General features: G+C 39.3%; 1 protein-coding gene across 4 annotated transcripts; it reads left to right on the top strand.

The window, feature by feature from the left end:
• Positions 1-65,039: 65,039 nt before the first annotated feature.
• Positions 65,040-141,683, top strand: pcmtd1 (protein-L-isoaspartate (D-aspartate) O-methyltransferase domain containing 1). Of its 4 annotated transcripts, none has more exons than XM_052022964.1 (6): positions 65,040-65,061; positions 106,058-106,529; positions 121,828-121,930; positions 128,507-128,678; positions 131,690-131,813; positions 139,721-141,683. In XM_052022964.1, exons 2-6 carry the CDS (start codon positions 106,223-106,225, stop codon positions 140,089-140,091), a joined length of 1,077 nt encoding a protein of 358 aa, XP_051878924.1. In that variant the 5' UTR covers positions 65,040-65,061; positions 106,058-106,222; the 3' UTR covers positions 140,092-141,683. The 4 variants fall into 4 exon arrangements, with proteins under 4 accessions (XP_051878924.1, XP_051878923.1, XP_051878922.1 ...); XM_052022963.1 differs by lacking the exon at positions 65,040-65,061 and adding an exon at positions 91,342-91,423; XM_052022962.1 differs by lacking the exon at positions 65,040-65,061 and adding an exon at positions 91,902-92,053.
• The last annotated feature ends 2,466 nt before the right edge of the window (positions 141,684-144,149 follow it).

Below are 144,149 nucleotides of genomic sequence, written 5' to 3'. Positions count from 1 at the left end.
GCCAATGGCAATAAAGTATATTTATAGCATGGCATATGTCTGCAGCACTGCATTGGCATTGCAAGGCCCTCCCCAAACTAAGGCATTTAAAGCAGGTGTAAGTATTTCTTGTGTAAAGTTTGTCAAAAAGAAATCCCAATACTTGCACTCTTCCTGATCTATTCCATATCTGTGCCATCTTGAAACACCTAACCGTATACCATACCCTTATGATAAATGCAAAATGTTCTTTTACACCTTTTGTACCAAAAGAGTTCTCAGTAGTGGATCAGGTGTTGACCACATGAGTTAAATAGTCACCCGTGAACAACGAAAATAACCGAAGTTACATCTCACAGTTTGCATCAATATGAACCACTTTCACTTTTGCTAAAAAACAAGTTGTGTTTAGTTTAAGAGTAATTTCAGTTTAACATGGCAGGCAGGAATTAGAAGAGGATGGGAAGAAATGCCAGTGAAATTTGGTGCTTGATTTTTATTGACTGCAATCAAGTGTAAAACCAGGCAGTGTGTCAATTAGAATTGCCCTGAGCTGCTCAGTCTCCCAAAAGACTGGTCAGGTTAAAACTATTCCCATAAGAGGACCTTTATATTTTAATTGTTACCATCCAATATTTAGACTTGTGCTGCTTTGAGTCAATTGGCTTCTGCCGAATGACAAACATTATAAGAAAAAAGCACAATCAGCATCCAAATGTCAACAAGTGGAATTTAGCCCTCTATGTTTTGAGAGGTCCCAATATTTAGGAGGAGTGGAAAAGTTGCAGAGGTGATGAAGGCCTGGTGGGAAGGTGTCAAGGCCACTGATGCAGGGCTTCGTATGACTTCATTAACATATTTCCTCCCACTTCTTGGCCAGATGACAGACAAGCCAGCAGCTGTGTGAGAAACCAGGGCAGTAAACCACAGCCTGGGATTCTTGGGAAATAGGCCAGTGTTTCCACTTGGATGGTCAGGGAGTGCAGAAAAGGGCAGAAATCAGAGTCTGGAATGGAGGGGGAGATCATTATCTGAGCATGGAGTTGGCCTTGGTGAAAGGGTTGGCAGGTTGGCATTTAAATCAGGCAGGAGACAGAAGGTGTGATCAGCTGAGACAAGGCCAAACCCTTCCGTTACAATAGAGCTTTCAGATCTGTGGGTTGTAACCCTGTCTGTGGTCATAACATCAACAGATGGGTTTTGTTCCGCAATCCCTCCAGGTTTGACAATAGCCTCATTTGATACAGGGTAGTAGGTTTTCCATGGAGCCCACAAGATGCAATAGGATCAGTGTAGGGAGTCTCCAGGACAGCCATATATCTTATAAAAGAGAAGTCAGAGGCCTGCTCATGTAGTTACTGAAAGCTGCTGTTAAAGAGCTGAGGTAAGAACCCAACAAGCCCCCAGGGCTGACCAGAGATTGTGTGAGCCGCTGCCTTACAATGCCAGCAAGCTGGGTTCAATCCTGACGTCTGATGCAGTCTGTGTGGAGTTTGCACGTTGTCCTTGTGACCGCATGGGCTTCCTATGCATGCTCCAGTTTCCTCTGAAAAGGGTGTGGGTAGGTAGATTAATTGACCACTCTAATTGTCCCTCGTATCCATTTTGATGGTAGAATTCGGGAGGAGTTGAAGGAAATATGGAAAGAATGGGTTGCAGAGGAATTACTGAAGGATTCAGATTGCTCTGTGAGCTGGCATAGACTTAATGGGCCCAATGACCTTCCTTTCATTTGAAAGAAAAAACTGAATATGGAATATGGATGGCAGGCCAAGTCCTATCAAAGACCTGATACACCTTAGGACCTACTAGAGACTTGATGGCAGCCCATGGCTCACTGGTGATCTGATGTCAAACCTGACCCAAGACCCAAGGGCCAGACTGGATTTGGAATCAGGGACTCAAAGTCAGAAACCTAGGGACCAAAGAAACATTGCACCCAACCCGAAACTTGTTGGATCCTCCCCTCTACTCCTGCTGCCACAATACCCTCATAGGAGCGAAAGACTACTTCCTAATTTGTTGGCATCCTTCAGCTGCAAGTAACAGCACTTGTTTCATACTCACACTGCCCTGCAACTTGTTGAGCTGCTAGAAGCCTTGGTGGGGGAAGAGATATGTGGGGGAGAAGGAATGAAGGCCTATCTAGCTGCTCTTCTGGTCATCAAAGACTCCTGGAAAAGATACAGACAGACAGTGCAAGAAAGTGTGCCTCCATGCTGCCTCAAGGTCCAGCCCTTTTGCTGGGAAGCTGGGACTTCTATACCACAATATCAAACTATTGACAAATATTGTTAGGAAGTTCGAATACAGGTATAGGGATCCCTGTAGTTCAGGTTATTATTTAGTTCTCTGGCATGTTATCATTGAGTATACTTGGTGCTTTTCTTGATGAAAGAAATGTTGTTGAGTATATTTGCTTTATTTCCCTTAGATTTGCATCAGTTTATTTTCAATGCAAGTTTAGAAGATTGGCTTTACTGAATAAGCACAACAAAAGTAAAAGTAGAGAGTAATAGCTGTCTAGTTCATGTGCAATACCTGTGTATTACATAATAGCTTATCCTGATGCCACAATATATTTCAAAGTTTCCTTTATTTAATAGCACTTCACTGCAGCAAATATAACCCATCGTTAAAACAGATAGATTCATTTTTAGGGAAAGGTATCTAATAACCATTTTGAATAGGACTGTTGGTATTATTTTTTTCAATTTAATAAACTTTAAAATTATTTAATTGTTTTAAATTAAAAACTTAAAGACCATAATTAGGAATTAGAATGCATATTCTTGACATGTTGATTGCATCAGTTTGGAGTCACAAAATCTTAAAGGGGGCAATGTGAAGGAAAGAGTGGGAGGTGCTGCTGGAACAGACTCCAGGAACTGAAGAGCCAATTCACTCCTTGTATTAAAACCAAAACTTTAGTTTTTTGCTTTTGCCCTACTTTTCGGATAAGCCTTTAGAAAATAAAAAAAGTTGAAATGCTAATCCTTGGTATTTTGTACTAACATTGTGACAACTTTTTCAACACAATTGTCTAAATTATGATTTTTATGTGAATGTCTAAGTGAAATGTATCCTCTTACAGTTCCCTGCATGGAGCTCTAATTTAATATTTATGTTTGAATAATGTTGTCAGTGACATTCATTAATGGAAGATTGCCCTTTCATGTAAATTCATAAAACTAGCTGCATAACTTTCTAGGAAGTGAAATGTTGTCATAGCCTGAAAGATGTGTTTTGCAATCAATTGATCTTAATAATTCCTCAGCAATATATAGTGAGAAGATTGCCGCATCTACATGGTTGCAAAGCAGAGACCAAGGAGCACAATTTGCTAGTTCACATATCTTACTGTACAGTCTAAAGGGATTGTGACCTATAGGTTTCTCCCTTTATGAAAACCGTACTAACTTTGTTGGTTTTAATGAACTCAAATCAAAATGACATGGGCATGCTATTTGTTTGAGATGGCCATGTGCACAACAAATTTGTTAAGGGAAATAAAAAGTCAGCTGAAATTGCACCGTTAAAAATGCTCCATTCCAAAATTGTTAATCTTTAAATTGACGTTGAAGGTCTATGTATGAGCACCAAAAAATTTATGAAAAGAAGCAGAACTACAAAATGGACATTCTACTTCACAATATCTTTGAGAAATATATGTAAGTCTTTTGGTTAATGGGGAGGCAGTGGTCTCAGACATCCAGCTGATGCACAAGGATAAATTTTCCCCTTTGCTACACCTGATCTACTTCATCGATTGCCTCCATCACTACAGTCCTTCGTTGGGATTTGCTATGGTTCTGTCAAAGGGTGGCAGTGAGCTGAGTGCAGAGGAACACCAAAAATAGTTGGTAATACACTGTCAGTGCATTGGGAACTATTTGCCTAAGAATAGAGGAAACAGGAGCAGTTGCAAGCCAATCGGCCCCTCAATGACAGACTCTCTCCCCTTACCCCTTGACTCACTAATAGTTCAAATGCCTGTCAATCTCCACCTTTAAAATGTTCAGTGGCTCCACCTCCATTGCCCTCTGGGTTGCGAATTCCAAAGATTCACAACCTTCTGTGAGAAGACATTCTTTCTCATCTGTGTCTGAAATAGGAGTTTCCTTATTCTGAAACTATGCCCCATAATTCTAAATACTCCCACAAGGGGAAACATTTTCTCAGCATCTATCCTGACAATTCCCCTCCAAAACTTGAAAATCAAAATATCTACACATGCTGGAAATCTGAAATAAAAATTGAAGATGCTGGAAATACTCAGCAGGTCAGGTAGCTTCTCTTGAAATAGAAACAGAGTTAATATTTGAGGTTAAAGTCTCTTCATCAGAACTGGAAAAGAGAGAAAATAAGTTATTTTTAGGTTGCATAGAAGATTGGGAGATTGGATAGCACAAAGGGAACATTTCTGATGGGAGGGAGACCAGAGTTGTCATGGTGAGAGGCTGTTTATGAACTAACTGGTTGATGAATTATTGAGGTTAGTCAAAGGGAGAAACAAAGAGATATGCAAAAGTTGTGACACGTAGATCAGAGCTGTAACAGGGAACTGAAACCAGAAGGAGAATGTTGAAAATTCATAGCAGATCAGGCAGTGTCTATGGAGAGAGAAACACTCAATTAATATTACAAATGAAAAAACTTTACAATATAACTGGCCAGTTCTGATACAGAGAAAGCAAGTTACCTAAAATTGCCAAATTCAATATCGAGTCCAGAAGGATGGAATGCACCCAGACAGACGATAAAGTGGTGTTCCTCAGTTTTACTTTAGGCCTCATTGGAACAGTGAAGAAGGTCACAGAGAGGTCAGAGTGGGAGAGGGATGGAGAATTAAAGTTACAGGCAATTGGAAACTCTCCCTTGTGGACTAGGAAACTCATCTTAATGTAGATACATAGATATAAAGTACATACATGGACAAAGAATGCAAAAGTAATTAGTTCAGGGATATCAGAGGTTTCATTATTTTCTATGTTTTTGATGTTATCATACAAAAACATTGAAAACAATACATTAAGAAATGCAATAATACTTAACCAGCAAGATAGTGCAAATCTTATTGCACATACCTAATCAACAATGAAACTGCATTTCTTTATTGGATATTTATGTCTCCATTTTATGTTTAAATCTGTACTGTTGTTATGTTGAAAGGTCAAATTTTCAAACACCAGAAGGACAATATATTTAGTAGGCAGTGAAATTTCACAACAGTACTCTTTAACTGGATGATGTCAGTGATGGAAGGGAAGAGAAAATTAAAGGGATTCATGGAGCACCTTGTGAATACCATCTTAATCATGTCTGTTCTGTAATTCATACCACATATCATAGAGACATAGTCATACAGCACAGAAACAGGCCCTTCAGACCACCGCATGCATGCTTTCTATTAGATAACCATCTATACTAATCCCAATTACTAGCACATGGTCTGTGTGTGTTAGTGACTCAAGTGCTCATCTAGATACTTATTAAATGTTGTGAGAGTACATACCTCTACCACTCTTCAGGAAGTGTGTTCCAAATTCCAACCACTTGCTTGGTGAAAGATTCCTCTTCAGATCCCCTCTAAACTTCCTACCCCTTACCTTCGGGGTGGCACGGTAGCGTAGCGGTTAGCGCGACGCTATTACAGCACCAGCGATTGGGGTTCGATCCCTGTCGCTGTCTGTAAGGAGTTTGTACATTCTCCCGTGTCTGCGTGGGTTTCTTCCGGGTTCTCCGGTTTCCTCCCACATTGCAAAGACGTACGGGTAGGTTAATTTGGGTTTAAAATGGGTGGCACGGACTCGTTGGGCCAGAAGGGCCTGTTACCACGCTGTAAATAATTTTTTTTTAAAAACTTAAAATTTAAACCTATGCCCTCTGGTTTTAGACAACTCTGCTCAGGGAAAATGCTTCCAACTATCTACCCAGTTGATGCCCCACATAATTTTGTATCCTTCTATCAAGTTCTTCATCAACCTTCTTAAGCTCCAAGGAAAACAAACCCAGCCTATCCAGTCTCCCCTCATACCTGAAACACTCCATCTCAGGCAACGTCCTAGTGAATCTCTTCTGTACCCTCTCCAGTGTAATCACATCCTTCCTATAGTGTGGCAACCAGAACTGTACTCAGCACCTCAGCTGTGGCCTAACCAGTGTTTTGTAAAGTCCTACCATAACCTCCATGCTCTTATATTGATGGCTAATGAAGATACCAATATCCCAAGAAACTGCAAAACAAGGAACTCAAGCAACAAGCTGCTACATGAGTCTTAGTTATTGGACAATAATTATTTGACTACATGGTCAAGGTAATTTATTTGTCTCAATTATAGAACACAGTTCGCTGAATGCAAAATACAAAATTTGTTCCTAAAAACTTCAGGCTACCTTTTCCTGCCTTATCAACCACAAGAGTCATTCTGTCGAACCTGCCTTCCAATGTTTCTTTTTTCCTGAGTGGGCCTTACTCACGTAGATAAGAATCTCACTCACAGCCTGCCTTAGAGATGTAACATAGGCTACCCTTGGGAAATTCGCCAATGATGTTATTTTTAGCAGAGTGACAGTTCCAATCTAACACATTCATTTTACCATGAAGACAACACTTAAAAGCAGCAGTAAAATCATTCTTTCTGCTGCTCATTCTCCATGTTCAGAGCTGTTTATATTTTATACCTGGGGGAATTCAGACAGATTGTCCAAATAGCTTCTGGATAATTAATTTTGTGGCTGTTTTGCTCGCTGAATTTAATAATTCACAGCTCAAATTATTTCCTGCCAGCTGTTCTTGATGATATATTTGCTTTTAGGAACTGTTACTGAAAAATTGACCACTTTCATAAAATAGCTTTGATCAAACACTTCTTCATGCATTTATTTTCATGCGGCAGTGATGCAATGTGCACTCACCATCAGTTCTGTGTGTCAAAAGTGGTGAAATGGTTCATCTATGTACACTCTGTACAGAAAATATTTGGCAGACAATTTTTCATAAAGGGGGTTGGGTGTGGGTCCTTTTAAAATATAATACAACCTACTAATTCAAAGTTACTTTTTGCTGAAAGAGAAGGGTATGGGGTAGAAATTAGTCTTTGTTGAATTTGTTTAATGAGTGGAAAACAGGGGAAGGAAAGCCTTTTTCTGGGGGAAATTTACTCCATTTGCTTAACAGTTGCAGAAACATCAATAAAGGTGGCTTCAAAGGAGCCCAGGGTGGTTTCCTAAGTCAACCACATTGCATGTGTAGATGTGCTGCCTAAGCTTTGATGTAGGAGCCAACTTGGGCTGCCCTGAGTTGAGCAGGTATGAAGTGGATAACGTCTAGTAATGAGCCAGCTCTAAAGCAGTAAGTTATTTTAAATGTCTTCATGTGGATTCCAGAGGAGCCACTGTCTTCCTGGGAATTATCCAAAGGTTACTGCCAATGGGAAAAGTTTCCCAAAACTGATCTTGTTAAAATGGGTGGACTTCCAAGGGGCTAAGTAGTTTGCTTAAGTTAGGCATCAGGCCTAATTTCAGGTGAGTTTGGGACACTTCACAATGTTTTTTTTATGTATGCACCATTAGCTGCAGTCACTGACATAAACACTGACCTCAATCAATTTCTATCCAACAGACTATCTTGTAGATTAAACAATTTTAATGAAGCCACATATCATGGCCCTGAATTCAGATTGAATTCTCCAGATCCCCTGCAACTTATTTAGCAGCAGATCAGTAGAAATCTTGCCAAAGTAGTTTACATGGCCCTTTGTGGTCATTTGTTAGTGTCACAAACTAACCATTGAAACATATGCAATGTAAAGCACTGTACAAACTGCAAAGCTCCGTCGCTTGCACGATACTTGAGATTGTGGTTTACTTCCTGTCAACAGTAAATTAATCCACACAGTCTTAGCACACAGAGAAAAATTCCATCAGGACTCTCAGCTTAGGTATAAATCCTCAATGTGACAGTGCTGCAGAAAGTTTAGTGGAAACAGGTAGCTCTACATTGATCTGTTTAGTGCTCCATTTTCATTTAGGCTCCCAACTTGCTTTTGCCAGTAATAGCTGTGTACTCTCACACACAGATCAGCTCTTCCTTATCAGGTAGCACGTAAAACACCTTGCCCCCTTTTCAAACCTCAGCTCTGCCAGCAGTGATATTGGAGAAACTGCAAGCTGAGAGAGCAAACAGTGGATGCATGAGATCCTAAATTGGTCAAGGGCAGCTGCACTTGGAATGGATTTACAGCGCCAGAAGTAGTTCAGAGAATTCCACTTTTAGATACATGTTTACAGTGAGTCTTCTGAAGTATTAAGCCAAGTTTGTTTTAACAATATCACGACACAGTCGAATTGATGCATCCGCTCTTTTTGTCACACATGCCTGTTAATTTTGCTTAAGTTAAAGGGGAAGAACAACATTCCAATGTTTGCAGTGGGAAAAGTGAAATGGTGGGGGTGGAGGATGGAATTCCCAGTCACTTGTATTTTACTTTTTTCTTCCCTCCACCCTATTTTTTTTATTTTCATGCCATGTGGGTACAGCCCATTGCAGCCATTTCCTGCTTGGCTTCTTTCCAGCCTAAAAATCTTTTGTTGATGTAAACTCATAGTCTGCTTGGGAGCTGGTTCTAAAACTATCAATTTCTCTAGCACATAGAGTATCACAGGGCTAACATTGACTTATGATTTCATAAATTGTTATCCCGTGTTTCATTCTGGACATTTTCTTTGGGAACATCTCTTTTCTGGCCTCATGCATGGACCTGGATTTGATTGGGTGATAGATGTTGTTATGGTCAATTGGCAGTAAGGGAGTAAGTTCCAAATTCTTGAGCAAGTTCATTTGCTTTCCCAATAAGTTGTGATCCAGCAGTGTAGAAAATCTTGATTGCTTGAACCTGGTTGAATCCAAATGGATCAGTAGATATGACTGGAGAAGGCTCATGTGAGTGGAAACTAAAACTGGAATTAATCAATTATTTTCAATACATTTCAATGAAAAAATGCTTTTGGCATAATTTCAATTGGCAGATAATTTAAAACAAGCAACCCTGAATTAAAAATATGTAGTTTGAATCCAATTATTATAAACTTGTTCTTTGTAGAATGGGTTATTAAAAGGGAAAAGTTTGCCTAGAACATGAAATATTAAACTCATTTCAACATTTCATATAACAATATAGTTTTCATGAGCTCTCACCAGTAGCAGAACTGCCTACTGGTGCTTGAAACTTCTTGTTTATTTGTTCTGCAAGATGGTTTTGCTTCTATTGCTTTTGGATTTTTTTTATATCTATAATCAATCCTATACATTACAGTTTCACAAGAATTAAAAAAAAAGGCTAATTCTGCTTTGAAAGCAACTTATCATTAGCACTGTCTTTACAATGCAAAGTAACTCATTCCCACTTCCTGCTCATTTCCGCTTGCAGTTGCATTTGGTATTTGTGCTAACATGCAAGTAACCACTATTAGATCTTCTCAAGTTACTTAAGTCATTAATGATGTGATCATTAAAATTAAGCTACTCACAAAAAGTACAAATTGGAGCAAAAAAATTCCAATTCCTCTGGAACTTCAAGGCAAATCTATAAATGCAGTGAAGGTGTGGTGTGCATTGAATTGTTTTTGTTGGATGCTGTATATAATATAACACATTGTTTTCCTACGATCTTGCCTTAATATTTGGAAGGGTTGGGTCTTGAGGAGATTTGTCTGTAGTTTTTAAAATTCCCATAAAAAATAGACTAGCACAGAGCCCAGTGTAAAAAGCACAGAGCCCAGTTACCTACTATTAGATTGTTACTGCTGTCATATTGTATCTGCTGAATAGAATGAGAATCAAAGAAAAAAATGCTACCACACATGAAAATAATTACAGTTTTATAAACATAATATTGTGGTAATATACTGAAACTTAAAACAAAGCATTGCTCTTAAAGAAATCTTTTAAGTTCAGCTTTATATATAAAATATAATTATTTTGTAATTGTCCAGACTTTTGTGTACTCATTCATAACAATTATTTGTAATTGCTTGAAGCTAATTTAAATGTGCTGTTCAATGTCTTGGCTCAGGTATTTCCGTGTAGTATAAATATTAATATTTATTGTTTCCAACTGGTTCATACTTGATGTGTTTTGTAATGTGCACTGAATTGTTGTTTGTGTCAAACTGCATTAATAATACTAGACTTTATTGTAAAATTTGCATTTCTCAGCCCTGATGAAGTGTACATTTTTTATGTTTGTGAAGGTTGTACATTGATGGTTCTTCATGTAATTGCTATTTCTTACACAAGGAGACAGACACATGTATTGAATACTATACAGTTTTTTGTATGGTAGCAAATAAAACTGATAACCAAATATTCTTACGGTAGTAATTATATGGTCTTTATAATTCAGGGCTTTAGCAGCTGCATCAAGATAAATATCAGACATAATGATCCTAAAGGTCAACCTAAACAACAGAAAAGACAAGTTGAAAAAGTAGTGAAAGTGTTGTTATCATTGTTGTATAGAAGGACACTATTAATTCAGCAACTTTGTGTCTATTTTTTGAAATATCTCTTATGAAGGCAGCAAATTTACATAAAGTATGATACCACAGGACTCTTCTTAACCTTGTTCAAATGACTAGACAGTAAGCGTTGATAGGTAATTTGCTCCACAACTTTGATGTACCTACAAGAAGTTTCCACTAGAGGATGGAAGGTCAAAAATATGCTCTTAACAAATGGATTTCTTAGGCCAGTTCCTGGAGCCACTGGGTCATCTTGCACTCTGCTGCCATTCAGCTACTCAGCCTCTAGATATTCTACATCTGTTGGGGAAGGGAGGAGTAAAAATCACTATTTAGTATGGACAATAATGGGAGACAGATGAGTGACTTCCGAAAGCAGCAGCACCTTCTTAAGTGTAGCATCTAAGTATGTGACATCATTGAGAAGATAGGGACTGTACAAGTCATAAACTCCACAAGGGATAGCCTCAATAGGAACCATCCACGTAATGGAAGCAAGCCTGAATGGATCTATTCTCTTCTTTAGTTCTTGGATGCTCTCTGATCAAAAGGATGATTTGCAAAAAAGAAATAAAAGTATTTTGAAGGATCAGTGAAAAGCCAGAGAATCTGCAGTTTTAATTTTGGTGCAGTGCAGATGTATGTGTAAATAGAGATAGCGATGGTAAGGGGTTTGGGAGACTCTGAGGATGTAAGAATTCCTAGCAAGGCAATATTTTAATGCCCATTCCTAAAAGAGGGGAGACTAAGGAAGGATAGCATGGATGATAATCACAGGAGCTCTCTAGGGCCGGAGAGGGAAACTCACGCTGGAGACAATGAGGTGTGGGACATGGGTGGGGTTGGCTGGATCAGTCAGACAACAGTGGGATTGGGAAGACAATTGGAGTGTGTGTGTGGGGAGAGATAAGTGAGGTGGTTGGGGGTGGGTGGGGGGAAGGCCCTGAAGTGATAAACCACCTTCTTGAGCCATCGTAGTCCTTCTGGTAAAGATGCTCCCACAATACTGTTGAGTAGGGAGCTCAGATTTTAGCCCCAGTGAAGAAGAAAGAACAGCAATAAGTTTTCACTTCAGGGTAGTATGTGACTCGAAAACAGTATTCTATCATACATGAGGTCCAAGGTATTGCGTGCATTGAATAAGCCTTGCAAGAGGAAACTTAGGCAAAAGCCCAAAGCCTTTTCTCTGCAATCTCCTACCATTGAAAATTATGTAGTTGACAGCAGATCAAGGATGATAATAGAGGGAAGACTGAAGGAGATGAAGATCACAGGGGAGAGGATCATGGGAGATGCGTAAAGGTGGGGAAGGAAACTCACAATGGAGACAAGGAGGGGAAGGGGTGTGAAGTGGGTTGGTTGTGTCCATGGATGGTGGGATTGGGAGGACAATCAGAGTGAGAGAGTGGGGAGCACCTAGAAGATATTGACAATGTTGAAGTAACCATTTATCATCAAAGGAAATATGCCATATAAATTATATGCCTTTTTCCATCATTTTTTTTAAACTTCCAATATCTGGGCTGAGTTATTTTAGTCAATAAGAGGCAGAAAAATTTTGTACAGCTTAGAAATAAAGAAGACACCTATCAGCAAGAAGATCAATGCCTTGAACTCCCCAGCAGCAGCCAAATAAGGTGATGCAGATAAATAATTGAACCCTTTAGCTATTATGTGTTTCTGTGGATGAAGACAACATCGTGTGTGGTCTTACCTTCAGGATATAATTTTGTGTTTGCAATTTCAAAATTAGCTTTGAACATTGATATCATAGCAAGTGCTCAGCAGCCTCCATACGCATGTATGTCATCTAGTTCAAAAGTTCAAGAGTGAACTTCTGGATTTTGCCAATTTTGTTAAATTTCTAATCTGGGTTGAAGATTTTTACTGTGAGAGATTGGGCAATGCACTATGGCTGGATAATAAATTCAAAAATTTATGTATTTTTGAATCAGTGAATAATTGTTTATCTGGTGCTCAAACATGGTAGATTTTGCCTCACAAAATAAATGGGAACAAATAAGGCAGCACTCGTTACAGAATTGCTTCTCAAGACCTCAAGAGCAGCATATAACCCAGCTAAATAAAACTCTTTGGTGAGAGTTCTCATTGAGCTTGGATTTGGACAGAAGAGCAGATTTGCAAGTGGCCCAATCAATGGAAAACTTTGAGGTTATAGGGATGCAACTGGTTCTCAGCATGTCACATTTATTCAAGAGGCCTAATGCCTGACTTCAGCAGAAGTCAGGGACATCTTTATAAGGGACTGAACCAATATGGTATTGTACATGATTCCAATGCTGTTCAGCAGCGGACCGTGCTCTTCTAAACTGGGTATTTTTGAACTTTGTTTATTATCTGGAAAATGGGCTCAATGAGATCCAATTTCATCCCCATCCACTTTGAGACATCTTTTAATGTAGAAATAATAGTTAGTTAGTACCTGGATTAATTAGTGCACAAAAGCATGAACATGTTTTGGAATGTTGCCAGAAATGTTGCTTGAATAAAATATCAACTTAGTGACACTTATAGGTGACATAAAAGACGGTGTACTAATAGAAACAGTTTTGCTACTATTTAAACACATCTCTCTGGCTGAAGGTGGAAATAGTTATTGGATTATTCTGGCTTTTGAAGCTGAGTGCATAAGCATAACAGTGGCTGCCTTTACTACATTTTCTGCACTAATAGCTACTTAGTTGGAGAAATGATGTACGACTCTGTACGTGAATGACTTTAATCGTTAGGGGAACGGACAGATATTTCTGTGGTGCAGACGTGACTTCAAGGTTGCTGGTCGCCTACTTCGTACCAAGACTACAGATATCACTGCACTTCGAGGGGTTTGTAAGAAAGGAGCACAGGGGTTGGAAGGTGAACAGCAGAGGTCATGGTCTATATTTATAGCAGAATGGACATGGTTTTACACTCAGATTTTTGGGAGCAGGGAAAGATGTAGCAGTGGTACACATTAGTAAGTACCCAAAAGAAGAACAGTGCAGATGAATAGGTCACTGGAAGATGGTGGCAGGAGGGAGGGCCTTATATTCTTGGGGTATTGTACCAGTTAAGTGCCAGGCAATAACAATTTCTAACAAGAAAAAAATTCAGAAAATGCTGGAAATACTCAGTAAGACAGTATCAGCAGAGATAAGAAACAGATTTAATGGTTCATGTTGATGTTCTCTTAATTTTATAACCTATCATCATCATGGAAAGTTATTGATTTGAAATGCTAACTGTGCTCAGTGCCAGATATCACCTGTATTATGAAATTTTTAAAAGTTGCAGATGCTGGAAATCTGAAATAAAACCAGAAAATCGAAGAAACACTCTGCATATCAAGCAGCAGCTGTGAAGGAGAAATATCAATTGTTCCTCATTCCACAGATTCTGCCTGACCCGCTCAATTCTTCCAGCATTTTCTGTTTGATCACCAGTATTATCACTGGGGAATTTCTAAAATTCACAGTGTTAAAATGATCATTCATAAGACAATAGTTCCCTTAAGTCACTGGTTTTATATTCTGAAATTTATACTGTTGGATTCATGGGGAATGAACTGCCTCAAGAGGAATGCTAGCTCAGACTGAAAAGGAAATAAAGAAACCGTGATGAGATTAACCAAGATATCTAGTAGCACAGTTGAGCAGCAGAGTGGTACAGCCAGTAGAGCCACTGTCAAACAGCACAAAAGAGCTGGGTTCAATCCTGGCTTCAGATGCTGCTTGTGTCGAGTTTGCATGTTTTCCCTCAGGGTGCTCTAGTTTCCTCCCATGTTCCAAAGAGGTGTGACTTGATAGTTTCACTCAAGATTGCTCCTTGTGTCAGGTAGAATCTGGGGGGAGTTGGTGGGAAGGTGGGGAAAATGGGTTACAGGCTAAATTACTAGAGGGAAAGGATGGCTCTGTGAGCTGTCATGGACTTAGTGGACTGGGTTCAGTTGCAAAGAAAAATGGAATATTGAGTATGAAGGCAGGGCAAGCTCCAGTTTCCTCTCACATCCCAAAGGTGTGTGTGTTGGTAATTTAATTGGCCACTGTAAGCTGCCCCTAGTGTGTAGATGAGTGGTAGAATCTGGGGGATGCGGGGTGGAGTTGGTGAGAATGTGGTGGGGAATAAAAAATTGGGATTAGTGTAAGATTAGTGTAAATTGCTGGTTGATGGTCAGTGTGGACTCAGTGAGCTGAAAGGCCTGTATCTCTGCTGTATCTCTTTCTGACTCCATATGTCAGGTTACTGAAGTTCAAGTCATTAGCCACCTTAGACTTTGTAATGGTTTTCACTTTGCATTCTCCAAAACAAGCAGGGAGGAAAATAAAATCTGGCTTGAAGAACATAACAGTTAGGAGCAGGAGTAGGCCAACTGGTTCTTTGAGCCTGCTCTGCGATTCGAAGTCAAAATCAAAGTTGAGTTTATTGTCACATGCACAATTACATGCATGCATAGATGCAATGAAAAGCCTACTTGCAGCAGCATCACAGGCACATAGCATCAGATAAGCAGCATTCACAAGAAAAACATAAATTATACATAAATTATACACAATTTTTATAAGAACACAATTAGAACAAAAAAAAGTCTATTATAGTGCAAAGTAGTCATAGTGTTGCTATACTGAGGCAGTGATTAGGATTGTGCGGGTTGGTTCAAGAAACTGAATGGTTGAAGGGAAGCAGCTGTTCTTGAATGTGGTAATGTGGGACTTCAGGCTTCTGTACCTCCTGCCCGATGGTAGCTTCAAGAAGATGGCATGGCCTGGATGGCGGAGATCTTTGATAACAGATGTTGCCTTCTTGAGGCAGCACCTCATATAGATGCTATCGATGGTGGGGAGGGATCAAGTTCAACAAGTTCATGGCTGATCTTTTACCCAGGCTCCATTTTCCTGCACTATCACTATATATGCTCAACATCCTGAAACCCATCAATCTCTGTTTTGAATGAACTTAATGATTGAGCCCACCCATTCCTCCAGGGTGGAGAATTCACACTCTGGGTGAAGAAATTGCTTCCCCTTTCAGTCCTAAATAGCTACCCCTTATCCTCTAGGCCTCAATTAGGAGAAATATCCTCCCCACATCCATCATGGAACCTTGTACGAATTTTGTAAGTTTCAAAGAGACCTCCTCTCATTATTCTGAACTTAAGAATACAGCCCAGTTTACTCCATCTCCTCATTTGCCAAAGCTGCCATCCCTGGAACTCTTTACTGAAAAACAAGTGGAGGATGATGCAAGAGAGAATATTAGGCCAGAGTGCTACCTGAATCATTGCCAAGTTGACGCACGGAAAGAGGAAAAGAAAACTATGCTTTTCTGAAACAGCGGAAAAATCGGTTTGGACTGTTTGGCAGAACCGATTATATTTTCTAGATTAAGACCAAAATATGAAAGAATCATGATAATTTTAATGGCTGATGCAAGTGCAACTGAATTGAACTGATATTGGACAATGAATATGCAGCGGTGTTAGTACAGTAGGGTATTCAGGGAAAGTAAGATTCATGTTCAGATGTTAACTGTTTTGTGACAGTTTTTCCAACCTAAAGGTTCCTTGGAAGTTGTTAAGTTACATTAATGGAAATTTGGCACTCAGCAGATCACTGGCATATCACCCTGCCTCTAGATTTCTGTAAATATTGTTGGAATGAAGAAGCAGTAAATAACATGCAATGGCAGACATATTCACAAAGGCCTATTGTGTGATTATCTTACTTCTCACTTCTCCTGGTAACCTACTCTTATGAAAGAGATTGCAATAGGGTGTCTGTTTTAGGGGTCATGTCAGAAACGCAAATGGGAGGCTTCTAAAAGAATTCAAGGCCGGTAGGTTCCTTATAGAGTGAAGGGCAAGGCTGGCAATGTCAGGGAACCTTGGTTGATGAGAGATATTGAGGGACTGGTCAGGAAAAAGAAGACATATATCAGGTAGAGGCAGCTGGGATCAAGCAAGTTCCTGTAGGAATATAAGGGATGTAGGAGAATGTTTAAGAAGGAAATTAGGAGGGCAAATAGGGACCATGAGCTATCCCTGGCAGATAAGATAAAGGAGAATCCTAAAAGGTTCTATAAGTAGATTAAGAGTAAAAGGGTAGCTAAGGAGAGAGTAGGCCCCCTTAAGGATCAGTGTTGTAGTCAATGTGTGGAGCCACTGGAAATGGGCAAGGTCTTCAATGAATATTTTTCTTTGGTATTTACCACAGAGAAGGTTATGGAAGCCTGCAAGGGGAGGGAACAGTAATAGCCTGGAACATGTCAACATCACACAGAGAAAGTATTAGAGGCCTTGAAATGTATAAAGTTGGATAAATCCCCAGGGCCTAACCAGGTGTATCCCAAGACATTGTGGGAAGAAAGGGAAGAGATCGCAGGGGCCCTGGCAAAGAGTTCTATAATTTTGTTATCCACATGTGAGGAACTGAAAGACTGGAGGATAGCTATTGTCATGCCTTTATTTAAGTAAGACAGCAGAGACAAGCCAGGGAACTACAAGCCAGTGAGCTTCAGTGGTGGGAAGGTTATTGGAAGGGATTCTGAGAGACATGATTTACTTGCATTTAGAAGCGCAAGGACTGACTTAGAATAGCCAGCATGGCTTTGTGCCTGGCAAATCATGGCTCATGAGTTTGAATGAGTTTTTGAAGGGGTGACCAAGAGCATAGATGAGGGCAGGGCAGTAGACATTGTCTGCATTGACTTTGGGTGGGTCTTTGACAAGGTTCTGCATAGTAGGCAGGTTCAGAAGGTTAATAAACATGGGATCCAGGGTGTGCTTGCCAATTGGATATAAAATTGACTTGGTGGTAGGATCAGAAGGTGGTTAATGGAGGGTTATTTTTCAGATTGTAGTCCTGTGACCAGTAGTGTGATGCAGGAATTGGTGCTGGGTTCCCTGTTGTCTGTTATATATGTTAGTGGTGTGAATAAGAATGTAGGTAGCATGGTTAGTAAGTTTGCAGATGACACAAAGATTGGTGATATAGTGAACAGCGAAGAAAGTTAAGGTTGCAAGAGAATATAGATCAACTGGGAAAGTTGGAAAGGGAATGGTAGATACAAAGTTAACTCAGACAAGTGCAAAGTGATGCATTTTGGGAAGTTAAACCAGGCCATGACATACACAGTGAATGGCAGGGCCCTGAGAAGTGTTGTTGAACAGAGAGGCCGAGGGGTACAAGTACATTGTTCCCTGAAAGTGTCAGCACAGGTAGGCAGGGTGGTGAAGAAGGCATACGGCATACATGCCTTCATTGACTGAGGCATTGATTACAATAGTTGGGACGTCATGTTACATTTGTATTAGGCATTGTACTACATTTGTATTACATTGATTAGGCCATGTGGAATATGGTGTGCATTTCTGGTCACCACACTGCAGGAACAATGTAATTAAGGTAGAGCAGGTGCAAAAAAGATTCACAAGGATGTTGCCTGGATTGAAGAGTTTGAGTTAAGAGACGATTGGATAGGCTGGGTCTATTTTCCCTGAAGCAAAGGTGACTGAGAGGTAACATGATAGAGGTATGTAAAATTATGAGAGACATAGGGTAAGTAGACAGAGTCTGTTTCCTCATGGTAGGGGTGGGGGCGTGGTAGTGTAGCGATTAGCGTAATACTATTACACCACCAGCGATCCAGGTTCGATTCCACTGCTGTCTGTAAGGAATTTGTACGTTCTGCCTGTGTCTGCGTGGGTTTCCTCCAGGTGCTCCGGTTTCCTCCCACATTCCAAAGACACACAGGTTGGGAGCTGTGGACATGCTATGATGGTGCCGAAAGCGTGGTGACACTTGCGGGCTGCCCCCAGCACATTCTCAGTAATGCAAAAAGATGCATTTCACTGTGTGATCTGATGTACATGTGACTAATAAATAAATATCTTCTAAAAATATCTTATGAAACTAGAGGGCATAGGCTTAAGGTGAGAGGGAAGAGGTTTAAAGGGGATCTGAGGGTTAAATTTTTCACACAGAGTTCCCGGTATTTGGAATGAGCTGCCAGAGAAGGTGATGGAGGTAGGAACAGTAACAGAATTAAAGAAGCATCTGAACAGCTAATGTTTCAGACCCAGGACCCTTCACCAGAACTGATAAGGAGGGAATTGTTAGTTAGTCGAAGTAACATTTTTATTTCAGATTTTCAGTATCTGCAGTTTTTTCTTGATTTTACATTTACTGATGGAGTGGGTTAATAGAAAAATTTTTTTAAAAACCTGCAGATGCTGGAAATCTGAATTGTAAAAAAGTGCTGGAAATGCTCAGTGCATCAGGCCGCATCGATGGAAAGAGGAACCGTTCAATACATCACCCCCACTATAGAACCAAGGTCAGACTTCGGTACTCAGGTTGTAGTATGCAGATGGCACTTGTACTTGTGCACGTCCAGAGGTTGAGCCACAAGTCATCATCAGCTCCTTCACTGAGGTATACAAGAGGATGGGGCTTACATTCATCATCTGCAAGACAAACCTCCTCCACACTGCCCTCTGACAACAAAGATTTGAGCTGAAACCCTGGTTATCACACATTCCTTTTCTAGGGAACCATCTCTCAAAAGAGGCAGACATCACCCATGAAATTCACCATTAGCTTCAGTGCGCCAGCACAACTTTTGACCATCTGAGGAAAAGAGTGTTTGGAGATCATGTCTTCAAACCAGTACAGAAATCGTGCTCTACCAGACACAGAGATCCCTGCCCTCCTGTATGGTTCTGAAATGGACTACCTGCAGCAGGCAATTTAAGGCAGTGGAGTGGTACCACCAATGCTGTCTCAGCAAAATCCTTGAAATCCATTAAATGAACCAATTTATAGAGTCAGAGTCATAGAGTCATAGAATAATACAGCACAGATACAGGCCCTTCGGCCCAACGAATCCATGCTGACCACAGTGCCCATCCAGCTATTCCCAATTTCCTTCATTCAGCCCATATCCCTCTAAACCCTGCCCCTCCATGTACCTATCCAAGTGCTTCTTAAATGATACTACTGTACCTGCCTCAACCACTTCCTCTGGCAGCTCGTTCCATATACTCACCACCCTCTGCGTGAAAAGTTGCTCCTTGGGTCCCTTTTAAATTTTTCTCCTCTCATCCTAAACCTATGCCCTTAGTTTTGGACTCCCCTACCCTGGGGAAAAGACTGTTATCATCCACCTTATCTATGCCTCTCATAATTTTAAACATTTCTGTAAGGTTGCCCCTCATTCTCCTACATTCCAAAGAATAAAGGACTAGCCTGGCCACCCTCTCCCTATAACTCAGGACCTCTAGTTCTGACAACATCCTCGAAAATCTTCTCTGAACTTTTTCCAGTTTAACCATGTCTTTCCTGTAACAGGGTGACCAAAACTGTACCCAGTACTCCAAGTGTGGCCTTACCAATAACTTATACAACTGCAGCATTATCTCCCTACTCCTATTCTCAGTGCCCTGACTGATGAAGGCCAGCATGTTAAACGCCTTCTTCACCACCCTGTCTACCTGTGATGCCACTTTCAACGAACTATGCACTTATACTCCTCAGAGCCTCTGTTCCATTACACTCCCTAGTGCCCTGCCATTCACAGTAGACGTCCTACACCCATTTAACTTTCCAAAGTGCATCACCTCACACTTATCTGTATTGAAATCCATTTGCCACTCATCAGCCCACTTCCCTAACTGATCAAGATCCCCTTGTAATCTATGATAACCTTCTTCACTATCAACAACACCTCCTAACTTCGTGTCATCTGAAAAATTATTGATCAATCCCTGTGCATTTGTGTCCAAATCATTTATATAATTACTGAATAATAAGGGCCCCAACACCAACCCCTCCAGCACCCCACTAGTCACCAGCCTCCATTCTGAAAAACAGCCTTCAACCATCACCCTCTGCTTCCTACCTCCAAGCCAATTTCGAATCCACCTAACTAGCTTTCCCTGGATTCCTTGGGACCTAACCTTCCAGACCAGCCTACCATGCAGGATCTTGTCGAAGGCCTTGCTAAAGTCCAAATAGACAACATTCACTGCCCTACCCTCATCTACCTTTTTGGTTACCTCTTCAAATAACTCTAAAATATTCGTCAAGCATGACTTTCCACACACAAAGCCATGCTGACTCCTCCTAATCAGATTCTGTCTATCCAATGCTGGTAGATCCTGCCCCTCAGAATTCCCTCCAGTAACTTACCACAACTGATGTCAGGCTGACTGGCCTGTAGTTTCTGGCTTGTTCTTGCTACCCTTAAACAACAGAGCAACATTAGCCACCTTCCAGTCTTCAGGAACTTCACCAGTGGCTAACGATGAAGCAAATATCTCTGCAAGGGCTTCCGCAATTTCTTCTCTAGTCTCCTACAAAGTCCGAGAATGCACTTGGTCAGGCCCTGGGGATTTATCCACCTTAATGCTCTGTAAGGCTGCAACTACCTCCTCCATGGTAATATGAATGTCCTCCAAAACATTTCCACTGGTTTCCCTTATCTCTGGAGCAACCATAATTTTCTCCTTAGTAAACACTGAGGAGAAATATTTATTAAAAATCCCACCCATCTCCTGCGGTTCCAGACATAGGCAGCTCTGCTGGTCTCTAAGGGGACTTACTCTCTCCTTAGCCACCCAGGAAAAGGCAGGTAGATGGAACTAAGTCCGCGGTCAGATCAGCCATGATCTTATTGAATGGCAGAGCAGGCAGATGGCCTACTCCTGCTTCTATTTCTTATGTTTACTTAATATAGCTATAGAACTTCTTGTGATTTTCTATAACCTTACCTGCCAGATCTATCTCATACCCTCTCTTTGTCCTCCTGATTTCCCTCTTCAAAGTATTCTTAATCTTTTTCTAGTCATCACTTGTTCCAACCTCCTAAACTCAATATATGCATCCTTCTTTTTCTTGACTAGGCCCTCAATATCTCTCGTCAGCCAAGTTGCCCTGAATTTGCCAGGTTTACCTTCACCCTATCAGGAATGTGCTGTTCCTAGACTCTTGGTATCACACATTTAAAAGCCTCCCACTTGTCATTTGTTCCTTTCCCTTCAAACAGGCTCACCCAATCAACCTCTGCTAGATCCTGTCCAAAATTAGCCCTGCTCCAGTTTAGGATCCTAACCTGTGAATCTGTCCGATCCTTTTCCGTCACTATCTTAAAACTTATGGTCACTAGAGCCAAAGTGCTCCCTGACAGCCACTTCATTTACTTGCCCTGCCTCGTTCCCCAAGACGAGGTTCAATAGTGAACCCTCCTGAGTAGGGCCCTCTATATATTGACTCAGGAAACTTTCCTGGACACATTTCACAAACTCCACCTGATCCATGCCCTTAACATTCTGGGTGGCCCAGTCAATACTGAAGAAATTAAAATCTCCCACTAATACAATCCTATTATTCTTACAACCATGAGCAATTTCTCTACACAGCTGCTCCTCAAGTTCCCACTAACTATTGGGGGTTCTATAATACAACCCCACTGAAGTGATCCTCCCCTTCTTGTTTCTAAGCTCTACCCATATGGTCTCACTGTGTGTGACTGCACTGTGTGCAATTTGTGTGATTATTAAGTTTTGTTTACTTTTTTCTATTCATTGGAGGAAACCATGAGGAATGGAGCTGTGAACTGAACTGCTGTGTATAGGACAAAGCACTGAACAGTGATTTTGCATTCATACAGTATATTAGAGTATATTACTTACCTCTCACTTTCAGCATTGTCAGTCAATTGATTGCTGAGCTATGCATTCTTCCTGCTCACTGTAACACTTACTTTTACTGAAAAGAAATTTTAGGAGGAATGGGGGGTGCGATGAGTAGATTTTTAAGAATGTTAATTATAAAATATTAATTTTTCCATATAAATTCCATTACAAATTATTCAGCACAACCTTCTCAACCTCTGTACCCTTTGATTTGCCTTCCTAATCTTTTTTTACCCTTTGTCTCTCTTTTTATTCCATTGTTGGAGGCACAGGATAATTGGTCTTAGTCCCATACGTTGGAGCCCTCTTGGTACAATGTCCGCTTCTCCACAAGTTCCCACAATTCACATTCCAATTTCACATTCAGAAATTCACATCAATGTTTTTCGGAACTGTTGGCCAGTTATCCTTGGCTCTATGATTCACCCTTTGAAGTTTTACTCTGTTAAAACATTATATAAATGGAATCTATGGCTTCCCTTATTGGGAAGTAGAGAATGGATCATGTAAGCCATGTCATTTGTGAGAATTATAAATATCCCTTTAAATTTGCAAAATGTCTAATGCAAGCGCAGATGAGGTGGATACAATACAATTCTTTCAAAATCACAAAAAACTGCAGATGCTAGAAATCTGAAGCAAAAACAGAAAATTATGGATGTTCTGATGAAAGGTCTTCAACCTGAAGCATTGGCTCCATTTCTCTTTCCACAGATTTTCCCTGACCTGTTGAATATTTCCAGTATTTTCTGCTTTTAACTGTATTATTTGTAACTGACCTTATCTATACACACAGTAAAGAATTTCCTATATTTTTGCGATGGTCCAGTTTCTTCATAAGCTTAAAAGGTTAATGAATACTCTAAGCAATAATTCTCTGCAGTAATTTAAAAAATAATAAGTTAGTTCTAAAGAACTAAGATTTACATTTTTTTCATTTTTAAGAAAACAGTGCATCACAGTCAGTAGCCTCCTGCACACAATAATGACACTGATGCTTTGAGGGTAATGACTAATCATCTGTTTTAAAATTAGTGTACCTCACCATTAGCAGTGGTGGGTATTCTGACTTACAAGGAATTTTAACTCTCCCCATATGACAGAAAACTGGCAAGTTTAGTTATCTGGCACTGAGCAAACTAGTGGGCCTAAAGACCATAAGACATAGGAGCAGAATTAGGCCATTTGGCCCTTCGAGTCTACTCCATCATTCGATCATGGCTGATTCATTTGTCTCTCTCAACTCTATTCTCCTGCCTTCTCCCCATAACCTTTGATGCCTTTACTAATCAAGAACCTATCAAACTCCACTTTAAATATACCCAATGACTTGGCCTCCACAGCCATCTGTGGCAATGAGTTCTACAGATTCACCACCCTCTAGCTAAAGAAATTCCTCCTCATCTCTGTTCTAAAGGGACATCCTTCTATCCTGAGGCTGTGCCCTCTGGCCCTAGGCTCTCCCACTACTGGAAACATCCTCTCCACGTCCACTCTGTCCAGGCCTTTCAATATTCGATAGGTTTCAATGAGATCCCCCCATCATCTTTCTAAGCTCCAGTGAGTACAGGCCCAGAGCCATCAAACACTTCTCATACATTAATCCTTTCATTCCCGGGATCATTTTGGTAAACCTTCTCTGGACCCTTTCCAAAGCCATCACATCCTTCCTCTGATGTGGGACCCAAAACTGCTCACAATACTCCAAATATGGTCTGACCAATGCCTTATAAAGCCTCAGCATTACATCCTTGCTTTTATATTCTAGTCCTTGTGAAATGAATGCTAACATTGCATTTGCCTTCCTTACTACCGACTCAACCTGCAAGTTAACCTTCAGGAAATTAGAGAATGGAATGACATTTGCGATTTTCCAGTCCTCTGGAACCATTCCCGACTCCAGTGATTCTTGAAAAACCATTACTAATGCCTCCACAATCTCTTCAGCCACCTCTTTCAGAACCCTGGGATTTAGTCCAACTGGTCCATATGATTTATCCACCTTCAGACCTCTCAGCTTCCCAAGCACCTTCTCCTTAGTAAGAGTGAATACAGTCACTTCTGCCCCCTGACTCTCTCAAATTTCTGGCATGTTGCTGGTGTCTTCCACAGTGAAGACTGACGTAAAATACTTATTCAGTTCATCCGCCATTTCTTTGTTCCCCATTAGTATCTCTCCAGCGTTATTTACCAGTGGTTCAACGTCCACTCTTGCATCTCTTTTACTCTTTATATATCTGAAAACACCTTTAGTATCCTCTTTTCTATTATTGGCTAGCTTACCTTCATGTATTATCTTTTCTCCCCTTATTGCTTTTTTAGTTACCTTCTGTTAGTTTTTAAAAGCTTCCCAATCCTCTAGCTTCCCACTAATTTTTGTAATATTGTATGCCCTCTCTTTTGCTTTTATGCTATCTTTGACTTACCTTGTCAGCCATGGTTGCCTCATTCTCCCTTCAGAATGCTGCTTCTTCTTTGGGATGAAATGATCCTGTGACTTCCAAATTACTCCCAGAAACTCCTGCCATTGCTGCTCTACCGTCATCCCTGCTAGGGTCCCCTTCCAATCAACTTTGGCCAGCTCCTCTCTCATGCCTCTGTAGTTACCTTTACTTAACTGTAATACCAATACATCCAATTTTAGCTTCTACCTCTCAAACTGCAGGGTGAATTCTATCATATTATGATCACTGCCTCCTAAGGTTTCCTTTATCTTAAGCTCCCTAATCAAATCTAGTTCATCGCACAACACCAAATCCAGAATTGCCTTTTCCAGAGTAGGCTCAACCACAAGCTGCTTTAAAAAAAAATCTTGTAGGCATTCTACAAATTCCTTCTCTTGGAATCCAGTACCAACCTGATTTTCCCAATCTACCTGCACTTTGAAATCCCCCATGACCACCATAACATTGCCCTCTTTACATGCCTTTTCTACCTCCTGTTGTAATTTTTACCCCACATCCTGGCTACTATTCGAAGGCCTGTATATAATTCCCATCAGAGTCTTTTTACCCTTGCAGTTTCTTAACTCTACCCACAAGGATTCTACATCTTCTCATCCTATGTCACTTCTTGCTAAGGATTAGATTTCATTTTTTACCAACAGAGCCACTGTACCCCCTCTGCCCACCTGCCTGTCTTTTCGATAGGATGTGTATCCTTGGATGCTTAGCTCTCAGCTGTGATCTTCTTTCAGCCATGACTCTATGATGCCCACAACGTCATATCTGCCAATTTCTAACTGCACCATAAGCTCATTTACCTTATTTCATATACTGCGTGCATTCAAATATGCCACTTTCTGTCCTGCATTCACTACCCTTCTTCTCAAACTTGTCTCCATGTTGCCTGAAGTTAAATTCTTATCCCTTTCTAACCTTACTGTCTTATTCTTTATTCTGGAGACTTCAGTAACCTCTCCTGCACTCTCCTTCCCTTTTACTTTATCCATACTCTTCCAATCTGTTAAACCCACCCCCCTACTAGTTATTTATTTAAAGTGGAAAAGGGTGGCTAAATTGAACATAGGTCCCTTGGAAGATGAGAAGGGGGAATTAATATTGGGTAATATGGAAATGGCCGAGGCCTTGAATGACTATTTTGCATTAGTCTTCACGGTGGAGGACATGTCTAACATGCCAAAGGGAGATGTTATGGATGCAATGGGAAGTGAGTACCTCGATACAATCGCTGTCACTAAAGAGGTAGTGATGAACAAACTAGTGGGCCTAAAGGTAGACAAGTCCCCGGTCCTGATGGGATGCATCACAGGGTACTGAAAGAAATGGCGTAAATTATAGCCGAGGCGTTTGTGATAATTTACCAAAATTCTCTGGACTCTGGGCAGGTTCTGGCAGACTGGAAGACAGCAAATGTCATGCTACTCTTTAAAAAAGGATGTAGGCAAAAAGCAGGTAACTATCGACCTGTTAGCTTAACTTCTGGTGTTGGGAAAATGATTGAAGCTATCAAGAAAGAAATAGCGAGTCTTCTGGATAGAAGTGGTTCCATCAGACAGATGCAACATGAATTCAGGAAGGGCAGATCCTGTTTGACAAACTTACTGAAGTTCTTTGAGGATATAATGAGCACAGTGGATAGAGGGGAACAGGTGGATGTTGTATACTTGAATTTCCCGAAGGTGTTTGGTAAGGTGCTGCATAAAAGACTTATCTATAAGATAAGGATGCATGGAGTTAAGGGTAATGAATTAGCATGAATAGAGGATTGGTTAACTAGTAGAAGGCAGAGTGTTGGGATAAATGGGTATTTCTCTGGTTGGCAATCAGTGGTGAGCAGAGTGCCACAGGGGTCGGTGCTGGGCTTGCAACTGTTCACGAAGTACATTAACAATTTGCAAGAGAGGTCCGAGTGTAGCATATCTAAGTTTGCTGGTGACACTAAATTGAGTAGAAAATCAAATTGCGCAGAGGATGTGGAGAGTCTGCAGAGAGATATAGGTAGGTTAAGTGAGTGGGCAAGGGTCTGGCAGATGGAGTATAATGTTGGTAAATGCAAGGTCATCCACTTTGGAAGGAAAAATAGAAGATCAGATTATTATTTAAACGGTGAAAGATTGCAGCATGCTGATGTGCGGAGGGACTTGGGAGTGTAACAAACAACAACACAACAAGAGAAGCAAATTGCAGCCCAAACATCACAAATATGCTGCATTCTAAGAATCCCAATAACACCCTTGCATTTATGATAACTGTTCTGTGCAGGCTTGGTAGGGTTCCTTAGTGATATATTCAACCAGGACTGCTGGAGATATCTCCCAGCAACTCATTTGCCATGGTCCTCCAATGTTTCAAGAGTGAGGATGGTAGAGGTAGATCCCTTGGTAGTTTGCTTGCATCTTCTGGATGTTGCTTCAGTAAATGAACACTTCATAGTGTACAATTCTTTTCTGTTGACGTGGGTTGCCTTTCTTATGTTCCCTTTCCCTAACAGTGTGTAGAGTTAATCACATAACTCTATGACATCTTGTATCCAGCTACTACTAGAAAGCCTTGAGTTCTCTCTTGCTGCCTTCTCAGGTTAGGGAAGAGGGTAACATATGGCATGGCCCTAATAAGAAAAACATTAACCATCTGCTTTATACATTTCTGAACTGCAGACTACGAGAAGTGGTTGAAGCCTTCTGTTTCAAACTGAAATAATCAAGTAGTGTCAAATTTCTAAGCCATAGTGACTGACAGTGGCTGACAAGGCAGACTCCCTGGTCTTTCAATAAGCAGGTTGTATTGTAGGAGTTTGCAGAGGTCTATAATAAACTGGCTATCAAAGCATTTGCAGCTGATGCACTACTCTCCAAAGTAGGTCAAAGAAACTCAGGCCTGGCATGTGTACTTTGTATGCTGGGAATAACCTCTTAAATGCAGGGCCGTCATCTATTCCAAGCAAAGGTGGGCCTCTTTTACATATCCTTTTTCACTGGCTCTATCTATTTAGTCTCTGCTGTCTTCATCCTGAAGTCCTCGACCATTGCTTTGGCGGAAGTATGGTCTTCTGTTGCAAAAATGATACTCAGACATCCACTGCAACATTAGTTTCATGTTTGTCGGTAGATACTTCTACTTACTTTAAGCTAACTTCATAACAATTCTTCTCCAGCATGCATGACCTTCAGTATTCTACCAAGTTCCAGGAGAATCCCTGCTTTATATTCTTTCTCACTTTAAAATAATTAAAACTACACATAGTGCTCTAAGTATTGTCTTACCATGTCTATATGCAAATTCATCATTAATTCTTTTCCTTAGCATTCTTATAATTCAAAAGTCAGCATAAGGATTGTGAGTGCATCCATATCCTTTACCACATGATGGTGCAACAGACCAGAGTTGCTTGTTAAATTACATTAATATTAGATGTTTGAAAATAGACAGAGGGTGGAGGTACTGAGGGATATGCTCAATGATGCTGTGACCTGGTGCTTCCAGTAGGGAAATGGCACTCAAGGGGAAAGCATTCCAGAAATCTTGGGCAGACATAATTCAAGTGATAGCAGTTTCTCTAGGAAACATTTCGTTTTTCAGCAGGCCCTCTTAAATATCTTGATGGGTATGGGATTTTAACCCTTGGATGAGGGTTAACCCATGCAAGAGGAATACAAAAGAAGCAGTGAAGTAGTCAGGAAGTTTTTTTTTATCTTTAGTCCACAATTCGATGTCAGCCGTTTGTTAACACAAGACTTAATCCAGCATGAATCTGAATTGAATACCAAGCTATTTGTCCTCTTTCACAGTAGCCCAGACAAATAGGTTAGAATGGCAGTGGAATGGAGAATTGAAGTTGCAGGCAACAGGGAGCTCTATCACCCTTGCAGAGTGAACTCAGGTGCTTCAGATAATCTGCATTTGATTTCTCCATTGTAGAGGAGACCACATTGCAACCACCAAATGCAGTACACTCAATTGGATGGACATCAAGTGCGTTGCTCCTTCTCCTGAAAGGACTGCTTGAGTCCCTAGATAGTGGAAAGAGAAGAGATAAAAGGACAGGTTTTGCATCTCCTGTGGTTTCATGACAAAGTGCAATAGGTTCAAGTTTATTGTTGTCATAGGCATACATACACAGGGTATAAATATCATGAAAGTTAGCCTTGTGTAGCAGCAGCATAGTACATTGCAATACGAGGACAAACATAGTTAACATAAACTAAAATTAAGATAAGATGGAGAATTGTTGGTAGATGCAAAAAAGCAGACCAAGGAGCCATGAACAGAAATGTCCCTTTGAAATGCAGAAAGTGGAGGGGAGGGGAAGACGTGTCTAGTGGTGGAATTTCATTGAATCTGGTGAAAATTGCAGATGACTCATTGAATGCAGAAAATGCTATGGTGGGGGAGGAGGGGGGTTGAAAACAGAGGGCTGGGAAACAGATGAGATGCTCTGTCAACTATAGTTGAGAGTAAGCCATAGTTCAGGAAAGAGGAAGACATCTCAGATGTTCCTGGATGGAAAGTCTTATCATCGGAATAGACATGATGGAAATGGAGAAATTTGGAAAATTAAATTAGGAATGTGAGAATGAGTTCAGTCTCATGAATATGTTGGTATTCCAAAGCTATATTTAGTAACTTCCCACGGGATTTGTTCTTCTGTCACCATCAGTGATGTGGACCTGGGCAGACCTCGTTTTTTCAACCTACCTGGAAGTTATTTTACTCTTTTAAATAAAACGTCTATTAACCATATTTATTTCCACAAATTGTGCAATTTTAATGACTTTCATCAATGCTTTGATGTGTCATGCTTTGAAGAAATTAGCATTGGTAGTGGTGACAGAGAAACTATTAAACAGACGAGCGAGACTTCATTGTATGTTGATCTTGACATCCTAGTCAGTGAATAACGGTTTCTCCTGATATTCTATTCATGCTCCCTTGTCTTCAAAGTAGTGGTCGGAACCACCCTAGAATTTCCATATTCAATGTTTTCTGAATGGCAAAGTTCTGTAGGTACAAAAAATCTACAACTTTCTACAACACATACACAGGGCCTCCTGATACACAATGAATGTTAAAGTGCTGTTTCAGCTAACATAATCTGATTGAAACAGTGGAGGCATTTGCAGCACTCTTTAGCTGCTGTTCTAATCACTTACAAAGAGATCATTATTTATGACTCAAGCTGCACAATCACTTGACTATTTTCCTTGAAGATTGGGAGACTAAGTTCCTGAGGATGATGATGCTGTGGCCATTTCAGCAAATTAGATGTGCCTTCGGGAATTCTTTGCTTCTAGTCACAAATAATATGAATATCCATTGTGTGATACCACTTTTTATTGAGAAACTATACCCTCTGGATGTAACCATTATTTTAACATTTACGCCTTCTGGAAAGTTGGTAACATTTAATTTATTATTACTGCTTTTATTCATTTTAAACTATTTTAAGCCATTTTTATTAAGAATAAAAGCTTCCTTATGATGTATTCCTTTCAAAGAACAGATAACTTGATTACAGGATTGGCAAGGTAAAACAAATATATATTAATGTGATGCAGGTTTTAGTAATGATTAATGTTTACATAAATTATTTAAGTATTTTGGTCATATCACTGCACATAGATATATAACAAAGGAAGTGGGCTCTTGAGTTTATTCGAGAAATACAGAATATAATTCTAGCATTGACTTTCTGGTGGTGTCAGTTTGGGTTTTACCAGGGTTCACCAAGCAATCATTTGATCACCTCAGCTTTCTTGCTGCAATAAGCATGAAGAACAGATTACAAAACAAAATATTACAACTGCTGGCAATCCAAAATCAACACAGAAAGCATTAGACGTTGCATGAAGAAGACAATCGCTAATGATGATTGTAAGAAATATTACCTACAGCTGTAAATATTTTATCATCAGGCAAAATCTATATCTAAAGGTGTATTATATATGCATTTTATTTTAATATAATTTTGGCAAGTACTGAAAAGCCAAAAGTACTAAAATCCATATTTGCTTATAATATGACCACCAAAGTAATAAATAGAATTCAGTTCATTAATATTACTTTAAATATGTTTAATTTTGAAATTTGTTGAGATAAAACAAGTGAGCAGCCTCTAAACTATGGTGAATTTTTTCAAATATCTGAAGCTCAAATTAGTTACAAAGGAAGGGAATTAAATATATTGCAGTGTTGTCAATGAATGAGTTGAAATTTTTAAATATCAGTGGACTTCCATGGCATTGCTCACAGATATTTCAAACCCAGGAGTGTGGTTGCTGTCTATTTCCAGTGCTGTTCTGGGGCCCCATTTGAAGAATCAGCCTATTTATAGCCACATAGCATTAATTGATTAGTTACAGGAATTTGCTTTTCCATAGTACGTTTAAAATTATATAATCTCCCAAAGGGTTTTCAGGGACATGTCATAGAAATTTGCAAGTCACGTAAGGATATATCAGAGTTACAGACCTGGCCAAAAATTAAGTCTTAAGGTGTGTAGTGGTGTTTTAAAGATGGGGAGAGAAGAGGAGAGGCAAAGAGACTGAGGGGAGGAAATTCCATATACTAGAACCCTGGCAACTGAAGGTATGGCTGCAAACAGGGAACTGAGGAGTGGAAGAATTAGAGGAACATGGAGATCGCAAATGATTGTAGAACTAGATTAGAGGCTATGGATGGGAACAGGGGTAGGATTTGAAAACAGAACTGCAAATTTTATATCAAGTTATTTCTGGATAGGGACTCTTACAGATTTCTATAGATGTACTGGTATGGAGGCTCCAATGCAGAAGACCGCAAGAAGCTGATTATAGACTCACCCATCTCCATCAAGGACACAACCCTCCCCACCATTGTGGATATCTTCAAGAGGCAGTGCCCCAAGAAGGTGGCATTCATCACTGAAGACCTTCACCATCTGGAACACACCCTTTTCTCGTTACTACCATCGGGGAGGAGGTACAGGACCCTGAAGCCCCACACTCAACAATAAAGAAACAACTCCTTCCTCTCCACCATCAGATTTTTGAATGGTCCATGAACCCATGAACACCACCTCATTACTGCTTTTTGCACTATTTATTTCTGTACGTTATAGTAATTTTATGCCTTTACACTGTATTGCTGCTGCAAAACAACAAATTTCATGTCATCTAAATCAGTGATAATAAATCTGATTCTAATTCGATGTAGGATACCAGCCTCAAGAGTGATGGTAAGCTGGGTTAAGGACAGGATAGTATTTAATGATCATAGACCATTGGAATAATCAGGTCTAGAAGAGATAAAGACATGGATGGAAAGAGTCATAGAGTGATACAGTACAGAAACAGACCCTTCAATCCACCCTGCCCATGCCCACCATCAAGAACCCATCTCCACTAATTCCATTTGCCAGAACTTGATCCATAGCCTTGGTGATTCATGTGCTTGTCTAAATACTTCTTAAATCTTGAGGGAGTGTCTGCCTCCACCACCCTCTCAGGTAGTGCATTCAAAACTCCAACCACTCTCTGGGTGAAAAATATTATTTCTCATACCCTCTTTAAACCTTTTACTCATCTTAAACCGATGCTTAAGCTTCATCATGAAGTGAGTTGAGGTAGTGAGAGAGACACACAACATGGATATAGTGCACTCAGAAATGAGACTAGGAACTGACATCAGAATTAAAATGAGATGCATGGTTTGTGTGGAAATGGATATGGAAATAAGAGCTCACTTCCTCACAATGTAAATGTTAAGGAATAATCAAATAATGTTTTAAAACTATGAGAATTTGAGAGGATAAGCACTGAAAGATTATTTCCACTATCTGGTGCATACATCACAAGGAACATAATCCCAAGAACAATGCTTGAAACATAAAGGAAATAGATTAGGAATATTTTTACATGAGGATTATGTACTGCCCTGGTTTTTCCCCACCATATCTTTTCTGCTGTACTTAACCCTGACCCTCCTTCTTTAGGCACTCCAGTTCTTTGACCCCACCTTACACTCTGGTTTCAGTTTTATTTGCATGATTATCTGCTGCAAAATGTTTGCTTTTAATCTGTTGTTACCTATAGAGTTACCTATAGGTCACTCCTCAGAGACTCTCACTCTCTTTTACATGCTGTTTCTTGACGATATCATGGGTCTAATTTAAAATGTGTGCTGATGACATCCTTCTCTTGATCCTTCCATTGCCAAATTGCTACTGTCAAACTGTTCATTTACCATCCATTCTTGAATGAAAGCTACATCCTCAGCCCCTTACTTCACTCCCTTTACACTTATGACTGCGTGGCCAGATTCTACTCTAACTCCATCTACAAGTTTGCAGATGACACCACCACAGTGGACCGAATCTCAAATAATGATGAGTCGGAGTACAGGAAGGATATAGAGAGCTTAGTGACATGGTATCATGACAACAACCTTTCCCTCGATGTCAGAAAAACAGAAGAGTTGGTCATTGACTTCAGAAAGGGGGGTGGTGCACATGTTCCTGTTTACATCAACTGCAATGAGGTCGAGAGGGTTGAGAGCAGCAACTTCCGAGGAGTGAACATCACCAATAGCCTATCCTGGTCCAACCACATAGATGCCATGGCCAAGAAAGTGCACCAGCGCCTCTACTTCCTCAAGAGGCTAAAGAAATTTGGCATGTCCCTTTTGACACTCACCAATTTTTATTGATGCACCATAGAAGGCATTCTATCTGGATGCATCACAGCTTGATATGGCAACTGCTTTGCCCGAGACTGCAAAAAAATGCAGAGAGTTGCAGACACAGCTCAGCACCTCACGGAAACCAGTCTCCCCTCCATGGACTCTGTCTACACTTCTCCTGCCTTAGTAAAGCAGCCAGCATAATCAAAGACCACACCCATCCTGGACATTCTTTCTTCTCTCCCCTTACATTGGGCAGAAGATACAAAAGCCTGAAAGCACATATCACCAAGCAGAAGGACAGCTTCTATCCCGCTGTTATAAGACTATTGAGTGGTTCCCTAGTACAATAAGATGGACTCTTGACTTCATAATCTACCTTGTACCTTATTGTCTACCTGCATTACACTTTCTCTGTAACTGTAGCACTTTATCCTACATTCTGTTATTGTTTTCCCTCGTACTACCTCAATGTACTATTGTAATGAAATGATCTGTATGAATGGCATGCAAAACAAAGCTTTTCACTGTAGCTAGGTACACGTGACAATAATAAACCAACTTACCAATTTACCAATTTTTCCCTCCAGTTATTTATGGGGAACAATAAAACCACTGTCTTCTGCTCCTTCTGCAAACTTTTAACCCTCCTATCAATATCAAACCCCTTCCAGCCACTGCCTCAAGTTGAACCAGACTACTTGCAATCTCAGCTTCCATTATAGCTTGAGCTGACCCTCCAACTTCATATTTTCTCACTAATAATGATGATCTCCACTGTAATATCTCCCACCTCTGTCTTTCTCACAACCTACCCACTGTGGAAACTATTATCTATGCTTTTAGAGTGACAGAGTCATACAGCACAGAAACAGGCCCTTCGGCCCAACTGATCCATGCCGACCAAGATGGCCATCCAAGGTGGTCTCATTTTCATGCATTTGGCCCATATCCTTCTCAATCTTTCCAATCCAGGTACCTGTCCAACTGTTTTTTTTTAAAGTTGTCATTGTACCTGCTTCATCCACTTCTTCTGGCAGCTCATTCCATATACTTACCGCCCTCTGTGTAAGAAAAGTTACCCCTCAGTTTCCTATCAAATGTTTTCCCACTCACCTTAAACCTATGCCCTCTTTGCTTTTATAAATTCCAGACTAAGCAAATCTGTTACCTTTCTGGCAGACATTCCATTCTCAACTCTCCTTACACTTCAGCAACCCAAAACCACTTTTCATATATCGTCCTGTACCAAAACCTTTTCTACCTAGCTATCATATCTTGCTAGTCTACACAAATAATGACTCTATGTCCATTTGTGGCCTTGCTGCTCCCTATCTATTTATCCTTCCATCCCTACACAACCCCATTCTGTTTCTCTGAACTGAGCTTCTTATGCATCTTCCATTCCTTTACACCACAGCCCATATTGTAGATTTCCTTCCCTAAACTTCTCCATTTATCATTTTTAAACTCTCTTTTAAAACATATTATTATGACCAAGGTTTCGGTCACCTATTTCATCTCCATTTTTTGCTCAGCATACCTTTCGGCAGATTAGTCTACAAAGAACTTTACAGTACCTGTTTTAATAGTTATGGCACAACATAAATGCAAGCTTCTGCTAAATAAATTTCACAAAGCTATCAGGGATGCCAAGAGGCAATACCGACTCAAAATAGAGTCCCTGACCAGCCGTCAGTTACGGCAGGGCTTACATGCCATAACAGGCTACAAGATGAAGTCGGGCTGCATAGTTAACAACAGCACATCCCTTCCTGATGAACTTAACGCATTCTATGCGAGTTTTGAACAGAAGGGAAGTAGATTGTCACCATCCACCCTGACAGCTTCCAACGTAGCTGAACCTGTGATCACAGTGGGGGACGTAAGATCAGTCTTCTGGAGAGTGAACATGAGGAAAGCACCTGGCCCAGATGGTGACCCTGGCCGTGTGCTCAGATCTTGTGCTGATCAGCTGGCAGAAGTATTTGTGGACATACTTAACCTCACCCTGATTCAATCTCAGGTTCCCACCTGTTTTAAGAAGACCACTATCATCCCAGTACCAAAGAAAAGCAAGGTAACATGCCTCAATGACTACTGACCAGTGGCTCTGACATCCACCATCATGAAGTGCTTTGAGAGGTTGGTCATGGCACACATCAACTCCAGCCTCCCAGGCAACCTGGACCCACTGCAATTTGCCTGTGGCCGAAACAGGTCTACAGCGGATGCCATCTCCCTGGCCCTACACTCAGCTCTGGAGCATCTGGACAGTAAAGACACATACGTTAGACTATTGTTTATTGACTACAGCTCTGCCTTCAATACAATAATCCCAAGCAAGTTTGTCACCAAACTCTGAGACCTAGGACTCAACACCTCCCTTTGTAACTGGAACCTTGACTTTCTAACCAACAGACCGCAATCAGTGAGGATAGGCAGCAATACCTCCGACACAATTATTCTCAACACTGGTGCCCCACAAGGCTGTGTCCTCAGCCCCCTACTCTACTCCCTATAGACTCATGACTGTGTGGCCAGATTCTGCTCTAACTCCATCTACAAGTTTGCAAATGATACCACCGTTGTAGGCCGTATCTCAAACCGTGATGAGTCGGAGTACAGGAAGGAGATAGAGAGCTTAGTGGAATGGTGTCATGACAACAACCTTTCCCTCAATGTCAACAAAACAAAAGAGCTGTTCATTGACTTCAGAAAAGGGGGCGGTGTACATGCACCTGTCTACATCAATGGTGCTGAGGTCAAGAGGGTTGAGAGCTTCAAGTTCCTGCGAGTGAACATCACCAACAGCCTGTCCTGGTCAAATCACATTGATGCCATGGCCAAGAAAGCTCACCAGCGCCTCTACTTCTTCAGGAGGCTAAAGAAATTCGGTTTGTTCCCTTTGACTCTCACCAACTTTTATCAAGGCACCATAGAAAGCATCCTATCTGGTTGTATCACGGCTTGCTACGGCAACTGCTGTGCCCAGGACCACAAGAAACTGCAGAGAGTTGTGGACACAGCCCAGCACATCACGGACACCAGCTTCCCATCCTTGGACTCTCGCTGTCTTGGTGAAGCAGCCAGCATAATCAAAGACTCCACCCACCTGGGTCAATCTCTCTGCTCTCCTCTTCCATCGGGTAGGAGATACAGGAGCCTGAAGGCATGTACCACCAGACTTAAGGACAGCTTCTACCCCACTGTGATAAGACTATTGACCGGTTCCCTTATACAATGAGATGGACTCTGACCTCATGATCTACCTTGTTGTGACCTTGCACCTTATTGCACTGCACTTTCTCTGTAGCTGTGACACTTTATTCTGTACTGTTATTATTTTTACCTGTACTACATCAATGCACCCTGTAGTAACTCAATGTAACTGTACTGTGTAATGAACTGACCTGTATGATCAGTATGCAAGACAAGTTTTTCACTGTACCTTGGTACAAGTGACAATAATAAACCAATACCAATACCAATACCAAAAGAAGACGTAGGTCATATAAACTTATTTCATAACGTGCAACATCTGTTACAATAGTGTCATTTGATGATATAATTTCTTTCTTTGTACTAATAATAACTTTATCTACCATTGCCTTCACATTCTTTGATCCTAACTGAAGTTGTTGTAAGGTGGTTGTCCTGATACATTGACCCAGATTGCATTGATGACTGCCAATAGCCCATACAGAAGCCCTAGCTAGCTGCGGTGTTTCCATGCCTGAACACAAACGCAGAGTGCACTAAGTCCAAGGGAATTCTGTAACTTACTGAGCAGACATGAAGGACCCGAGGCCCACTCCAGCTCCTATTTTTTTATCCTTATGTTAACATTATTTTTTAAATTAATTTACATAGGTTCAGTGTGATTTTAAATTGAGTATTTATTGTACATTATATTTTATTATTTCTATTAATTGTTTAAATGTCAACTATTTCTATATGTCTCTGATCATTCTGAGAGCACGCAGTGCAGACTGGTTGCCACTTGAGGACTGCTCCATCTCATGAAAGAGTCCCAGTGGTGAGGTCAACAGGAATGTTGAGAGCCACCTGGCTGCAAAGTTTAAGAATGAAGAACATGCCACGAGAGGCAGGTAGGGTCCAGGGCTTGTTAACTCATTTTTTTCTTTTCACAGATACTGCCTGACCTGCAAAATATATATTCCAGTATCATGCTTTTGGATTAGGGTTGTCTGCCTTATCAGATTGACTCTCTGCTGCTCTATAAAGATTCATTTTAAAGCTTATGGTGATGTTCTAATTGTCAATCATTACATTTACATTTCATCTCAGTTTGTCAGTACAAGTGCCTATAAGTTATGCCTATATGTTTTATTGCATACAAGATGCTCCATGTAAACTCAAGAATTTAAATGCCTCTGTGCAGTAAATGCAGGCTTTGGGATAATTCAATTTGAGTAAAATCCCACAAATAATTCTCAGCATGTCGGTATTTTTGCACCCTGAGTATCCGGCAACTAAATACAGAATATTATTAGCAGAGATCATTGTAAGTTTTAATATGAAAAGATTAAATAGAACACATTTCAGTATCACTTTCGAGAATGATTTTCATATTGGACAATTTCTGGAAATGTTAAATACGCCTGGTGTAATCTCCAAAAAAAAACACATCAAGTTTTCAAAGGAAGATGTTGTGGGACCAGTTTTCAATTGCTAAAGAATGGGAAGCTGGAGCTGGAAATTGAAGTGGTTGTCCATTGATACTTAAGGCTCATCAGATTTAATTCTGTTACGATCTTCCTTTCATATGCAAACATAATTCTATACAAATGCAGAACCAATATCAATTTTCAGATACAAATGGGTGGACTGAAAACAGAAAATGTTGGAAATATTCAGCAGGTCAGGCAGCATCTGGACTTTAGCTAAAGTTATAAGGAGAAATAATGCTGGAATAGTTTAAAATAAAAGTCAAAATCCAAATTGATCCAGTTCTGGTCAATTCACTTTTATTGCCCAGTAACAAATCCATCTTTTGTTCCCGAGTCATATCTCTTTAAATGGTGTCTGAGAAGTAAATTGCAGGCACTTATGAGTGGAGATACAACTCTATTAATTGTTATTATTTGGTTTCATATTTTTGTTACACTGTGTACATATTCTGGAAATTCTTCTTTGTGTACTGATATTGTATGTACATGCAAAGTAGTGGCTGGAACCAAATTTTGCTGTCAGAATAGAATAGTCAGCATTACTTTATGTGCATGATTAATTAATGTAACAGCAGATACTTATACATATATTTGTATACATATATCAATTTTTCCCAAATTTTAAAAACTGAATTCATATTTAAAGGGGTCATGGTATGGTTTGAAATTGCTGGCCAAGAAGTTAATCTGTATATAAAAAAATGCATTAAAATTGTACTGCGGAAGTCATACTCACCAGGGTTACAGGGGAGTGACCATGTCTGTATATAATCTAGGTACTATTTAAACAAGTGACACGATTTACAGGTCTATAATTGAATTCCAAATGTGAGGCAAGAGTGACTGACCCTGATGCCAAGGCAGCATTTGACTGTGGCACCAAATAGTCCTGGTAAAACTAAAGTCAGTGGGCATCGTGGAAAACACTCCAATGACTCTGGAGTTGTATGTCACCTAAGGAAGTTGTTGTGATTTTTGAAGGTCAATAAACCCAGCTTCAGGACATTACTGCAGGAGTTTGTCAGGGCAATGCCCTAGGTCCACCCACCTTCAGCAATGCCCATCAATGGCTCTCATTCCGTACATGTTCAATTTCAATTGCAGCTCCTCAGCACATGAAGCAGTCCATGCTCAAGATGCTCAGATCCTCACAAAAGTAGTGTAATTTTGCAAGACATGGATGAAATGCAGATCGACCAGCTCCATGTGATATCGGCGTCAGAGATCTTAAAACAACCCAGGTGTGGAATGCCAAGACAGACATGGGAGGATCTATAAACACAAAATGCTGGAGGAACTCAGCAGGTCAGGCAGTATCTATGGAGAGAAATGAACAGTCGACGTTTCAGGCTGAGACCTTTCATCAGGTTGTGCTTCTCCAATCCTGAACTCTGAAATATGTTAAGGCAGAGGAGGATACTTGGGAAGGAGATCAGAGTGTTCAGTACTTCCCCCAGAATAAAAGGCCCTACCTTTTAACATCCAGGCTGAGGTCATCCATGCCTTTGGTAACAGACATGCCAATAACGATGCTGGTAAGCCCTGTCTCTTTGATTCAAATGGTTTGCCCCACTGCTGGAATCCCTATGGAATCCAATGCAGAACCCTGTATGGCTGAGATTTCCTAGCATTATCATGGGGAATCACATATTGGATTCAATGTCAAGTCACTCTTGGGCACATGGTTGGGGTCCTATTAAGTTGAAGGTGAAGTGTCAGAGAAAGAATTACAAGGCAAAGCGAAGTTAAGTTTCTTTCTAAAATTATTTTGTTTTAATTTAATGTTTTTAATTATTTAGAAATGGTTTAGATGTTTCATTTAACTTTATTCTTTTATTGACAAAATTATTTTTAAAAATATATTTACTTACAAGTTAATACTTTTTAAAAGCCTTCAAATGTCAGAAGCATTTAAATACGTTTGAAATCAATGAAGCATCCACAACCAGCAAAACCCTTCTCTCAGCACTGTCAGCTATCACTGGTCATTTTACTAGCACAGCCCTCCCACTGCACGACTTGAGGCCTGTTGCCATTCAGATTCTGCCACTGAAGTCAGCAAGATAGGACTCTGCACTCAGCCATGTAAGTGCAGGCAACAGACCTGGTTGGGGGAGCGGGCCCTGCATAATCCAGTCCATTGTATTTTAATTTGTTCTTTTATTTAGTGACTAAACGTGTGGAAATTATTGCATTACAACGGGCATAAAACCAAGGTTGCATCAGTTCTATTGTGCACATTAGGGATCACATGCGTTATTCAAAGAAAAGCAAAGGATTGTTTTTCCAGAGCCCTGACCAATACTTATCCCTTTAGCAGTATCAGTAATAAACTGATTACCTGCACAAAAGAAAGAAAAAAAGGAATGCAGATGCTGGAATCTAGATGAAAAACACTATGATGCTGGAGGAACTTCACAGGCCAGGCAGCATCCGTGGAGAAAAGCAGGCGGTCAATGGTCCTGACTCGAAAAGTTGACTGCCTGTTTTTCTCCACGGATGTGGCCTGGCCTGCTGAGTTCCTCCAGCATCATAGTGTTTACCTTTACAAAACCTAGCTCTATATAGATTGACTGCTGTGTTTGTCTACCTTACAACAGAGATATTTGTACATAAGAAGACAATTGGTTGCAATGTACCTTATGGCAAATATTAAACATAATCTAAATCTTCTGGATAACCTGGCACTTTTACAAACATAGTAAACCCTTTGGATGTTGCCTGTAAGATTCACACACTGAATTTCCATTAAGGATAATGTAATTCTCTAAGGAGCAAACACTGACCAGTGTGTTTTTAATCACAGTGAGTCCAGCCATCATTACCTATTATCATCTTGGGAGGTCTTAGGAACAGCTGTTAGTCAAAGCCAATATCCCATATTGGGGTTTATTTGTCGATTTGTCTCTCGAAGATTAATAAACAGCTATCTCAACAGCCAACGACTGTGCCTCTCATAAAAATACTGAAATGGGCAATAATTTATCATTGTCGAATGAAGACAATCTTCAAATGCAATAGATCTGACTCCACTGAACCTGGTTCTCATTGTTGTTCTTATTTTTATCATTCTGCAGATATGAATAATGTCTGCAGCTCACCTAGAATTTAAATTTCTGTTACTTCTTTGACCAAGCGGAAAATGATATTAAAAGAAAATCTTACTTTCATATAGGACCTTTAAGACCACAGGTTGAGTCAACAGATTTTTACAGTCAATTTCTGAATTTTAGTTGCTGTTTTACTGTAGGTAAATCAACCACGATAGTAAAAATCAAGCTTTTGATGGACTAAGTTGGAATATTAACAATTAATTATAAAAGGAGAGACTGTTTATTACACCAAAAGTGAAATACACCAGATACTGGAAGTGTAAACTACAAACAAAAAAAATGTGGAAATACTTAGCAGGTCAGGAAGCATCTGTGGAAAGAGAAGAGTTAATGTTAATGATCTTTCTTTATCACTGTACTGATGAAAGTTCTTCATCTTGAAACATTAACCACATTCCTCAGTCTGAGCTGTTGTCTGGTTCCAGAGTCTTGGATGAGCCAATTAACAATGATAGCATAATTAAAGAACAAGTAAGAGTGTTGACCAATGCACGGGGAACTCTGTGAATGAGAAAAGTGTCTGTAAATATTCAGTGATATTTCCTTTATAAACACTGATGAAGGTGAGAACATGAGTGTGATGGGCAGTGTAGGTCAATTGTGGAGAACGTTGTGGAAAGGTAATTGATTCTGTGATAAATTACTGCCTTCCAAGTGGAAATGTCACTGAGATTTGATGACATATGTCCTAGACTTTGAACTAAGTTAGAGGGAAGATAACAGAGCCTTTCATTATTGTTTTTCAGTTTTTAGATTAGGAATGTATGACAGGTATCCAGAGAATAAACAATGGAACGCCACTTTAATTAAAAGGAAAAAGATAAGCCCAATAAAAAAGATTCCAGAACCATTTCTGGAATCCAGTAGTCTCTGAAGCTTTCTAATTGTGAAATGTACATGATAGATACAACAACCATTTATTGCTTTAAAGGCATATATAAATATGAGATGTTTTTAAAGTGTTGAATTGAATGTTCTAAATATCATAAAAACCTACTTCTGGTTTCTCTTTATTCTCTGCTGTGGACTCTTCAGCATTGGCTTAAATTATCCGCATTCCAAGTCATGTTAACGTTAAATTGAAACTTTTCTGAATTCTTACGTTCTGTAAGGATTGTACATGATTTTTGTTGTTCATAACTTCATGACAATGCTTAATGCAAGCTAAAGACGAATGGTTTGCAAATGTCGAGCCATTCATAACTTGGACCCAACTCTACAATATGATTCTGGAACACACCCAAATCCTGAAGTTATTAAATCTTAATATTATCATTATATTGATGTAATAACAGAAAAATGTAATGACATAAAAAATAAGAGTAGGAGTAGGCCATCCAGCCTTTCATGCCTGCTCCCTCAATGCTATTTCACTGCACTATCTCCATTTCCCTTCAATCTCCTCAGTCCCTCAATCTATCAATCTTTGTTTTGAATGAGCTTAATGACTAAGCTTCAACAGCTCTCCAACTTAGAGAATTCTAAAAATTCTCCACACTGTAAGTGAAGAAATGTGTTCTCCTGGCGGTCCTAAATAGCAAACTCTTTATTCTGAGATTGTCATTCTTGATTCCAGAGCAAACATCCTCCCTGCATCCAGTCTGTCAAGTCCTGTGAAAGTTTTGTAAGTTTCAATGAGATCTTTAAATAAAGGCCTGGTCCACTTGCAGCAAACCTATAATTGCTCAAACCAGTCCAGTCACTACACTCCCTCAAAGGAAATTACATCCTTTCTTGCATAAGGAGGCAAAACTCGACACAATACATCAGTTACAGTCTCACTAGTTGCATTATGACTCCCTTACCACTTTAACTTAGATCCTTTCATAATAAAGACTAACATATCGTTTGCCTTGTTGCACCTGAATGTTGGCTTTCAGTGACCTGTGTAAAAGGACACCTTAGACCCTTTGAACATTAATACTATCCTGGGTGTTGTCATTTTTAAAACACTCTGCTTTTCTGTTCTGGGCACCAAATGAATGACTTCACATATTGCTACTGCTGCAAAAAGCTGATTTTCATGCCATTTATACCCTGACAACAATAAAGTTGAACTTGAAACTCGAACTTGAACACTGTTCCACATTAAATACCATCTGCCATGTTCTCATCCATTCACCTAGCATGTCTGTGTCTCCCTGAAATCTCTTTACATCCTCCTCCAGACTTATCATCCTGCCTGGTTTAATATCATCATCAAACTTAGAAGTAAGATATTTCACCCCTTCAGCCAAATCATCGATATGGATTGTGAATAGCTTTGGATCCCTCCAGGTCACAGCCTTGTAACCTGAAAAGGATCTGTTTATTCCCATTCTTTACTTTCTGTAAGATTCTTTGGTTATTTTAAGAAAGATTTGCAATCGTAAATTGCAATAATACTTCCTTGCTGACATTTGGTTTCATTATTAGTTCTGCCACCCTCTTTGTGTTGCAGCCTGTAATTGATAGTTCTTTTAGAAGGGAGCCATAGCCAATGCTGTTGTTCCAGAATGAACACTTCTTTTTTGCCAGAATGTTCGGTGCTCAGAAATATCAATTGCAACTCTATCTGTACAGTGTGCAAATTATGGCTGAGGTACATAATCTTGCATGATTTTGCAGCAGCAGGTTTTCCTTTTAAAAGTAATGATTTATCTTCAATAGCAAAGTGTGCTATTTTGCATTGTTATCAGATCGTTGTCACCATCATAACCGATTTCACTTTCTACCGTCAATAGAATTGTGGGCATGGACATTGTATACATCGGGAATTAAATCCTCTTACTGAACTTAACACATAATTATCATAAGTTCTATTTCTGGGGCCTATTTCTTCTTTATATTTTTCCACCTCTGAATTATTTAACTATTTGACATCTATAGTATAGAAGGAAGTATCTGTAAAACTCTGTTTAATAATCCATGGGCAAATCACTATTGTGAAACTTAATTTGTTATACTTGCATTATTACTGCCTGGTATTCATCAGTTGAATTTATAAGCATAACTAGGTGAGTTCTACTATGATCATTGGCAAAGGGCAGTACGATCAAATCTCCTCAACTCACCTTGATATAACTGCAACAATATTGTTTTAGCCCTGTTAGAACAATTGCACAATACCTGTTTGCTCTGTGATTTGATATGGATTTTGCGAGCCAATTTGCTTTGAGGCCCTAAGCCTGATATTACACAACAAGGGCTTCAGCAGTTGAATACAATAGTTAAAGAGTAGTAATATAATTAGATTGATGAACAGAATTAGGCATTAATGAATTAAAACAATTAGAAACAAACTTTGACTAATGCTCCAACATAAAACATGCTACTGATGGAAAGAATGTTAAAGTATATTTTTGCGACAATAATTACTGTATTATGCTAACCACACGAAGACGACAACTTCATTAAATAGTTATAATTACTGTAATCAAAGCAGAAGATCTCTGAAACTTTTAGATTTTGTTGCTGTCATCAAAATTCCTGGAGTGCTCTGGAATAAACATTGTTTCCAGCTTTTTTTTTTCAGGTTTAGCCTTTTATTTAAGAATCTTTTCAATATTACCGCACATTGCATGTGGGCTGGATTTGATAAACCAGTTGGCATTTTCCTGCCCATTATTTTCAAACTTTCATATTTCAAAGTTCAGAACCCCAATTAGTTACTTTCTTGACACCAGCCTGAATTTGTCATTATATATTTCAATTATTTCCATTGCAAAAGCTTACAAAGTTGAGCCTTAAAAAACCTATTGTAGTTAGTTCAATAACTTTCTGAAGGACTTGCATGAGCTCAGTGGGTTTGGAAACAATCCAGATTATAGAGATTGGAACACAATATAGAGATTGTGTTTGCTGTGGCAATAACTGGGCAGTTCACAGAATAATTCTAATCAGTGAATCTCAGGTGTTGATCGGTCCCCTAGACACATGGGCCTAGAAAATGGTTAGCACCATATCAAGCCTACACTTGTAAAATGGACATCAGAGCATCCAGTGCAACAGGTCACGTAGCTGTGATCCTTTTGCACCTAAAGTGCATATATTTGTGGGAAAACCGCCAGGGCATAGATCTGAATCAAGTGAGAGAGTATTCTGCCTGGAGGTCAGTAACTAGTGGTATTCCACAGGGGTCTGTTCTGGGACGCTTGCTCTTTGTGATTTTCATAAATGACTTGGATGAGGAAGTTGGGGGGGGGCGCGGGTGAGTAAGTTTGCAGATGATACGAAAGCTGGAGGTGTTGTGGATAGCATAGAAGGTTGTCTTAGTTTACAATGGGATATAGATAGGATGCAGAGTTGGGCGGAGAAGTGGCAGATGTAGTTCAATCCGTAAAAGTGTAAAGTGATACACTTTGGAAGAATGAACCTGAAGACAGAGTACAAAGTTAATGGCAGGATTCTTAGCAGTGTGGAGGAACAGAGGGATCTTGGGGTCCAAGACCATTGATTCCTCAAAGTTGTCGCGCAAGTTGATAAGGTGGTTAAGAAGGCGTATGCTGCGTTAGCCTTCATTAGTCGGGGGATTGAGTTCAAGAGCCGTGAGGTAATGTTGCAGCTCTTTTAAATTCTGGTTAAACCACACTTGGAATATTGTGTTGAGTTCTGGTCACCTCGTTATAGGAAGGATGTGGAAGTTTTAGAGAGGGTGCAGAGGAGATTTGCCAGGATGTTTCCTGGATTAGAGAACATGTGTTATGAGGAAAGGTTAAGTGAGCCAGGGCTTTTCTTTTTGGAGCGACACAGAATAAGAGGCAATTTGATAAAGGTGTATAATACTATGAGGGGCATAGATAGAATGGACAGCCAGCAGCTTTTCCCCAGGATGGCAATGGCCAATACCAGAGGACATCAGTTTAAGGTCAGAGGAGGAAAGTTTAGGGGAGATGTCAGAAGTAGGGATTTTTACACAGAGAGTAGTGGGTGCCTGGAAAACACTGCCGGGGTGGTGGTAGAGGCTGATACGATAGGGAACTTTAAAAGACTCTTAGATAGGCATATGGATGTAAGAAAAGTGGAGGGTTATGGGCTGTGTAGGAGGGAAGGTTTAGATTGATCAAGAAGTAGGTGTTTAGAAAGGTCGGCGCAACATTGTGGGCCATATTGTGCTGTACTGTTCTATGTTCTATGTTCTAAGAGTTAGTATGCTGGTATATTCTATAAAGTGGGTCATACTTATCAAAGTTCCTTTTCACAGAAGATGGCTGCCCTGCATGCACCTGCACTAGAGCTGTCGTGTTCAGGAAAATATATCTAATTCAGCATCACAGTCTCCTTTTCCTTCCTCATCATACCCACCTCTCCTGATCACTTGCTCCTTCTTCCCAGTTTTTTTTTCTCTATTGCTCAAGGCATACTTGCATGTTGCCAGCAGTAACACCAGCCAACTCCAGTGTGGGCTCTTTGGTCTCATTTAAATGATATTCAAAGACCACAGTGTGGTGCACCTTTAGTTTACCCGTTCCTGAACACTGATCATTCTTCCTGGACAGATCATGTGAATAGGACATAATTCCCTTTTCTCTTTCTCAATCCTCTTATTAATTTTCAAATTAGTACAAAATAATATATATAACATTAGTAATTATACATATGGTGCAAAAAAATCAGGATAACCATCATAACAGTTAATATATATAATCACAAGGAGTAAAAAAAAGGTAATCTAGACCTCCCGTTCTCTTATTAAGTGAACAAATACAAAAAGAAAGATTGAAAAGAAATGAAATTTAATTATATGAAAGAAGAACCCCCAAATCAAAATAAAATATAAATAATAAACCAAAAAAAACCCCAAAACTTCAAAAAAAAACTGGACTGATATTTCTTCAATTAAAAAGAAAAAAAACATTATTATGTCATTAACTCCGCTCCTCTGTATTCAAGGGTTATTGAAAGGGACCTGAAAGAGGTCAGCTTATATCATATGGAAGTATTGAATAAATTGACTCCAAACTTCCTCAAATTTAAGCGAAGGATCAACAGTACCACTCCTAATTTTTTCTAAGTTTAAACATGCTATAGTTTGAGAAAACCACTGAAAAGTGGTGGGAGGTATTGGATCCTTCCATTTGAACAAAATGGATCACTTGGCCATTAATGTGACAAAGGCGATCATACGACGAGCAGGAGCAGATAAATGGCAAGATTCCATCAAAGACCAAAGTGTGGTGCACCTTTAATTTACCCGTTCCTGAACACTGATCATTCTTCCTAGACAGATCATGTGAATAGGACATAATTCCCTTGTAGATCTTCTGATCTGTTTCTTATAGATTACCAAAAAGTCCTGGTTAACGACTGCCACTATTTAAATGTCGAATGCACTGAAGTGCCTCAGAGTACCCAGAGTCTATCAAACTGGATAATCAATAAAGTCAAAGTCAAGTTTATTGTTATTTGCACAAGTACATGTATGCACAGATGCAATGAAAAACTGACTTGCAGAGCATCACAGGCACATTTCATCTGATACACAACACTCACAAAACAAGCATAAATTAAAAATAAATTATATAAGATTACACACGAATTATACAATTTAACAAATATTGTATTATATTATATCAAATTATACAATATAACATTACTTGGTTAGTTGATTATTCTAAGACTGAAATCTCGGTCATATATGGGACTGAGATTAGTTCCCATGCACTGATGTTTGCAAAGAGACCTTGTATTTTCTCTCATTTCCTGCTTTAATTGCAATGAAGGAGCATCAGGCTTCTGTTGTCCATCAACAACAAAAGCAGAGATTTTAATCATTTTGAGTAAAATGGAGGTCTTCTAATATAGTATTGCAACATAGTGCTATTGAAAACATCTTCCCCCTACTCCTCACACCGACAGTTGTACATAGAGGTCGCACTCTGATTCAGAAGGTCATAGTTTCAATTCATACACCTAACAGTCAAATTCACCTAGTGCCTTCTTTATTCGGGGCCTCTTCATAGACTGCCTTCCTGGAACTTTCCATAAGCATTATTACCACCCAGAGAGCAGTTAGTCACATAACACAATTCTTGAAGAAGGAAAAGCCTTCAAGCAACAATTATCGTTCACACCCAACATTACATATACTATAATTACCTTTGGACCAAAGAAGGAGAAGTCTCCCCAGTGTTCTGGCCAATATTTAACTGACAAGTATTGTGTCTTTACTGTCTGTGTGACCTGGTCATGTACAAACTGGCTGTCATATTACAAGAATGATGACACATCAGAAGATCTTTTATTGGCAAGAAAATACATATCAGTTTTTGTTTTCTTAGAATGATATCTCCCTAGACGAGGCAAGTATATTCATTTTATATATTGGTTATTTCTGTGACATTGATTTATTCACTGTAGTTTCAGTGACTTCTTTTTCTTTTCCTCTGCTACCAAGAAACAGTCCCCACTGGTAGAGAAAAATGCCTGCTGTTTGAGCGAGACAGTGGCACATTAACCAAAAAGGTTGATCCACAACGGTCTACAGAAAAGCTTGAGCATGTCGCCAAGATACATAACAAGCAAGGCCATTCTTCAAACTGGATTTAGCCTTCAAATGCACATTCAGTTGTAGCAGTTCAGCTGTGAACTTATGAGCTTAAGGTACACAATGAAAATAAACACAGCCATTTCATGCATGTAACTACATGAAAAAGCTTGGTGAATTTAGCAACATGACTTGAGGTTGAAATGTTACATAAAACAAGGAGAACTAACGTTTTGGGCTAACATGCTTTTCATATTATGGAATTGCTGATATCCGGCTGCAACTGAAAGAAATGATGGATATCCACACCTGCATGGGAGTGGATGTCCGTCATTAGTTTAATCAGGCTTTGATTAAACTAAATGGCTGAGTTTGATTGGGAAAAAATACTTGATAAAATCTAGAGTTGGACTTGAATCATAAGGAGAGATGCAAATCAGAAATGCCTAGTAGTGTGTGGGTCAGTGTTACATACCAGCAACAATAGAAACACAAAGAGCCAGGTTTCCACATTAAAATCTATTTATTAATAACTACTTGTAATAATAAGAGAAAAGAAAACGTTAGATATTAGACTTTGACCCCAAAATAAACCCAAAGTGTGTGTGTGGCAAGTTCCCAAACCCCAAGTCTGGGAACAGTTCTCAAAATTCAGTTCAGCAAGTCATGGAGCAAAACGATGAGCGAAGGCTTCTGAAAACCACAGTAGAATGTAGAGAAAATAGAGAGAAGGAGTTTACGAAATCCATAAGTTGCATGATGGAACCAATATGACACCTCAGTCGCTGAAGAACTCTGTTGTTTTTTGTCAGAGCTATCTGCCATCGATCGATACGTGGCTGCCCACAGATATACCTGATTCCCGGTACAGGTTAATGACAAAGTGGACTCCACAGATTGTTCCAAAACTCCATACATGGATTGTATAGTGACAATCACAACGATTGTGATTCACTCGTAGATACAGAGACTGGCAGTTAGTACTTCTCTCTCTCTCTCTCTCCCTCTCTCTCTCAGTCTGACCATCTGTGTAATTGCCAGCATGTTCCAGTTATAGTGACTTTTTCCGTTCCCACTCATAGTAATCACATAAAACCACACACACACTTCCGCACTTCCGTCCAGGTGCCTTAAAGGGATACTCACCAGGTAGCAAACTGGCTCGTAACAGTCAGACATTTAAAAGCAGTTTAATTCAGTTTCTCCAAGTCCAAGAACCAGTTTGAGATTTGGATTCCACCCCACCCCACTCCCCTAGTACCTTTGTCAGGTCAGGAGGAACCATAAATGTGATTGATGAACTGTTAGTTATGTTTGATTCAATGTTGGATCTTCAAGACAGACTCTCTGTGACTTTTAGAAGTCAAAAATAATATTAAGAAATTAACTTATTGTAATATCAGACTCGCACTCCATTGCTCGAAATGCTGGCAATGTGGGTGAGTTCAGAGAAGTTAACTCATCCCACTGACAGTTTAATTGAGAGATAGGGATGTACTTTGACAAAACCAGCCAGTCATATAATAGGGTTCGTTTTTAAGAACAAAGTCAAAATACATGAGGATAAATTGGGACATTGCTGAGATCAATTACACCAATGGATATTAGTCTGTAAAAGCTGAAGCTTGGCTTGCTTTGGATGGTGTGGTGCTGAGATGTCACAGTGGATGTGCTGACATGATGGTTGCAAAGGGTGCAACAAGTTGTGGGCTTGAACTGAGGTCTACATCTCGGACATGAAGAGTTAGTTAACCACAGGATTTTGGATGGGACCAGTTGGAGACTAAGAAAAGTTTATATTTGATAGCCTTTGGGTTGGAGATGTTTAAAAATAGCCTTGGGAGCTCTTCTATGTCCATTTCTGCAACATGTTGTTTATAGTATTTAATTGAGAAATTAAGGAAGTCAGCATGTGAACCAGAAATTATTAATCTGACTCCATTCTGTATTGAAGTAATAAAGGGGATTTACATGAATGTCATGAGAATTAACATATTGGCTGAGGAAGTGATACTCCAAAGGAGAGTCCTGACCCAGATGGATTTGGACCAAGGGACTCACTTTACAGGTTAAATCATGAAGACTTTGTGTAAATCGGTGGGAATTAAGCAAAAATTCCACACATACCCTACCACCTCAAAGTTCAGGAATGGTAGAATGAACTAGATGTTAAAAACAGTGTTTGCAAAAGCAATTTGAGAAACATGCACATTGTGGGCAGAAGTATTGCCAGTGATTCTAATGAGACTGAGGGCAACAGTCAGTCAAATTTCCAGACTATCTCCTTATGACAAAACAAGCAATGGCACTGCCATTGGGGATAGTCATGAGGGGAGGAAATGTGGGGTCTCATGGAAGAAAAAACATTGAAGAACTGGTTGCAGATAAGTCCACAAATTTCCCTTGAGGAAGTCGTGGGCCCCTCGTATTCTTTTGTAGGTCTATGAGAGGCAGACAAATGCTTCATTTCTACTAGTGATGATCTCAAGAATCATTTGCACTGTCTGGCAGGAACCAATAGATGTGAGAGGATATTGCCACTGGAGAAGTCTACAACCAGGACCAGATCCACAACCCTGCTGCAACTGCTGCCACTCAAGTATAAAGACTTTGGGAAGTGCAAATGGACATAGGGGGATGACGGTGCATTGCCTTGTCAATGACATCTGTAGAGTTCCCTATAATTCCTGTGACAATGAAAAGGGAGGATGGAATCTAGCTGCACACAATGCACCAAGAAGCCCCGCATATGCTAGAGAATAGGGTAGTATTACAGGATGAGGGGGCATAATTTTACAAGACATGAGACACAAAATTGTACCTGTAATTGCAAATCTAACATACAGATTATAAGATAAGATATCTTTATTAGTCGCACGTACATCGAAACACACAGTGAAATACATCTTTTTGCATAGTGTTCTGGGGGCAGCCCACAAGTGTCAACACGCTTCCGGCGCCAACATAGCATGCCCACAACTTCCTAACCCATACGTCTTTGGAATGTAGAAGGAAACCGGAGCACCCAGAGGAAACCCATGCAGACACGGGGAGAATGTACAAACTCCTTACAGACAGTGGCCGGATTTGAACCCGGGTCGCTGGCACTGTAAAGCGTTATGCTAACCGCTACACTACCGTGCCTGCCCCAGGTGGTGCTTTGAACAGATAGTGGCTTTGTAATTCATAATAAGACCCAATATGTAGACAGGATTTTGCTGATCCCAGTAATAAGTAATAATATCACTTCATTGCCACAATATGAAGCTCTCAATATAGACATATGGAAGGAAGATTATGACACAACTCTAGACTCCCATGCTGTCAACAAAGACAAAATTATGAGGGAAATTTCACTAAAAGAATATACACTAACTGCATTAGTGACAATCTGTCCATACCTATTGGGAGATGGGGAAGCTGCCTTGCCTGGCTCCAACTGGACTAGGATGTCTGTGGTGGAGGTCCGTCTGCCTGATTTAGAAGTGACGCATGTGCCTATAGAGGAGAATATTGTGTAGCCACAGGAGGAACTCATTTCTTATTCAGTGGAATTTCATGTCAAATAAATCAGGCCAACTTCTGTTTACAGTAGGAAAGCGTGAATTGTATATGTTCATACTGGAGCAGGAAAGACCTCTGGCACTGCAGTAGTAATGATGTAGTAATGAAGATGTAGTTAAAAAAAAACCTGGGCAGAAATAACATATCCCACCTGGTCATGAAATACAACATTCAAACACAGAAATTCAGATATATCAGGGCAAGACAGAGAGGATCCTGACACCGGAACCATCAGGTTCCAAATATGGAATCAAAGTATGAATGTTAATTTTCATTCATGGATCAGAATTGTTTCTCATTTGTTGTCTCGGTACAATTTGTGCTGAACTGTGCTTGGGGATTGTCAGTTGTGACATCTACAGGCTCATGTGCCTCTGAGGTAGTGAGAGCAATATATTAAACTCATTTAAAGGGTGATATTGAAAATATGCAAGAGTATGATTGCATATAATAGCAGTGATTGTACAACTTAAGCATTAGAGCATGAAGCCTAATGGCTGGCCATCAGATTCATGGTGGATATTCCAAGGTAGTTTAGATTTAGTCGTGGCTTCCCTGTGTGGATTAGCCAGGGGCTAAAATGGAGGACTGAAGTGGTTGGATCAAGCCTAAAAGTTTAATTTGGATGTTATAATTACAAGGACTTGCGCAAGAAAAGTGTGTTTTCCTACCTAACCAAATAAGTCAGACCTGGTCTGTGCAACAGAGTACAAAATAAAAGATACCAGAAGACCTCCGTGAAGAATGTGGTAAGCGAGGTGGTCTGTACTTGTACCATCACCATGGTAACCAAGGCCTTAACTGAACAAAGGGATACTTTAGGCATGAAGCCACCAGACCAGTGGTCTACAAGTATAATGGAGATACAAAAGACTGAAGATGGTGGAATCTGGAGCAAAATAAAACAAACTGCTGGAGGAACTCAGGAGGTTAGGCAGCACCTGTGGAAGGAAATGGACAGTTGACATGTCCGGATGTCAATCAATGTCAAGGGGAGGTCAAAAGCAAATGATCATGCACCGTCTCATGTTGGGTTGGTGAAGTAGTGATTGGCGGAAGTCTTCCCATTGGTGAAAATTATTTTACGTTATCTCTAAATGGGTATAAACTTGACATGCTCTGCACAATTGGAGAGAAACTGTGTGGACCATGTCAGTAAGATGAAAGAGCCTCTCTCTCCCTCTTTGAGGTGAAGGATTGATCTAATAAATATGTTTCTGTTTAATCCGCAAACGAACTTGAGTGTGCTTCTCTTGCTCCACAAGTTGCACAGTGACAAATGAAGATGTTTGTGTGCTTACAACTAATGTGGATTCCCACAGACAAGCCAGCCATCATTGTACAACCTTTTACTGTTTTATAAGATGCAGATAATGTGAACAAACATCCCCTTCTTATGTCCTCTCCCTATTGTAACCGTACCCAGTCACAGAAATGCAGAATGTTTAGGTGGAAGGAGCCATTCAGCCCATTGAGTCCATACATGCTTTACATAAGAACAATCCAGTTAGTCCCATGCCCCACCCCCAACTTCTCACCATAGCTCTGTAAAGTTTTCTCTTCCAGATACAAATACAAACATGCAAATTAAGAGCAGGAACAGGCCACTCAGACTCTCATGGCTGCTCTGCCAGTCAAATAAATTCATAACTGGTCTAACTTTAACTCTGCATTCCCATCTACTGTTTTTATTTTTGATTTCTAGCATCTGCAGTTTTTTTGATTGTCACCAGCTCAGATTCTGGTATTAGTGTATTGTAGAGGTCAGTTTAGATTTTCAAGCTGATGATTTAGCTGCAGCCAAGGCAGAGAGTAAGTTCAGCTCAGCTGCCAGCTCCCTCAGCTGTGAGGTCACATGTGAATTCTGCTCCAAGAGGGTCCACGTTGCACAGGTTGCCCAGGGCTTTATGTGGAACCTGGAGACCATCCTTTTCAACACAGTGGTGTCCTTGATGCTAATGCTCTGGCATGGATCTCATGTCCCTGATGGATTGTCAATGAAGAAGACCTCTCTCTTCCCCTCCATCTCAGCCTTCATCAGCTGTGGCTGGCAGCAAACCCAACCTCTGACACAGTTTCTGGCACTGAGCACCTCCTCTTTAACCAGTTCCAGTCATCAGCCTCTCACATTCTGGATGTGCACTAACGCATTAAACATTGTTGTTTGTGCTGACTGAACAATACAGTCATGACGAATTTGGAAAAACAAATCTCTTTGTGCCCTTCAGCAGATTAAACAGGCAGCAATCATGCATCACAATCACTGGGCACATTTTCTAGGGCGATCTAATTTAACCCTTTTGTACCCCTCTCTACCAACCGCACCCCCCCCCCCAAACTCCCCCATCCTCCACACCAGACCCACGGACAAAAGAGCTGAACTCCAGAGATGAAGTGAGAGTAATTGCCCTTGACATCAAGGCTACCTTTGTTCGAGTATGGCATCAAGAAGTCCTGGCTAAACAAGATTCAATGGAAATCAGGGGGAAAACCACCTGCTGGTGGGAATCACACATGGCACAAAGGAAGACGGTTGTGGTGGCAGGAGGTCAATCAGCTCAGCCACAGGACATCTCTGCAGGATATCCTCAGATAATGAAGCAGTTCACATCCAAGTGCAGCAAGACCTGGACAATATCCAGGGCTGGGCTAATAGGTGGCAAGTAACATTCTGTGTTTGGCAATGACGATATCCAACAAGAGAAAATCCAGCTATTACCCCCACAACATTCATTGGCATTGTTAGGGATTATTCTGGAGTTATGAAATTATGGATAGCAGATATAAATTAAAATGAGAACGCAAGAGACTGCAGAACTAGTCTTCAGGAAATAAAGCCTGTTCACAATTGGAAAAAACAACAAGATGCAGGTCAGGCAGCATCCGTGGAGAAAAACAGGCAGTCAATATTTCAGGTCAGGACCCTTCTTCAGGACTGAAGATAGGAAAAGGGGAAGCCCAATATATAGGGGGGATAAACAGAGCAGTGATAGGTGGACTAAAGAGGGGAGGTGGAGCCGGCACTAAGTGGTGATAGGTAGATGCAGGTAAGAGATAGTGATAGGCAGATGTGGGGAGAGCAGATCCACTTGGGGATGGGTCAAAGGTATGGAGGCAGGCGCCCCATCAGGGGAGGGGAAGAGAGGAAAAAAAGAGAGAGATAGGCTAGGAAAGGGAAGAAAAGAAGAGGCATGGTGGGTGGGGGGGGAGAGTTGACTTTACTTAAAGTGGAAGAATTTGACGTTCATGCCATTAGACTGTAAGGTTGAAAGGAACAGCACTTCATTTTCCATCTTGGGACCTTACAGCCTAAAGGTATGAACAACAAATTCTCCCACTTTTAGTGAACCCACCCCCCAAAACCATGCTCCTTCTTTTCTTCCCTTTCCTAGCCTATCTCTCTCTTTTTTTCCTCTCTTCCCCTCCCCCCATGGGGCACCTGCCTCCATACCTTTGACCCATCCCCAGGTAGATCTGCTCTCCCATCCTCCCCCACATCTGCCTATCACTATCTCTTACCTGCATCTACCTATCACCAACGTGCCAACCCCACCTGCCCTCTTTTGTCCACCTATCACTGCTCTGTTTTACCCCCTATATACTGGGCTTCCCCTTTTCCTATCTTCGGTCCTGAAGAAGGGTCCTGACCTGAAATGTTGACTGCCTGTTTTTCTCCATGGATGCTGCCTGGCCTGCTGAGTTCCTCCAGCATCTTGTTGTTTTTTCATCTAGATTCCAGCATCTGCAGTCCTTTATTTTCCTGTTCACAATTTAACTTTAATTGATGCTTTGGGTTCATCAAAACCAATTGTTGGGTGTGGGACATTCTGATTGTGTACCATTGAAATTATGCAGGGCAAGACAATAGATGAATGTTCATGTTAATTGGTGCTCATTGAAAACTTCAGAATGAGATCAGGGAAGGCATTAAGTGACCATCCCCTGCATTAACACGCTGTTAATGGTGTATCCCTGCCAGTTAATGCACAGTTCAGGACAGGTCAGTTTTGTCACTTAATATTCTGGCTAGTTTTATATTCATGGCGCCATCCCTCAACACGAACAAAAGCAGTATATTTTAGGTGTCTGGAGTTTGTGCTTAGAAACTCTAGGACCAGCTACCAGTATTTGAATATTCCAAGGGGTTCTGCTACCATTGTAAATATGTAATTCTGCAAAGTTACCTGTCTACATTTCAAAATGTTAAAGTTAAGTAGGTGAATCTGTAGTTAATTGTTTATTGTCATCCTCGTGTTTAAAAAGTATAAAACATTGTGTCGGAAGAGCATTCTAGATTCTCTCTCCCGAAGATCTGCTGTGTGAATAAAAACCTTTTAGATTTCCCAGTTACAGCTTCTGTGTGGCTCAATTTAGTCAGTCACAACAACATTACCATCACTGAATCTTCCACTATCAATATCCTGGGGGTTACCATTGACTAGAAACTGAATTGAAGTAGCCATATACAAAATATGGCTACAAGAACAAGTCAAAGGCTAGAAATCCTGCAGTGAATAGCTCACCTCCTAACTCCTCAAAGGCTGTCCACCATCCACAGGGCTCAAGTCAGGAGTGTGATGGACTACTCTCCACTTGCCTGGATGATCAACAGCACTCAAAAAGCTCAATACTATAAAGGACATAGCAGCCTGCTTGTTAGACACCCCATCCACAACCATTCACACACTTCACCACCAATGCACAGTAGCAGAGGTGTGTACCATCTGTAGGATGCACTGCAGCAACTCGCCAAGACAAGGCATCAAGCATCAAACTCACCAAGCATCTTCCAAACCCATGACCTCTACCAGCTGGAAGGGCAATAAAAGCATGAGGACACCACCACCTGGAATCTGCCCTCCAAGCCACAGACCATCTTAACTTTGAAGTTTATCACTGTTCCTTCACTGTCCCTGGGTCAAAATCCTCTCCCTAATAGCATTGTGAGTATGCCCACACATCAAGGACTACAACAGTTCACTGAGTTGACCATGACTTTCTCAAGGGCAGTTAGGGATGGGCAATTATATGCTGGCTCAGCCTACGGAGCCCACATCTCCTGAATAAATAAAAATATTCCCTGGTTTGAACAACGGAAAACCTAAGATCAAAGGGAGCACATTTCATAATCATTTCAGCTCACTGAATCCTTGATGTGATTCAGGAATTCAAAACTTCCTGTTTTCATGGGATGCCACATCTGAAATGAAAGACTTTCACATGACAACCTAAATATTGGAAATAGTCGTACCTAAAATGAGCTTTCATGATTTAACAGATAGTTAATCTCAATGAAGATAATTTAATTCAGACTAATTTCTCAAAATAAACAGAACACAGCTTGGAAAGAGAAGAAGCCAAAGTCAGTTATGCATAGCTTTTAAAGATAAAATATCCTGCAATTTTCAACAGTGGAAAAGAAACAGAATGTTCCCCTTCCTCCACTATCCTTCCTTAAACCAATTATTGTCCCCGAATTTCCTGGCAGCACAAGCAACCTGCCCTTATTGTTCCCCTCCTTACCTGTTGGGGCCACACTTACCTGCAGTGAATTTTACACAGGCAACCATCTGAGGAAAGCCAGTTCCAAACTGGTTTGTGAAAGCCTGATAGTGTCAGCTAAAAGTGGGCGATGAAGTCCTGTGATTTGCAAGTATTCTGTCTAGAAGAAGTAGAAAAAGAAGGAAATGTTTGAGAAGAGAGGAATGAATGAGAGCGAAAACCGATGTGGGAAATGTGAGTTACAAAACACAGCAGTTGCTGAAAATCTGAAATGAAAGAGAATGCTGGAAATATTCGGGAGGTCAGGCAGCATCTGTGGAAAGTAGAAAAACTAAGTTAACAGTTCATGTTGATGAGCTTTCATCAGAACTGATCAGTTTTGATACAAACCAAAACAGCTAGTTATCTATAATTGTTAAATTCAAAGTTGAATCTTCATGGATATGATTTGAAGAAGAGATGAGAACTTGTATTGGGGTTCTTTTGAATATTGTTAGAGGCTAAAGACAGAGAGGTCGCAGTGATAATGTCAGGCAACTAGAAGTACAGAGTAGTACTTGTGGACTGAACATGTTCTGCAGAACAGTCATGCCATCTACATATGTTCCTCAATTGCATAGAAGATCAATTTTTGAGCACCTAATGCATTGGATTTGAAGAAGTACATTGAATCACTCCTTCATCAGGAATGTCTGGGTCCCTGGATAGAGTTACATCTCCTGCAGTTGCATGCAAAGATCCTGCAGGAAGTGGATTGAGTATTGGTAGAGATGGATGAATGAACCAGGGGGTCACAGAGGGAATAGACCTCTCTGAATATTGAAAGGGGAGGGGAAGGGAAGATATGTTTGTTGATGACATCACATTCAAGGCAATAGAAATTATCAAGCCCACAGTGTGACCCCATTCATTTGAATGGGATCATTAATCTTGATTGAAAAATATGTGCAAGTAAGTGTTTGTTTTTATTTTACTTCATCCTCATGTTTTAATTAATTCACAGAATTTAACAATATGTTTCAAAAAATTCATCACATTTTCAACAACTTTAATTATTGAAAACCTTTGATTTGCTTTTTTTTAATTTTCTGATCATCAGGGGCATGGAAAGTAGTTCAAAAGCCTTTAACTGTAGTCAGCTGTCAAAAGGCCATCAGAGCAGTCCACAATGGAGCCTCAGGATCATGAACTTAAGGCTTAGTCACTAGTCCTGGTCCTCTTTTACACAGACAACCCCCAGTATGATCAGATCCATGGAACTGCAAAAATTGCAGGAATATCATGGGGAAAAAGCAAGGGCAGCAGGCTGGTCAAGCACGATCTGGGCTGATGTGTGAAATCATTAAAGGAAATACTGCAGAAGCAAAAAATCTCAAATAAAAAAGAACATACGGGAAATTTTCCTTATCTGAAGTTGCTAAACTCAGTGTTGTGTCCCGGATTCTTTAATGTGCAAGTCAGAAGATGAGGTACTGTTCCTTGAGCCTATGTTGATCTTATTTAGAATACTGTAAGTAGCTGAAAGCAAATGTAGATAGAATGGAGAATTAAAGTGGCAGGTGACCAGAAGCTCAACGTTATGCCTGAGGACTGAATATAGTATTTCTGCAAAACAGTGTTTGGTGAGCACACTGTGAGTAGTGAATGAAGCATATTAAGTTGAAAGAAGAATGAATAAATCAGCTGTCCTTACGTATGGATTGTTTGTCACTATGGACAAGGGAGGAGATATTGGGGAAGGTATTGCTCTTCCTATAGTGGTGTGAAGGATGGGAGTGAATATTGGTTGAGATGGAGGAGAGAACCAGAGCATTGCTGCATAATAGTCCCATTGTGTTGGCAAAAGGGAAGAGGAGGGGAAGATGTGTTGGATGGTGGCACCATCTTAGTCATAGTGTCATACAACACGGAAACAGGCCTTTCAGCCCACTATGTCCATGCCTCCCTGTACCTATCCACTATATTCCTCTTTGCTCGTATCGTTTCTGCTTCACATTGCCGTGACCGCACACTTCACATTGCTCAGTCCACTACCAAATACATTCCTTGGTTAGTTGTCCCTCCGCTCTGTCCCTCTCTGCTCCTGGTTGACCCTACACAGTCCACTAGGCCTTCACCCTTTCATGTCGGCTGGATCTCTACCCTAGTGTATCCCTTTCAGGTCCATTTGAGCTTCACCCTACCGGGTCAGCATCCAGGTTGCCAGATCCACTGCGGATCGTCCTGCCGCCTCTTGTGCTTCTCCCTACTGCCCGCTATACCTCTGTGTCCTTTAAGCTTCGCTCTGCCGTCCCAGCCTGTTCATGCTTCACCCTACCCAGTGCACTTGCTCATCACTCTGCACTTCTTCACATTGCCTGGTCCACTACCAGATACCCTACTTTCACTGCTGCACCCTGTGGCCGATTACTGTTGCGCATTCCTTGGTGAGTTGCCCCTCCGCTTTTGTTGGTGAGGTAAATGGCAAGAGATAATCCGTTGAAGGATGATGAAATCAAAGGAGTAGACAAAGAAGATCCTAATATGGTCTGGGAAGGAGGAGAAGGATTAATTGTAGAAGTGCAGGAACAGGAACAGTCAAGGGCTCTGTAAACTATGGCAGAGGGAAATCTTACTTCTATTTCGTACTTCAGCATCTGCAATATTTGTATTTGTATCAATTTACATAACAACATAATTACCTCCTGCACTATTCTTCACAGAATGATACTATCCTGGGGTCAAACTGTTTGGGATCAACTTCCACTTGAATTGCTCTTTTTAATCCCAGAGCAGCCCAGGACAGTACTTTAACCTGCAGTCTGTAGGCCATCTAGCAAGTTTGCACTTTCCAGGAACAAAATCATACTAAAGACAGGGAATGAAGTGGTTGGGCAGAAAAAAAAGACTCTAAAACATTTGGTTCTTTATGACAATAATCTCCATTAAATCAAAATAATAAATTTCCAAAAGCAAATTATGGAACACTTCATTAACAACTTGACTGTTAACATAGATGTGGATATTTCATGTTCAAATAGCTTTGCAGCTCATTTAATATATTTTACAAATATTATGTTCCCTTAACAGTCATTGCACCAATATTTACACTGTCTCAATTCAAATCAACTTGGACTTCATCAAGTGCAAACTTCTTCACCGTTACTAGCCTTATGACAAATGGAGTTTCCTGTTTCTCGCAAACTTTTGTCACCTTTTGTCACCTGAGCTTAATTAGCACCTTTTGGCTCTGTAATTACTTTGATCTTGACAGCCTTTCAACACTGGGAGTAATTTGCGTTGATCCTAGAGATGGCGTTAAAACCACAAATGCAACTTGTGAGACAACTTCCTCATCTATTTCTTCCATGTACCAGTGAAAGCCAAATGTTTGAACAGTTGTCAATGATATAAGACCTGACTGGGTAAGCCATGCAATTGTCTTTTTATTGTTACATGCACACACTTTACTTCAAGAAAGTATTATTTGTCCCTCTTGACGCAAATGACAACAGTCTGGGCTGAGGGGCAAGGGAAAAGGCACTGGTGGTTGGTTTTAATTTTCCAAAATTTGCTTTATTTGGGGAAGGTTTCATTAAATTAGAAAATAGCAATCCTTTATTGCAAAAGGGGATGGAAGCAGAAAGCAAGGCCAGTTAGCTTAAAATCTGTCATAGGAAAAACATTAGAAGCAGAAAGGAACATTTTGTTTGAGCAATATACTGTAATTCTTTGAAGTAACATGTGCTATAGATAAAGGGGAACTGATGGATGCACTATACTTAGATTTCAAGAAGGAATTTGAGGAAGTCCCATTTCAAAGGTTATAGGAGAAAATGAAGGCTCATACTGAAGGAATTAACATATTGGTGTAGATAGAAGATTGACTAGCTAACAGAAAACACAGAGTAGACATAAATTGGTCTTTTTCTGTTTGGCAAGATGTAATAAATGGGGTGCCACTGACACCAATGCTGTGGAATCAATGCTTTACAACTTATTTCAATGACTGGGATGAAGGGATTGAAGAAATGGCAATAAAGCAAACATAGGTAGAAGAATAGAGAAACAAAGGACTGCAGATGCTAGAATCTAGATGAAAAACACGATGATGCTGGAGGAACTCAGCAGGCCAGGCAGCATCCACGGAGAAAAGCAGGCAGTCAACGTTTCGGGTCAGGACCCTTCTTCAGGACTGAAGATAGGAAAAGGGGAAGCCCAATGTATAGGAAGAAAAAGCAGAGCAGTGATAGATGGACAAAAGAGGGAGGCAGGGTGGGCACAAGGTGGTGATGGGTAGATGCAGGTAAGAGATAGTGATAGGCAGGTGCGGGGGAGGAGAGGAGAGCAGATCCACCAGGGGATGGGTCAAAGGTAAGGAGAGAAAGGAAAAAAAAAGTTGAAAAAAAGAGGCTAGGAGAGGGACGAAGAGAAGAAGCATAGTCGTGGGTGGGGGGATTGTGGGGAAAGGGGGTGGGGATTACTTGAAGTGGGAGAATTCAATGTTCATGCCGTTAGGCTGCAACATTGAAGAAGAGTCCTGACCTGAAGCGTCGACGGCCTCCTTTTTTCCCACAGATGATGCCTGGCCTGCTGAGTTCCTCCAGCATCATTGTGTTTTTCATCTAGATTCCAGCATCTACAGTCCTTTGTTTCTCCATATTGTGGTAACTTTAGCGATTTCCTGGTCGGTCATGATGCTAGAGAGCAAATGAGCGACAAAGGAGGAGACTCAGACAATAAGTAAATGGTCTGCAAAATAAGGTGGACAGAGTGCAGACACACTGAAAAGAGAGTGCTGAAAGAAGCAGAAATAGAAACAGAAAGACATGGGCTCAGTGATCAGGTCCCGACCCGAAACATTGACCACCTGCTTTTCTCCATAGATGCCGCCTGGCCTGCTGAATTCCTCCAGCATCATAGTATTTAGGTAGAATGGTAAGTTGTAAAGAGGACATAAAGAGGCTTCAAAAGTATACGGATAATTTAAATGAATCTGATAAATGGTGTATAATGTGGGAAAAATATGAAATTGTCCATTTTGGCAGGAAAGATTAAAAAAAACTTATTATCTAAATGGTGAATGTAGATGGATCTGGGTGTCTTCGTGCATGATTTGCAGAAGTCTAGCATGCATGTACTGCAAGTAATGAGGAATGCCAACAGAATGTTACTATTTATTGAATACAAAAGTAGGCATACAAAAGAAGGGAGGCTATGCTTCAGTTACATGGGGCACTGTGAGACCATTTCTGAAGTACAGTGTACATTATTGGTCTCCTTATTTAAGAAAGGTTGTGAATGTGCTGGAAGCAGTTTAGAGAAGGTTTACTAGATTAATACCTGGAATGGGTCTCCTGTCTTATGAGAAGGGTTTGGATAAGTCAGGCTTGTATCCAATGGAGTTCAGAAGAGTGAGGGGGCCCTAAATGAAACATATAAGATCCTGAATATCCTTGACAAGATGGAAGGGAAAGGATGTTTCCTCGTCTGGGAGAATCTAGCACAATGGGTTAAGAACAAGGTTTGCCCAATTCAGGCAGAGATAAGGTGATATCTTTTTTCCTTCAGAGGGTCTTTGGAACTCTCTTCCTCAAGGTAGAAGTAGATAAATATTTGATAAGTAAGGGATGAAAGATTACCAGGGGTTGGCAGGAATGCAGAGAACTCTAATCTGCATTTGAGGAGGTGCAGCAAGGCAATGTAAAATAAATTGAAGGATACAGAAAGATCTTGGTGTGCATGCCCACAGATCGTTATGGTGATTATAACAGCATATGGAATGCCTTCTTTTATTAACCAAGGCATAGAATATAAGAGCAGGCATTACATTATGGAAATGCATACGATGCTTGTTAGGTCTCTGAGTAGAGTGTACAGTTCTGGTTACCATATTACAGGAAAGATGTGATTCTACTGGAGAAGGTGAAGGGGAGGTTAATGAAGATTTTGGCAGGGCTGAGGAAGGATTGGATGGACTGTTTTTTTTAAACAGAAAAGGCAGAGGTGAAACTAAAATGAGATGTCTAAAGTTATAATGGTCTTGTATAGAGTAATTTGGAAATTTTCATTAGAAGAGAAGTCAAAAACTAAAGTAATGGACAGTAGGTTGAGAGGGGAAATGAGGAATTTTTTTTCCACCCAGATGGTGGCAGAGATCTGGTACTCAAGGGCAGTAGAGACAGAAATCCTCAGCAAATTTAGAATGTGCCCGGATGTGTACTTGTTGGGCCACAACCTGAATGGCTATGGATCATGTACTGGGAGGTAGGATTAGGTTGGGAAGACTATTTTTGTCAAACAGTATAGGCTGAACAGCATCCATAAATTTTCTACGATTGTTCAATGTTGAATCTGGACCCCATCTATTCTCTTAGCTTGATGCTGATGATCTCAGTGGTACAGTTTTGAAGAAGTACAGGGGAGATATCCCTTATGCTCTTGCCAATATTTCACAAGCAACAACAAACATCTGGGAACTGGATTATTGGGTCATTATCAGAGCTGTTTGTGGGAACTTACTTGACACAAACTGGCTGCTGTGTTTTTTACTTTACAATAATGACTACACATTGAATTTCCCCTGTGCCACTGTGTCCACCCACCCCTCCCCCTTAAGAAGTGAAGGTGGGCTTTTAATAATGCATGCTAGCTTTAAGTGATGGTGGCCACACAATACCGGGACTCATGCTGAACCAATAAGCTACCGAACAGCAAAGTTAGCATTGCATCAATCATGTGAATAAGCAGCCAGCATAAAGCTGGCATGCTGTCAAATGAGAAAGCAACAGAATTTATTGAGTGATATTTTAGAAATAATATGTATGTTTCCTTTTGCCTATAAAATATTTAAACTAAGTGTACCAGGATTTAAAGCACATTGTCTAACACTGAATACTGTACAATTGACAAAAAATAATTTTGATGGTTGTTGTTGATGTAAATTTACACTTACAATGCACCTGATTTCAAGTTCACTGTGTACAATATGTCAATAATATGCAAAAAAATTGTTAATTCTACGTGGAACTGCCCAACTGAGAATGTTCAGTACAGTTCTGGTATTCCATCCAAGTGCATCATGTGGGCTAAACTATGATTGCAGCATTGATATCAGTACAATGGTAGCATTATGCTTCCTGCAAGACTGGATGTGACCTGTGTGGCTCACTGCTTTTGGCTTGGCAGAATAAAGCCAATTTGTTGCCAGATTGAGTCAGCACATTATCACAGGTGCCAACATTTCACCATGGCTTCTGATCCAATCTCATTTTAATTCAGTTGCTTCCAATGAATGCAACATGTTCAGCTTTACTCATTACACTCAGGTAACCACAGAAAAGGAATGGATCATATTGAAAATTTGGAAATTTGCAGCAGCTGCCTGGACCATCAAGCTTACAGTCAGAAAATGCTACTAAAGTGTTATCTACAAGTAAGTTTATTATTTGACTTTCATTATATAAATGAAAGAACTGTGAATCTAATTAACATAATATGAGGCATGCATTTCTATGGTAAAAACAAAGAAGGTATTTATGAATATGGACACCTCTGAGCCAGCTCATATATTTGAAATAGATTGACAATCAGGAGCAGAAATTTTTTTTAAATGATGGTATCAGAAAATGCTGGAAATAAACAGATGAAGGAGCATCTGAGGAGAGAGAAATAGACTCAATGTTTTAGGTCAGTGAACCTTCTCCAGAACTGGGAAAATTTGGAAAACAGGCATGTTTAAAAGAGGGAGGGTGATGGAGAGAACAAAGGTAGTGTTTGTAATAGGTTAGAGGCCTAGAAAAAACAGGTGAGACAGATAAGTGTTGACTGTGACAATGGGCTCAAGGTTAGTTAGTGCAGTTTATCTGTCTGGAAGAATTGTGTGTAGATGGAGGACAGGGGACAGAGAGAAAAACCTGCTGGAACTGTAAGACAGAACGCAGTACAAACTGGAAATATGAAATGGAAGAGAATGTTGGGAAAGCCCAGCAAGTCAGACAGCAACTGTGGAGAGAGAAAAGCTGCATAAAATTCGAGATACAAGAGACTGCAGGTGCTGGAATATGGAGCAACAAACAATTTGCTGGAGGAACTCAGTGGGTCGAGCAGCATCTGTGGGGAGGAAAGGATCTGACGACGCTTTGAGTTGAACACCCTGTATTGGCCCAGATTGTTTGTTACATAAAATTTGTACTGGCCAGAGACAGAAAAAGAAGAAAAAATTGCAGATGCTGGAAATCTGAAACAGAAACAAATAAAAGCTGGAGAATGCACAGATTATCTCAGAATTTATTTCAGATTGCAGCATTCAAAATATATACTGAAGACAGACTTTTCAGTCAGTAGATTGATCGCAGTTCCTAATCAATTCCAAATTTATACAATGAGGACCAGCTGCTCACTAGCAGCTGGAAAATTATGAGGTCAGATTGAATAAAATGTGCATGTATCCCCATGAATATAAAGATTAAGAGATAATATAATTGGACTGTTTAAGACGAATCAAACTCTGGGTAAGGTTCATAGAGTGAAAATGGGATAAAAATTTATCTTGGGTCACTTCTGCTGAGTGTGTACTTCCTTAGGGGTTGCAACTTTTACTCCATTTCAGACCTGGGTTCCTTTGACTTGAATGGAACTTAATTTCAGAAGTAAATTACAAGGTGGGCTTGCCACTATATTACTCATTTAATGGAACTGAACCAAGGACATATTTATATTCCACTGTTTGCTTTGGCAATAAAACTTTAAAATTAGAAGTAGATTATTCAGGAGTGATGTCAGAAACTCTTTCTCGTGCAAGGGGTAATGGAAATATAGAACTTGCACTGAAAAAATTGTTATGACTAAGTCAAAACTTTAAAAAGTGATCTTAGAGTCATAGAGTACTACAGAACAGAAGCAGTCCCTTTCAGCCCATCTAGTCCATGCCAGACTGGTTTTCTGCCTAGTCTCATCTACCTGCACCTGGACCATAACCCTCCATACCTCGCTCATGCATGCACCAATCTAAACTTCTCTTCAATATTATGATTGAACCCACATCCACCACTTCCACTGGCAGCTCACTCCACACTTACATCACCCTCTGAGTGAAGTAGTTTCCCCTCAAATTCCCCTTAAATATTTCACCTTTCACCGTAAACCTATGACCTCTAGTTCTAGTCTCACCCAACCTGAGGGGAAAAAGCCTGCATGCATTCACCCTATATGTATCCCGCATAACTTTGTATATTTCTTTGAGATCTCCCCTCATCCTCCTGCATTCCAGAGAATAAAGTCCTAACCTATTCAACCTATCCCTGCAACTCAGGTCCTCAAGTCCCGGCAACATCTGTGTAAATTTTCTCTGCACTCTTTCAAGCTTGTTGATATCTTTCCTGTAGGTAGGGGACCAGAATTGCACATAATACCCTAAATTTGGCCTCACCAATGTTTTGTACAACTTCAACATAACATGCTGTATTCAATGCCCTTATTTATGAAGGCCAACGTGGAGCAGCCTCCCATGCGCAATTTTGTCAAAGGCCTTGCTAAAGTCCATGTAGACAACTTCCACCACCTTCCCTTCATCAATCTTCCTGGTAGCCTCCTCGAACAACTCTACTGGATTGGTTAGATATGACCAGCCACACACAAAGCTACTGTGTGTGACTATCCCTTATCAGGCCCTGTCTATCCAAATACTTATATATTCTGTCCCTCAGGTGGTAAAGTTGTCCCTGTGGTACTTAACAAAATTGGGGGCTCGTCCAGGATTTGAACCCAGGACTTTTTGCACCCCAAGCGAGAATCATACCCCTAGATGCAAAAAAATCCATTTAAAATCTCCCCCTTCTCTTTCGGCTCCACGCATAGAATGACCACGCTGATCTTCAAGAGGACAAATTTTGGCCCTTGCTATCCTTTTGCTCTTAATACAGCTATAGAAACCCTTTGGATTCTCTTTCACCTTGTCTCCCAGAGCAACCTCATGTCCTCTTTTAGCCCTCCACTTGAAAGACTTTTGTTAGGCAAGCATATTTAGTGATGTGGTAGATGAATGATGTTAAAATACAGATTAGATATGCTCCCATTGATTCTCTGAATTTATCTGTGGGTATAATCCTGTTCCTCTGTAATCTTTTACAACCATGTTTCTATTTTCATTATTTTTATATCTTTTCATCAATTACTGTAGATTAGAATTTTTTGTTGGTATTATATTAAGGCTGCAACTGAGGTTGCTTTAGATTTTTGGGAACTGAAAAGTAAACCTCTGTCTAATATATGATTTTCCAACTTTCAGAAAATGGTCAAAATGATTTAACTGTTAAAGAGCAGAGTGAAATCTTAAGCAAAAACAATGATTATATTCAGCCATGAAATGTAATTAGTTTTCAAACAGTTGTAATAGCAGTAAGATACCATCGACAATTGCCTAATGACAAAATGAATGGAAGACAAGCTGGTTTGCTGTCCATTTATTGGGGCCCAACTACATGCATTCAAGGAGACAGACAGAGCTCATAGGATTCATGATACCATAACAGAAGCACCTCATTCAGCAAATAATATAAGAAAGTTGCAGAAAACAGCTTGCAATAGTCCCACTTCTGATGAAAGATGATTGTTCTTTTATTATTATTATTACATTTATTATATTATATTTTATTATAAATTATATTATATTAATATTACAATGTTAACTCCATAGCTCTCTCCATTGATGCTGCCTGATCTGCTTAGTGTTTCTAGCATTCCCAGCTTTTATGTATGAAATTCACTTCTGATGTTATAAGCAGAAAATACAGAATGTGTAATTTGTCATTTTCATTAGGAAGCATTACAATTTATATTCAAAAAGTAATGCTTTTGATTTAGACAATAGCTCAAGAAGATAAGGACAAGTCGGGCCAAGGGTCTTGTTTCTGCGCTGTATCACTTTATGACTCAATGTTGATTCTGGTTAAGGTTCTTCTCAAAGCAAGGATGTTTCCAGAAAAATGGCCAGCAGGTTAGCAGTGAATTTCACTTTGTGGGCGTAACAGTGTTTCTGTCACATGAGTGAAACAAAGCACAAAAGGTGATGCACAGCACTGTGCCAACTTGAACATTCAATCTCTAAACAATGAAATTCAAGAATGGCATTTGATTGCAATATTGTGCTGAGTTTTTATTTGTCTATTGATAAAAATTAAGAGCGTAGCTTAGGATGACAATAAGTGGTATTAGAAGGATAGAGCACATAAAAGAACATATTCTGGAATTTTTATTTTGCAAATGTAGTTTCAGCTAATGTAACTCTGGTATCAATCAGAAAGTGTGGTGAATTAGTTGTAATTCATCCACAGAGCTTCATCAACCTTTTGTCTTTCCCTGCCCATAAATAAAAATGGCACATGTTAGTTCCTTAAAATGGAATCATCACGAGAGTTCCTTAAGAAATAGTAATTCACTACAATGCTTGTACTAACACAACAAATTCCCACAGAGTGAAGAGTATTTATTTTGGTTTCCATAAGACACAAGCTTGTATATGTGAGTTTGAATGATAACATGAGGGTGAAATCAATCACTCCCAGGAAAGCTTTTAACTCTGTAAAATCATGTTGCTCTCTCTTATTGTTGCTCTTGGTTAGGAGTGAGTGTGATGAATATATCAACGGACACTGAAGATATCTGCAGTACAAGCAACAAGAGCCTGGCCTATAAAAGTGAGGATGACATTAATGATTGCAAACAGATATTAAATATTATCTGAAGCTCTCCCTGACAGTAGTAGCAATCAGAAAGGAAGTTCTAATTGAACTGAACAGAATTAGAATAAGGTCAAAATGAATGAAAGCAAACAAAGTAATACAATAGTCTCTAGATTCTCATAACATCTTTGCTAATACTCCTTTGGTGCATCTCTTCTGTCATTCCCATGAAACTATGCTTAGTGTGCTACATTTTCTGTACCACAAAGTAAAAGAACCTGATGGTACATTTGCTGTGCTGCTTTAGATCACAGGCAGCTCTTTTTCACTCTTTCTGGTTTTCCTTGGTCAAACCTTTTGCTTGTGGATTACAAAATGTAAGAAGATTGAAGTTTCAGCTGAACATAAAGCAGCTCATGTTTGAAGACTCCAGACTCTGAATTGCAATCTCTGCATCAGTCACTGTTCAGTACCTAGCCTAACAGTATCTAGAAATGCAAGTGTGATTTCATAGCTTTCTCTAGTCAAGGGTTTCCTAAGCTTGACTAGTTATAATGATAATTTTAACTTTTAAAGCAAAATGGACAGTCAATAGTCTACCCACTATCAGAATCAGAATCAGATTTATTATCACTTATTTATATGACGTGAAATGTGTTGTTTTGCAGCAGCAGTACAGTGCAAAGGCATAAAATTACTATAAGTTACAAAAATAAATAAATTGTGCAAAAAGAAGGAATAATGTGATAGTGTTCATGGGTTCATGGACCATTCAGAAATATGATGGCAGAGGAGAAGAAGCTGTTTCTGAATTGTTGAGTGTGTGTCTTCATGTACCTCCTCCCTGATGGTAGTAATGAGAAGAGGGCATATCCAGGATGGTGAGAGTCCTTAGTGAAAGATGTCACCTTCTTGAAGCACCACCTCTTGAAGATGTCCTGTGGGGAGGGTTGTGCCCATGGTGGAGCTCTACAACCCTCTGCAGCCTCTTGCATTCCTGTGTATTGGAGCCTCCGCACCAGGCTGTGATGCAACCAGTCAGAGTGCTCCCCACTGTACATCTGTCGAAATTTGTAAGTCTTTGGTGACATACCAAATCTCCTCAAACTCCTAACGAAGTAGAGCCGCTGGTGTGCCTTCTTTATTATTCTTCAAGCTGAACCACCAGGAGAACTGAGAATTATCACTCTTGCTAAGGTCAGAAGGCTGTGGCTTCATGATCCAATCCATGAATTATCTAGATTGAGACTCATTTGGGAGAATCACTATCGGCGATGATATCATTTGCTGATTCCCACCTCTCCTCTTGGAGAGGATATCCAATTATAATAAATATATCTTTTAAGGTTATTATAATAGCTCTGGACTACAAGTTATTTGCTGAACCCTTTTTTAAGGATTTTTTTTAACCAGAATAATTCTTATTCTCTATTCCTTAAAAAAAGCCTCTAATCCATTTATTTTAATGTGGGTTATCAAGAATTGCACCTGAATGTGTTAACCAAATTAAACATAGTATACAATAGATTTCTAGGTTTCTATCAAAAGAAACAAGGTAAGAGTTTTGATATAGTGGAGATGGAAAATATCAGATGGTACTATTATTAGATCAATTGTGAACACATTCTAAAACAAAACAATATATACCCTCCCTGTAGCTTCTGAATTCATGAGGTTCATGAAATCATTGATATACCTTTTGTGATATACTTCACATGTGTACAAATAATCTTTGAATTATTGTTTTTCCACACATCAGTAATTGTATGGTGCAGTTCATCATATTGGCACAGGAACAATATGTTCCCTTATGAGTTTTCCAACTTGCTATATTCCAATTCATTCATATTAATTGACAAGAAAATTATTGCTTGACATGTATGGATCATCAGCCTGAAAGCCTTTAATTCCAATTGCTCTCCTGTATTGCATCTGTTTTGGGCAACTAGAGAAAGAATGAAGGTAAATTTATCGAACGTCTTTGATGTCCTTCAATGTGCCTTATATACAAAGTTGTTTTTTTGGAAGTGTCATTGTGGAGATAATGCAGCAGTCAAGCTGGTCACTGGGAGTTCCTGCAGTTGCAAATGAGGTGAATTTTAACTTAATCTGCTTTTATTCTGCCAATGGGAGAAAATGCTGGCATAATGTTATTCCACAAAAAAAAGTCTTATCTAAAATGTGGCATCTCTGACAACACAATCCTATGTTACACTGCATAAAACTGTCATGGTAATAGATCTGGGATATAAATTACTTGCTGCACCATTTTTATGGAAGTGTTTTTTATAACTTCAGAATAATTCTTATTCTCTATTTTCCGTGTGATACAAAACAACCCATAAATAGTTGCTATTGTGTTTCACTCATGAAGAATATTGATTTTCAGTTGAATAATGCTGAAAAAACATGATGGAGTTGAATTTTAGAGCAAAGAATTCTCTGAACCAATGTGAAAATCCTGACACATGTCATTGTGTACCTGTCACAACATTCTTCGATGTTGTTGCTTACTAAGTCAAGTAATAGATTATCCTTTACTGAAGACAGTAAGCTCTCAAATATCTGCAGTGATTGGTACAACAATGCATCAAAGGTTGTTTCACATTGTAAATTACATTTTTAAAGGCATTCTTAACTGGTGTACATGACACTACTCAAAAGTAAAGTAAATATATATTTCGACAGTTTTCTAGTCATTTAAATGTTTGGATCAATGTACAGTTTCAACTGCCTTCATACTTGAGCATACTGAACAATTGGTGCCAAAAATACAATTAGAATGTCAAAAACCAGAATAAATAAAAGCCTTTCCTGATCTTTATTGAGTTTACTGATCTCAATTGAAATATCATTAGAGATGTTACAACTGGTCTCATTGCCTCATGATACGCCCATGAGTTAGAGAGTACAAATATAGATCAGGCTTCTCACACTCAAACAATACACCAACTGCATTCTGAAAGCAAACTATGCAAAAATTATCCAATTTTATTGGTAAAAACAAATTTCAGTTGCCCCATGATAGTCGCTCTCCTATGGCTTTGCTCAAGAATTTCAACCTGTATACAATGCAGCTGGGAGATGGGCAGGGCATCCATGAAACTCATGTGGAACTGCAAAAGAAAGGACAAAAACATTTTTATTTGAGTTCATGCTGATGACCTGTGGATACCAAACCAAAGTTTCACGTAACTCTCTTGATTTGACATGGAGTCAAGGTGTAGAGGAGACAATCCTTCCTGGAGCCAGTGTGGCTAAAGTAGGTTGTTAGATTTCCATTCTTTCAGGAGAAGTTAGAGATGTAATAAAAAAATCTTTCCTTGCAAACCAGAACTGATGTACTTAAGGACTTTTGGTTAGGTTATTCAATACCTGATCCATCCAAACCTTGCGTTTATGGTATAACCACCCCACATGTGTAAATGAAAATAGCAATCAGTTTCCTGATCCACATAGATACCAATTCATATATTTAAGTATTAGTTGCCCTTTGGCTTTAAAAGGGACCAACACAACTTGCTTCTGCAGGTGGCCCATTTTTAAGGTGAGATGTGGATGGGCAGCTGTTGGGGATCAGTACACTTCTGTTGCTGAGGTGCAATAGAAAAGAAGCTTATCCTGGGTAGCAGCAGAAAGCATGTCAGCTCAATGAAAATTTTGCCATAATACATTTTACTTTGTTGCTCCAAAAAATTATTTGCCTTATTGGTTCTAATATTACCTGTTCATTTAAAGATATAGAGTTCAATTGCTAAATGCAAACTCATTGTGAGGATAGCCTTATCAAAACTGAGGTAAAATAATTCTATACTAGTCAATAGTTATAACTCTCATACTGGCATATAAAAACAAATGATTATTTTTTATTTATAATTTGGCTAGATTTGGACCCAACACAAATTGTCCTTATTGTCTCAACAAGCAATCCTCCTGGAAATCATGAGGGTGGTTGGTCTCAGCTTGTCATGTGATACTCTCCAAATGCTAGGGGTAAGGCCCATTGGTGAAAGTTTGCAGGAATAACTTTCTGAAGAATGTGAGAATCTGTGGAAATTTGCTGGGGAGAGCAAAAGTGATTTTGTTTTGTTAAGTTGTTTCTCTTGTTGCAGTGAAATTTTATTGCATTTAAAAGAATGTGTTTACATACTTGCCACAAAGAAAAAGTAGAGAAAATCTGTCCCTGTGCCATTATAGCACAAAAGGAAAATTGATCTCCATCTGGAACCACCTTAATCTCACGTTAAGGCAAATCTATGAGCATTTAATTTTACCAGCTCCTTAACCAAATAAGAAAATATATAAATATGTATTCTGGCTGATTTCCTCCTTTGCATCTATAAATTCCTAATCTCTAACGTACATTGCCAAGAGTTTACTCTTTGTAAGGACAATCTTCTTTTAGCACCTTGTGTGCCTCATTACATTTGCTGCCAAAGATCAGTCTGGATGTTAACTTTCTTTACTACCCCAAATTACTTTATTGGCAGCTCAGAACATACTGTTCTTCATGTGCAATGTGTGTGATGACAACAGATGGCTCCTTCAGAAGGTCAGCAGCAGATTTGAAGCCTCCAGCATGCAGCTACCTGCATCTATTGTTCTCTCCCTGGTGGCTAAATGTCATTTCCTGAACATTGGGATTATCATCCTTAGGAATCTTGGATCAGGTTTGCAGTGGCTGGAAAAGTGTGTGTTGGAGGTAAATGCAGCTTGGAGAGAACATGATGATTTATTCACAAAAGTGATCTTGCTGGAAAGATCACTCAGTAACAGCCAAAACAAGTTGTGGTTTTGATCTTTTGGAGTGCAAGCAATTTCTGAACACTGAAAAAGAAAGATAAAAATATAAGAGGCAATTATGTTTTATAACCTAGCACCAATTTATGTGTGAGTCTTACTGTGTTGTCAGTATTAAATGAGGGAAGGTCATTTGGCAAATTTAGCAATCCAAGTACATGCCAAATGCCTAAGGTGGACATTCTGTTTTTTTTTGGGCTTAGTGTTCATAGATACATAGATTCAGAGAGCTATGCAGCATGGAAACAGGCCCTTCAGCCCAACTCATCCATGCTGACAAGATGCCTACCTAAGCGAATCCTTTTTGCCTATGTTTGGCCCATATCCCTCTAAATGTTTCCTATCCATGTACCTACCCAAATGTCTTTTAAATGTTATAATTGTACCTGCCTCTACGCCCTTCTCTGGCAGCTCGTTTCAAATACCAACCACACTCTCTGTGAAAAACTTTCTTTCAGATCCCCTTTATATCGTTCCCCTCTCACCTTAAACCCATGCCCTTTAGTTTTAGACTCTCCTACCCTGGGAAAAAGACTGTAACTATCTATCCTATCTATTCCCCTCATAATCTTATAAACCTCTATAATGTCACTCCACAGCCTCCTTCGCTCCAGAGAAAATAGTGCCAGTCTATCCAATCACTCCTTATAACTCAATCCCTCCAGTCAAGCAACATCCTTGTGAATCTTTTCTGCAGCCTCCCCAGTTTAATCACGTTCTTCCTATAACATGGCATCCAGAACTGCACACAATTCTCCCAATGCAGTCCAATCAATGTTTTGTACAGCAGTAATATGCCATCCCAACTCTTGTGCTCAATGTCTTGGCCGATGAAGGCAAATCTGCCTTATGCTTTCTTCACTATCCTGTCCAGCTGTGCAACCACTTTCAGGGAACTATGTACTTGTACCCCTAGCTCTTTCTGTTCAACAACACTCCCTAGGACCCTACCAGTCACTGTATATATCCTGCCCTGGTTTAACTTCCCAAAATGCTTTACTTTGCACTTAGCTGAGTTAAATTCCATCTGAGTTTCTTTGCCCCACTTTCTCAGTTGATAAATATCCTGTTGTAACCTTAGACAAACTTCATCACTGTCCACTATACCACCAAATTTTGTGTCATCTGTAAACTTATTGATCATGCCACCTACATTCTCATCCAAATCATTGATATACTGTATAGATGACAAACAACAGGGGACCCAGCATATGCCTGTGGCCCTCCAGTCTGAAAAAGAACCCTCCATTATCACCGTCTACCTACTAACACCAAGCCAATTTTGTATCCAGTTGGCTAGCTCACCCTGGATCTCATGTGCTCCAACCTTCTGGACCAGCCTACCATATGGTACCTTGTCAAAGGCCTTGCTAAATCCATGTAGACAACATTTACTGCCCTGCCCTCATCAATCTTCTTGGTCACCTCTTCAAAGAACTCATTCAAATTCATGAGATATGATTTCCCAGGCACAAAGCCATGCTGACTATTCCTAATCAGTCCTTGCCTTTCCAAATGTAAATAAATCTGTCTCTCAGAATCCCTTCTAGTAATTTTCCCACCACTGATGTAAGGCTCATTGGTTTGTAGTTCCCTGCCTTGTCCTCACAGCCCTTCGTAAATGAAGGCAGAACATTAACCATCCTCCAGTCTGGTGCCTCTCCCATGGCTAATGAAGGTGCAAAAATCTCTGCCAGGGCCCTAGCAATTTCTTCCCCTGCTTCCCACAACATTCTAGCATATACTTGCTCAGGCCCTGGGGATCTATCCACCTTTATGTGCTTCAAGACTGCTAACAGCTGCTCGTTCATAATGTTGATATGTTTCAGGATATTACTGTTCTTTTCCCTGAAGTCATCAGCTTCCATATCCTTCTCCACAGTATATACAGATAAGAGGTATTCATTTAAGACCTCGCCCATCTTCCGTGGCTCCACAAATAGATTGCAAATCCTGAGAGCAATCCAGAGATTACAACCCCAGAAGTCCTGCTCTTTAATCTTTGCCTAAATCCCTTCATTCACTCTGTAGGAACTCATCCCTTTTTCTACTTATGTCATTAATCCCAATGACTTCTGACTGCTTGCCCTTCCCCTTGAGAAGCTTCTGCAACTACCTAAAGACATCCTTGACCTTGGCACATATCCTGGAGACTCATTTGCAGCTGCAGAATTTCCTGTCTGTTTCCCTATCGAGTCTCCAATCGCTACAGCTGTCCTTGACTCCAGCCTCCCTTGCTGTGGATCAGAGCCAGTTGTGGTGCCACACACTTGGTTGCTGCTACTGTTCTCCTCTGTTCTCCACAATAACAACTTTTAAAAGACAGTTGGACAGGTACATGGATTGGAAATGTTTAGCAGGGTATGGGCCAAGCACTGGCAAATGGGACTAGCTTGAATGGGGCATCTTGGTTGGCATGGACCGGTTGGGCCGAAGGGCCTGTTTCCGTGCTGCATGACTGTGACTCTATGACTCTGAAAGCCCATCTTCCACAACAGTATCTAAAACGATATATGTGTTACTAAGGAGAATGGCCAAAGGATCATCCTGCACTCCCTGTCTATTTCATCTGTCTTTCCTAGTGGTCACCCAATTACCTGTTGTTTGTGAGTTTACTGCAATTGGCTACTATCAAAAAGAACAGATGCCATTTTAGATTAGGTAGAACCTTATAAGATCACTTTTGCAAGGGAGCCATGACACAGGCCCAGATACTCCCAAGCCTGTATGTGCTTGCTACAAGAAACAACAAGCACCCCCTCCAGGCCTGAGTCACAAACTCAGCTCTTGGAGATTGATAGAAACAATTTATTAGTTTTATACAAGGATGGGATTAGTGGGTATATATTACAGTTTCACTTCACCAAGGCCATTTATTATAGATTTTTGGTGTCACTTACAAGCTATAAAGGAAAGAAATTGTGTTCAATTTTGTTGAAAATTATTTCCTGTTTCAGGACTAGATTACTTTAGTTTGTTATGTTAAAGTGTCTTTCTCTTCTATGGCATTTGATCCCCAGAGGAAAAATATTTACTTAAACATCCTTTCCAAAACAATATTGCACCTCATTAAAGCAGTGATTTAAATTTGACTGATCGCATTGCTGTAAATAGAAATGTAACTTTGAGTTGTGCTCCACCCTCAAATGGATGTGTATTTCTAAGGAGGATGTAGGTATGCTACTTTAAAAATGGTACATTAATTTAAAATGAACCATTTTTAAATTTGAATATCTACTTTAAAATAGTATATTATAAATAAATTTTAAAGATTTTATAACATAATTTTTGATCTACAGAAACTACCTACTGAATTTTCTATTGACTAACCCAACTAATCTTCTAATAAATTAATTTAATCGACTCTCACAGTTGACCCCTTCCAACCAATTCAGAGAAACTTCCCCTTTCTCAAACCTCAGCTCACATGGAAGGTTGGTACTCCTTTCTTCCTTTAATCTCCATCCCCTGCTTGTAAAATGTCATTTTTTTTCTTCAGTTCAGCTCCAGTTCATACTGTACTCTCCTCCCTATCACCACCCAGCCACGTTGTACCTAAACACAATGCAGGTGCGATCCAAGCATTACCTCAGAGTGCTGCTTCCAGTTTCTCTCCGCTAAAAATAATAATAATGACACAGAAGTAGGCCATTTGGCCCCTTGGATCCATATCAACTCCCAGGGGAACAATCCCATTACTTTCATTTCCACGCTTCTTATTTCCCCATATCCTTGCTACTTCTTATTCTCTCTTACAATGCCCATCATCTCCCCTGTGATTCTTTTTTGTATTAACCTACCCTGAGGGCCAAATACACAATTGTCTTTGGGATGAGAGAGAAAACCTGTGCACCTAGGGGAAACCCCTCTTGGTCACAGTGAAAATATGAAAACTTCACACAGACAGTACCCACAGTCAGGACTGAACCCCACTTCCTCGAAGTGAGGCATTAACAGTAACTATACCACCACTATGCCACCAATATTCCTCCATTCCTCCCCCACGTGTTGTTTACACACCACTCTCTGTGTTATTTCTTCGTCCCCCTTTAGGTGCTCCTTTCACATTGCCATGCTCTTTACCTCCCTGTTTGTCCTATCTCTGTCTGTCTCTCTCTCTCACAAAATCCAATTCTATTTTCTCTGCCTTGCAGGACTGTGCCTCCAACTCCCACCCTCTTCCCAGAACCTTAAAAGCACAGCCTTTGACTTATTATCCCTCTCTCAAACATATAAACCTTGGGTTCTCCACTCACAACCACTCTTCACCCCGAGAAACACTGTTTCTGCAGCCCCTTTGCTCAGCAGCCCTCAGGATTGATAAGTATCCTCAATCATCACAAGATATAAGGGAAATTCCCAATAGAATCACCGTCATTATGCTTATCATTATCTTCTATTATGTAGTAAAAGGCAACTGGTCCTCATAACTTCATCCGCTAAGTCCCAGCATCATTCTGGTGAATCTGTGCTGCCACACCCTCCAAAGCCATTACATTACTCCTGCACTGACCAAATCCAAGTGCACCATTTCAAACACACTTACATCATACAGGTAAGTGCTCTTCATATTTATTTCTATGTATTTTTACTCACAAACATTTTCAGCTGTTCAGTAGCAAAATAACTAAAACACAATGATCAAAAGCATTTGCACACTCTGCATTTTATTTTGTTAATCAATCTTCAAAATATGTTGATGTACATCTGCATGCTGTTTGTGATAGTGAAAATTGAGATTGATTGCATGCCCAATGATATTGTCCATTGCTTTTTTTATCTGCTAATCAGAAATACAAAGTGACACGTATAAATTCCCAAGTTATCACCACTGGCTAGTGGTTAAATTATAACACAGCTTTATCCAATATCACATTGTGTTTTCTTTTTAAAAACTGCTTACTCCATATATTTCTGTCAGTATTATAATGCTCAATAATACACACACTTCAGTTTCTCTCTCTTTGAATATGATGTGAATTAATGTATAATGTACAATGAATTTACTCTGAACTGGTTGATACATGGAGCTGGCCCAATTATTTTGTTAATTCTCTATGAAACAACTCCATGCCTGAAATAAGGAGAAACAGTTGCAGTTTACACTGAATAGTAGACAGCACATGGACTTGGATGATAGTGGACCATGACATGATTCTGAAAACTAGTAATTATGATGGAATGTGATTCTTTATGAAATATGCTTCTTGATTATATTGAAACTAGTCAGCGCAATGACCCTGACTAATAAAAGTTTGGAACACTTAATATATTATATTTTGAATGGATTTCCTCAGTTTCATCCAATCTTTGATGCACTTTTACTTATTGCACTCAACAAGCTTTTAATATGAACAAAATATGCTGAATTCTTTCCAAAATTGATGACATATTTTGAAAGAGGATCTCTGACAGTTATATGCACATGAAGCACCTCGTGGAAATAGTTCAATCACTCCAAAACATTACAGAATGTCCTACAAATATGTGATACAGTTTGACTAAACATTAGAAGTCATTATTTAAGCATTTCGATGATTAAGATCCTGTTTTCTTGCAGTAAATGAATTATATATTGCTGCTTTTCAAGACTATTTGTTAATGGAATTCCAGGCTATTTGTTTATTTGGTATAAAACAATAACATGAGAAGAAATGATTTGGAAACTGACCATTGAAATCATCAATGTTACATAATTCTATAACTCATTCAGGTCCAGGAAGGAGACAAACTAAAAAATATTTCTTTCTTTCTTGAGGCTGACCTTAGCCACACCTCAGGTGAGAATGTTTTCAGAAATTTTTCTCTTATTGACATTCATATACACAAGAGAAATTGAGCACAATTTTAACTTGGAAGTTTCACACATGCAAAATTTGTTATTTGGTTCAAAGTACAAGTTTATAAGGAAGTAACAAGTCATATTTCATATGGTACTGTCTATTGTTGGGAAATGCTAGAGATTGGTTTGGAGTTGTATTTTTGTTCCAGGAATGAAAGTACTAGAATTCACATTTTTTTTACTTACAAATTTATTTGAAGAAATGATGCTCACCAATAAAATTCGATGCAATAGAAAGTTCTCAGAAAATTTCCTTTATTTTTCCAATTTATTCATTCACATGATGCAGACATTGCTACGATATTTGTGGTCTATCTTTAATTGTCCCCTGTACTAAGAGACTTGCTGAGCCATTTCAAAAAGCTGGGAAGAACAAAGCACATTGTTGAAGGTCTGGAGTTACATGTAAGCCAGATCAGGCAAGGGCACTAGTGAACAAAACAGGTATTTACAACATTCCAATAGTTACCATTACTAACACTAGTTTCTTAATTGAAGATATATGTAATTACTTGAAACCCTAGTCCCTGTGCCATAATTTCAGCTCATCATCTCCGGATCATAATCCAGATATCTGCATATGGCTGAGTAACCTAATGACTAACAGTCATATCCTCTACCAATATTACAGCTGTTGAGCTCAGTAACTTATAAATTTCCTAACTTCATTCTATATTATACCCTTTTGTATTCTCAGCTATAGGCCATTACATTGTACCTCTTCCAAGATATTTGACATTTATGGTCATTTATCTTAGTAAAATATTCCTGAGGATGTACTGCTGGATCTCTGCCATTTTAAGTACTGTTCGAGGGCTCCCTTTGCAGAGGGGGGTAGAAAACAAATTTGAACTTGAATCTGAAGCAAGTAAGTCCCCTGATCTGCTGCAAGACATAAGTCTTCTGCCTCATCAGAATCAGAATCAGGTTTATTATCATTGACATATGTCATGAAATTTGTTGTTTTATTGCAGCAATGCAGTGCAAGACATAAAGATGTACAAATTACTATAAGTTACAAAAATAAATAAGTAGTGCAACTCTGCCTTTGAAGGGCATCCCAATATATCATTGACCATAAAATAAATACAATATCCTCCAGCTAGCCTTGTCTTTCTAGCCCCCATATCCATTGTTAAGGGCCTGTTGCGTGCCATGATTGCCTTCAGACATTTAAATAACAAAGATAAGAAGTCCAGATGATGGGGTTCAGAAATGTGCTCTCTTCTGTTTGTTGCATTAAAAGCAAAGGATAGGCTAAACACAGGTCCATTCTGACAATAATACTGTACTGTAATAATACCCGTCCCTTTTGTACAGGTCGCCTTTACCCCACAAGAGATCCCAGTGGTCCAAGAACTGAATCCCTGCCCCCTGCACCAGCTCCTCAGCCACAAATTCTGCTGGGCTATCTTTCTATTTCTGATCTCGCTAACATGTGACACCAGGAGTAATCCAGAGATCACTACCCATGTCCTGCTTCTTAACTTCTTCCCTGACTCCCTATACTTACTCTGCAAAACCGCATCCATTGTTCTACCCATATCGTTTGTACCAATATGTACAATGACCTCTGGCAGTTTGCCCTCCCAGTCAAGGATTTTCTGCAACTGCTCAGAGACGTCCTTGACACTGGCACTTGGGAGGCAACACACCATCCTGGCATCTCTTCTGCAGCCACAGAATCTCCTGTCTGTCCCCCTCACTATTGAGTCTCCTATCACTATCGCCTTGTCTGACTACACCCTTTCCCTCTGAACCTCAGAGCCGATCACAGTGCCAGAGACCTGACTACTGCTGATAGCCCCTGAAAGAATATCCCCCTCAACAGTATCGAAAAAGGTATACCTGTTTTCAATACCATCACGATGGTAATGGCCACAGGGGAACCCTGCACTGACTGCCTACTCCCTTTACTTTTCCTTGTGGTCACCCATCTATCTGAAGCCCATACCTTGGGTGTGACTACCTTAGTAAAGGTCTCATCTATGAAACTCTCAGCTTCTTGGATGATCCTGAGTACATCCAATTATTGTTTGATATTTTTGATTGATAATTATTGTTAATTATTGCAATTGAGAAATGAATCCCAGTGCTTTTCTCGCTTTTTATATAACCTCAATAGACTATGACTACTTTTTTTGTGAAATTTGTTTCTGTACCCTCGATCCTTCTGTTTCTCAAACCCATTGTGATGTTTATTTTCCAGGGTAGATAATTTCCTTATTCTTTTGATTATGCCTTTTATTTATTTAAAGAAAGAAAATTCCATTGACTAAATCCCCCTTGTTATTCAATATTTCAATGTATTTTGCTCTCTTGACTTTGAAATTAAGTTGTATTAACATTTAACATTTATATGAAATTTCCCATCTTTATCTAAAAATGACAGTAAACTGCATTATCTTCTATTTTCATGTCACAGTGCTATTTCAAGAGCTTAGGCATGGCAATAGTAAGCTGTTTTCCTGAAGTACAGAATTCATACTAAATGTAAAACTGCTGAGACTCACTAAAACTAGTAGTCCAGAAGACCCACTAAATATGATTTTCCCATCAGCTGGATTTAGGAGTCTCCATGGTTCCACATTTGGCACTTAACAGGCTGTACTTCAGGAGTTGCCTGTACTGTGCAAGTCCAGTGCAATGTAAAAACAATCTTTTATCAGTTTATTTTTCATTTTATACCCAAGACTACATTTCATGTAACAGCTGTGGTTAATGTTACTTGTGACTTTTAACAGTTGATGATAGTGGAGCTATTTCAAACACACTGTTGGGATTCACTCCATTTACCAGATTGCTCAGCCTTTCACAGGAAGAATAAGCATGAACTTGAAACTGCAACAATGATGATTCATATCTTGTTCCAGAAGCACAGAGAGAAAAAGCAACCAGCTGCTGTTGCAATGTTTACTGCAACACAAGCTGAAGAGTGTAAAAGGTGGCACAACCACCAAGTGCAACAATGCCATCAAACTTCAGCAAATAAAAATTAATTTCAATTTAGGAACAGTGCCAGCATGCATGACCAATGATGTACCTCATTGATGCAAATCAGTGTTACATGAATACCAATAAGAAGCATCACATTCTACTTGATAATCATCGGTACAAGTTAGAGAGGCTGGATTAATGATCTTCAACAAAATACTTCGACTACATTTTCTTTAGCTCACTCAATTGATGCCTCGACAAAGTAGTGTATTAAAAATTAACATACATAAGAAGATTAAATACGATGAGCCAATGATCTTTGACTTTTTACCTCATTCCTGCAATAAAGAAAAAAATCTAATTTAACTTTTTCTTCCTTGGCATTTACTTGGAATCAACGATGATTTGCTTGTACTCAGTTTTGTGTGTTTTGAGGTGGCTAATGAGACAATGTGGGAACCACAGACTCTTCCACAGATGGGGCAGGAGGTGTTGTGAGGTGATGTACTTCTTCTACAGTTTATCCTGAATTTCTATGTGCTCCTAATGCATGGATTCCACTTTGAGTGGTCATGAGCCAGCAATTGCCAGGAGTCAGTGGGTATATAGCATTTCTACAAGGAGGCATTGAGCACATTGTTGAATTTTGCTCTCTGTCTACCAGTAATCGCTTCCCATGACAGAACTTGGAGTAGATTGTCTGTTTCGGGGGGTTGGTGTAATGTCTTTTAGAGTCTCAGAACAACCCATTCACAGCCAGTGAATATTCAGCAAAGTAACTCAAGGGCTTTCAATTCACCCTGTGTAATAGCAAGAAATGCCTTAGAACACTGGATACAGCAAACTCAATGGGACAAAACAATATCCCAACTATAGAACTAAAGAGTTGAGCTCCAGAACTAACTTTGCCTCTAGCCAAATTGTTCCAGTACAGTTACAGCATTGGCATCTGTCTGATAATATGGAGAATTGTCCAGGCATGTCCTGTTAACAAAAACCAGGACAATCAAATACAACCAATTACTGCTGAACCAGTTACCTTCAGTCATCAACAAAGTGATGGAAGGAGTCATTGACGGGGCTATCAGGGAGTACTTACCGGTAACCTGTTGCCTTATGCTCAGTAAAGTTTCACCAGGACCACTGAGCCCTGACCTCATCACAACCTTGGTCCAAACATTGACCAAAGAGCTAAACTCCAGGGGTAAGGTGAGAGGGACTGTCCTTAATATTAAGGCAGCATTTGACTGTGTGTAGCATCATAGAGCCTTAGTACAACTGGAAGTCAATGGGCATTAAACGGATAATAATCCAATGTGATAATATGAAGCATCCCCAACTTTTGTAAGGCACATATCCCGAGAGTAATGATAGGCTTTCCACTTGCCTGGATGAATGCAGCTCCAACAACTCTCAAGAAAGTTGGCATGATCCAGGGCATCAACCAAACACTCATTCCTTCCCCCAACCGGTGCACAGTGTGCACAATGTGTACCAGTTACTAAATGCAAAACAATTATTCACTAAGGCCACTCGGGCAGCATCTCCTATATTGGCAACCTCTATCAAAAATGACAAGGGCTTCAGGAACATATGATTAGAATGAGCTTCATGCTTCCCTTCAAGTTGCATACCATTTTGACTTGGAATATTTTACCATTGTATCATTTCTATGATCTATGTCTTGGAATACCCTCCCCAAAAGCACTGTGGGAGTGCCTTCATCAGAAAGATTGGTATTGGTATTGGTTTATTACTGTCACTTGTACCGAGGTACAGTGAAAAACTTGTCTTGCATACCCTTTGTACGGATCAATTCATTACACACTGCATTGAGGTAGTACAGGGTAAAACAATGACAGAATACAGAGTAAAGTGTCACAGCTACAGGGTAGTGCATTGCAGGTAGACAATAAGGTGCAATGTCATAACAAGGTAGATTGTGAGGTCAAGAGTCCATCTCATCATATAAGGGAACCGTTCAATAGTCTTATCACAGTGGGATAGAAGCTGTCCTTGAGCCTGGTGGTATGTGCCCTCAGGCTTCTGCCTGATGGGAGAGGGGAGAAGAGAGAATGATCCGGGTGTGTGTGGTCTTTGATTACGCTGGCTGCTTCACCAAGGCAATGAGAGGTATAGACAGAGTCCATGGAGGGTAGTCTGGTTTCCGTGATGCGCTGGGCTGTGGATATCATACTGTGAGTGAAGGACTATAAAGATGTCCACATTATCCATGTCATGACAGGTATTAATGTTCTCTGGATTGACCACCTTATCATCTTGATCAACCTGTCTCCAAAACATTGGTGTCAATAAAAGTGTTGCAACAAGAAGATGAAGTTCAAAGCTCTCAAGGACCCTTTACAGACAGCACCTCACATGCAAACTGTTGATTCCCAGCCTTCAGGATCCACAAGATGCCCACAGCTTAAGGCTTGCCTTGAAGTTCACCATAATTAGCATTTTTGAAGTGATTCTTGGCTTTTCTACCAAGAAGAGCCAAGACTGGGCAGATGAGAATGAAAACAAAATTGAGGAGCTGATTAACTGGAAGCTTAAGCCATTCCTGGATTAGAAACTCCACCATTCCTCAAGAGAAAAGAAACAACTTTATGGGCATCTGAAGCCAGAGGCCAATCAGAAAACCTGGGCCCTAAAGGTAGATGGAGACAGTGCAGGAGGTGCAGCAATTCACTGACAACCACGACATGCACAGGTTCTTCAACCATGTCAAGGGCATCTATGGCACAAACACCAAAGGTCCCACCCCGATGAGAACACAGAATTGGGTGGACTCATCAAGAACAGAGAGGCAGTCAACACCTTCTGGAAGGAACACTACCAAGACCTCCTTAATAATAATTGTGTTCTCAACATTACGCGCCTGGCTCCATCCCACATCAATCTATTTGGTCCTGCCTTGTAACCACTCCTGACTGACAAGAAGTCAGAAAGATCACATCCCAGGTAAAAAAGTAACAAGGCCTTGGTAGCAGAGAGTATCCCTGATGAAGTTTTAAAATGACAATTTCAATGTCCACATGTGGGAAGGGAAAGACATACCAGAAAAACTCATCTTCAAGAAGAGAGATAATTTCATGTGATAACCACAGAGGGGATACCCTGTTCTTTGCCAAAGGGAAAGTCATCATCAAGGTCCTTCTCAGCTGCCTCCAGGCATTGGCCTATGAGCTGCTTCCCCCATTGCCGTGCAGATTTCATTCATTCAGAGGCAGAGTGGACATCAGCTTTACTGTGCAACAACTCCAGGAGAAATACAGGGAGCAGAACCAGCCACTGTACATGGTGAATGAACTATACCCTGGCATCAAGGATCACCAGTTGACCAGGAATAACCAGCAGCACTCTATCTTTGGACCTATAGTACAGATGGATGGGCACCGATTCTCACCTGTTATCACAGAATATATTCACAGGTAAATTAAATTGGTTTATTATTCTCACATGTTCTGAAGTACAGTGAAAAATTTTGCTTTGCATGTCATCCATACAGATCATTTTATTACAACAGTGCACTGAGGTAGTACAAGGGAAAACAATAACAGAATGCAGAATAAAGTGTTACAGTTACAGAGAAAGTGCAGTACAGGCAGACAATAATGGGCAAGGACATAATGAGGTAGATTGTGAAGTCAAGAGTCCATCTTATCGTACTAGAGGACCATTCAATAGTCTTATAACAGTGGGATAGTAGGTGTCCTTGAGCCTGGTGGTACATGCTTTCAGGCTTTTGCATCTTCTGCCTGATAGGAAGGGGGAACAAGAGAGAATATCCGGGGTGGGTGGGGTCTTTGATTATGTTGGCTGCCTAACCAAGACAGTAAGAAGTGTAGACAAGAGTCCATGGAGGGGAGGTTGGTTTCCATGATGCGCTGACTTGTGTCCACAACTCTCTGCAGTTTCTTGCCATCTCATGCAGAACAGTTGTCCTACCAAGCTGTGATGCATTCAGATAGGATGCTTTCTATGGTGCATCATCAAAAATTGGTGAGGGTCAAAGAGGACATGCCAAATTTCTTTAGCCTCCTGAGAAAGTAGAGGCGCTGGTGCGCTCTCTTGTCCGTGGCATCTACGGGAAGTTAATGATAAAATTTCATATTTCTCATGACCTATATGGAGGCCATTCAGGCCATTGAACCCACACTGGCTCTAAGAGCAATCTTATCAATCACATTGCCCTAATTATTTCCCAGTAATTGTTCTAACAAAATGTTTGCAGCCAACCTAATTCTGGTTTCGGGTTTTGTACATAGCAGGACATCAACCTTGGTGTGAACTATTGAAAGTCATCCCTCGAGCCAAACTTCTGTACAAAAAAGTCTAGTTCCAAATGTGTATATGTAGTGTCAGCTATGTATTATACTCTACTTTCAAAATTCACTTGGCCTGAAGTCAATGGAACAGAATTTCAGAAGTGGAGTACAATGTGCAGCTGCTACTACATTTTTTGCTTACTTTGTGAGTGAACCAGTCTACAAGTGCATTGCACCTCTATTGAAAATAGTTTATACAATAATGCAGGGGTGAAGCAAACATTTCCAATGCCAAAGTCGTTGGTGCAAAGTTAGTTCATGCAGTGTTCTGGAGTTGGAAAGAATCCATATATTGGTAAAGCTATTGGGACACTATTAGTCTGTGGAATCCCAATGCTTCAACTGGAGTAGAATTTGCATGTGTTGCTGGAGAGTTGCCAGTCTGCACAGTACTGTAGGGGACATAGTACTATTGGGACTGTGGGATCAGACCAAGTGTTTGCAAGAAAAAGGAGGTTCAATAAATTCTTGCAGTGCTGGTGTGAAAAGGAAAACTGTGTCCTTTGGAAAATAGTGAATAGGTTTGCTCCATGCATAATTGAATTAGAGAACAGAACAGGATGCATGACTTGCCAGTGTTGTTAGAACTGAATGAGGCCTATGCAATGATAAACAAATGTTTTAGCGCTTAGTGAGGTGTTGTCAATGTTGTGAACATTGACACAATTTGTGCAATGCTGGTGTAAAGATAGAGCCAATTCATGTAGAACTGACACTATGTTGAATACTGTCAGTCCATGCAGTAGTGGGTAAGAGGGCAGAACTTATTAATGCAGGACTTGTGTTCTCAAAGGCAGAGTCAGTCTGTGTAGGGTTAGACAAAGGGGTCAAGTGTATTCATTCAGTGGCAGTACAATGAGAACCAGAATTGGTCTGTACAGTGCTGAGAATGAGTTGGGACTTATTCATATAGTACCTGTGCTAAGAGCAGAGCCGGCCTGTGCAACACCTGGAAAGGGGCAGAATCCATTCAGGTTATGCAAGTATTGTGTAGGGCACAGTTGGTCCACCCAGTGCTGGATAAAGAAGCAAAATGTATTCAGAAAGATATACTTGCCATAGAGGAAGTGCAGTGAAGGTTCACCAGACTGATTCATAAGATGATCAGGCTATGGTATGAGGAGAGACTGGAACAGATAATTCTGTATTCGCTAGAGTTCAGAAGAATGAGAGGAGGTCTCACTGAAACATAAAAGCATTCTGGAAGGGCCCGATATTGAATGTTCGGGTTGTTTCCCTTAGCTCGTGTTTGTAAAATCATGGTGGTTGTAAAACCAGCCTCCCTTCCTTGGACTCTGTCTACACATCTTACTGCCTCGGTAAAGCAACCAACATAATCAAAGACTCCACCCATTCTCTCTTCTCCCCCTTCCCATCGCGCAGAAGATACAAAAGCTTGAAAAAATATGCCACTAGGCTCAAGAACAGCTTCTATCCTGCTGTTATAAGACTACTGAATGATCCCTTAGTACGATAGATGGGCTCTTGACCTCACAATCTACCTCGTTCCTTGTTATGGCCTTACACCTTGTTGTCTGCCTGCACTGCACTTTCTCTATAACTGTTACACTTTATTTTGCATTTTGTTATTTTATTCCCTTGGATTACCTCAATGCACTGATGTGATGAAATGATCTATATGGATGGCATGCAAAACAAAGTTTCTCACTGTACTTTGGTACATGTGACAATAATAAACCAATTTACTAATTTAAAATAAAGGGCCACAGTTTCAGAATACAGGTTAAGATGAGGAGAGATGGTGAACTTGTGGATTTCTCTACCACAGAAATGGAAGCCAAGAGGGGAGAGACAGTTCCAGAAACAAAATGCATTGCGGGATATGGAGAGAAAGTGGGAGCATGGTATTGAGAAAGAGGATCAGTTATGATCATTTGAATGGTGGAGTAGGCTTGAAGGACTGTTTCCTATGTTTCTATGGCTCTATATTTCTATATACAGAGTTGGTGCCTGAAATATTTGGTCTGTAGTGAGCAAGGAAGGGGGTGGGGGGGCGGGGCGTGGTGGTGTGGAAGTGCACTGAGAGGAACTTATTCATGCAGTCCCAGTGATGTGAAGGGCAGAGTGACTCATGCAGTGCCAGGTAAAGGGAAGGAGTGGCAATCCTATGAGGGACAGAGCTGGCACAAGCAACATCAGGAAAGGCACAGGGATTATTCAAGCAGTACCAGTGCTGTGAGGAGCAGGGACTGCCTGTGCAGTGCAGGGGAAATGGGAAGGCCTAATTCATGCAGTCTCAGTGCTGTGATGAATAGAGCTGGTTTGCCCAGTGCTGGGAAAAGAAGGATAGTTTTGTATGCATTACCGTTGCTTTGATAGGCCTAGCTGGCCCCCACAGAACTGGGCGATGGGCTGGAGCTTACTCATGCATTGCCAGTGCTGCAAGGACACAGTCAGTCCATGAATTGATAAGTAAGGGGGCAGAACTTATTCAGCGCATGCAGTATTGAGAAAAAGACGGCCATAATTTGTACAGTGCCAGCTTTGTGAGGTCAGAGTTTGACCCTGTAGTGCCAGGAAAGAGGCAGAGCTTCTTTGGGAAGTGTCATTGCAGTGTGGGGCAGACTTGACCTGTCTAGCATTTGGAAAAGCAAAGATTATTCATGCAACGCAGGCTATAAGGGCAGTATTGAACCCAGTAACATATGGAAAGAGATGGAGCTTATTCATGCCAGGGCAGGATTGAGAAAGCTGAGTTGGCCTATGTTGCACCAGAGAAGGGGCGGGACTTTTTCAGGCTGTGCCAGTATAGTGGAGGGCAAAGCCAACACATGCAGTGCCAAGTAAATTTGGGGATTGGGGAGGCAAGGTGGGCATGCAGCCCTATATCTATGAGGAAAAGATCCAGCATGCACATTGCTGGGTAAAAAAGATTATTATTTCTGTAATGCCCATATTGTGATGGAGAGGGTCGGCTCATGCCCTGCTGGGAAAAGACTGGAACATATCCATGCAGAGCCCATGCTGTGAGGGGCGCAATGGCCAGTATAGTGCCAAGTAAATGCTGGAACAAGGAATTTCTTTAGCCAGAGGATGGTGTATCTGTAGAATTCATTGCCACCGATAGCTGTGGAGGCCAAGTCATTGGGAATATTTAAAGCGGAGGTTAATAGGTTCTTGATTAATAAGGGTGTCAAAGGTTATGGGGATAAGGCAGGAGAATGGGGTTGAGAGGGAAAAATAAATCAGCCATGATCGAATGGGCCGAATGGCCTAATTCTGTTCCTGGGTCTTATTTGTGCTGTGCCAATGCTGCAATGCCAATGCATGCAGTACTCAGTAAAGGGACAGCTTTTACATGCAGTACCAGTGCCTTGAGGGGTAGTGGTGGCCCATGCACCCGGTAAAGAGGTGCAGCTTATTCCTGCAGTGCCACTGCTGTGAAAGGCAGTGGTAGCCCGTGCTGTACAAGATAAAGAGGTGGAACTGGTCTGTGAAGCGCTGGGTAAAGGGGTGGGGCCTATACATGCAGTGCGAATGCTGTGAGGAGCAGAGCCGGGTAGAGGAACGGAGCTAATGCGTGCAGTGCCAGTGCTGTGAGGAGCAGAGCCGGCCCATGCAGCACTGGGTAGAGGAGCGGAACTTATGTGTGCAGTGCCAGTGCTGTGTGGGTCAGAGCCGGATAGAGAGGTGGAACTTATGCGTGCAGTGCCAGTGATGTGAGGAACAGAGCTGCGTAGAGAGGCAGAGCTAATGTGTGCAGTGCCAGGGCTGTGAGCAGAGTCAGGCTATGCAGCACCAGGTAGAGGGGCGAAGCTTATGCGTGCATTTGCCAGTGCTGTGTGGAGCCAAGCCTCCCGTGCAGCACCGGGTAGAGGGGCAGAGCTTGTATGTGCAGTGCCAGTGCTGTGATGAGCAGAGTCGGGCCCGTGCAGTGCCGGGTAAAGGGGTGGGACTTATGCACGCAGTGCTAGTGCCATGTGGGGCAGAGCTGGGTAGAGGGGCAGAGCTAATGCGTGCAGTGCCAGTGCCGTGTGGGGCACCGGGTAGAGGGGGCGGAGCTAATGCATGCAGTGCCAGTGCGGGGCACAGCCTTGTAGAGGGGCGGAGCTAATGCGTGCAGTGCCAGTGCCGTGCGGGGCAGAGCCGGCCCATGCAGCGCTGGGTAAAGGGGCGGAGCTCCGGTGGCCGTCATGTGACGCAGTGTTTACATCCTCAGCTGTTCGCCAGCGGCCTGCTCCGGTAAGAGCGAGCTAACGGGCGGGCGAGGGCGGACGGCGGCGGCGTCGTGAGTGGGGGCGGATGAGAGGGACAGTGAGAAAGGAGGAGTGCAGGCGAGAGTAGGCAGCATCAGTTAGCGAGCTACGTTGTTTTTACTTCCCCGGGCAGCTCTGGTCATCCGCCCTGCCTTCGCTGCGTTGGCGACGCCGATTCCCGGTCCGTTACCCCGACCCCGATCCCAGACGCCCCTCTTTCCCCTCCCCATCCCCGCCGCCCTCCCTTCCACCGTTCCCAAACAGGCGGCGGTGTCGTTGACTCTCACTGTGGAAGGCAGCCAGTGGCCTAGAACCGGAAAAGACAGCGTCCGCCGACGGCGGCCCTCCCTCCGTGGACGAGGGACGGTGGCGCCTGAGGGGGTGAGGAGCACCGGAGCGGCGGGCGGCCGGCCTGCCCCGGACTTGCCGTTACCGCCAGCCGCAGCCACGCCGGGCTCCTTTTGTCTGGGTCGCTGCAGGATGTCTGGGAGCCAGTGAGCTTTGCACACAAGACAGCGCTTCCTCTTCAGAGTTGTCGTCCCACAACCAGCTGGTTTTTGTCTTGTTCTGTTTGATCCCATCCGATTGTGGTTTGAGATTTAACGCTTTACACGAGGTGTACAGTCTTAACATTTCCCGTAGAAACCTTGACGTCGTGCAACGTTTCGCGTTTTGTCCCGGCCTTTCTATAAAACAATGATTTGTAGTATCGATGTGGCAGGGGTCACAAACGTGGCGCCCTTTAAACTTTAAAGGGACTTGTTTGCTTTACCGTTCACGCATTCGAAAACCAAGTTTTGAAGATTGCGTTCTGTTGATTTAGTTGTTAAAACAGAGAAGTCGAGGATTTTCTTGTTAAAGTGTTGTCCAAGTTTGAAGAAGGACTAATGATAGGGATGTTTCTTTTGTTTTTCTCTCCAAGTATTATTTTCAGTTTGGGTTCCCAATTCTACTACGTGCTAAAGACGATGATAAAATTGTTAACCACAAATCTTTTTATAGACAGTTTTGGTATGCGTCCTTTATTCCTAAAGATAAAATAGAAGAGATCTTTTTTAAACTTAAGCTTGTGGAAGATATGTTTACATGTTGTTGAAAATGTGTGACATGGCAGTTCAGCTCTACTGCTGACCTAATTTTTAAGTTGTTTTATAATCAGCAGAGCACCAAAAAAAAAATGACTTGTTGGATAAACATATTATCTGGTGTGGAAAAACTTCAGTTCATTTTCTGTGCTAACTCTGAAATGCCAGTGAGGATATTTTACTTGGAATTCAGTTGTTATCCAGTGACTCTGCTGTTAATAATGCATTGTATTTGTTTGCAAAGTTGCACCTTCAAACAGTTTGTCAATAAATCATTGTCGACACTTCCACGAAGAATGGGTGGGCAAATTAATAGAAAGCAACCAAAGTCCCGAGTTCTGGCCATCTAGTGGAAGAAAAGAAAACAAATGCAAAGGACAAATGTCTTTTCATATGAATTTCCATTATCGAGTTTTACCTGTTTGACATGCATATTGGAGAATTGTAAGTGCCATTCCTGCTATGTTCTGTACTGCAGAAGGTGAGCAGTGTACTTTCAGCTTTTTACTTTTTGTAAAAAAGCAAGCCCTGTATCAGAGATGCCTATTTATAGAACATTGGCCCATATATGCACAGTCTGGAGGAATTTCTCCAGTAACATGACATCTATTTCTCTTGAAAGTTTATTAAGAATAAGTTGCTTCTGTGCATCAGTATCTTTGAGATTGGCTCAACATATAGGAAGGAGGAAAAATATTTAGTGAATGTACACTTGCATCTGGTACCTAGAAATAGGGGTTTTATGCTTTTCAAGAAATCTATTGATTTTTTTCAGGAGGGAAGCATTGCATCCATTCACACTTGATCATGTTTTCAATGTGTTGTGAAGAGCTCAAAAGACTTTGAGACGATTGTAACTGTTTGCAAGGTGTTTTTTCTGTAAATGGATTGACTAAAACATGGTCGTGTAGCGGTTAGCGTAACGTTATTACAGCGCTAGCATCCCAGATTCAATGCTGGCTGCTGTCTGTAAGGAGTTTGTACGTTCTCCCCATGTCTGCATGGGTTTCCTTCGGGTGCTCCAGTTTCCTCCTCCGTTCCAAAGATGTATGGGTTAGGAGGTTGTGGGCATGCTATGTTGGCGCCGGAAGCGTAGTGACATTTGCAGGCTGTCCCCAAAACACACAATGCAAAAGGTGCATTTCACTGTGTGTTTTGATGTACATGTGACTAATAAAGATATCTTGTATCTTAAAGAAAGTACATGGAACTGACTTTACAGGAAGTCTATCGTGATATTGGGGGTGGGAGAATTTAGTTTGTTCATTCATACATTTTTTGACATCTTTGGATTTGTTGTACACCCCCCCCCCGTCTATTAAATTTTGTTATGTCTTTTTCATAGTTTTACATTTTTGCGAATGCCACTGCATTCTAATCACAAACGGCCTCTTTGTAGCCAAATTGAAAAAGTAAACATCCTGATCTTGCACACCACAGTCAACAGCTTTGGTGAAAATTGTATGAGTACTCTTCTAAATGTTTTACTTTCAACTTTTCCTCTTTAACACCTGAAGGAGTCTTGGAATATTGTTTATAAAATATTTGATAACTCGAGCCTAAATCTACAGCTTTGTTCATGCCTTTATTTGCTAAAAGTCAGGATAAAATGTATCATGGCAGAAGTTGGCAAAATTCAGTTTCTTGCCTATACCAATAACTAAACATTCCACATAGAAATGTTTAATGAGAGCAATTTCTTGCATTATAGAATTATTTAATTCATTAAACAAGTTTCAACATTGAATGGAGTGAATAGAACACTCCCCTTCCTGTCAATCATTTAAATCATGGCTAATTGGTACTTCAGTTTTACTTACCTGCCCTTGCACTATCTTGTGATATCTTTAAACAAAAATCTGTTGATTCCAGCCTGGAAAATTTACTTTGGCATAATTTGCACAACCTTCTGTATAATGTACTGCCCCGCAATGTCATCCAAAAACTACATGGTCCTACATGTGTGCTGACACCACACATCCCTATTTCACCAACACCTCATGATCACTTTGTTGCCTGTCACTTGTTATTACTTGTAGTATTAACTATTTTTAAAAAAAAGTAAAGCTATTGTTTTATTCCACCTGAACTTTCCATAAATATCATCTGAAACTGTGCTCGTATCCTAATTTCATCCATTGCAGTCTGCTGTCCAACATAAACCTGGTAATGCATTGATTTTAAACAGTTCATGCTTACTTTCAAATCCCTTCAGGGCCTCCCCCTTTTCTATTTCTGAAACCCTACAAATCTCATTGCATTCTTCCAATTCTGTCCTCTTGAATATTAATTCTTGAAAGTTGGTAATGATACATTTGTATATCTATCAAGCCTTATTTTCTTGAATTGTCTTCCAGACCCCTTGAGATCCCTCTTCTCTTCGAAAATACTTAAGAAAACTTACCATTTTGACATGCATTTTTTTTTTACCATTGTGCACATCTCATTACATGGCATGGTGTCAATTTTTTTTAAAGCTTCAGTGGAATACTTTCAGATCATTACTTTTTTAAAGGTGCTGTATAATTACAGATTATTACTTATTTTGACCACTTCTAACATTGCTGCTGTTGAGTTTCAGTTACCATTGTCCTTTTGTGCAGATAAAAGTACTACCCAATTTTGCTTCTAAATAGACTGATTTTAAGATTGTTTTCTTGTTTGCATTCATCTGTCATACAAAATAGCTTTTCAGTATCTAGCATAACCAGATCTTCTATTCATTTTTTAAAAACAAGTCAACATTCTAAATGAATAGATATTAAGTTTACATACAAAAATATGAATTATTGGTTGGAGTAGCCCACTCAGCCATCAAATCTGCTCCACTATTTAATAAGATCATGGCTGATTTGATTGAAACCTCAACTTTGCACTCCTATCTACCTGCAGTAATCTTTCACTTGTTTATCAAGTATCCATCCATCTTTGTCTTTACGTATGCAAAGACTCTGCTTCCATAGCCATTTGAATACAGAAAACCACCTCATTCACTGCCTTGGGTGAGAACCTCTTGTTTTAAAACAGCAACCCCTAATTCTGGATTATCCCACCAAAGGAAATGACACTTTCATGTCCATGCCATGAAGATACCTCAGGATCTTGTTCCTACTTGTTTCTCTAAACAGCAGATACAAGCTTTGCCTTTTCAACCTTTCCTCATAAGACAATCTGCCCATTCCAGGTATTAGTCTAAATATGTAACCTTTTCTCATAATTTATCCCTTCTAGCACTATTAGCTTAGTTAATCTGAACTTTCTTTCCTTTCAATGTACATGTGACTAATGTACTATGTTGTTTTTCCTGAAGCCTAGTGTGGGTCTGAGCAAGGCTAAACAAGTGAAGTATTATTTTGTTATTTTTATATCCCTTGACTGGCCAATATTCCATTTGCCATTTTAATTATGTTTTGTAATTATGAAGCAAATCTGCTAATGAGCACTTTGGATTGTCTTCTTGAGAGCAAAGGATGTTACTGGATATAGCAGTAAAGAGGAGGTACTAGGAATAGTGGAGAGGATAATAATAGAAGTGATGTATATAAGATTGGCATTCCTCAAAGTATAAATTTGCCTAATCCAGTTCAGGGAAATAAGTATGTGAATTGCAGCCAGTTCCTTTGCAATGTGCCATTCCTCTTGGAATATGAGGGTAGTGTCAGAAGTTGCAAATTTTGCACCGTGTTGGGGGAAAAATGTGGAGAATGATAAACCTGGCACTGACAAAGCAGTCAGTGTAATGTTTAAGAAGGGGAAACTTGGGGCAACAAGTGAAGTCAGATTTGGTTGTCATTTTGAGACGTATAGAGTAAAGGCCTACGCACAGATTTGTTAAAGGCAAATTGTCTTTGACCAATGTGATGGAGCTCTTTGATGCTGTATATATGAATGTGGGAAAAAATGTTTAATAAAATACTCTGGTAAATTTGATTGTAAAAATCAAAGTCCATGGAATTGCAGAAATGATGGAAACATGTATGCCTCAACTAATTTTGCATCCAACACAGAATAATGGTGAGCAATCACTCACAAAATAGATTGGTGTTCCCTGAAGGCTGGCATAAAGCCAACTTTTTTTAGCTGTACATTTGGTGGTATGAAATTGGGTTTCTAGAACGTAGTTTCCACTATCTCCACCAGTAGAGCTACAGACAATCTGATGAGGAAACTCAGCAGATCAAGAAGCATTTGATGCACGGTTTCAACCCAAAATATTGACAATTCCTTCCCCCTACAGATGCTGCTCAACTTGCAGAGTCCCTCCAGCAGATTGTATGTTGCTCCAGATTCCAGTATCTTCAGTCTCTTGTGTCTTCACTAGTGAAGCTGCTGCCTCACAGCTCCAGCAACCCTGGGTTCAATGCTGACCTCTGGTTCTGTATGTGTGCTGTCTGCATCTTTGCGTGAGTTTTCTCAGGGAGCTCCGATTTCCTCCTATGTTCCGAAGGTGTGTGGATTGGTGGGTTAATTGACCACTGTTAAAGATTGTCCTGGTGCAGTGTGGCTGATGGGAATGTGAAAAAATTGGTTCCAGGGAAATTAGTATGGAAATAGGATTTATGCTGTAAGCCAGCATTGTCTCTGTGGGCTGAATGGCCTTTTCCTGTGTCGGAAGGAAATAAAGAAATTGCAGAAAGTAGTAAACCCTGAGGAAGATGTGAAAGAGATTTCAAGCAGATGTAGACTGGTGAGATGGGCTGACAATTGACAGATGAAGTTGTATCCAAGTGTACAGTGATAATTTTGATAGGAAGAAGAACATTTATTGTCATATCAGAATGTCACAGAGTACAGTCATAGATGGATTTGAGTGGGTGTAAATGCAGAAATTTTTGAGGGCAGTAGAGTGTTTTCAAAAATAACATGGGATCTGTCCCTTTATTGCATTAAATCTTATAAAATGTTGATTATGCCTCAGATGGAGTTATCAGAATCAACTACTGAACAGTAGAAATGAAGAATTTTCAGAAGGTGCACTGAAGGTTAAATATTGTTCTTGAAGCAGAGTGCTGAAGATTTGAAAGTAGTGTTAAAATCAGAATTTAGATAGTTGTTTATTTACTTTTCCAATGACATAACAGTCCAGTAACCAGTGAATATAGATCAAAGGTTATTGACATAAGAATCAGGAGAACATGAGGAAACTTTTGCAAATACAGCTGTTGTTGCAGTTCAGAATACATCGTCTGATAGGAAGGCATAAGTCACCCAGTAGATTGTAACTTTTAAAAAGGGATTTGAATAAAATTGTTGAAAAACGTATGTCACTTTCAGTAAGAGTAATATGCAAGAGTAATCAGATAGTTCTGCCAAAGGGTTGCATGGGTAAGATGCACCAAATGGCTTTTTTTCTGGGTGTTATTATTCAATGATTCTGTGCATTCAATTTTAGTAATTTTGTGTGAATGGTCATCTTTGTCATTCTCAGATCTAGAGTTGTTGAACTCACAACACACTATGTTGAACATCATATAGATCTTCTCCTCTGAGGAAAGGAGTATAAAGTATTCATTAAGTCTGCAACTTTTTTTAATCCATTATATTCTGTCTTCATCTACTCATCATAAACTCTCATTCTCACTTCCTAATCTGTCTTAATGGATTTATTGAAACTTTTGGTATTGTGTTTAGTCCTTGAAATTGTTTCAATGCTTGTTGTACAGGTTATTTTTGGTATATTGCTGGTTTGCTTTTAATCTTTCTGATATATGTTATTTACTTTGGATTTGAGTGAGCCTTTTAGCTTTATGATGTCTCTTTATCTCATTTGACACCCATGGTTCTTTAACTGCACTGTAGAACCTTTGCCTTTTAAGGGTATGTATTGTGGCTTTTTTTGTAATTATTTTTGAATGTGGCACTAAGCCTGATCATTAAGATGCTATTGGGACAACTGTAGAAATATCACATTTAAAACTTTCATTTCATTCTTTTGACTCTCATTTCTCTCTTGAGTTCAGCCCTTCTTTCCCCTTTCTAGTTCTTTATTAGATTTGACATTGAGTTAATCAATTTAATGTACACTTTGTTCATTCGAGAGTTGTTTATTCCTTCAGTTTAATTGGAACGGGGATGGGTGTCGCTCATGTAATCTCGCCAGCCTATCAATGAGATCAAGGCTAATCGTGTGACCAAATCTACATACTTTCCCTAGTTCCATATTCCTTTGTAAATCTGGTTAACAAAGTTTCTTGATCTAAATTTAAAATGAATATGTGACCTAGTATCAATTGCATTTGCAAAAAAAAGTTCTAAAATTCTGTTGTTGTCTGCCTTCAATTCTTAAAAGTATGTTGGTGACTATACAAATTCTACCTTTGGGAACAGTCACTAGTCAAAAAATATCGCTGATTCAACTAAAAATCATGGGCAATGGCTGGCTGCTTGGGGTGATGGAGAAAGAGTAATGGGGGGGCAATGAGAAGTGAGGATGAGGGGACGTAACTCGGTGAGTGGGACTGGTGTGTCTTTTTGCATGGCCCCACAATCTTCAGTACCATTATAGTAACTGTACAAAGCGGATCCTCTATTTTGAGCAGTTGTGGGAGAGATTCTAGGATACGATGGTCTGTTGCACTTCTTCAAGAAAGCTTTGAGCACATTCTTGAATCTTTTTTCTTTGTTCATTGAATCATCTCCTCTCATGACTGAGGAAAGGAGGGCTGAAATGAGAGTCAAAAAGAATGAAATGAAAGCTTTAAATCATCTGTTTTTGGGAGTCTGCTGTTCAGGTTGGGCACGCGAGTGACATGCCCTGCCAATGTAGTCAACTGTCAGTAAGGCCTCAGTCTTGGGATATTGCCTGTGAGAGGATAGTCATGTTGGTTCATTTAAGCTTCTGTGAACTTGGAGGATTTTGTGCAGATACGGATTGGCTCCAGAGAAGATTTGCCTGGATGTTGCCTGGGATGGAGTGTCTGAGTTATGAAGAGTGATTGGATACACTGAGTTTGTTTTCCTTGGAGTGGAGAAGGCTGAGAGGGGACCTAATAAGAAGTTACAGAATTATGAGGGTCATAGATTGGGTAGACAGCAGTAAATTTTTCCTCATACCAGAGGTGTCTATAATCAGCGGATATGGGCTTAAGGTAAAGAGCAAGAGATTTAGAGGGGATATAGTAAGAATTTTTATTTTACCCGGAGGGTGGTTGGAGTTTAAAGTGCACTGCCTGAGAGGGCGGTGGAGGCAGAAATTCCTGCAACATCTAAGAAACATCTAGAGGAGCACTGGAATTGACAAGGCATACAAGGCTACAGACCAAGTGCTGGTAATTTGGATTAGCATAGATAGGCACTTGATGGGTGAATTAGTCTGAAGGGCCAATTTTTGTGCTGTATGACTACTATAATGCCTGCTTGACAGCCAAAATTATAGTGTGATCATGTTAAAATTGTATGTTATGTTACACTTTTGTATTGTTCATATTGTTAACATTAGGAATTCTGCAGGTGAGTACAATTTGCTTGTCTTGGGTATTAAATCAGAAAAAATGCCCGTCTTAAACCGTCTATCCTAGATTCTCCAACTGGTGGCAAGCACATAGGAGTTGGTCATGGAACAGCTTGAGTATGTTGAAGGGCAGAACAAGCTTGAGAGGGCGAATGGTCTCCTCCTGTTCTCATGTACTTAACCAATTGAATTCGTACTCTGATTTGTAAGAAAAATGGATGTACTTCCATTGGAAGTCAGAAAAGCAATTGTTGGTCTTGTCAAAGATCTTTGGTTGAATGATGACACTTAATGTAATGGCAATCTGAAAATTGTTATTTTATTACTCAATAACTTAGGTCAGTAAAGTTTGGCATACTTACAATCCAATGTAATGATGGCCACGTACTCTTGTATCCTCACTGATTGGAAGTGTGAGATTAACTAGCTGCATTAAACTAGGAAGAGGATCTCACTAAGAAGCCAGTTTGGTATTGGTTATTATTGTCACTTGTACCGAGGTACAGTGAAAAGCTTGTCTTGCATTCCGATCGTAAAGGTCAATTCATTACACAGTGCAGTTACATTGAGTTAGTACAGAGTGCATTGATGTAGTACAGCTAAAAACAATAACAGTACAAAGTGTCACAGCTACAGAGAAAGTGCAGTGCAATAAGGTGCAAAGTCACAACAAGGTAGATCGTGAGGTCATAGTCCATCTCATCGGATAAGGGAACTGTTCAATAATCTTATCACAAGTGGGGTAGAAGCTGTCCTTAAGTCTGGTGGTACGTGCCTTCATGGTCCTGTATCTTCTAACCTGATGGGGAGAGGAGAGGAGAACATTAGCTGTAACTGCAGGTGCATATTTTACAGCATAATAGAATTTGCAAAGTAAAAGTAATAGTCCCTGTTTTTACAAGCAAGCAAGTTAACTAGCAAAAAAAAGTTAACATATTTATTACTGAAAACGTACTAACAAATGAGCTGTTTTGTGATTTTTCTTTTTTCTGAACTAACTATTTTTAGGCTTCGGTATCATGGATCATTTGTTCCAGTGTCCTGGCTGACATGAATACATCATCAACAACAAAATGTTTTTTGTTGTTGTCACATGCTTGTTCATGGTAGCTTGCTGTGAATAAATTGGGTTGCTGTTTTGTACAATTACAATAGTGATTATACCTCAACAATGCTTTATTGTAAGATGTTTTGTGACACTGAAAGGTTGTGATGGACATGATATTGTGAAGTGTTGCAAGTTGAGATGTTCTCAACCTGTATGTGTAAATGTTGATTTGGGGTGAAGGGGGTTAATGACATTGTATGAATTCCTTTAATGTTGGCTACAAGTCAAGTTTAAAGTTTCAGTAATTTTTCAGGTTACATCAGAAGTAAGGTAGCCATTCAAATTTAATGCTACTGTAATAAAATAAAATCTAGAATTGTACATCAGGCAGCACCTTGCATTATTTCTGTTTTCCAGGAGCTAAAGAGGAGAAAAGTACAGACTAGATCATTAGAAGGTGGGGATAGATAATTTTTTCAAAGATTGAGAAATTGAGGGCTGTGGGGGTCAGGAATGAGTGAGATCAGCTCTGATCATATTGAACAGCGGGACAAGTTTGAGAAGCCAGGTATTCTATTTCTAACTCTTTATGTTCTTGTTGAAAGGTCTTCAACCTGAAATGTTAACTGTTTCTCTTTCATTGTTGCTGCACGATCTGCTGAATGTTTCCAGCATTTTTTTTCTTCTGTTCATTTTTCTGTTTTTATTTGGATTTCTGGCATCTGCAATTTTTTTTTTCTTTCATCATATAGATAGAAATTATTTTCGTTGGAATGCATATGTACAAGTTGAATATTCATAAATTGGTGTTTGGGCACAGTAAGAACTGCTGAACTTTTTTACACTGCTTGTAATTTATTCAGTGAAGATTAAGTGTTGAAACTGGGTGACAAAAACAGGAAATGTTTGCTTCTTAAGTTATTGATACCTTCTTTCTTCTCTGTGTTTACTATAATTTGTCATTAGCTTCATTATTAATGATAAATTAGTGGTAGAAAATTTTCATAGCTCAAAGATTAGGTAAATCTTCTATAATGTACTTTGTTTTTTAAATTAAACCTGTTTACATGACTAATTTGGGGTAATCTTTTCTACATTCAAAGTTTATAGCTGTTGCAAATTATTTGACTAAAAACTAGTCTTGCTTCTGGTAATGAGAAAACCCTGAGATTTATTCAGTGTTTTACATGTTTCACTTGCTTCAATTTGTTTCTTTTCCCTCTGCTTTGGTCAAGAGGCTAGATGATTTTTGTTTTGAATTGATGAAGGTTATCTATGAACAAGGCTAACCTGTCATATGCCAGATGCTGGTGGATATATTTTATTTGAGAATTCCAAAAATTCGCACTATTTCTTTGTGAGTTAGATTCAATCAGTTTTGAGTTAATGCCAATTTACTTCAGTGGGATAGGGTGACCATAAGAGTTGGGCTGAATCTCACTGAGTGACAGCTGAGATTCTGCAGGGAGGCCACACTATATTAAATGTTTTGTGACTCAGCACGTTTAAACCTTCATGCCAAAAAAAATCTAGCAGCCTCAAGCAAGCACATTTGACTATCTGTTCTACCTCCGTATTCACTATCTAGTCTGATGGTGGAACATTGACATTCCACAGTGGGGTCCATGCACACATCACAACACTGCCATCAGCTTTAAACTGAAGGGATGGTGGCTATATGAAAGTTAACCCTGATCATTTGAGTGGGGTGATCTGTGATAAGTGCCAAATATTTATTTTACTTTCAGCCTTTTTAATTGTTTGTTTATATTTTGTTTCAATCAAATGATTTTTTTGACAATTTAAAAAAAATTGAATTGTTTTTAAATGTTGCTCACTTAAGTCATTAGAAACAACTTCTTGGGAAAAAAAGTCTTTGTCATCCAGCGAGCCGTCACAAGGATGCCAATGCATTTTTGGGGTGCCTCAGAATACGAAGCTTGAGGCCTGTTCTTTCTTGCCAGCTCTGTCAGGTCACCTGGTTCAGTTCCCTGTGGGCCATGCTAATTCCAGGATATTACAGCCTTTTATAGAATATTGTTCTCTTATTGTTTATAAAGGTATTGTCACCTGGTGTTTGCTGTATTTTCACATGCAAGCTGGAAGTGCTCCTAAGATTAGTGGACTAGCAGCAAAGTTCTGGATCATAGGTCCAGAGAAATGTTTTTGAATCCCAGCAAGGCAATCGGGGAATTTAAATCCAAGGAATTAAATCTGGACTTTGTTTAAAAAACGCTAGTCTTAGTAACAGTAACCAGGAAGCTCCTGGATTGCCACTAAAATCCTATTTGGTGCTCTGATCTCCTGCAGGAAAGGAAATTGTACATACTAACCTGCTCTGCCCTTTAACGTGATGGCAGGCCCACAGCAACGTAGTTCACTCTTAAATGCCTCATCCGTTTGGGGGCAATTAGTGATGGGCAGTAAATGCTAACAATGCCAATGATGTCCGTATCTTGTGAATAGTTTTTTTTGAAAAATACCTTTTAAAGATATAGGTTGGGAAATTTATTTTTGTGATTTTTTTTTAAGACTTTAGCAGAAAAATTGTATGGAATTTTTAATATGCTGTCATAGCTTTGAGCTGTTCTTTTGTTTGTTGGTTAAAAAAAATTCATTGTTATATTTTTTGTACAACTTACTAAAGTGCTGTTATTTCGGGAATTGTATTTTTTAAGACCATTAAGACATTGGAGCACATTTAGGCCATTCGGCTCATTGAGGCTGCTCTGCCATTTGATTGTGGCTGATTTTTTTTTCCCCCCCTCTACTCAGTTCTCCTGCCTTCTCCCCGTAACCATTGATGCCGTTATAATCAAGAACCTATCAATGTCCGCTTTAAATATACCCAATAACTTGGCCCCATAGCCTTCTGTGGCAATGAATTCCACAGATTCAGCACCTTCTGGCTAAAAAGATTCCTCCTCATCTCTGTTCTGAATGGATGTCCTTCTATTCTGAGGCTATTCTGTGCCTCAGAATAGAAACATCCTCTCCACGTACACTCTATCCAGGCCTGTCAATATTCTGTAGGTTTCAATAAGATTCCCCCTCATCCTTCTAAACTCCAGTGAGTACACACCCAGAGCCATCAAACACTCCTCATGCGTTAACCCTTTCATCCCTGGGATCATTCTTGTAAACTCCTCTGGACCCTCTCCAACGCCAGTACATTTTCCTTGGATATGGGGCCCAACTCTGCTCACAATACCCCAAATGTGGTCTGACCAATGCCTTATAAAGCCTCAGCATTACATCCTTGCTTTTATGTTCTAGTCCTCTCAAAATGAATGCTAACATTGCATTTGCCTTCGTTACTACCAACTCAATCTGCAAGTTAACCTTTAGGGAATCTGCACTAGGACTCCCAACTGTTTTTGAACCTCCGAGTTCTGAATTTGGTCCCGTTTAGAAAATAGTCTGTGCCTTTATTCCTTCTACCAAAGTGCATGACCATACACTTCCCTACACCGTATTTCTATCTACCACTTCTTTGTCCATTCTCCAACCTGTCCAAGTCCTTCTGCAGGACTCCCTGCTTCCTCAACACTACTGCCTCTCCACCTATCATTGTATCATCTGCAAACCCATCAATTCCGTCATCCAGATCATTAACATATAACGTGAAAAGTAGCAGACCCAACACCGACCCCTGGGGAACACCATGAATCACTGGCAGCCAACCAGAAAAAGCCCCTTATTCCCACTCTTGGCTTCTGCCAGTCCAGCTAATCTTCTATCCATGCTGGTACCTTTCCTGTAATACCATGGGCTTCTATCTTGTTTAAGCAGCCTCATGGCGGCACCTTGTCAAAGGCCTTCTGAAAATCCAAGTAAACAACATTCCCTGACTCTCCTTTGTCCTATCCTGAGTGTTACTTCCTCAAGAATTCCAACAGATTTGTCAGGTAAGATATCCCCTTGAGGAAACAATGCTGACTTCAGCCTATTTTATCATGTGCTTCCAAGTACCCCCGAAACATCATCTTAATAATGAACTCTAGCATCTTACCAACCAGGCTAACTGGTCTATAATTTCCTGTCTTTTGCCTCCCTCCCTTCTTAAAGAGTGGAGTGACATTTGTGATTTTTTTTCCAGTCCTCCAGACCATTCCTAAATTTAACGATTCTTGAAAGATGGGTGCTTCCAAGCCCATAATACCAGCTAAAGCAGTTAGCATGTTTTCTTTCTAAATAAATTTGAAGAGAAAACTGGCTAAGATACCTGGGATTGATGATTTATGTTTCTTTTTAACTCTTGGGACCTAAGTTTGCATCAAAATTTGCTTTGAAAATGCCGAGTTTTATTTTCTCACTAGCTTTCTCGAACTCTATGCTGTCATGCTACAAGTCGAACAAATGCTACATCATGAACTGCAACGTCTTATACCAAGTATTACAAAGTGAAATTATTATTGCTCTGACTGGAAACTCTAATCTTCTGCTGGTACCCTGGCCACTGTAGCAGGTTGTTCACTATCTTAGTGTCCTGTTTGACCATGAATTGAGCAGTGGATCCATATCCTTCTTATCACAAAAATTTACATTCCTTGCCATCTGATTCTCCTTCTTTCACAGTCTACTACTGAAGTCCACATGCATGCTTTTAACATTTTGTAGAACTTACTAATTCAATGCTCTGTTGGCCAACCTACCATCTTCCATTTACTGAAAGATTGTACTCGTGACAACATTTTGCTTGATATCCACCTGTACCAGATCTTTTGCTAAATATCTTTGGCTCCTAGACTCTCAACATCACCATTCCTGCATCCCCAAAATCTCCATTTCTTCAGCCTCATGTGCATCAACCCTTCCCAAATGTCTCTGGCTACATTGGCATTCCTATCATTTACCTGCCATATCTTGTTTATCATGGTCAATAACGTGAGAGGTTTCAAGAAAAGATCATAGAATATATTGATGTTTAGATTGAATTTAGGTTTTGTGCAACATCTCTTATTTGTACCCTTTATTGTGAAGTGAATGCCTTTAGTTGCATTATTCATTTTCATGTACTGCAATTGTCTTTTGCAGGTATCTACGTAATACACTGTTATGGTACTGCACTGCTGTACTAAGGCCCCAATAACCACACTGGTGAAGTGATATACTGTTGCCATCATCTGCTCATGCATTATCCATTGCGCACCGCATTCTAACATTTCGTGGGTCTGATCTGATTTCCTGATACAAGATACCATGGGAGGAGCTGTCAGTGCTGGTGAAGACAATGATGATTTAATTGACAACTTAAAGGAGGCCCAGTACATTCGTACTGAGAGAGTGGAACAAGCCTTCAGGGCCATCGATCGTGCAGATTATTATTTGGAGGGATATAGGGACAATGCTTATAAGGATTTGGCTTGGAAGCATGGCAACATACACCTGTCAGCACCTTGTATCTACTCTGAAGTTATGGAAGCACTAAGACTTCAGCCAGGATTGTCATTCCTGAACCTTGGCAGTGGAACTGGCTATTTGAGTACAATGGTGGGCTTAATTTTAGGTAATTCAATTTTATATTTTTCAGGTTCCTTTTTAAAATTTGAATTCAAGTTATTATAAGACTGTAATATGATCTTAGTGAACATCGATATTGTTAAATCTAATGTTTAAAAAATGACACCTCTATCTGTTTTGGTAAGCTTTGGCTTTTCCGTAGCTTAGGTAAGAGACTTGCATTAGATACTGCTGGTGAAGTGGATGGAATTCTCATGGCATTTTGGAATGCTCCAGCCTTCAATCATGCCTCTAAATCACCTTGCTACGATTTTGGGGTTGGTGTATCCTTCCAAAAAAAACCCAGAGTATTCAGAAAAATGGCTACACCTGAAAAGATAGCAGTGTGTGGGGATGAAGTGTTGCGATTGGGAGTGTAAATTTGAAATTCATCAATAAAACAATTTTTTTTAGTAAGTTGTAAATTTGTGGGACTGGTCCCTTGGGGAGATTGGTATTGATTCTTTCAGAAGTAAATTAATGGCTTTTTTTCCAGGGAAAAAAAAATTGGGAGATGTTGAATAATTTGACATGCAATATCTTGTAACTGCAATGTGATCAAAGGAATGGGTGGCTGGACCTATGCTTCTCAGGGATTTCATTGCCTTGTGTATGAATTTGTTGTAGATTAATTGATCAAGCTTGATTACTGTGCATTGACAGCAAATTGTATTATGCAGCCACTGGAGTAGTAGAAGGTGACCTTGGTCTAATATTTTGTCCAGCAATTCTTGTGGTTAACGGTTAATGCAAGAACTTGCTGGTGTTCATTATAGAATATGGAATAACCTAGTTTGTTCATTTTGTAATTAAAAACACAATGCTGAAAACACTAAGCAGGTCAGTCAGCATCTGTAGAAAAAGTTAATGTTTTGGTCCTCGACCCTTCACCAGAACTGGGAAAGGGAGAAAACGAGTTGGTGTTTGGTATCGGAGAAGGAAAGGGGTGGATGGGTAGAACAAAGGGAATGACTTAAAGTGGCAGTTGGAAGCCCATTATTGATTTTTTGATTGTGTTATGTGTTGCTAGGCTATGGGACGTGTCCAGCAGATCCGACAATGGTAATAGAATGAGAAAAAACTGAGCCAAAATGATGCCAGGCAGAAATGGCCAGTTTTGGTAGTGATGGAAAGAAAGAGTGCGTTACCTAAAGTGGGAGAATTCTATATTGAGTCTTGAAGGAATGGAAATGTGATGTTGTTCCTCAACCTTGCATTGAACCTCATTGTAACAGTGCAGAAGGACATCTGAGTGAGATGGGGAATTAAAGTGACAGGCAACCAGAAGCTCAGGGTCATTCCTGCAGACTGAATGCAGATGATCTGTAAAGTTATCTCTCAATCTGTGTTTGATTTCTTCAATGCAGAGGAGACCACACCTTGAATTCTGAATGTAGCATGCTAGGTTGGAAGAACTACAAGTGAATCCTGCTTCAGCTGGAGAGACTGGGACTTCGTTCCTGAATGGTGGGAAGAGAAAGGATGTATTGTATCTCTTGCATTTGTGTGGGGAAAGTGCCGTAAGAGGGCAGTCATTGGTGGGGACAGAAAGGCAGACCAGGGGTTCGCAAAGGAAGGGGACCCTTTGAAATGCTGAAAGGGTGGAATATGTGTCTGGTGGTGGGTATTGTTGGAGCTGGTGGAAATTGCAAATGATAATCCATTGTATGCAGAGGCTGGTAGGGTAGCAAGGACTAGCGGAACTTGTTTTTTTTTTATCTGTTCAGAAAGAGAGATGCTGAGAGCAGAGGTGTTGGAAATGAATAGAATGTGGTCAAGATCTCTGTCCACCATGGTAGAGGAGAAGCCATGCTTCAAGAGTCAAAGCCTTGCTATTGGTAACATGTAATACCAACAAAGAAGCCTGGTGGATGTGTAACTGCCATTTTAAGGCATTTGGTCTCATTCTATCAGAGATATTCCCATTTGCTCTGCCCATCCCTGCCCACCACCTCTGCTACAGAAAAATAACTTGTCTCTCTTTCCCAGTTCTGACAACAGGTCTAGGAGGTGAAATGTTCATTGTTTCTCTTTCTATGGATACTGTCCGACTGGAGTGTTTCCAGCATTCTGTTTTTATCTTGAATTTCCAGCATCTGCAGCTTTTATTTTGATTTTCATTTATTGTCATGCAAGTTGTAGATTTCCTAATGCTCATCAGCCTAAAACTGATTGCATTAGAGATGTTCCTATTTCAATATTTTGCAATTTTAACCATTTATGGGCAAAATCACGCCAATTGTGAAATTGCTTTGACTCTTGTGTGATGACATTATTCCTCGTGCATGATGACATCATTCCTCGTGCAATAATCCTTATGGACTGTTGCAGGGGACTTTGGACACCCATTGTCCTGAGGATGTTCCCAGGACAACATTGTCTTAATTCTACAGGATTGGTGGCAGACATGCAGGTAAGTCACAAAATTACTTAAATTGTTGCCCTCCGATCCATCACAACATTTTGATCTTTCTACTGGGATTTCCAGGCAACCAATGCATGTATCCAATTCCATTACACAGTTTTACACATCAGTGTGAAGATGTGGCAGCTTCAGTGTTTTCTATTGCTAATTAATGATTACTAGTTAAGATGATTAGGACATAATGTCTTCATGCTTAGTAAGGGTTTGTTTTTAACTTCTCCACTCTTGAAATGTATTTATCGATTCGTAGTCTGTCCAACTTGCAGTAAACATGGAAGCCTTATAGTAAAAGTAATTAAATCTCAGCAGAAAAAGAACATTGAACAAGAATATCATTTTTCTGATTTTAAAATGTCATTTCACTTAAGATTCTAACTGTAAAATATTTCTTAATGGATATTAATTGGATTTATATTTTAATAACACAAATTGTTTTCAAGAAATGTTATTTCAATGAATTATTGACAGTGTAAAGGCAATTGTATCTTGTAATACTGTAATTGTTTGCAAAATGTACTAAGATGGAAGTGTAACTGCAGTCATTAACAGGTAATGCTACAGTTCCCAAGCTTCTATCTTTGTGACATGTAAAGTGTCAAACGTAGCTCAGCTAGAAATCTACAGTGCCTCCATTCCTTGCTGTTTTGTTGTACTTGTCAGTCATTTTCAATTTAAATCCCACTTAATAAAACTTTAAAAATGGAATAGTGCAAAAAGATTCATACTGACAAAAAATCAGGCTAAAAGTAAGTACTTTTTTTGTATACTCAAAAACAATATTTGAAATGATTTTCATCTACTTGTTTGGTGGACCCAATTTTTGTTTGGTTAGAAAATTAATATTGGGGAGCTGATCAGTCTTTACTTAAAATTTGAGATGATTATGATTACATAACAGATCTGTGCACTTTGCTTTTCATAGTGCATTCAGTGTTATCTTTTTAACTATTTTATATGGTAAGTTCATAATTCTCCTCAAAATAATTGTTCACTCTTAAGACTGTTCACTGTCATCTCTTTTAATAACCATTTATTTCAAGAAAGAATTCAATTTGCACTTAATAAAGGTGTAATTTTATCACCCATGTTTGCTCATGCTTTAAAACCTGCATGAGATTTTAACATGCTATGATTTTAATTTATCTGTTGGTTAATTACAAGATTGATAATCATTGATTGTAAGATTATCAGACCTTTACTAATTCGAAATTTGTTGATGGTGAATGTCAGAATTTACATTGAAGATGCAATTTGCTGGTAACCCTCACCATGTTCAGTAGCATGTGAAGCAATGAGATATTAACTTTATCAGGCTGATCTTTAATAAGAACTTAGGAAAATTGTTGTCAGGTTTTAAGATGCAGAGAAGCAGGGTTGGGTGGAGGTGTTGCAGGGGAGGAGTGTGTGGTGGAGGTGAAGTGAAGAGAAAGGAAGCTCTGTGGTAACAGGAATAAACTAAAGGATAATGCAAGGTAAAAGAGGGTGACAATGAGATATTAAGACACAAAGTGGGCCCTAGGACATGTGGATATGAGAAACTTTCAAATTTGAAAATAAATGCTGAAACTTTTGAAAGAAAATTACTAGAAATACTGGTGATCTGAACTTGTTGAACTCAAATTGTGATAGAAGGCTGTAATTTGCCTACTGGTGAAAATCTTTGTATTACTGTAAATATTCTGCCTACATTGAGAGAATTTCTGATCAAATACAATTAATTAACACCCTTATTATATTTTCTGGAGCTACCAGAATGAAACTATGTGGGCAGCAATATTAGTCAAGTTGTTTTGTGCACTTATATATGATACCCAGTGCTCGGTTTTCACCACTGCTATCTGCCATTTTTTTTTGCCTATTAGTCAAAAGGAGTTCTTGACGTGAATTTTTTGTGTAATAACTTTGGGAGCTGTTGCTGGTTACGGCTACTTAGTTGTTAATGGAGTTACATTTACACTGATGATTCAGAGAGCAGCAGCTATTTATCTTCTAGTTTACTCTCAAACTTTTGGGTTTCATTACCAACGGCATTATCTGAGAAAGGAATATGATGTCCAATTAAGAAATGAAAAAGATTCAATGGGCCAGCAATTCCAATTAGAACCATCAGCATTTGGCCATGAAACTGCATTAGTCTGTAAAATAGCCTGTTGGATGCATTGCCAGGTCAGATCCAGCATAAGATTTATGCACGTACTGATTTCAATGAGGATTGTAGAGCAAAAGGTTTAGAGACAAAGGAGAAGGTAATTTAAATTGCCTTTTAAAATGATTTTGCTTTAGTGTTTTAAATTATAAGCATTTTCAAAGGAGTTAATTTTAATAATCTGTAAATGCCTCTGAATACCAGAGACATTAAAAAACACATTAAAAATCAATTGTAGTCTGTCCAGCCAGAAAAGCCTTGTCCCAAGCTTTGCCAAGATGCTATGAATGTTTCAGGATCAGGTTTTCCCTTGCTATGTTGCTAATGTCAGCACTGGATTGCAGAAAGGTCCTCTGCATCTTAACAAGGTGAGTGCATCAGTGGGGACACTGAAGGGAGAGGGTGGGTGTTGGTGGTGGACATTTTCTGGAGATAGGACAAGGCTAATAAGATCAGGTAATAAGTCATTTGGGAAATTTATGTATTGAGGAGTGCCAGTTAAGTAAGGGCATGCATGGTGGAAATAAGTTTAGATATATTTGCGTTGTGATGACGATTCATCCATTTGAAATGTTAACTCTGTTTCTCTTTTCACAGATGCTGCCTGACCTGCTGTGTTTCCAGCAGTTTCTATTTATATTTCAGATATTCAGCATCTGCAATTTAAAAAAATTTTTAATGTACTTGTTCTGGTAAACTATTGTTTTCCTTGATCATTTTTGTTTTAGTTGGATGACTTTTTCTCTAGTTAATCAATTTCTGGAAGATTGTGAACACATTTTTAACACTATTTCTGCTAGGGCCCATGAATAGTTCTCAGCTGAAACTGAGCTTTAGTAGTAGAGGTCAACAAATCACTGACGTTTGTCATTTATTTTATTCAGGCAAATTTGTCTCCAATGAATTGTTGCTATCTCAATGCAGCATAGGGAGGTGTTTGCCTTTCTGCTCAAAGTCTTCAACAAATTAATTTTGCAGTCTTTGCCCCCAGATATGAGACCTTTGGGAACTCAAAAGACATTGGGTGATATAAAACAGACAACTAAGATGTGAGAGATCATTGCTGAATGTGGTTCAGAGCTCTCTCCTGATTAACCAATACCTTGAAGTACATCTTCAGAATATAATGTCTCACATCATACACCAATTGCATATGTGGCTTTATGCACCCAAATTTTGTGCCTGGAGAATGGGCTTACAACTGGGAAAGTGGGCAAGGGAATGTCTGATGAAATTTAACTCAGACAAATGTGAAGTGATACATTTTGGGAAGTTAAACCAGGCCAGGACATGCACAGTGAATGACAGGGCCCTGGAGAATGCTGTAGAACCAAGAGACCTAGGGGTACAGGTACATACTTCCCTGAAAATTTCAACACAGGTTGACAGAGTGGTGACGAAGGTCCATGGTGTGCTTGCCTTTGCAGGCTTAGACAATGTGTATAAGGGTTGGGGTGTCTTGTTACAGTTGTACACATAGTTATTAGGCCACATTTGGAGTAATGTATGCATTTCTGGTGGCCATGCCATAGGAAGGATGTGGCTAAACTGGAGAGGGTGCATAAAAGATTCACAGGAATGTTGCCTGGCTTGGAGGGCTTGAGTTAGGAGTGATTAGATAGGCTGGGACTGTTTTTCCTTGGAGTGAAGGGTGACCTTATAAGGGTTTTATAAGATTATGAGGGGCATAGATAGGATTGATAGTCACTTTTTTTTTCCCCAAGGGTATGGAAGCCTAAAACTAGAAGGCATAGATATGAAGTGAGAGAGGAAAGATTTAAGTGATCTGAAGGACTAGTTTTTCACAGGGTGGTTGGTATATAGAATGAGTTGCCAGAAGAAGTGGTAGAGGCAGATACAATTACAACATTTAAAAGACATTCAGACAGGTTCATGGATAGAAAGGGTTTAAGAAATATGGGCCAAATGCAGGTAAATGGGATTGGCTTAGATAGGTATCTTGGTCAGCATGAACGATTTGGGCTAAAGGACCTGTTTCTGTGCTGTATAACTATGAATGTGAGGAAATCTAGCTGCTGTTTAAAAACCACATTATTCTCTTGCTGTAGCAGGTCCATAATCAAATTAAATGAATTGTACTGATCAGAGAAAAGTTAGCATGAGGCATTTGGAAGACTATTTGTAGCCGTAGCCAATGTTTTTTGTTAGGACATTAGCTTTTATTGCCATTAGTAAGAGGTCTGATTGAGTTAAGTTCCAGGGGTAGAGCAAACTGCTAATAGAACTTTTGGTAGAAAGTACAGAATTTAATGAGTCAAGTTCAGATATCATCTCCAATGTCTGTAGGTAGGATGCAAAACAAAATATTAGTGAGAACAACATTGTGGGTCTTGGAACAAATATTACCAGAAGAAATAATAATTTGATATTAGTGCTTAGTCCAGACACCAGTCATTCCTGATTTGCGTGTTGTAACTGGCTTTGGGGAATTAAGGTGACTCAGCACAGAATATTTAACTGCTGACCTGCTTTTGGTACCACAGTGTTTATGTGGCAGATCCTGTCCATTTGTTTCAGTAAGTCAGTGGTGCTCCTCAGCACATTGTTCATGATAATGTGCTTAATGTTACTCATGCCAGAAAGTGCTAATGAAGGTGGAGAATAACTAAATTGAGTAGCTTGGGGAATATATTTAGTACTTTAATGAGTCATCTGATCAACAAGGTCGGAGATGTATTGGTTAATTTGGATAGAAGGAGTAATCATGCAGAAAGTTGGTTGCTTTCATCTTTGTAGTCTCTGACACAAGTCCCAAAAAAACAAGTGTTGACACCATAGTTCACAGTTAATTGTAATGATTTAGACTTAAGAATCAAATGCATCATTACTGACGCAGATGATAGCAAATTAGTAGAGAGAGATAATTGATGGTAAGACAAGATAACTGCAATATTTGTAAGAAAATATTAAATATTTGGCATGGATATATAATTGGAAAGTTAATTGCAATACCAATAAGTATGAAGTATATTTTAATAAGAGAAATAGTTTACATATTACAAGAACAAGTATACAAATGAGGCGGATAGGCAAAGGAATTGGACAAATTACTAAATAGAATAATAGGAGCAGGAGTATGTGATTTGGCCCTTTGGAGCTTGCTCTACCATTCAAAATTATCATGGTTGATCATCCAAATTCAATAGCGTGTTCCAGCTTTCTCTCCAGATCCTGTGATCCCTCTAGCCCTTGGGAAAATAACTAACTTCTTTATTATTTTTAATGATTTGGATTCATTTGCTATATAACTCCACAGATTCACCACACTCTGGGAAGATAAATTTCTCATCTCAATATTAAATGGCGTACCCTTTATCTTAAAACTGTGGAATCTGGTCTTGGAATGTCGGGAGCATAGTCCATGTAATCTGTCTCGTCCTGGTAGAATTTTATAGGTTTCTATGAAATCCCTTCTCAATCTTCTAAACTTTAGTGAATATGAGCCTTATTGTCCAGATCTCTCTCCATTCGTCAATGTTGCCATCCCAGGAATCAGTCCATTGAACGAAAACAGGCTGGTGAACGAAATTAAACGATGAACCTTTCTCTTGAAAAAAGGCTGAAGGGTAATCTTTTTTTAAAAAGTCTTAAAAACTTTATGGATAATTTTAACAAATTAAACAGGTAGATAAAGAAGAAGGACAAAACTATGGACGATTGTTAAGATCGTTTCCAAGAAATCCAATATAGAATACATAAGATCCTTCTCAGAGGTTAGGTTATCACAGAAGGTTGTTGAGCCAAATACTATAGGGACGTACAAGATGAAGCTGGATAAGCACTTGGAAGGGAATGGAGTTATTTTGAGAGTTAAATAAGGAAGAATGGTAAGCATAAATGGTGGTATGGACTGAGCAAAAAGGCCAGTTGTATGCTGTATGTTCGAAACAATCTGTGCAATTCCATTGTTATTCCCATTTTTTAAAGTAGATTCAACATCTGCGTCTTGCTGTTTGCCATTTGAAAGTTGCTATCATCCAATATTGTCATTATTTGCTGCTGCATTTTTTGTCCATGCTCCCTGCACCATAGTCTCCATAACACAAAGATGACAAAACTCCTATTTAGTAACATCTCGTAGTTATGTTTATTGGAGCTGCAAATTTAAATAACATTTGACTATGTGAAGTACCAAGAGGATAATAGTTGTAAACTTAAGTTTTTTTTAATTGTTCTAAATAAGTGCCTTAATATTTGTGGCATCACAATGAGCAATTACTTCTATAAATGCGGTCACTGGTAATGTTGCAAATGCTGCAGCCATTTTGGACATATCATACATTTGCATTTTGTCAAATGTTGCTAAGGTCTGTTGGAGATGCAAGCATTTGGATGATACTTTTAACTAAGATCTTGTCTTCTCTCTCAGATGAATACAAAAGAGTGCCATACTTTTTGTTGAAGAGTAATGTATGAGTTCTTGACTCTTATCTCTCAACCAACATCACTAAAAGTGATTTACCGGAACATTTATTGGTGCGACTAGAGTTTAGAAATATTCAATTAATTATGGACAGTTTAGAATACATGAAAGATGCCATATGAATGCAACTTTTTTTTGGGAGTGAAAAATTTGGCACTGACCATCAGCTTGTGGTTTTGGGAGTAGTTCAATTGCTGCCCATTTTTGGATATATTATACGAAAATAATTGTTGCAAGCCAATTTGTAGGCACAGTACAGATGGTACTTTTTGATAAAAGGTATTTAGTATTTCCAGTGATCCAATCATACTTTGTAAGGCAGTCATGGAGACTGAACAAAAAGATGGGCAGAAGCAAGATTAAAAGTTGAGCTGCTTTTAACTGACCAGCCCCACTAGCAGGTCAAGATGGCCCATTGTTTTCCCGTGACATTGATCATTGTAAGCAAATTATGCTTCTCGCATAATTTCCTAGCATAGAATCCTAGCGATTTAGGATAAAATGTTACATTGACATTTGCCTAAGAATTTTAGCCTCCAAAAATAAAATTAATGGAATGCTTGATGGATGCTTATTACCATACTGGTCACTTAAATTTGACTTGGATTTTAAGTTTGCAACTAACCTCCTGTACTATTTTAAGTTCTATACTGCCTAGATCCTTGATGTACAATTTCAGTTCTGGTGAACAGGGTGAGAGGGGAGGAATATCTTGTGTTGACTTCAATAGCAACTTCATGAAGTTGCTTGCATCCAAATCCCTGCTGCCATATGTTCACAATTTTCACTATTAACTCCTCACAATCATGCTGTCCTTCCTTTAAACCTTGTTCACTAAACTTAAGCTACCTCTGAGAATCATAGAAACTTGCTGTGCAAGATGAAGTCATTAAATGCATTATATCCATCCCTCTCTACAATGCCAATATTGAACTTGGTTTGGCTTTTGATTTTGAATCTGCTTCAATGAAGCACTTTGTGATATTGTTCCAGTTCAAAAGCAGTCGATATAAAAGTTATATTAATTTAATTCCTAGGAGAGAGAGAATTCTGATGTTAACACCTTTTGTCTGATTATATAGTTTGTATATGAAGGTTACAGACCTAATTGTTGATAATGTTTCAACAGGCTTGTCACTGCATTTTCTTTTGGGCAGTGCGCCTATAGCTCTCGACTTGAGAGCTCGAGGAAAGATCCTTATGTCATACTTGTCTGTTGATCCTTGAACTATGAAATCTGCCAGTGTAACTGATATCAAAGACTGAGAATTGCCTATTGGTAATCAGCAACAACTTGTATTTCTGGAGTACCTTTAATGTTGCAAAAACCTTCAAGTGGCTCACAGGACAAAATTTAATATCACACAACATGAATGTTGGTCAAAAGTACATTGTAAGTAGTCTCTTGAAGAATGAAAGAGTTGGAGAGATAAAGAAGGTCAAGGAGAGAATTCTAGACCATAGGCCATGCCAGCTGAAGGCACATCTGCTACTAATGGAATGACGGGAATGGATGATCAAGAGTCCAGAGCAGAAAGAGTGCAGATTTTACTTGGCTTCTAAGGCAAGACAAGCTTGCAGAAATGGAGTAAGTCGAAGATAATTTGAAACGTAACGCTAGAAAATGTTAAAAGCTCACAGGTAAAATTCCATCTCTCAGCTTAGCTTGATGCAGCTGTTGGCTAAACTAATGTATGTCATGTAATGCACTTCAGTTATCTATATGATGGCTAGTTGCTTCAAAGTGTCTTTCAATTCATTAAAATTAAGGAGCAGTTGCCCATTATGTTCAAGGATGCTTAACAAGTTGAAGCCGTTGACTAGTTGAAATGACTTGTGTCAGTTGGGACTTATTGAGAAAAAAGTAGTTTGGACTAGCGAAAACTCCCAGGAAAGAACTACAAACTTACATTATTTATAAATATATATGTAATCTGTTCTTGATTATCTTTTCATTAGTGTTTGATTTGTACTAGGTGAAAATATGTTATTTCTATACTTGTTCATCTTTTCAATACATTTTGTTTGATGGTTGATTTTAAAAAGTAGTAAATACTTCCTTGTATCTGCAGTATCCCAGTAACTAAAGCAACTAAACAGTAAGGTTTTCTGTTCATTGCTTGAGAAATTTACGTGCCTAATAAATTGACCTTAATATCAGGGTAAGCAAAGAATTCTATGGCTACAGGAAGCCAAGACCTGCCAATGGACTGATCAAAAATAAAGAAGCTAAATAATCTAGAGTAAGATGGAAAAGGACAGAGCACAACGTGATTAGAATTTTAATCTTTGACTATATTACTTGCAATACCCACATGTTGAGTGAAGGTATTGTTCATTTTTCATCTTCAGCATTGTCTGTAAATTTTCAGACTTGAGCTCCAGTGATATCTTTACGGTATTGATTTTTTTAAAATCTAAAGTTGAAAGAGCAAAAGTGAGCTAACAAATGAACAATAGATAAATGGAGGATGGAGTGCATTCCATATAGGTTTCATCTTCCATTTAAAAAAAAGTACTGCATTTTAGCTAAAAGTTCTTCCACATGTTCCCAAAATCTTTTTGGAATCTCCAGATCAAGTTTTATTTGATATTTTTAAGAATGACATCTGTGTACAGGTGCTCATTTTCTGACTATTGTGTAGAACTAACTTGTAAATGAAATTATGGCTGTGGATGCCTGGAACTGGATATCTTAGCTTTTCTATAGGGGCCTCTGTTGTCCCTGAATTTTATAATGACGATTTTAAGGTTTTGTTAGTTTTTTTTAATGTGCATCTAATTCCCATCATGTTCACGCGTATAAATTTTGAGAGTTATAATTACCTAATCAATATTTTGCTTCAGATCTAAACAAACTTGTACTACAAGTGCTACTGAATAACAGGTGAGTACATGTGACACTGAACATCCCTGATGTGATCATTTGTGTAGATAAAAAGAAACACATCCTGTTTCTGGAACCCATTCAAATTAAATTCAACTGTTATGGTCTTGCATAGCAGTGGGGGAGAAAATGAAAATTCTAAAAAGGTATGTTTTATTTTAGCTATTTTGTTACCTTCTTATGCCAGAATATTTTTTAAATTTTATCCAGTGGTTACTTTGCGCATTTTAACCTAATCCATTGTTTACTGATTAGCAATTGCCAAATGTAATGATATTGTGAAGGTTCTACTACTGTGGAAATGTAGTATATGTATTTTAAAAAAAAGGAATAGGAAATGTTTAATACATCTTTAAATCCATGCAGAGTATTTCTTATTCTGTTGTTTTACTGTTATTATCATGCTTTGGTCTGTACTTGTAAGAATCCCTTCCTTTTGGATTACTTTTGAAGCTGATCTAATTGGTTACACCCAATAATTTGATCAATGCCTGCTGCAAAATGTTAGCCTTAAATTTCCACAGAAGTCTGGCAGTTTTGCATGTTTAGCTTTAACTTTCTAAAGGGTCAAGACGCTGGCTAGCCTCTCCAATCGTCTACACACCTGACAGTATATCAGAATGACAGCAGCTTTGATTTCTAATAATATTTGAAGATAGTGTAAACTTCCTGCAATTTTCTAGAATTTACATGGGAAATTTGCCTTTTAAACCTGTGCCAGGCTGCAAAGGGGAGAGGCAAGTTTTAGGTAATTTACATTTTTGCAATTTGATTTGATTTTAATATTTACTATATCAAATTATTCTGTTTTATCTTCACTTTTAATTTAATACAATAGTATTTTAATAGTTTATGAATGTTTGATTATAAGAGACATTCACGGTCTGATAGTTTTGACAATCAGTTCAGCTTGGGCATGTGACTTCACTGGCTGACTAAAGTATTTCTGTGCAATTTATGTTTGGAAGTCTGTTCTTTTTTTTGGTTTAGATCCAGATTCATTCAGAAGGTAAGAGCAGGTTTAATGGGTAGGCTTTTTGTGGCCTTTAGAATGCTGCTGGCATTGCAAATTGTTTTCAAGCAAGCAATTCTGTTCACTAAGGAAGATTTAATTCTGATATCATTGAAAATAATATTCTCTTCTAAATATTAATAGAATATGGAAATTTATTTGTTTTGCCTGTATTTAGTGGAGGTACTCTAATCGCTTTTTTTAAAAAAAAGGAAAATACTTCTAGAAATACTTTACATCCATTCCAGATGGCTTGATCAAGACAATCCAATCTCCTTTGGCAACTGGCATCCTTGTAGAAGATTTCTAATGCATACATCATTTCTATTTAGCTAACGTTGTGCCCTTCTTCAAAAAGGGCGATAGTGATAAGCCTGGAGACAACAGGTCAGTGAACCTTGTTCAGTGGTAAGGAAGTTGCTGGAGGAGATTGAGGGATAGGATTTATATTCACTTGGAAAGGCAGGGAATGATTAGGAGGAGGCAGCATGGTTCAGTGCAGGCAAGATCATGTCTCTCACATATGATTGAGTATTTCGAGAAGGTAATTAAGAAAGTTGAAGGCAGCATGGTAGACACATTTTAGGTAGATTTCACTAAGGCTTTTGACAAGATCTTGTAGGCTGGTCTGGAAGGTTAAGGCACCAGCGATCCATAGCTCCCTGAAGTGGTGACACAGGTCGATAGGGTAGTAAAAAAAGCATTTGATGTGCTTGCCTTTTTAGGCCAAGGCATTGAGTGTAAGAGTTGGAATGTTGTGTTGCAGTTGTACAAACCGTTGGTTAGACTGCACTTGCAATAGTGTACAGTTCTAGGTGCCACACTACAGGAAGGATGTGACGTGTGACCGCAGTAGGGAGAGTGCAGAAGAGATCCACAAAGATTTTGTTTGGAGTGGAGGGCTGTAATTATAAGGAGAGATTGGATAGGCTGGTTTTATTTTTACTGGAATGTAGGAGGCTGAGGGAGTGATCTTATAGTGGTTTATAAAATTGTGAGAGCCATGAATAGGATAGATAGTAAAAATCTTTTTCCCAAAGCAGGGAAACTAGAACCAGACAATACAGGTTTAAGGTCGAAAGGGAAAAGTTTAAAGTAGATCTGAGGGAGAGTTGATATTCTGGTAAAATATTTCTTTTAATGTTTTGGTGCGGTTTTCGGGAGTGGAAGTGCAGGAGAGGGGGAAAATATGAAAAGGGAATAGAATCCTAAACAGTGCTTGTCAGTGACAGAAACTGTCATTAAGAAAGCCACTCAGAAGCACTATAACAAAGCTTTCAAATATTCAAGTATTGAAGAAAATAAGTTAAAATTCTTGAACTTCAGTTTGTAGCATTTGGGTATTGAATAATTAGGATAACAGAAGACCATGACATCATCTTGACATATAGGTTGTAGATACTTGGAACAGGGTGCTAGAGAAGCTGGGAAAACTAAGGACCTATTGGAATTGGAAAGCGACTTAACATGTGTGCTTAGAAGGTAATCCGCCTCATTTTCCTTTCCCTTTACTTAAGGCAGTTATACCATGAATCTGACAGACTTGCAAAGGAAAACAAGCCCTACCAAGTCTCTCCAAAAAAAGTTGATGTGTACCATTAAACAGTAGTATACAATTCAGAAGATACTATTCTTTAAATTTTTTTTATTTACAGCGTGGTAACAGGCCCTTTCGGCCCAATGAGTCCGCGCCGCCCATTTTAAACCCCATATTAACCTACCCGTACGTCTTTTAGAACTTTTTGGTAGTCTGAAATTTAGCATTGCAGTCAATGTGGCGCAGATGAGATATTCAAGCTTTGAATATGTAATAGAACTATTAAATTAATCCCTGAAGTCAGAGAAAATGAGTAATTACATTTAATTGGACTTAACAGCCTTGGAAGTGAGCAAGTCAGTGGTAACCCTTTTGAAATGCAGAATAGTGAATGGTTTAGAGATATGTTTCAAACTAAACTGAAGAAAATTGAAGCTGTTGGACAGGACATTAGAGTGGTAATAAATCGGGTAATTTATTCTATTTTTGATGTTTGAAAAAGATATGTTTGCTGGAACATCTCCTATCCCCTCCCCAGTGTTGCTTCTAGAAGGGACCTCCAATAATGCAGAACATTCTTCAATAATTGCTCAGCAATTATCTTTGTAGATTCTTTGCTCAAGCCTTTCAGGATACTTGAACCCATGGCCTTTGTTTCTGAGTATTCTTGCAAATGAGTCAAGATGAACTACCAAAAAGGTTTTTTAAAAAAAAATTACCATTAGTGAGTTATGGATCTGACCCGAATTGATGAGCTAAACTAGATTATTTAGTGTTTCAGATCCAGATCTATATTGTAAAAATAGAATATTTTTTGTATTAAGATGGTTACTTTTAATCCTTTTGCTTTTTAGGTCCTTTTGGGATAAACCATGGAGTTGAGATTCATGCAGATGTGGTAGATTATGCCAGAGAAAAGTTGGATAATTTTATTAAAAAAAGTGACAGCTTTGATAAGTAAGTATAGTGTGCTTTGAACTTGCTTTCAATAGTTTTTTTTCCTTCAAGGCTTAATATTAAAATTCCTATCTCATTTTTTCTAAATCCTGAGAACTCGTACAACACCAATTTGCAGCAGATGACCTTTCTGCTTAATTTGATATTAATTCATGCAAACATTGATTGCACTTAAAATATCTAAGGGGCATTACGTTGTGGCATTAAATTGGCTAATTTATTCATTAAGATCCATCAAATAGTTGTACTATGACTTCATGAATTTTGTCTTGAGGTAAAGAATTAAACCACTATAAAGCCTTCAGATGTATTAGGCTAATAGCGAAGGCACTGAAATCATTCTGATACTACCATAGCAACTTGTTAAAGTTTACTTCATAAATTTTAATTGATATTAGGAGGAATTATATCAACGTTACAAAAGGAGTTTAGGAGGGAAATTGCCAGTCATATATTACTAGGTCTTCACTTGACTTTAGTCCCATACTATGGTTGTTTTTGGATGTTACTTAGTCCATTTAGTGGCCAGTATTATCCATATCCTACAATGAATGTGGGAATAATGGCCTCAAAAGCTTAAACACAGAACTGCCCAGCAGTAGGTTTAAATGTGTGAGATCAGTGTTTGGAACTGATGTTGGTAGAAAGCTGGTGGCTGATCGTCAGGTCTGATTTCTGCTTTACAACTCATGAAAGAATGTTAGGGCCACTTGGCTAAGTGGAATGTGCATTGTGTGCCACGTGGGAAGTTGGGGATGCATTGTGTAATCTAGACAATAATGTACGCTGAAAGTATCTCCAGCATCAGCAGCTTGAACTTTGGGTTTTGGAGCTGGAACAGTGGCTGGCATCACTGGCACATTTGCAAAACTGAGAATTTTGTGGTTAGTATTCTTAAAGGGGTGGTCACGCTGCAGCTGAAATGTGCAGCCAGATTGGGAATGGGTGCCTGCAAGGCAGACTTGGTGGAGCAAGTAGGTCGTAAGGAGTCTGCTGAATCAATCTCCCTCACAAACACATTTTCTCTTTTTGTTGTGTGGAAGAGTAATGGTTCCTAAGAAGAGTGTGGTCAGAACCACAGGTAACCAGCTGCACAGGAAAGGAAGAAGAGTGAGAGAGCAATAGTGATTGGTGATTCAATCATAGTGGGACATATGGGCACTTCTGTGGTCATAGAGATTATATGTTGCTTCCCTGGTGCCAGGCTCAGAGATGTGACTGGTTGCATTGCATCCTGAAGCAGGGAGGGTGAACTGCTAGAAGATATGGGCCATATCGGTACCAGTGACCAGAGTGGGAAGTTGGATAAGCATGGGGAGAAAAGGTTAGAACAGGATCTTGAAGGTAGTAATCTCTGGATTGCTTCCAGTTCCATCGGCTAGTGAGTACAAAAATAAGTAGATAGATCAGGCAGAAGCTAGTGGTGGAAGGATGCTTTTCTGATTGGGATCGGTGCTGAGACTCTTGTTGTCCGTGATATATATGGACTTGGATTTTACTGACAGCAGATAAAGAACCAGGTTAAAAGGGTTATTTTCGGACTAGCAGTCAGTAACTGGTGGGGATCAGTGATGGAGCTTTGACTAATTATAATCCAAATTGACAATTTGGATGATAGGATGGAATGTACTACAAAGATAGGTGGGTTAACAGATTGTGAGAAGATACAAAGAACCTGCAAAGGCATAGAGATGGTTTAAGTGAGGGGCAAGAAGTGTAACAGATGGAGTACAATGCAAGGTAATCCACTTAAGAAATAAAAATGAAAAGCAGATTATTAGTTAAATAGTGAAACTTCAAAATGTTACTCTAGAAAGGCACCTGGGTATTTTAGTGCATGAAACAGATAACATGCAAGTATAGCAAGTAATTAAGGTGGCCTGTACAAAGGGTATGGAGTATAAGGGCTTGAACTGTGCTGACTGATAGATGGTGGTTCTGAAGGAAACTGCTAGATATTGGCCATTAGTGCCTCATTACATTTTGGACATTCATGGATATGACTGAAACACAATTGTTTGAGAGGAGCTAGAGGTCAGATACCAATACGTTTGATTGTCTGCTCCATTGCTGGACTTGCTATTCAGTCCAGTGGCTGAGCAGTGATGAGCTGAAAGAGAGGGTCCAGATGTATATATCATCTGGCCCTTAGCATTATGCCAAGGAAGGCTGGTTTATGAATGGCAATAAATTGAGTTCCCAACCCTGCAGCAAAAGATAAATGCCTTGCTTATTTTAATTCCAAATTTTTACTTTTTAATGATTTAAGTAATTATTAAAAAATAACAAAAACCCCATTAACAGCTGGCCTCTTTGCTACTCAGAACCTGCTTTACTCCACCAGTTCTGTCCTCTAGGTTAGCTTGTTCATGGTTCCAAATGTAGAAGAGATGAGGGTGCATGGTGGCAAGTCTGAGCAGTGGGATGGTTCAGATGATGTGACCTATTAGCCTGCTCTTCAAATAAAGCTAGATCAAAATTATATTCCTTTTGGCTGTAATTGTATTTGCAATGTATATAAAACTTCATTCCTTGTCTAATTGTGTTTTTTTTTGTTATTGACTTCTGGTATTGTAAATTTTGGGCAATGCAATCAAATAATACTGACATTTAAAATTGTATCAGTTGGAGGAAAAAGTACTTCTGTCATTATTGCAGTGGATTCTTAGTTCTCATTTGGAATCACTTTTTCAAACTGAGAATGACAACTGTGATGAAACTGTGACCGCCAAAAAAGATTGAAGAGTAATTGTTGCAACATTCATTTTTCTTTATGTATAAAAAAAAGCTTCCAGCAAGCGTCATATTCTTGAAACAATTTGGTATTATTTTCTTGAATTATATAATAGCATAAAGTAGAATTCACCATGCACTCAAAAGAATCTATGCCTGGAATGTAGCTGTGTTTTTATTAATATAAATTAATATAATACTGTCTAGTTAGAAAAATATCCCAAGTAACCAGATGAATTGTTAGAGAAGTTGTACATTGATCAGTGTTTTAGAAATTAATATACAAACCTACATTTTATGTTCTGCCTCTCAATTCATTAATTTGTGGTTACACAAAATTGAATTAGGATATTGGAATTTTTTTATGCATCGTTAAATTAAATGAAGTTATAGTTTGAAGTATTTTTATGCTGTTACTTCCCAAAGAGATGGTGATTAAAGAGTATTACAAAGAATATGGTGAAGCTAGAAGAATGGTGGTTAACACATTGTCACACCAGGATATGTTACCTGTCCATACTATAAGTTGTAGGCATTCAGATTTCATGGAAAGTCAGAAAGTGGCTTTGTTTTTTTTTTGTTGCATCCTCTTCTGTTTCTTTTTTTTTCTCCTGAATCAGACAACCAACCCTGGTTCAATGAAGGGGAGAAAAAGCATGCCAGGCACAGCACCAGATGTATCTAAAAGTGGGGTGCCAATCTGGTAATGCTGCAACACAAACATGCAAACAATGGAAGAGCATGCTGTACCTGGTTTCGACTGATCCTTCAACTGATGGTTTGGATCCCATTTGTGAATTTTTGTGAGAGGTCAAAGAACTAGCAGGAGAAGGAATTGCCATGATCATGTCAAAGCTCAACAATGGTACATCATAACAAAGTCCCAAACCCAAGTGAAGCATTTGCAGCTGTCTTCGGCCACAAGCATCACCGATGATTCATCTCCCATCTTCTCCTAAGGTCCTTGCAATCATTGATGTGAGATTTCAGCCACTCAATTTACTTCATATCAGATCAAGATCATAGTACTGAAGTTATGAATGTAATGACAGCTTGGCTGCGGTACAGAGTACTTAGATTGTAGAACAATCTGCTCCTATAACTAAATTGTTTCAGTAGAAGCTAAAATGCTAGCATCTGGCTGACTGAGTAAAAATTGCACTGATGTACCCTGTCGATGAAAAACAGGACAAATCCAATTCAGCCGTTCAATTACAACTCCATTAGCCTACACTCAAATATTAATGAAGTTATGGAAGTTATTTACAGGGCTGTGCTGATGAGTTTGCATTCTGCCTGAACCACCATGCTCCAGACCTTGATCCAAATATGAACAAAAGAGCTTAATTCCAAAAGTGAAGGGAATGTGATTGCATTCACATAAAAGCAATATTTGACACCATGTAGCACCAAAGAGCCTTAGTATTTGATGGAAACATTTCTGTTGGCTTGAGTTGTACATACTTGCTTAATCAGTATCCAGTGAAAGTCAAGAAGTGCAGGGATGATGGATAAATGGTATTTAGTATGTGTTGGGATAGTAGAATTTTGGATGACCTCCATTTAATGATTCTGAATAAGAGTGCCAACCAGGAGTGAGCTGGAATTACCAAACCTAGAAGTAACAAATGCATGGACGAGGATCTCAGCTGAAGATGTATTAAGGAAGGGAGGGTGTGAGTGAGTGATGTTACATAGATGCAAGTAGGTAGTCTTACTGATTGAATGGATACGAGGTCCAAAATTCAACCCTTAGTGGATCAGTCAGATCTGTTTCAGAGAGTTACCAGGAAAAAGATCACAGTTGGTGGTTAATGAATGGAATTTATGATGGAGGCTAATTTCAAACCTTCCTAACATTGGAGAAAAATTTCACACCAGTTGATTTTATCCATAAAAGAACACAGAATCAGATTTATTATCACTGACATATGACATGAAATTGTTTTGTGGCAGCAGTACAGTGCACAGACATAAAAATCTATAAATTACAAAAATAGTGCAAACCAAAATGAATAAAGTAATGGTCATGGGTTCATTGGTCGTTCAGAAATCTGATGTCGGAGGGGGAAGTAGCTGTTCCTGAATTGTTGAGTATGGGTCTTCAGGCTCCTGTACCACCTCCCTGATGGTAGTAACGAGAAGAGGGCACGTCCTGAATGGTAAGAGTCCTTAGTGATGGATGGCACCACCTCTTGAAGATGTTCTTGATTGTGGGGATGATGAGCCCATGGTGGAGCTGGCTGAGTCTACAACCCTCTGCAGCCTCTTGCGATCCTGTACATTGGAGGTTCCATAGCATGCTCTGATGCAACCAGTCAGAATGCTTTCCAACATACATCTATAGAAATTTGTAAGAGTCTTTTGTGACATACCAAATCTCCTCAATCACATCGTGATTGCGTCAATGTGTTGGGCCTAGGATAGATCCTCTGAGATGTTGATGCCCAGGAACTTGAAGCTGCTCACCCTTTCCACTGCTGACCCCTCAATGAGGACTGGTGTGTGTTCTCCTGACTTCCCCTTCCTTAAATCCACAGTCAATTCCTTTTGCCTTGCTAACATTCAGTGCGAGGTTGTTGTTGCGACACCACTCACACTCAACCAGCCAATCTATCTCACTTCTGTAAGCCTCCTCATCACCATCAGAATGAAGCTAATGTTGGAAAAGGATAGGAGAATCTTACTGGAATATCTTGAATGGATTTTTCATACACCAAAGATGAACTCTTGATCTCCCAACCTGCCTCATCATGGCCCTTGCATTTAATATCATTTACCTGCACTGCACTCTCTCTGTAGCTGCAACACTATATTCTGCATTCTATTTTCTTTTTACTACCTCGATGTACTTGTGTATGGTGTGATCTCCTTGAATGGCATGCAGACAAAAGCCTTTCACTTCATCTCAGTACATGTCACAATAATAAACCAATACCAATATGGGGAAGTTTACTTCCCATTTTCTTGTTATATTTCTAGATGCTTTTTGAGTCCCATAGATATCAAACCTAGAGGAAATAAAAGTGCAGACCTAGATGTACATAAAAGGAATAGGACCAAGCAGGCCTATCAACAGATATTTCTAGTTGTATTTATCCACCATTTTCCCTTACCTTGAATGCTGATAATTTGAGCCTGAGCCTCAACCTCTGACTTCGAAAGTTAATTCAACAATTGCACAAGAGTGTGGAAGAAGTTTCTTCCACTGTTAATTTCTTTACATTTATCTTATTTGACCCATTGTTCTTTAAGTATGAACTACTTTGACTCTCTGCCTTATCCCATCTTTTCATCATTTTAAACGTAACTATATGGTGCTTTGATATGTTTTCTAATTCAAGTGAAAAGTGATCTCTGTTAAGTCTGAATTTGTTTGCTTCCATTTGTGTCTGCTTCCATTTGTGTCTAATGAATCTGAAAGGATAATCTAATCAAAAATTAGGAAAGCAATTCCTAAAGCTGATTAGTTTTTGATATTGTAATGTACTGAATATTGTGGTGCAGGATCTCATTAGCTTTTCAATTTCATATTTTCCAACAAATTTTAAAATGAATGCAAGTCTCCTTTTTTCTGATTTTTTTTTTTCTCTTCACTCCGGAGTGTTATCACAACTAAGAACAATTCTGCTCCTGTTATTTTAATTGCATTAAGTGGTAAAAGTTACTATTAATTTAATAATTGCATTTTACTTTGTGCATTGTAAAAGTATGATGTTAGTTTGTTATAGCCCAACAATTCACCTGTAAAGCAGGAGGACTTGCATACAGTTTTCTGCATGTAATCCAAATGGTCGTTTTATAAAACGCAAGAGTTATTTAATGTTTGTTTTTATATTATAGGTTTGAATTCTGTGAGCCAGTCTTTGTGGTTGGGAACTGCATAGATGTCTTGTCAGACAATCTTCAATATGATCGTGTTTATTGTGGAGCTGGAGTCCAAAAAGATCATGAGAATTACATGAAAATCTTCCTGAAAGTTGGTGGAATTCTTGTTATGCCTATGGAAGATCAGGTACTGTTATCCCTTAAAACAGTCGGTTGTGTTTATTAAGTGTTTGTTTTATTGACTTTTCCTTTTGTCCTGTGATATACTTCAAAATTCACTTAAGTCGATCAGTCTTTTGGTGGGTCCTAAGTTCAATTATAGCCCAGACTGATGAAATGTAGGTTGCTTCTGTAAGGGTCTAATCTGACATCGACCTTATCACTCCCATGCTAATTCCCACTGGAAATAGCAACAATGGAAATATTAATTTTTTTTGGTACAATTATGTTCCTCAACTTGAGTAGAAAATTGAAGACTTGAACTATTCATCCCCTGATTGCAAACAGCATCTTCCTGCTATTACCTGTGGGGGGAATGGAGACAAATAACTGCATGGCATTTTGTCGGTGGTACATTCTGCAGCTACTTTGTGCTTGTATTCGAGGGAATGAATGTTAGGGATACCAGTCTAATGGGCTGCTTTGTTCTGGATAATGTTGAGCTGCTTGAGCGTCATTTGAGTTGCACTTACCTAGGCAATCAGAAGGTACTCCATCATATTACTTAATATGTGTCTTGTACATAGTGGAACTGTTTTGGGGATTGGGACTTAAGTCACTCATTGCATGATAACCAAACTCTTTGCTCTTGTAGCCATAGCATTTATGCAGCTGGTCCAGTTGAATTTCTGGTCAATGATGACACCAAGAAGCTAATGGTAGTGGACTTGGTTATGGTAATTCAATTGAATGTCAAGGGGTGGTAGTTAGACTTCCTTCTGTTGGAGATGGTCATTGTTTGGCACTTTGTGGCATAAGTGCTCCTTGGCATTTGTCAGTCCATGCCTGAATGTTAATTACTCCTTGCTGCTTACAGATATGTGCTGCTTGCAGACATACGCTACTGCATTGAAATCGAACCCTGGTGCAATCAGCAGCAAACGTCAGCACTTCTGGCGTCATGGAAGGAAGGGCACTGATGAGGCAGCTGAAGATGGTTGGGTCTAGGACACTGCCCTGAGGAACTCCTGCAGCAGAGTTCTGGGGCTACAATGATTGAGTTATAATGACCACATCCAATGTCGTTTCTGCGAAGTGTGGCTCCAGCCACTGGAATATTTCCCCTTTGGGGCTTAGTAATTTTACTAGAGCTCATAATAAGAACAGCTGACCTGGCCTCTGGTATTCAGTTCCTTGGTCCATGTTTAGACCATGACTGTGGAGCCAAGTAGTCCTGGAGAAATCCAAGCAGGGCGTTGATCAAGATATTGGCAAGTAAATGCCATTTGATTGCACTGTTGATGAAACATTCCATCACTTTGATTGAGAACCGATTGGGCTCTAATTGCTTTGATTGTATTTGTTCTATTCTTTTTGAACAGGATGTACCAAAGCAATTCTCCATTTTATTGGGTAACTGGCAGTGTTGTAAATGTACTAGCCTGGCTAGAGGCACAGTCAATTCGGGAGTGCAAGTATTCTGTATTACAGCAAGGGGGTTGTATAGTCTCCAGTGCTCCTCTCAGGCATTTCTTGATATTGTGAATGGAATTGGGTGAAAGGGAGCTTCTATGATGATAGGGATCTCTGGAGGATGATCAGCTCAGCACATCTGACTTAATGTGGTCACAAATGCTTGAGCCTTCTCTTGAGTACTCACATGCTGAATATTGCTATTGTTGAGAATAAGGATTCACAAGAACATAAAATAGAAAGGTATTGTCTTGCACCCTTTATTAATTTTACTAGAAGCAGATTGTACTTTGTGTACTTGTGGGGATTAGTTGCTGTCTACTAAGAGTACAGAGTTGAATAAAGCTTTCCATCATATTAAGACCTATATTTCTTGATGCAGTTTATTATACATTTCTTGTGCTTTCTAATATTTCTAGGCAAGTTTTTGCAAATGGTGGAATGGAATGATTGTAGAAATAAAATTCCACTTTTAACTGGTAAAGGTTCTTTTGAATGACCTCCTGTAATTACACTTTACAAACCATAGGAGCTTATTCAGATGGTTATTAATATGTGACACAATGCCAATTTCTGAAGTCCCTGGAAAATGCAGTTTTCACATTTCATTGGTTGACAGAAGTACTTTGCATTGTACACACTGGGGGGGGGGAGAGTATGAAAAGCACAATGTAAAACACAAATTAAGGAATGGAATGTTGAAAATTATAAATAGTGGGGTCTTATTTGAGATATCAGATTTGGCACATTGCGCTCTCATCCATTAAGTCAACATTTAAATTTGATCAATCTAGGACAAAGGTGTCTCTACTAAATCCAAGGCTTTCATCTGAAATGAATGTGTAGTCTTAATTCATATTTGTATCTTGTCGACATGATTATGTTAAATTCTCAGTCTTGATTTAGGAATTATTGGTTTAGGAATTTCATCTGTGAAATATGAGCAAGGTGGTGGTTGGTGAGGTATGGGAATTATGACGAGATAGTCGACTTTGCTTGTTAGATGGGTTGTATTTGATCTCTTATGTTTTATTCAGTTGCAGTAGGAAATTGCTCTTAACTGATTATTTGAACAAACCTAAAAATGAATCATGATGTAGTAATGAATTTTACTTAATGTATTTATCTCAGGTTTTTTCAACTCCTAAATTAAGCAATTCAGAGAAAATGTCTTAGCATTTTTTTAAGCTCCTCATCCATTTACTTTTCTTGAACTGTTTATTATGCAATGGTCAATAGCCCAATGGATAGTCCACTGAGCTTGACGTATAGACCTTAATGTAAAGAAAAATAATTTGTTGTAGGAGTAGGCTTATGTATGCTCCAGGTTCCAAAATCTCCAGTTTAAAATCTGATGGCCAAAATTCACAGCCAACTGAAAGAAAAAAAAGCTGGAGATCAGTGATAGGCACTACATAACAGTAAAGCACTAATGTTTTCTGAGTCCAAAATGACGGTAGGATTAGTCTATTTATGAACTGTGACTGTAGAAAGTGTGTATAAAAAATTATTTAACATTCCATGGAGAATACTGCCTCATTTATCTAATGTCCTCCTTCTCCACAGCTTACCCAGATAATACGCACAGGACAAAACACATGGGAAACTAAAAACATATTGGCGGTTTCATTCGCTCCTCTTATCCAACCAAATCGTTCTGACTGCTTCAAGTCAGAGAATGTAAAGCTGCGTAAGTACTCAAAATGCCTTTTTTTTGAAATGGAGAAAACAAGAGAATAATATGAATTGAGCTTGGCCAATATGCATTGGTTTAATGTATGGGACATGAAGGGCCATGCCATTTGTGTGACTCATCCGGAATCATCTGTTGTGTTCTCTGCTAAATATTGAAATGCCATATTAAGAAGGTCTGAGTTTCAAGATGTACACTCAAAAGGGTCAGATTATCTTATACTGGACCCAGCTCACCATCCATAGCCCCTGTATGCCCACGCTTATCTGGGCTGGATGTGAAGGTCTGATCTTACTGGCCCCTGCACCAATGTCTCAGATGGCAGGTTGTAGACTTTGAGTAGTATGATGCAGAAATCCCATCCCCTGGAATACTGCTGACTGGATTTGATAGAAGACAAATAAAAGCAGAAAATGTTGTGAATGTTCAGCAGGTCAGGCAGCATCTATGAAAAGAGAAACAGAGTTAATGTTTCAGGTCAAAGACCCTTTGTCAGAATTGGAAAAGAGAAATCAAGTTAGTTTCAGTTGCAGAGAATGTGCAGCGTGAGGTAGGTTGAACAGAATATCTTTGATGGTATGAGGCTCAGTATTGCAAATTTTTTTTTTTGGCTATTAAGCATAACTTAATAGTTGTACCTATCTCCCTAAGGTTAAGGTTCCTTGAAGAATTTTTCATCAAACAGACAGTTGCCTGAAGCTCTGCATTCTTCTCTCAGTCTGAGATTGTAACTTTTTGTGGCTAGCACCCATTTTACCTGATGTAATTTTTAAACTATCAATAGAATAAATTAAAAATATTTAAAACTTGATGCAACTTGCGTTTAAAATTCCTTTATCTTATACTGTTTTGATTGATATCACTCAAGATTGCTATGATAAAACCAAGGGAAATTATCCCATCATGTTTAAGCATTATTGTTCAAATGAATCAAATATTGGATCCAATTAGGTTGGTCATTTTGTGGTATAATTTTGGGTAAATAGTTGAAAGCCTATACAAGGCTGACATGCCATTTGCCTTTCTAATTGTTTGGTGTATCTACATGTTAACTTTTTGGTGTGTACCTGTATATAAGAATCCCCATACTCCACTGAATGCCACTAAACACTTGGTCTTATTTTGTTTTAAATTGCATTTTAAATTCTTCGTATCAAAATGATTTCACACTGCCCCTATATATTATACTCCATCTTCCCAGTTATTCAGCCACCTTGTATGGTTTAATGACTTCTTTCCTCCTCCACAGTTTACTTGATCACTTGGATTTTTATCATTTTTAAACCTGAATATATTCTTCTTGATCCCCCTTCTGAATGATTAATACAGATTTTGCATAACGGAGGCTGAAGCATGGATATTCACAGTACTCCCACACCTGTACCCTGCCAGGCCAAAATCCATTAATTTGTGCTCTTGTTTTCAGTCCATGAGGCAATCCTGAATCCCATGCTAATATATTGTTGTAATGCCATTAACATCTCATCTAATGTCTCGTGAAAATCCAAATGTGCGCCATAAACATTCCTTTCTCTATCTCGAATGGGTGCAAGTTTACTTTTGCCAGTCTTGCTTCTTAGCTTTTACTTTCATTTATCAAGCCATTGATGGCCTCCACTAACCTATGTGCTTTTAAATATGTTCTTGCTTTGTGCAAAGTTAGCTTGCTGGTAATTTTTTCCTTTTCCTAAATAGCAATGCCCAATACAGTTGCAAGGCTTTATGCAAATAATATTGTCAGGTTGTGGAAGGTGCAAAACAAGCTTTAGCATTCAAACAGATGTTCCTTCAGAAGAAAAATTGACAGCCAGCAAAATCTCAATTTTCTAATTAATTTTAAAATATTCAGAAACTGTTCAAAGTCATTTAAACAAGCTTTTCCTTTTTTTTAAAAAAAAGGAATACAACTCTGAAAACAGTTAACTAACCTCAATTTTAAAAAAAATGTAAATACCATGCTTGTTGCACTATAGTTGTTCCCCTCCATTGTGCACCAAGTTCAGCTAGATCTAGCTCAGCAGGCATGTTCCCAAGTGCAAATGCTGGGGAACTGAAGCAAGTTTGCACTCTGCTACGGGACTCTTTGGTACTTGTGCATAGTGATGTCAGCTGTATGGGGACGAATACAATCCTTCCCAGCAAGTTCTGTCCCACTATATTTCTTACTAGCTTCCTCTCCATTTTCTTCCTTTTCCATTCTTTGCTGAATTGTTTTAATTTCTCCCAATCTTCTGATTTGTTACTTTTTTGCAAGATTTAATCTATACCATCTTTAACTATTATAGCTGGTGGTTTTATAGTTTATCCACTGGAGTTTTTATTTCTCAAAACAGTGTATATTCATAGGCAATCATTACTTATTTCTTTGTTTGTCATTGCTTGTCTCCTGTAACTTTTTCCTGCACCTCAAACAACTTGTTCCCATATCTCTTTTAATTGTCTGTTTAATTTTATGGCCCTAATTTCAGAAGTAACCTTGCTTCTCTTGCATTTAATATGAAATTCATATTATAACTTCTCCATGAAAAGCACCATAGGATTAATAACTATCTGTATATAATTACATACAGGATCTAAAATAACCTGTATTTCCTTGTGTGGTCCTAGTCCTCCAAGCTTTTTTCACCAATTTGAATTTCCTGGTTTATCTAAAGATAAATCTTCATTGTTTTATTATTCTTTTCACATTGTCTTCCAATTTCCTCAATGGTAGGCTCTCAAATTCTATTATTCTAGAGAGCTCTCAAACTACTACAAGATATCTTTATTAGTCACGTGTACATCGAAACACACAGTGAAATGCATCTTTTGCAATAGTGTGTTCTGGGGGCAGCCCGCAAGTGTTGCCACGCTTCTGGCACCAACATAGCATGCCCACAACTTCCTAACCTGTATGTCTTTGGAATGTGGGAGGAAACCCATTGGTGTTCTTTGCTCTTTATTGAATTCATTCATTTATTGACTTTTTTTTTACTTTCTCTCTGGTGGCTTTGTATCATTTGTTTGCTTACATCCTTCTCTATTTTGTCTGTCTTTACTTGAGAGAAGTACTCTGGAATATTGAGTGCCTAACCTTTTTGCCGTGCAGGCAGATCTCCATTATAGCCATTAGAGGAAACCATTTATCTTAATTTGAATCATGTATTTACATGTTTAATTAAAATTGTTTCACACATTTGTCCTGACACTAGCCTTGGTTACTAATGGCATATTACTTTGAACTCTGTAACTTGTAGATAAAGTCTGCTTGATTCTGCCCAACATCACTACTATACAACCTTCAGTGTTTCACTGAAACTTACAAATTTAACTCTGTTTGATTCTCTTCCTCTCCTTTATTAAAGTCCTATCTTGCAAAATTATCATTTGATTCTTTGGACACTGGTCTCAGCCAGATGCATCCATGTTTCATTTAAATCTCCATCCTTGTAATAAATGGAATTGGTTAAAAATGTATGTATACATATCACTTAAAAACAGAATTCCATATCTGTGAATCCAATTATCTCTGAGGGTTGAACTCGCAGTACACCATTCAATGCTGATCTAATCTTCTGACTGCAATTCACTCAATCAGTGTTTTCTTTCATTTCAACTACTTCGGCTGTCCGCAACTATTCCTTGTTCTCTCTGCTGCTTAAAATCCCCATCTGTTCCGCTGTCACCCCAAACTTGATTGTTGCAAAATCAAATCAGAAAATGCTCAAAATACTTACCAGGTCAGACAACATCTATGGAGAGAAAAACTGAGTTGATGCTGCTTTCTCATACTGCCTGATCTGCTGAGTATTTGTAGCACTTTTTGTTTCAAATTTCTAGCATTAGCAGTTCTTTTTCATTTTGATAGCTCCAAAGTTATCTAGGCAATTTTTTATAAATTTCAGCTGGTGTTCTTTGTCATATTCTTCATACTCCTGCTTTCCCAATGCTCTTGTGTTTGCTAACCTATCCTGACATGTAGTCCCTTAATTTCTTATTTAATAATGTTAACTATTTCTTTGTATCTTGCCATGGTTTCCGACCTTCCATTAGCACCTCCTTAAACCCCCATATTTCTTGCCTATCACTACAATTTCCTCACTCTGCATCTTGAGCAGCATCCTTCCCTATTATTAGTTGGTTTGCTTACTGTAATATCAATCCTTGTATCCCTCTGCCTATTCTTTCAAGATCTCTGAAATCTACTTTATTGAACTAGTTTTCAGTTGCCTTTCCTCATATGTTCCCCTATATCCAGCACATCATGTAAACCAGCCTCCCCTACATAGTCTGTCTACACTTCTTGCTACCTTGGTAAAGCAGTCAACATATTCAAAGACCTCACCCACCCTGGACACTCTCTCTTCCCCCTCCTCCCATCGGGCAGAAGGTACAAAAGCCTGAAAGCACGTACCACCAGGCTCAAGGACAGCTTCTATCCCGCTGTTATAAGACTATTGAATGGTCCCCTTGTATGATAAGATGGACTCTTGACCTCACAATCTACCTCATTATGGTCTTGCACCTTACTGTCTGTCTGGCTGCCTGCGCTGCACTTTTTCTGTAACTGTAACATTTCATTCTGCATTCTGTTATTGCTTTTCCCTTGTACTACCTCAATGTACTGGTGTGATGAAATGATCTGTATGGATGGCATGAAAAACAGTTTTTCAATGTACCTCAGTACATGTGACAATAATAAACCAATTTACCTCTGCTTTATTATCCAGGTTTTTTCCTTTGTCCTATTTCAGAAACCATTTAGAACATTTTTCAATGTTTTATGTTAATTTTATTTGCATTGAGTTCTATAATTACAGTGGCATGCAAAAGTTTGGGCACCTCTGGTCAAAATTTCTGTTACTGTGAATAGCTAAGCTAGTAAAAGATGACCTGATTTCCAAAAGGCAAAAAGTTAAAGATGACACATTTCTTTAATATTTTAAGCAAGATTATTTTTTTATTTCCATCTTTTACAGTTTCAAAATAACAAAAAAGGAAAAGGGCCCGAAGCAAAAGTTTGGGCACACTGCATGGTCAGTACTTAGTAACACCCCCTTTGGCAAGTGTCACAGCTTGTAAACGCTTTCTGTAGCCAGCTAAGAGTCTTTCAATTCTTGTTTGGGGGATTTTCGCCCATTCTTCCTTGCAAAAGGCTTCTAGTTCTGTGAGATTCTTGGGCTGTCTTGCATGCACTGCTCTTTTGAGGTCTATCCACAGATTTTTGATGATGTTTAGGTTGGGCAACTGTGAAGGCCATGGCAAAACCTTCAGCTTGTGCCTCTTGAGGTAGTCCATTGTGGATTTTAAGGTGTGTTTAGGATAGTTGTCCTGTTGTAGAAGCCATCCTCTTTTCATCTTCAGCTTTTTTTTTTAAAAAGACAGTGTGATGTTTGCTTCCAGAATTTGCTGGTATTTAAGTGAATTCATTCTTCCCTCTACCAGTGAAATGTTCCCCGTGCCACTGGCTGCAACACAAGCCCAAAGCATGATCGATCCACCCCCGTGCTTAACAGTTGGAGAGGTTTTTTTTCATGAAATTCTGCACCCTTTTTTTTTCTCCAAACATACCTTTACTCATTGTGGCCACAAAGTTCTATTTTAACTTAATCAGTCCATAGGACTTGTTTCCAAAATGCATCAGGCTTGTTTAGATGTTCCTTTGCAAACTTCTGACGCTGAATTTTGTGGTGAGGACGCAGGACACAGTAGAACAGTGCACCACCACTCCAGAGTCTGCTAAATCCTCCTGAAGGTCTTTTGCAGTCAAACGGGGGTTTTGATTTTCCTTTCTGGCAATCCTACGAGCAGTTCTCTCAAAGTTTTCTTGGTCTTCCAGACCTCAACTTGACCTCCACTGTTCCTGTTGACTGCCATTTCTTAATTACATTACGAACTGAGGAAAGGGCTACCTGAAAACACTTTGCTATCTTCTTATAGCCTTCTCCTGCTTTGTGGGCATCATTTATTTTAATTTTCAGAGTGCTAGGCAGCTGCTTAGAGGAGCCCATGGGTGCTGATTGTTGGGACAAGATTTGAGGAGTCAGGGTATTTATAAAGCTTTGAAATTTGCATCACCTGGCCTTTTCTAACGATGACTGTGAACAAGCCATAGCCCCAACAAGCTAATGAAGGTCTGAGACCTTGGTAAAAGTTGTCTGAGAGCTCAAATCTCTTGGGGTGCCCAAACTATTGCACGGTGCTCCTTTCCTTTTTTCACTCTAAAATTGTACAAAACAAAAAAATAATCCCCTAGTCTTGCTTAAAATGTTGAAAAGAATGTTTCATCTTTAACTCTATGACTTTTGGAGATCAGTTCATCTTCTACTCACTTAACTATTCACAGTAACAGAAATTTTGACCAGGGGTGCCCAAACTTTTGCATGCCACTGTACATGGGATAATTATTTCCTTTATTTTTCAAGTATACTTTTTGGTGAAAACCAGAGAGATGGAGCTGTTCTGCATTATTTATGGAGAAAGCTTCTAAATGTATAATTCTTTGACTTTAAGTTTTGTTACTTTTAGTTCTATTTGTCTATGTTGAAAGATGCATTTATTAACCATTTTAAATAAGTAGTTAGATAATATAGCCATGAAATTGCCAGGTTTATCCAAGAAACCTGAACATCTCAGAACAAAAATGCTAAAGTAGAAAATAGTTGCACAGGTACCTACATGCCAAGGAGAAAAATGTGCGTGTTTGGAAAGATCAATTAAGCGCTGAACTGAATTCCCAAAAAACTGGAACGAAACCAACTTTGAGCCTGCCTATTTTAAGAGAGTCTGGACAAGGTTAAGTAACCAACCCAAATTGTGGGAGAAGGGTTGGTAATATGTACTATTACATTAATAATTATTGTATTTTTGACTTGTATCATATGATTTTCCAAGAACTCTAAACTTGGCAGGTGAAATTTTTGAGGAAGATTGAGTAGATGAGGAAATTGTTCTGTTTGCTGAGTAGGAGGAGCAGAAGCATTTCTTTCAGTCTTAAGCTGCCCTATACCTCCTGCCTCCCAACCGTCACTGGACTACAAACCAAGAGTTTTAAAAACAGTAGGATTTTTGAAAAACCTTCCTTGCAGTTTTCATTGTCTCCAGACAGTTTGCAGCAGAGTGCAGCCTGAAGATAAAATTCAAAACTTTATGTTTAAATGTTTAGACACACGCAGTTGTCCAAAACCATCCAGGCATCTCGGGCTATTGCTTCTCATCCAGTTCTGACTTGGTAACCTCCAGCTCCACTTCTTATCTACATGTTTACTCCTCTGAGATATTATTCATGGTTATGCAACCACTTTTCTTAAATGTGCTGTTGCTTCCCAGATTTATTCCTCCAGAATTTTCATTGATCTTATGACCACTTTTAACCTGGATCACAGATGATTTAATTTTTGCCCAATTGAACTTTGGAAAACTAGACCATCACTTTTGGCAATAGCTATCAATTTGTCTTTTGCTATTGAGTTTGTCCCCTCTATCTTCTATTTTCTTCGGTATATTGTAGGTTATCAGACATTGTTTAAATAATAATTATTGTTTTCGGGATCCATCTCAACTAACTTGAACATTTACTATATATGGCCTTTTTTGTCCACACTTGTAATAAGTGGGTGTTCAATCTTATTGAGCTCTTATCACACTCTTTAGTGAATTTCACTACTGGCAAAGCAGTTCAGTGTGACATGGCTCTTTTTCATTTTTATACTGATGATCTAAATAGAAAGACTGGGGGGGAAGAAAACTCTAAAATGGGTTTTAATTACATGCATATGGCTAGGACTGATTTTACTCACTCCTTAATTCCACTTCGGGTGAGGAATATATACAAAGCCTTGATCTGTTGTGTGCAATGCCAAAGGTAATCAAGTAGCATAATGCATGAATTAAACAAGAAGTATATTATATTTTGTTTTCAATAGCACCGGTAACTGTAAGATGCCTGCAGGACTTGGCAAGAATTTACATTCGTCGCAATCTTAGAAACTTGATAAATCAAGAGTTACAGGCCAAAAGCAGTCTTCAGAAGGTTGCACCTAAACGGAAACGCAAGAAGCTCCGCAGACGTAAAATTGATACCTATGTGTTTGTAGGCAATCAGTTGATACCTCAGCCATTTGACAGTGATGAAGATGACAAAATGGAAGAAGAGAATAGAGAGGAGGAAGAAAAAGAGTTAAATGAAGGCCTCAAACAAGAAGAAGTTCCTCCAAATTTGCTTCGGGAGAGAATTCTGAGTTTGCCACTACCAGAATCTTTGAAAGCCTACCTAACATTTTATAGACAAAAGTAGCACTGAACAAAAATAATCTTAAGTTTTGTCCACTGGTATGTCTGTTTGAGTTCTCAAATGTAGCATTTTTTCATATAATCACTCCAAAAAAGGCAGTTGTTTGAATATAAAGAAAAGATTTCAACATTAAACATATGACAACATTGATTTGATTACTTTTAATTCATTGACTAAGGATAACTTAATTATCTTCACTGGCAAAGGCAGTTAAAATACTGTGTGCATATTTAAAAATTCAAACAGAGTACTTCAGATTGTACACATTTGTCCGAGAGTAACATTTTTGAGAAGGTGAAGGATTTCATATTTTCTAAGATGAACTGAAAAGTATGTTATTTTTAAAGTTGCATAACGTTTTAAACATTTAAATGGTGAGTATCATTCAATATAACTAGATTGATCAGATTTGCAGGTTTACTTAATATTAACATTTCCCTTTGTTCATCAAGTATATGCAACGTACCATAAATAACAGACATAAAGCAATGTATTTGTTTAACTTCAAAATCTCTCAATCTAAGGAAAGACTTTTCTATTGCAATGCAAAAAAAACCTGTCCTCTTGGAGCAGCTTGGTTCCAGTATATGGATTTAGCTATACCAGCAGTTGTTGGTAGTTGTACAACTACTTAACAATATTCATTGCCCACAAGTAATATCTGGCAGGTCCTATAAGTGGTTGTTAATTACTGGTATGTTTAGATTCAAAACCTTGTATAATGTGCTTATATAGCAATGCACTTTAGAACTTTCAAAAATTTAAGTTTGCCAAGACTTTTAAACTTTTTGACAAAAACTTGCTTTGTGACTTATTATTTTTGAATTCTGTTCTTCCAGTGTTAGAACAGTGAAATGCTGTTATCTTTGTCACTTTGAAATTACTTTGGGATGGTAAATACCCTTAAACAATACTCTGGGATATTAGGGATTATGTAGCAAATTTGCAAAAATGTTAAGTAAGGCAGAATACCATAGCCACTGAGTTGCTTACTGAAATATTTGCTCATTTGCACCTCTCCTGATTCCTTAGATGGTGTTACAGCTCAGGGAGAGGACACAGAGGGATATTTTCTTTATACCATGTACAGTAGGTTATTATGGTATACCAAGGTGATTAATCCATGGTGGATTGTGAACTTGGTGATAATACTTGGAGTGATATTCAGGTAAATATTAGACTTTTTGTACAGACATTGAAAATTCTTTTTTTCTGCACTGTCATTTAATCTATTATACAGTAGTTTAAGACAATAGATGTATTTTCATAGTTATGTAATTTTCTGTAACTTTTTGATCAAGAAATATAAATTCATGTTTAGAAGTGTTGCTTTTGGTGTTGGAAGTATGGTTTGTTTCATTTCATACAATTAGTATTTCTCAGCTGAATAGCAGTTATATGAAAGCTCAATTTAAATGAATAAGTTGCTTCTGTAAACATTGATTTGGGGAAATATTTTGCAATAAAATTGATATTCTTGTGTCTTGGTTGTGACAACTTTATAATACTTTTTTGAATGCTCAGATGTAAATTAAAGTTTATCACTGTGGCAAAAAGTGCCAGAAGAATGGCACCAATAAAATGAGCAACTCTAATGGTACCTTTTGCATCCATTAAATTTCAAACCCTACTTGGCATGGACATGGTGGGCCAAATGGCCTCTTTCTATGCTGTATGACTCTGTCTTTGAGTAAAAGCAGTTCTTTCCCTCATCACCCCCTCTAGTGCCTCTTCAGTTTTCTACTCTGCTTCTTTGAACATTATTGATGCATTTCATCTGAGCCAAGTGATTCTTCCATAGCTGCCAAATCTTTAGCATTAGTTTGGCATCTCAGCCAATATTTCACACTCTTGAATGACAACATCTCTATTGCATTTTTCTGATGTGCAGTCTGAAGCAAAGTATTCATTGAAAGAACCATGCCAGTATCTTCAGGCTCTATAACACTGGTTAGCTTTGTTTTGTCTATTAAGTGCCTAATATGCCCTACTCTTGTGTTACCAAAACAGGAAAACTACCTAGTGTAATCATGGGTATGATGATACCTGATTTTTGCACAGGTTATAATCAGGTAGGAGATCATGTTGATTGGGCCTCCAGATGGACAAAATGTACACTATGATTTTGGGGAGCAGGTCTTTGTTGACTGGCTGGAAGTAGTTGAAGAGACATTTGGTGCTGATGTTCCTTGTGGTGGACAGTGGGAGATACCTCTGCTTAGTACAACTGATTTGTCTGCTTTCCTGAAGATGGTCACTATTTCAGCATCTGTGAGATCCCTTGGAATATCCTCCACTTCCCAGATGTGGACAATGAGATTGTGGGGTTGTGACTGAAGCTCTTAACTGCTGTATTTTAGGACTTCAGCAGGGATACCATCTGCTCCTGAGCCTTGATAATAGTCATAGAGTTGATCAGCATTGAAAGTGTCCCTTTGGCCCAGCTCATCCATGCCAACCATGATACCTATCTGTGCTAATCTCATTTGCCTGTATTAGTCCAGTATCCCTCTACTTTCCTGGCCAAGTACCTGTCTAAATGCCTTTTAAACATTATGATTGAGTTAGGCTTTCTTGACCTCTTGCCAGTCAGGAGTGGAGCAAGGATAGGCTGATGCTTCATTCAAGATCTCCATTGACTCCTGGTAAGCTCTAGCCCATCACCACTCAAAGTGGAGGAGGAGCCTCTTGGATGGTATTGAGAAATTGGTCTGCTTCCAACACATGGATTCAGAGGCAAACATTTCCACATGCATGTGCACACACAAATTTGGACTGAAGGCACAAATATAGTGTGAAAGCACACACCACCAGGCTCAAGGATATCCTTTATCCCACTGTTAATAAGACTATTAAATGGTTACCCAGATGGACTCTTGACCTCACAATCTACCTTGTTATGGCCTTGCACCTTATTGTCTGCCTGTACTACACTTTCTCTGTAACACTTTATTCTGCATTCTGTTTTTGTTTTCCCTTGTACTACCTCAATGCACTGTTGTAATGAATTGATCTGTATGGGTGTCATGCAAAACAGTTTTTCACTGTACCTCAGTACATGTGATGATGATAAACCAATTTACCAATAGGATTGTAGTGCCTCACAAACTGCACACTGCCTGCCTCATCAACCACTACCTACCGCCTTTTTCTTAGAGGTTGCTGTTCTCACATTGACCACCTTGGAACCCACAAGGCCACGGTAGAAATAAGTCATCCTCGATCCTGAAGGTCTGCCTAAGGGAACAAGATTAAACCGTAGATTACTATTTAATACCAGAAAATTGCAACAGGTTATATAACAATTCAAAGTCAGTTTGATGCAATTAGTTTCCACTTTATTATTTCTGCCAAAAAGAATGCTTGTCCATTTGTATGCTGAATTTATATCGAGACTGAGGCAGAACTTCAATGTCCCTATGTAGATGTTGTTAATGTTGAAAAACAGCACCATCTGCAGGCAAAACTGCTGCAGAATTGTTGCATGATGGATAGGTGGGGAGAAGCAAGGGACTTCAAAAGCTATTTGAATACGTTGGCTTTTACCACCTCAGCTGGTCAGCATCTCGAGACTCCTGAAGACCAGCCTGCTGCTTAGTTAATCACACCTGCGGGATACACATGTTGCACTGTAAGAAGTTTCATTAAGTCTAATGAACTTTTTCAGATTTTCCAGCACACTAAAGCTATAGAAAGAATGGCAAATACAAATTAATTTCCCTTTTATTTAATTAAGATGATTCAAATGTGTTTATTTTTAATTGCATTCTATTGTATTTGATCCATTATTTTAATCTCTGACCTCTGCAAACCCTACAAAATACAGAGGTAAGGTGTGGAGACAATGGAATGGTGGAATTTGCTGGGACTCTTTTTTAAATTAAAAAAAACACTATAGCAGTTTTATTTATTAATGTCACTTAAGTGTTTTTTAATCTTTGAATGTCTAAGCCATTCAGAATCATTAAACTTAAACAACAATGTTAACAGCCAGTAAGCCTTAGTGTGGGGATCACCAATTATCAAGGCAATCTTAGAGGCAGAGTCTGTCATGCAATTTA

Source organism: Pristis pectinata, chromosome 9 (genome assembly GCF_009764475.1).
Source record: "Pristis pectinata isolate sPriPec2 chromosome 9, sPriPec2.1.pri, whole genome shotgun sequence".
Taxonomy (NCBI): Eukaryota; Metazoa; Chordata; class Chondrichthyes; order Rhinopristiformes; family Pristidae; genus Pristis; species Pristis pectinata.
The sequence above is the reverse complement of the archived record's forward strand: the minus strand, read 5'-3'. Positions and strand labels throughout refer to the sequence as shown.

Coding starts and splice junctions, on each gene's coding strand:
- pcmtd1 (XM_052022964.1), top strand. CDS start 106,223: ATGGGAGGAGCTGTCAGTGCTGGTGAAGACAATGATGATTTAATTGAC. Junction 121,931..128,506: donor AAAAGTGACAGCTTTGATAA/GTAAGTATAGTG, acceptor TTTATATTATAG/GTTTGAATTCTGTGAGCCAG. Junction 131,814..139,720: donor GTCAGAGAATGTAAAGCTGC/GTAAGTACTCAA, acceptor TGTTTTCAATAG/CACCGGTAACTGTAAGATGC.